This window comes from Mytilus edulis, chromosome 1 (assembly GCF_963676685.1).
Source record: "Mytilus edulis chromosome 1, xbMytEdul2.2, whole genome shotgun sequence".
Lineage (NCBI taxonomy): Eukaryota > Metazoa > Mollusca > Bivalvia > Mytilida > Mytilidae > Mytilus > Mytilus edulis.
The window spans coordinates 29,605,242-29,749,420 of NC_092344.1; the positions used below are offsets into that span (position 1 = coordinate 29,605,242).

Here is a 144,179-nt window from a genome sequence, read left to right on the forward strand (position 1 = left end):
TCATTGGGGTATCTAGTTTAAAAAATGTGTGGGGTGACCCGGTCAACCAACCAAGATGGCCGCCACGGCTAAAAATAGAACATAGGGGTAAAATGCAGTTTTTGGCTTATAACTCAAAAACCAAAGCATTTAGAGCAAATCTGACATGGGGTAAAAATGTTTATCAGGTCAAGATCTATCTGCCCTGAAATTTTCAGATGAATCGGTCAATCGGTTGTTGGGTTGCTGCCCCTGAATTGGTAATTTTGAGGAAATTTTGCTGTTTTTGGTTATTATCTTGAATATTATTATAGATAGAGATAACTGTAAACAGCAATAATGTTCAGCAAAGTAAGATCTACAAATAAGTCAACATGACCAAAATGGTCAGTTGACCCGTTTAGGAGTTATTGCCCTTTATAGTCAATTTTTAACCATTTTTCGTTAATTAAAGTAATCTTTTACAAAAATCTTCTCCTCTGAAACTACTGGGCCAAATTAATCCAAACTTGGCCACAATCATCTTTGGGGTATCTAGTTTAAAAAATGTGTGGCGTGACCTGGTCAACCAACCAAGATGGCCACCACGGCTAAAAATAGAACAAAGGGGTAAAATGCAGTTTTTGGCTTATAACTCAAAAACCAAAGCATTTTGAGGAAATCTGACGGGATAAAAATGTTTATCAGGTCAAGATCTATCTGCCCTGAAATTTTCAAATGAATCAGTCAATCGGTTGTTGGGTTGCTGCCCCTGAATTGGTAATTTTGAGGAAATTTTGCTGTTTTTGGTTATTATCTTGAATATTATTATAGATAGAGATAAACTGTAAACAGCAATAATGTTCAGCAAAGTAAGATCTACAAATAAGTCAACATGACCAAAATGGTCAGTTGACCCGTTTAGGAGTTATTGCCCTTTATAGTCAATTTTAACCATTTTTCATAAATTAAAGTAATCTTTTACAAAAATCTTCTCCTCTGAAACTATTGGGCCAAATTAATCCAAACTTGGCCACAATCATCTTTGGGGTATCTAGTTTAAAAAATGTGTGGCGTGACCTGGTCAACCAACCAAGATGGCTGCCACCGCTAAAAATAGAACATAGGGGTAAAATGCAGTTTTTGGCTTATAACTCAAAAACCAAAGCATTTTGAGGAAATCTGACATGGGATAAAAATGTTTATCAGGTCAAGATCTATCTGCCCTGAAATTTTCAGATGAATCGGTCAATCGGTTGTTGGGTTGCTGCCCCTGAATTGGTAATTTTGAGGAAATTTTGCTGTTTTTGGTTATTATCTTGAATATTATTATAGATAGAGATAAATTGTAAACAGCAATAATGTTCAGCAAAGTAAGATCTACAAATAAGTCAACATGACCAAAATGGTCAGTTGACCCCTTTAGGAGTTATTGCCCTTTATAGTCAATCTTTAACCATTTTTCATAAATCTACGTAATCTTTTACAAAATCTCCACTGAAACTACTAGGCCACAATCATCTTTGGGGTATCTAGTTTGAAAAATGTGTCCGATGACCTGGCCATTCAACCAAGATGGCCGCCACGGCTAAAAATAGAACATAGGGGTAAAATGCAGTTTTTGGCTTATAACTATGAATTCAAAGCATCTAGAGCAAATCTGACAAGAAGTTAAATTGTTAATCAAGTCAATATCTATCTGCCCTGAATTTTTCAGATGAATTGGACAACTGGTTGTTGGGTTGCTGCCCTCCAATTGGTAATTTTTAAAGAAATTTTGCCGTTTTTGGTTATCTTGAATACTATTATAGATAGCGATAAACTGTAAACAGCAATAATGTTCAGCAAAGTAAGATCTACAAATAAGTCAACATGACCTAAATGGTCAATTGACCCCTTCAGGAGTTATTGCCCTTTATAGTCAATTTTTAACAATTTTCATTAATTTGGTAAATATATGTAAATTTTTACCAAATATAGTTCTCTGTTACTAATGGGCAAAGTTCATTATAGATATAATTGTAAGAAGCAAAATCGTTCAGTAAAGTAAGAACTTCAAACACATCACCATCACCAAAATACAATTTTGTCATGAATCCATTTGTGTCCTTTGTTTAATATGCACATAGACCAAGGTGAGCGACACAGGCTCTTTAGAGCCTCTAGTTATGTGTACTCAAGAATTGTGCAAAATACCATTGAGTCGAATATAACAATATCTTCAAAACCATAATTTTTTCAAAAATTTTGCCACAATATAACATATAGGTTGGTAGTTTTGTTAATGATACACAGCTTATTTTCCTGCTATTATGGTTGTATTGAAATGTGAGGCAATATTCTTATATATATGAGAAGTAGTTTATGTATTATCATTTTAAGTTAAGTCATTATACATGCTATATATTGGTTAAGGAAGAGAAAGACAGCTGTGAAAATATAAGTACGAAATCAAAAAGAAGGAGAACTGATGACGACAAAACTTCAACCACCATTGGTCATATTGGTTCAAATATACAGGGACAACATACAGGTGAAATGATAGCTGCCTTGTCATCATCAGTGTTTGGTTTCAATGGTATATTTGGGTTCATTGTACAAGGAACAAAGGTTGGTATTATCTTAGACACCGATTTAAGCCAAGGAGTGGCTCAAAACATTTAGGGGAGATTTTTTTCCAATTTTTTGTCTCGCTTGAAAGAGTCAAAAAGCGAAACATACATTGTAGGTATGCTGTTTTCAGCATCAACGACGGTGACATGGAGGCGTCAACAATGTATTAGTTTGTGATTAGGTCTAGTTTATGGTGAACCACAAGTGGTAGGTCAATCATATTTGGTATGCAGTTGTATTAACATTGGCACATCTCATTGCCATGGAGATTATTTGGCCATGCCCCCTCAATCATGGTCTATTGACTATGAAACTTTTGCTTCTTATACATGTATTAGTTTGTGATTAGGTCAGTATATGGGGAACCGAACCACTAGTGGTAGATCAATGATATTTAATATGCAGTTGTATAAGCATTGGCATATCTCATTTCCGTGGAGATTATTTGGCTCCGCCCCCTAAGTCATGGTCTATTGACTTTGAAAATTTTGCTTAGATACATTGTAACATATATTAGTTTGTGATTAGGTCTGTTCAGGAGGAACCATTAGTGGTAGGCCATGTATTGCCAATGTTAATTGGTATTCAGTTGTATCAGCATTAGAACATCTCATTTCCATGGAGAACATTTGGCCCCATTCTTTCAGTCATGGTCGATTGACATGATTGACTTTATAACTTTTGCTTAGTTTATATGTATTATTTTTTTGTGATTAGACCAGTTTAAGATGAAATGTTAATGTTAAGTCAATGGTATTTGGTATTCAAATTTATTGGCATTTGTAAGTATTGTTTCCATGGAGATCCTATATTTCCACCCCCTCTTCATTGTTCATTGACTTTGAAACTTTAACATAGTTTACAAGTTAATGTTTTTCTTTAGGTTTGTTTAAAGGGAATGACTTATAAGAAGTCAATGATATTTGGTATGCAGTTGTAATAGCATTGGCACTTCTCATTCAAATTAAGATTGATTAGCCAAGTACCTCAGTCATGATTCAATATTTACCCAACTTATGTAACATGTTAAGTAATTTCTGTTTTAATGTCCACATTTGCAGTATCAAAATTACCAAAGAGCGAGACATATCTCTGTGATAACAGTTTATCTTAATTTTTTTTGAAATTTCAATTTTTTTTAAAAGTACCAAGAAGAAATCTTCAATAACACTGTGAGTATTGGGTAATAGCAAGAAATCTTCAATTGCACAGTATTATGCATCAGCAATATGAGTTAATTATATTTGCTGAATCTAATCATATATGAAATACACATCCATTCATATAGTACTTAAGTCTATAAAAGGCCTTGTATGACCAAATGTGAATCAATTCTAAAGAAAAAAACATTGACTTTATTTATGCTACACAGAATGAAAAAAATATATTGGTAAAACATGGTAAAGAAAACATATAATAAAAAAAACCTGTACAGTGCAGCTACTAACTGGATGACCACTAACTTTGACGCAAAAATTATAAATAGCAAATGATTGAAATGGACCAAACTATAAAAGGCTAACTTAGTTAGCCACAGCTATTGGTTTTATACTATTGCCCAAGAAAACAAATCAATCAGAAACTGCACTCTTAGAGGGTTTTTAAAATAATTTGACCTCAAGCATCATAGAAGAGACAGTGATTGTTGAAATGCTCATCTGGTGCAGTAAAATTGGTACCTATAAATAAATGTTTTTACCTCTAGCATAACTTGGTAAACATTAACATACCTCTCATACTCAAGCTTTGATTTCTAGTCATGATATTGCTATACTGGAAGTCCTTTTTGGTTTGATCAGGTCTTCATTGATTGTAAGAGGTTTTGAATTTTCAAACTTAAAATAAAATTGAGAATGGAAATGGGGAATGTGTTAAAGAGACAACAACCGACCATAGAGCAGACAACTGTGGAAATACACCAATGGGTCTTAGTTTTAATTGAGCATCAATTATTGAAAAGACATTTTTTGTGGACATTGACATCTGGTGCAGTAAAATTGGTATCCTTAATGTTATTTCATACAGTCTAATTATAAAATTTAATTGAAGTCAGCAGTGTTTATGAGAAATTAGTAATCACTTAATGTCTTCAGGAGAATGGATGAAAGAATCATATTAATTGATTGAGTATGTCTCGTCTGAGGCCCTTGCTGTTGAAGTATTCTTGCATGAGAAATTAAAAGTATTATTTAAATAACATACTATTTCAATGGATGATGCATGATTCTTGAGTAATCTTACGGAACACTCAAAGGTCTTGGTTTAAAACAGATTATCATGGATGTGGAAAAAACCAAGATTAGTAGATGGATTCAGAGTAAGTGTGTGACAGGGTTAGCATCTATTTATCAGCATAATCTGTCACATGACAAAGTTTACTTTACAATACTAATACTCAGATAATGTGATAATTGTAGAGATTCAATGTAGGGACATTCCAAAACAAAATATTAACTTTTGACCTTGCTTGTTATTAGTATTGTCAAAGATTTAAGAAGATGCTGTTATGATGTGTTACTATTTTTCAGGTTACTGTTACATCTTTACGTACCAGTGGACAATTCTCGGAGCAGCTTAAAAATGGAAATATCAAAAATGCACATGCAACTGTTCGCTATAGCCCACAGTGTAATATCTTAACTAAAGAAGGAAGAAGTCAACTTATTGATATATTTTTAGGAATGAAAGTATTACTGCAATGTCTTGAATTGTAAACACAGAAACTGTTTATTTAAAAACTATTGATATTGGTTGAATTTAAAAGTGAATAAATCTGCAAAGGAATCCATCCAGTAAACAATGAATTTGTTCAAAGTACCTATGGTACTTTTACATTAGGATCTATCATATGTATAATAATTCATATAATTTTTATACGACCGCAAAAATTTTAATTTTTTCGTCGTATATTGCTATCACGTTGGTGTCGTCGTCATCTTGCGTCGTCGTCTGAATACTTTTAGTTTTCGCACTCTAACTTTAGTAAAAGTGAATAGAAATCTATGAAATTTTAACACAAGGTTTATAACCACAAAAGGAAGGTTGGGATTGATTTTGGGAGTTTTGGTCCCAAAATTATAGGAATTAGGGACCAAAAAGGGCCCAAATAAGCATTTTCTTGGTTTTCGCACTATAACTTTAGAAATTTTGAAAACTGTGTATGTAGATTCTTAATTTTTAGTCCCGTTTTCAAATTGGTCTTCATTAAATACCAAAGGGTCCAAAATTAAACTAAGTTTGATTTTAATAAAAATTTAAAAGAAATTTTCAATTGCACAGTATTCAGGAATAGCAAGAAATCTTCAATTGCACAGTATTGTGCAATAGCAAGAAATTTTCAATTGCACAGTATTGCGCAATAGCAAGAAATATCTAATTGCACAATATTGTGCAATAGCAAGAAATTTTCAATTGATTGGAGTTATCTTTCTTTGTCCAGAATAGTAGTTGAATCAACTTAAATCATTGTTTTATATAATACACAATGTATATTCACTTTTACTACCAACTGATAAATTAAAACAATCTTTACCATTCAGTGATAACAAGCACTTTTTGTTACATTTTAATATTTTATGATGTATTTAAATGAGTAGTTATTCTCAAACTCCATTAGAAATTTGAATTGAGATCAGTTTTGAAAAAAGGGAAAGGGGGATGTGAAAAAAAAATGGGGGGGGGGGGGTGTTAAATTTTTCTCATTTCAGATTTCATAAATAAAAAGAAAATTTCTTCGAACATTTTTTTGAGAGGATAAATATTCAACAGCATAGTGATTGCTCACAGACAAAAAAATTATTTTAAGTTCATTAGACCACATTCATTCTGTGTCCAAAACCTATGCTGTGTCAACTATTTAATCACAATCCAAATTTAGAGCTGAATCCAGCTTGAATGTTGTGTCCATACTTGCCCCAACCGTTCAGGGTTCAACCTCTGCGGTCGTATAAAGCTGCGCCCTGCGGAGCATCTGGTTATCTCTTGCTATGTATGCCTTACACTTGCCATGTATAAAATTAAGACTCAATCAAACTTATTGTGCTGCTCATGTTATTACAAACCAGTAATAAGTCTAATTTGGTAGGTCACATTCTGCAAAAGGGGAGGTGGATTTTTATACGACCCCAAAAAATTTTGCAGTCGTATATTGGTATTACGTCGTCGTCAGCGTCGTCCGAAGATGGATGGTTTCCAGATAATAACTTTAGTATAAGTAAATAGAAATCAATAAAATTTTAACACAATGTTTATAACCACAAAAAAAAGCTTTGGATTGGTTTTTTGGGTTATGGTTCCTATGGTTTAGGAATTAGGGGCCCAAAGGGGCCCAAAACAAGCATTTATCTAGTGTCAGTACAAAAAGTTGGGTATAAGTATTTCAATTGTTTTGAAATTGTACCACAATGTTAAATTCCATTAGAAGAAGGTTTGGATATATTTTGTGGTTTATGGGGCAAACAGTCTTGGATCAAAGGGCCAAAAAGGGGCCAAAAACAAGCATTTTTGTAGTTTCAAGACAATAAATTGGAGTTATCTTTCTTTGTCCAGAATGGTTGTTGAATCACCTAAAACCAATGCTTTATGAAATCTTCTTTGAAAATTGGAGTTATCTTTCTTTGTCCAGAATAGTAGTTGAATCAACTTAAATTAATGCTATATGCAATATACAATGCAATATTCACTTTACTACCAACTGATAAATTAAAGCAGTCTTTACCATTCAGTGATTACAATCACTTTGATTACCATTCTAGGGTTATGCCCCTTTACAAATGAAAAAAAATGAAGAATTTTTTAGTTTCTGATCTCTTAACTTAAGTTTGTCTCAACTGAATTTAATGACATTTGTATATAATGCTTATTACCTCTAAACTCAGTTTAAGTTCAATTTTTGGCAGCTTCACTTTTACAGTTCTTGAGTTATGTCCCTTTATAACGTTATATGCTAGCGGGGGCATCATCTGTGTCCCTATGGACACATTCCCCATATTTTTTTTTAGAAGTTACTATTAATTAATATTAATTTTAACCATGACTGTATGACATTTTATATTTTAATTTTTATGATGTATTTAAATGAGTAGTTATTGTTGCAAACTCCATTAGAAATTTGAATTGAGATAATTTTTGGAATAAGGGAAAGGGGGAGGTGAAAAAATAATTGGGGGAGGGGGGGGTAAATTTTTCTCATTTCAGATTTCAGAAATTAAAAAGAAAATTTCTTCAAATATTTTTTTTTTTTTGAAAGGATTAATATTCAACAGCATAGTGAATTGCTCAAAAGCAAAAACAAATTTTTAAGTTCATTAGACCACATTCATTCTGTGTCAGAAACCTATGCTGTGTCAACTATTTAATCACAATCCAAATTCAGAGCTGTATCCAGCTTGAATGTTGTGTCTATACTAGCCCCAACCAATCAGGGTTTGACCTCTGCGGCCTTATAAAGCTGTGCCCTGTGGAGCTTCTGGTTTGTTACAGCATTGGGAACATATAAGCTATCATCTGTGAAATTGATATTCCATAACAGTTGACCAGCTCCTGATTGTGTCTGTAAAATTTACCAATGGTTGATTTCATTTTGGCCATGTGAGCTTATGTCATCACTTGGCATGTCATCCGTCTTCGTAATTGTAAACTATGTCACAATATTGGTCCAAATACCTGCAAACTTTAACTGAATGTTCCTTAGGGTATCTTGTTAATAAATTGTATCCAAAGTTTCGATTTGTCAATGATCATGGTCGCCATTGCTAAAAAAGAACATAAGGGTAAGATACAGTTTTTGGCTTTTATCTAAGAGAACATTGGCAGTTAGAGAAAAAGTGACAGGAGTTTAGGTGATGTATAAGTCAAAATCAATGTGCTATGAAATCAGGGTTACTGTCCGAAATAGTTTTATCTTTATGAAATTTTACTGTTTTTGGTTAATTTCTTAAATACTATAACAGATAGAGAAAGTTTTAATGGGAACACATATTCAGCTAAGTAAGATAATTCAACATGATCACACAATAGTCAATTGACCCCTTAAGGATACTGCCTTTTGTTTAGCATTGACAGAGTCAAAAAGTGAGACATGTGTATGATGTTTCCAGTGTCAGCGGAAAGTGGTGGTGGCATCAACAATATATTTTTTTGTGATTTGGTCTAGTTTATGGTGAACCATTAATGGTAGGCTAATGTTAAAAGGTATGCAGAATTTCAGATGTATAAGTATAAGCACATCTCATTTCTATGGAGAAAAATAGGCCCAGCCCCTGTCATGGTCTATTGACTTTGAAACTTTTGCTTAATTTACATGTATTAGTTTGTGATTTGATTAGTTTAACATGAATAGTCAACGATATTTGGTATACAAATTTATTGGTATATGCATTTGTAGTTAGCATGAAGATTCTAAAGCCCCACCCCTTCATCATGGTTCATTTGTAAGCGTAATTTCATTCCACCAGGTTTTTTTATTCCAGGTAACTGTTTTTCACTAGAGAATATTGGATGGAAATAGTGTGAAAGCTTTGATCTTGTTGTCATTGTTTTGTTTATATTAAACCAGTTTATTGTTTTCGTAAAATAATAGGTAAAATTAGAATAATTTTCAAGGAACCAGTTTGATTAATAAATATTGACATAGAAGATATGATTTTATATCAAAGTCTACGAGAAAAGAAATGCACAGAAAAATTTCGGCAATCAAGTATTAATATATGAATATTACAAGTAGTGACAATTTAAGAGACATTCTCTGTAAGCATCGAAGGATAAGGATTATTGATGGCCACTCACATTTTCAGATTTAAGTAATTTATGTATTATATGTTGGACTTAACCTAAATATATAAAAAAATAACTTAAAGGAATAGGTCCAGTAAGAACCCTTTTTGCCCCAAAATATAGCAGTTTCACAAAATTGTTAAAATGTAAACTTTTAGCTTTTTATTGAAAAGTTGAATACTTCTGCTACATAAGTATGTGCTGATTTTGAAAATACATTGCATATTTATCGGGAACTATCATCACTAAGTTATGCTTAAGTACTAAATTCTTCACAATTTTAGCTTTTGTTTAAAATTTAGACGGTTTCCGTCTTAAATGGAAGTGGCCGCATTTGTGTTCATTCTTAATATTTAAATGTAAGTTGTATTTGATGATAATACATAACATATTTAAAGGTTGAGAGTGAACACAGATGCGGCCACTTTCATTTTTGACAAAAACCATTTGAAAAGTGACATATTATGGCATATTTGATAGATTTTCATTTTTAAGCTTAAATTTGAGCGTCTTTAATGACTAAATCAGGTCAAATCTTTCACATAAACTATTGGAATCGACTGAAGTAGACACTTTATTGTTGAAAAATTGTCCAAAATCTTCCATCAGATGAACCTGAAATTTGAGGCCCAAATCGGCCCTTACCAGACCTTCTCCTTTGAACAAGAAATTATATGTCGTTGACATGGTTACGCACGGTCACAAATTTTGCCATTTGAACTTGCTTGGAAATGGACAAAAAAGCAAAAAAACTGGTATTTTTGTGATAAAATTATCATATTTTATTGATCTGAAATATAAATATACTGTTTGCACATGAAACGAATAAGATAAGGCCTTGCCGCCATAAAACTTTCGAGTCAGTTTTTTGTACTCTTACTCGAAAATCAACCAATCAAAATGTTCGATTTCATGTTTTGAGCATGATTTTTGTGCTCCAAGCACTGAGCAAAGTTTTATGACTTCAACCCAAGGTCTACTGAAACATGCAAAGTGAATTTTGCAGATTTTCGTAGTGTTTCTATTCAGACGGGGTCTAAAAGTACGCGAAATTGCAATTTTGTTTAAAACACTTACCCAGTTGAATGATAACAAATTTTGATATGGTTGCTATGATAACCAAGGAGACATTTATACAAAACTAGACTTATTTTTCAAAGTTTCATACAACAGTCAACTTATTTACATAAATGAATAAAATCTGCAGATAGCCGTGGCCAACACACTTTGATGCTTACAGAGAATGTCTTAAAAGTATATGATTAGATGATTTGATTAGAAAAATTATCAAAATTTAATTAATGTGAATAAAGCATTATAATGTTCAAATTGAGATCTGAAACAATTCATCAATGTATGAATTTTGAATCATATTGTACTAATAAATCCCGGTTCAAAGTAACTAGTGCAATCATTCCATGTACAAAATCACTAGTGTAATAATTCCTGATTCAAAATCACTAGTGTAAACATTCCTGGTTCAAAACATTTGTGTGAACATTCCTTGGATGAAAAGCACTAGTTTATATTGTCAATTTTTTACATTAATCAGCTTTGCAAGTTTAGTTATTCAAATACCGCAAAAAATTACCAAGCCCCATTTTTTCCCCCTTCAAAAAAACTCTCTTTAGAATCTTATCAAGAGTGGTAGATAATTTATACTGGACCCAGATTAAAAACCCTAGTGAATTTTTCTTGATGGATAAAACACGCTAGGGATTTTCACCTGTAATTTCAGTTTCAGGCATTAGTCTTATTTGTAGATCTCACTTTACAATTCTCTCTTTTTATAATAATATCAAAGATAAAACATTGTTAATTATGTAAAAGTTTCAAAGTCAATGTGTAACAGTGGTATGATTCGGCCGGTGTACTTTATCCGGATGAAACTAAACATGTCATACATGTTCCTTATGAGATAGCTGATGAAGTGTTGCTACTTTGTTGCTGATTTACTGTTCAAGATGGCCACCAGGATTTATTATTAAATTACGGGATCAATACTAAACCAAATTTGGCCTCAATCATTATTTAAGTATCTAGCTGTTATGGTTTTTATCTTTTTATATCTGATTTCAAAAACCCAAGTAGAGTGAGGTGAGCGACGCAGGTTTTGAGAGCCTCTAGTTGATAGACCTGATTGTGTAGATTTCAAAAGCACAAAGCAACCTTAAAATTTAACGCAGCAAATTCATTGCATAACAGTGTAGAGAAAAGAAATTTCAAGACATTAAGAAAAACAATTAGAGAGTACCCTTTTGTCATTTCTATTCTGTTACCGACATATTTATTATTACATCAATATCATACTTGTAAAAAGTTTAATAACCTGTTGGAAACAAAAATAATAAAAGAAAAACATTATCACTTCATTAAAGGGAGTAGTTATTTAAGAACAGCATTCATAAATGAAGATATTTGTCTATCCTGTTAATATGGTTAAAGCTACATGATAGACAATATTTGACAGAAACGTCTTTGAAGAGTTTCAAATTACTTTATATAAGGAAATGTTTCGTTGTTTGAACTCATTTAAAGGTTATAACGTCTCAGTCTTCGCAATTTAGCATTTACCGACGCAATACAGCTATCGGTAACAAAATAAGCAAAACGGGTAACATGATAGAACTTGATATGGTGATATATCACTGACGTACGTTCGTGTTACATATAAAATAAAATCAGAAGTATGGCAGTTGTAATCAAATAGTTTTGTTGCACTTTGGTGTACCTGTTGTTCCTTTGTTTTCCTCTTATAGTTTTATGTTTTCCTTGGTTTTTGTTTGTAACCCGGATTTGTTTTCTCTCAATCGATTAACGACTTTTGAACACCGGTATACTAGTGTTGTTTTTATTTACACCTTAATCTTAGCACTTTTATTATTCAGTATCTTCGTAAAATAAATAAAACTATCCAAACTGATTTTTTTTTATATCGAACAAAGGTAAAAATACTGTGAACCCTCCTTTCCAACAACCTTATTTGTCTTGATTCGAGATGACTTTTCTGTATCAAAGTTGACTTCAACAGCAATGCATTGAGCATAATAAAATTCCTACCTAAAGCAAGAAAATTGTAATTTTGTTATTTAGATTATATTGCACTCAAAATTTATCCGGTTCCGTCTTGTTAAAACAAATACAATAAAAACTGGGTTGAAATCTTCATGGCCCTGCCACCGATTATATACTAAATAATGGCAACAGTAGTATACCGCTGTTCAAACTCATAAATCCATGGACAAAAAACAAAATCGGGGTAACAAACTAAAACCGAGGGAAACGCATTAAATATTAGAGGAGAACAACGACATAACACTAAAATGTAACACACATAGACAAAATCCCACGAGAATAACAAATATAACATATATATATAACATCAAAACCAAAATTTTATGAAGAATATGAAAATTACCGTTTATAACAGTAAGTGGTGCATCCGACATGATTTTTTTTTTGGATGAGTCTTTATCCGGAACGCTCAAATCAATTTTGAGTCGAAGATAAATTAAAAATTGGATACATTAGTACTAAAATGGTCATGAAAGAAAGCGAATACCCTCCTGGTCAACTTTGCGTAAATGAGTTGACATATATTTTATGATTTGAGAAAAAAATCTATTATGACTGTAAAAAGGCTAAGATAGCAATTTCCAAAAAGTTGTAGATTTTGTTCTCTTTTTTTAGGTAACTTTCAGTTTGGGGCTCTTACATTTTTAATGTATTCGAATAGCCAATGTTTTTTAAGTCGGTATTAATAGTTGTTTTCACTGTAAGAATATGTGCGATTTTGAGTTTTTCGTCCTTATAAAACACCTCTCTATTGTTGTGAGCGTCCGTACAACTTAAGATGTCTTTTGTTCCGATATTTTAGGGTCGTTTGATTACTGTCTCTTGTTTCCTAATGCAAAAGGGGACTTTTCAGAAACACATGTCGTTATATAAAAATAAGAACCAAATGCCTATATCGGACAGATAGGTTTATTTAATGTTCAATGGGATTTTTTTTAAATAACGATTTTCGTTTGTGACAGAATAATATTCAAACAAAATTTATTATAAATGCACATTTTTGCTTTTTGTGGTTATGTTTTTTCTTTATTTAACATATATCGCCATTATCATACATTATAATCGATATCCTATAGTTACTTTACCTACCATACAGCGTACAGCGGTCATACTTTTCTTTTCCTAACCGTACACCTATCATCGGGAACATGGTTGCTATGGTTGATGGCTACCGCTTTCTCAATTGTGTGATGTCTCTGAGCACGGTTCGGATGGTTTCACTTTATATAATGATGAATAATACATTCATTAAGTCGGATTGTAATACTTTTATTACAAATTGACATTGTTTGACGAGTCATGAGTGCGACGATATTATTCTCCAAATTTCAAACTCAGACTTTCATAGTCGAATATTTAAACATATTGATTTAAATGTCTGTACATATTAGATGAAAAAAAAACAACCATTTAATAGATCATTGAACACAGTAATATGCATATTATTTGCGCCTGTCCCAAGTCAGGTGTTAGTCTTGTATAATTTTCAATTTTAGTTTCTTGTGTATAATTCAATACAATTCTTTATTGCTTTAAGCACATTATGCTTATCAGTGCAATAAATACAAATACATTTTTATAACACAATATGACATCATACATAAAAGAAGCAAATGAATATCAAGTATTGACCAATAACAGTTCGGTCCTATGATTAAGTGCATTAAACAAGAATTTACACAAATTACGCAAATCTTTTATATTTTCAGTGCACTAATTTTAACAACGATGGACGTCTATAATAATAAGGTTTAATAAACTATCTCCTTAAGTCTCTATAGCATTCACATTGTAAAACAAAATGGAATTCATATTCAGTGATATTCAAAGTACAAAGAGTACACTTTCTATCTAACCTATATACTCCATGATGACGGCCTACTTCAACAAACAAATTATGAGAAGACAATCTAAGGCAAGTTAAATACACTCTAAAATTCATATGTTTAGTTAGATACTTCTGTAAACATACATTATTGACAATATATTTATATAAATAAAGATGAAACAGTTACGTTCAGTTGATCATTCAAAGTATGTTTTGCTTGATCATATATCCTTGTTTTTACAAATAATAATAAATAATGTCTACCTCAGGAATAGATTACCTTGGCTGTATTTGGCAAAACTTTAAGGAATTTTTGGTCCTCAATGCTCTTCAACTTCGTACGTTATTTGGCCTTTTCAAAAAAAAAATTATTCGAGCGTCACTGATGAGTCTTTTGTAGACGAAACGCGCGTCTGGCGTAAATATAAAATTTTAATCCTGGTATCTATGATGAGTTTATTTGGTGTTTAGTATGGCGTTTATTATCACTGAACTAGTATATATATTTGTTTAGGGGCCAACTGAAGGACGCCTCCGGGTGCGGGAATTTCTCGCTGCATTGAAGACCTGTTGGTGACCTTCTGCTGTTGTCTGTTCTATGGTCGGGTTGTTTTCTCTTTGACACATTCTCCGTTTCCATTCTCAATTTTATATAAAAATATCAGAATGAAGAATTTTGTGTTGGCTAGTTTCTATGCGATTGTTGTTATCCTCGATGTACGTGTAGTTGCTGATTGCATCGTTAATGTTAAAGGTGTCGTTCTGTTTGATCGACCTCTGCATGTCAACTGGCAGCGTACTTCTTCGATTCTGAAAATGTAGATGAAGGGATCTACCAAAGTATTGAGCAGAAGAAAGTTGTTATTTGCTCTGACGACGTCGTCATTGATAGTACAAGTAACGTTAGCGTGCAGACCGTAGAGGGTTCTGGGTAAAATCGAACAAGCTGTTACGATAATGATACAAGTAAGGGTAATCATATTACAGCGCATTCGCAAAGCCGCTTTCCTTTCCTGTTGAATTTGTGATTCACTCAAGCCCTGTTCTCCATTTACCCGCTGACGAGTCCGAACTATTCTAAAAATAACAATGCTATAACAACATGCTATCAATGTAACGGATAAGGCATTCATAACATCTACAAAAAGGAGATAGCTTTTCTCTGTATTATAATTGGGCGCACATGGAAATTGTACACCTTTCACTTTGTTGTTAAATTCGAATGTACAGCGACATAAAAAATAAACATGTGAAAACAGAAATCCGAGTCCTATAGCAATATTACTCGTTAAAATTGTCAATATTCGTTTTGGTGATCTGAATGTCGCATTTAACCTTTGAAGGCACATTAAAAAGGTCATCAAGAGAGACGATAAGATTGATGCAGGAATAAGATGCACGAGCACTAGACACTGGTCTTGGTGTGGACCCTCAGTATAAAAGTCGTTCGTGTTCATTATAATTGTTTGCCACGCATACTCAATCATCATACACGCGTCACTAGTGATAAGAAAAAAAGCTAGCCTAAAAAATCTGTTTTTAGCTAATAGTCCAGTCTTAGCTAACGCTACTGCTGCAAAAATATGAACTCCAAATAATGTTATGCATAATCCCAGAATAAAACACCACTTCATTTTAGAAAGTTACGGTTTTCCTGTTTTCTTTTATTGTGCTTAGCTGAAGCATCTGCTACACACACGACGTAAACTCCAAATAATAATGGTATGCATAATCTACTTCATTTTAAATTGTCTGATTGTTATGACAGTTTATACTCGGTTGGTCTCTCTTATACAGCATCCCTTTATTGTCAAATGGAAGTTTTTAACGACCGTGACTGGCTATACAGCCCTTGCACGACCCTTTATTGTGATGTTTGTAGACTAATATATACGTCATATGGGAGGGACACATTGAACATATTTTAACATGATTTGTTTTTTGTGTTCTTTTTATCTATGCAGATTTTATTCTTTTATATAGAACCGTACTAACGATTATGGATCACTATTATTATTATTAAAGCTGATTATGCTGATTTCAATCGGAATAATTATATAAGTATGCGATTACAAACTATGATTTTGATTAGCACCTGTTTGATGACGTTATCATTAAACATGCGACGATTCAAAAGATACAATTAAAGATCATTTAATTTAGTCTTATACATACATAAACCCAAAAGATGAAAAATTAACTATGGACGTTGGTCTTTCAATGCAATTACAATCAACAATAAAAGCTATGCACTTTAGATGAAGGATTCAATATTGTCCGCTATAAAATTATATCTGCAAGAACTTTCTAACAGTAAATTGTGTCCACGGACTTAATGTTATTAAGACATATTGTCCGGACAATATTTAGCAAAAATTATGCAGACTGTTGAAGCCCAAACTTTCTAAAGCTTTTAATACGCAAATGAAAGATTCAAAAACTATACCAATACAGAATGACATGTTTATGAAATTATAGCAAATCTTTTGGTTAACAAATTTTTATTCGTTATTGCAAAATAATAACTATGAAATATTTGACATGTTCTCCCTACCCAGTGTATCTTTTTTATTTTTTAAGAAGGGCTGGTCATTTTTATTGAATCTGATGCAGTTTGATTGGATTAAATTAAAAACTGTTTATGCTTTTCAAACATGACTATTGATTTATCAGATAGTGCATGAATGTGTACGGTAATTAAATGGACCTTCAAACTGGACACTGGACGAGTCAATATTATGTTTTATCAATAAAAGTTAAGGTATGAAAGGTGAGAATTGCCACTTATTCTATTTTCACAAAATTTTCCGAAAATACAAGTAGATATATTATATTTTAAATGAGCGTCACTGATGAGTCTTATGTAGACGAAACGCGCGTCTGGCGTACTAAATTATAATCCTGTTACCTTTGATAACTTTCAAAAAGCCTATTGTGGAGAAAAAAGATAAGGTTTACATATAACGCGTTTTATTCCATTAATCAAGTCATTTTTCGAACAGAAATTGTAAAAAAAAACATTTTACGCACGGCTAAGGCAGGTAAAATTCTTATAAATCATAACAAAAATAAAGCATTTTTTCACTGTCATTGGACTATATAAATCACAGTTAATCCCAAACTTATGTTGTCTGTAAATAAAGTGAAAATATGTCCGATCTGCCTATTTTTGTACATCATAAGTCAATACGATCGTTTTAAGGTCAATTTCGACTACTCACAAAATCTTGTTAGGCACTATAGTATGCAATTTTTTATGTGTAAAATGCATCCTGTAAAAATATTTATTTAAAGACATGTGAAACGAGTGACTTGTGAAAAATAAAGTTTATTCAATTCTTGAACCAAGGCATGTATATATCATACACTTAATTTAGTCTTCTGTGCACAATTTATCATATTTTTACGCATCCATATCATAATAACCGTCAATTTTTTTCTCAGTCTGTTATGATGTGAAAATATGGCAGCTATTTATATTGAAGCCATAGTTTACCGATTGTCACAATAGTTATCAATTAACAAAATAACATGGATATTTAGCACGTGCTTAAGATGTACAATGAGATCATAACAGCTTATTTCAAAGGCAGATCCATCCGTATTACCATTACAGGATTTTTACGTAAACGGTCACTCTAGTTCACTGCATACGGAAAAAAAATCGTCGAATTGTTTAATTGGAAGAAAGCAATTACAAAAAGGTAAACTTCTTCTTAATTTGGACTTTTCTTGAGAAAAAGTATATGTACATAAGTTTTATAATAAAAACTAACCATTTAGTTATAAAAAACATATGCATCATTTTTTTTATTTGAAATTTCATATGACGTTAACCGAAAATTTAATTTATTACACGATAATTGTCTGATACGACAATAACTCACTTGCTTTGATCATCTTGTTTTCGATTTTATACTTTTATAATGTCCTCTTTATATAACCGGCACAGCATTTGAAATGGATGTGGCTTCCTCAATTTGCTTTATCGTAGCTATGTCGTATGTATCCGAAATTCTTCTCATGTCTAGTAGTAATGGCCCCCTCGTGTCCGGAACGAATGTCCTTCAACTCGAAAATATCCGACGCAATAGTAATTGGAATGTTGTTACCTATGCGTAAACAATTGTAAGCATTCTTTTCATCCGCCCCTCACTTTCAATTTATCAGTAGATATATGAAGCAATTTTAATGTTATCTGTGAAATCATAACAAATGCCATCATATGATTCTATGGCGGAACCATATATATTGATATACATGTACTTCTACATTAAAATATTCCAGTGACCAGAGTTACATTAGTATCATTAATTAAATCTTAGTTGACTTATTATAAAAGAATCAAAACTTGAATATGAGAGGTGCATTGAACGTTTTTGAATAAGAGATGAGAGCGTTCACCAATACATAAAAGTATACAAGACTGTTAATATTAAGATAATGATATTAAAAAAAATGTTCGATTATGAAGTGGGAAATTACCCATTCTAACTGTACGGTATATCTCAAACGCATTGATTTCAGTTTTTTGCTACTATCAATTTAATTTGATTGTTCTAGTTTTTATTTTGTAAATAGAGACGAGGTGGAAGACTCCAAAGCGACAAGAAATTGATGAGTCGAAGACAAACTGACAAAGTAAATAAGGCCGTAAGTTTTCTTGTTTGAATTGTTTTACATTTTCATTTCGGGGTCTTGTATAGCTGACTATGCGAGTAGGGCTTTGCTCATTGTCGGAGGTTGTATGGTTACCTAAAATTGTGAATTTCTGTGTCATTTTGGTCTCTTGCGGAGAGTTGTCTCATTGGCAGTCATTCCACATCTTCGTTTTTATAAAGCCATGGCGAAACAAAATAGAAAAACATAAGTAAAACCACATTTCACAATACACCGTACATAATACAAAAAAAAATAATGAGTAATCGTACCCTAAAATAATCAGGGATGATCGCAAATGTAGCTCCACATGCGGGAACCGTCGAATCGATCATTTAATAGTCCATTTTCATATTACCGACTTTTGACTAGGTAATTAATATTTTTGACACATTACCTGCTCTGTGGTAGTACATCCTGGTACTCGTTCAAGCAAGTGCAACGTAAATAAGTTACTTTAAGATTTCAATCGGTATAATTCGGAGGGAAAGTTAACTGTTTAAATGCTTTCTATAAATGACTAAATCATCGGAAAATAGTAAATTTTCCCCAAAATTGCACCGATCAAATGTTTGATTTTTGGTTTCTCGTAATTGACCGAGTATCAGGGTGCCCTACCACAGAATAGGAAACCTGAGGAAAATTTGTAGAAACCGGAGCCTAAAGTTGGGAATACGAAAATGATCTATTACAAATTCGGTGATCAGTATCATGAAGCACTTCACAGTTAAAAAAATGAATTAAAATCAAACCAAACAATTCTTATTCGTCTTCTATCCCTTGCTTTATGTTCTGTTATTCATTCGATTGATGTGTTTGAGCTACGGATTTTTCAATTTGATTAGGGACTATCCTTTTTTTAATTTTCCTTTGAGTTCAGTATATTTGTGATTTAATTGTTTTGTAATACATTAAGCCAACTGCTTGAATAGTGATGTATATGTAAACACTATCTGTCATAGATTTGATTTTTCAGAAGTTAAAATCGTTTCTTTTTTTGTTTCCATTTAGCTCTTGCCATTTAATTACAGATTATGTTTTTAATTCTTTTTTGTGTTCGGTATTTTTGTTATTTTACTTTGTATTTATCTACAATAAGATATTGAAAAAAAGATGAAATATTTTCTACAAGATTTGGTTTTGATACTTTTGAGTGATTTTCTGAAACTAATGACATTGTTCTACCAAATGAGGAAATAAGAAATGCCTGTCTTTCGCCTTTTTATATATTTGGTAAACTTTAATCACAGATTTCGTTGAACAAAAAGTTTGAGAAACATATTTTAATAATTTCCGGACTGATGCCTGATATGAATATAAAAATACTGCCTTTTAGAGAAATTTGTTGTTTATCTCATTTTGATTGTCTCAGTAAAATTTATTGCCAATAACATATCATAAAACATCCTTAGTGTCATTCATAGTGAATGTTCAACTTCATACGTCTGTTGATTATTTGTTGTGCCTTTGGCTTACTGCTTTTCGTCTCATTGTGAATAAAGAGGCTATTCAAAAACATGTGTCAATACGCTGAAATTTAATCAACTTCTTATACATTTTGGTAAACACGTTTCTTATGGAGCTTTTTCAATAATTACAATGTCGGTCTTCGTAATATCTAGTCATGGAACGAATCAATGTATGTGTATCTCTTGTTGTTGAAGACCTAATGTTGATCCAACGATCACTTGTATTGTATTTGGTGGTGACAGTTGATGTTTCTTTGAAATATATCACCAGTTTCATTATCATTATGCATGTCAAATACTACCTTACATATCATACCGTACCTTACCGTACCGTACCGAGAATGTTGGTGAAAGTCGTGTAACCTGAGCTTGTACCAATTTGTAAAATGTCGTTGATCACGTGACAGACGAATACACTGATGATAAATTGTTTACTGTTTCGACGTGGAATACTTTCCTAACAGATCAACAGCACTTTATGTTATGTGTCCAAATATATTTTCCAAAATTACAAGCAAGTATGTTGTACAAAATGAAAAACAATAAGACTAAACATAAAAAACTAAAAATCTGAGGGTCATTTTTCACTATCAATAAATATTAATATGTTTAGCACTTGATAAAAGATACATTAATTGATTATGCTGCTGTGATTTTTGTAAACATTGCGGGGTGTTGAATGTAATTTCTAAGTATTTTTCATGCCAAAACTAGGAAGTCACAGTAACACAGCATAACAGGTTTATATTTTAACGCAAAGATACAATACAAAATAATAAAACAACCTTTAGATAAAAGTTAAAGTGTCCATGTGGTTGTTCTTTATTTAGTTATAGATGCCAAGCCACTAACTATAGTCCTCGATGTAGATGTAGTTGCATTTGCTGACTGCATCGGTAATCCCAAAGGTGTCGTTTTGTTTGATCGACATCTGCAAATCAATCAGCGTACTTCTTTGATTCTGCAATTATAGATGATAGGATCCACCAAAGGATTGAGCAAAAGTAAATTGTTAAGGGCTCTGACGATGTCATCATCGATAGTACCAGTAAAGTTAATATAAAGACCGTAGCATGTTTGAGGTAAAATTTAAACTGCTGTTACGATAATTATACAACTAAGAGTAATCATGTTATGGCGCGTTCGTAATGCTGCCTTCCTTTCCTGTTGAATCTGTAGTTCACTTAACCTCTTGGTTCCATTCATATGTTTTCGTTTGCGAAATATTCTGACAAATTAATACTAGATAACTGCATGCTATAAATGTCACAAATAAGGCATTCTGAGTATCTACAAACATGAGAAACCATTTTTGTGTATTATAGTGCACATGGAAATTGAACACGTTGAACTTTATGGATAAATTCCAAAACACAGCGACTTAAGAAGCATGTATAGCAATAGTACTCGTCAAAATATTCAAAACTCGTTTTGATACTACCACAGTCGCATTTATCCTTTGGAGGCACATAGAAAATATCATCCAGAGAGACGATAAGAGTGATGCAGAAAGGAGATTTACGAGTAGTAGACACTGGTCTTGGTGGGGACCATCAGTATAAAAATCGTTCTTGTTCATTAAAATTGCATGCCACGCATTCTCAATCATCATAAAAGCATCATTCAGGATAAGAAAAAAATGCTTACCTAAAAAATTTGTTTTTGGCTAATTGCCTAGTTTTAGCTAAAGCTACTGCTGCAAAAACGTGAGCTCCAAATAATGTAATACATAATCCTAAAATAAAACCCAACTTCATTTAAATAGTAAGGCTATTTTTTTCTATTTTAGCTTACGAAACATCTACTTAAACATGAATTTCGAATAACGTTAAGAATAAGCTCACATGAGAAACCATTTTTGTGTATTATAGTGCACATGGAAATTGAACACGTTGAACTTTATGGATAAATTCCAAAACACAGCGACTTAAGAAGCATGTATAGCAATAGTACTCGTCAAAATATTAAAAACTCGTTTTCTCTGTTCAATTTATGTTTGGAATCCCCTGTTACAAACCCTCATTCAAACCAATACAAACTTGAAGCTATAATTTCGGATATTGCAAGTCACAGACTTTTCAAGCCAGTTCGCATTGGAAAAGATGAAAAAGAGAAAAGATCTTTTCTTAATCTTTCCTTTGCCAACAAAGGTCTCGATGGCGTCAACCTAGGCAATATCCTTCATCATAAATTAGTGCAATCGAAAATACCTCCTTATTTCAAAGACCAGTCTGTACCAATAATTTCTTATACCTATACCAAACCTATTGCAACTAAAATTTTCAAATTACAAACGCGTTTTGCAGGATCTCGATATTGACGACTTCAAGTCTAAACCTCCTGATTGCACTTGTGCTAGTTCCAAATTCACATATAATCCTGCTGGCCACGTTATTACCGGTGACCTTAACATTGTTAATAACACTTCTCTACGAAATGTGTTATCGAAAGGTCCCAAATATCGTGAGCCTAAATCCATCAATTGGAAATACAACTTTAAAATTTTGATGGATTCAGTCGAGGATTATGCCAGGCAATGGGCTAAGCGCGAGAAGGAAGACGTAGACACTCTTTCCGAATGGATTAAGGCAGTGAGGTCGTTGATACAAATCAGAATTAAGAAACTGAATGGGTCCATCAATGCCCATGCTACGTCAATCTTTAAAGACCCAAATGTTGCAAAACACCTATCCGACCTCCATGACAAATATGTTGTTGTCCCTGCAGATAAAGCCCCAAATAACATCGTTTTTGTGTGTAAAAGTCACTACATCAACTGCTTGATAAACGAATTAGGTATTGACAATTCACTTGGTAACTCAACATATACCCTCACGACACTTACCAAAGAGGAAATCCTGGATAATCATAGGTCTGTTCTATGTTCCTTTGGAATTTCAACCAAAGATGAAGAACTGGATCTTCCATCACTGTATTGGATACCTAAACTACATAAGTGTCCTTACAAACAACGGTATATTGCTGGGTCTTCCAAGTGCTCCACGAAACCTCTTTCTAAATTATTAACATCTATTTTATCAGCAATCAAAGACGGGCTTCAAAGTTATTGTGAAACTGCCTATTCTAGAGGTGGCGTGAATCAGATGTGGATACTTAAAAATTCAAAAGATCTTTTAGAGTACATACAATCTAACTCTCTTTCATCTTGTAACAGTATTAAAACATTTGACTTTTCTACCCTGTACACAAGTATTCCACATTCCAAACTAAAAGACAAATTGAAAGAGTTGATATTACTTTGCTTCAAAAAAAAGAATGGCCAACGTAGATACAAGTATCTTGTCTTAGGGAGGGATAAATCCTACTTTGTAAAGAATCACTCTGATTCAAACAAAAAATTCTCTGAAACTGATATTATCAAGATGCTTGATTTTTTGATTGACAACATATTTGTTACGTTCGGAGGACGTGTTTTTCAACAGACTGTCGGCATTCCAATGGGAACAAACTGTGCCCCTCTACTCGCCGACTTGTTTCTTTATTATTATGAGGCTGACTTCATGCAGGAACTTCTTAGGAAGAAAGATAAAAAGTTAGCAATATTCTTTAACTCTACTTTCCGCTATATAGATGATGTTCTTTCACTAAACAATTCAAAATTTGGTGACTATGTGGAACGCATCTATCCAATCGAACTAGAGATAAAGGATACTACAGATACAGTTAAGTCGGCTTCATATCTTGACTTACATCTAGAAATTGACAATGAGGGTCGGTTGAAAACAAAACTTTACGACAAAAGAGATGATTTCAGCTTTCCAATTGTGAACTTTCCATTTCTAAGTAGCAACATTCCAGCAGCACCTGCATACGGGGTATATATATCCCAATTGATACGATATTCCCGTGCTTGCATTTCCTTTCATGATTTTCTTGATAGAGGTTTGCTGCTCACAAGGAAGCTATTAAACCAAGAGTTCCAAATGGTGAAGTTGAAATCATCCCTTCGTAAATTTTACGGACGCCATCACGAGTTGGTTGACCGTTATGGAATAACCGTTTCACAAATGATATCGGATATGTTCCTTACGTCGTAACTACAATCCCCTTCCCTTTCATGAATATGACCTACCGAATTAGACTATTTACCGGATTTGTAATCACTTAAGCAACACGACGGGTGCCACATGTGGAGCAGGATCTGCTTACCCTTCCGGAGCACCTGAGATCACCCCTAGTTTTTGGTGGAGTTCGTGTTGTTTATTCTTTAGTTTTCTATGTTGTGTGGTGTGTACTATTGTTTTTCTGTTTGTCTTTTTTATTTTTAGCCATGGCGTTGTCAGTTTGTTTTAGATTTATGAGTTTGACTGTCCCTTTGGTATCTTTCGTCCCTCTTTTATTTCAAATTGTATATATACAAGCAAATAATTTCAGTGGTTTGCATAACGTGACGTAACTAGCTAGTCCTATGTCACATTGGAGGAACTCAATGAACATCAAATCTATATATCTTCGGTGTTGTTTTCATTTATGCAGACATAATTTCTTTTAAGATGACCCTATAGTCCATTATGATACATTAAGCTGATGATGCTAAATTGAAACATTAATTGTTAATTAGATCAGTATACCATTGCAAACTTTCATCTTGCTAAGAAATGGGTAGAAGAGACAAAAGATAAAATAAAATATCATCAGTCTTATTTGTAATTTAATTTTAAACTGTACCTCGATACGATTTTTTTTCAAGTTCATATAACTATGCAAATATGCTAGAACTAACGTCTCAACTTCCCCAGTCAAAGCTGGTTTTTTCTTTTCTCTAAATGTTCTTTTGAATTATTATCAAACTGTTCACCCTTTAGGTTTCCTAACATTTGGTATAAAGTGTACCTCGATTCGATTTTCAAGCTCATATTTCTCAGATTAAAGAGAACAGGTAATCGAATACTCGTTTGCGTATTTGTTTAATTTAGAGAGCAAACTTACCCGGCCACCTCTACTTGTATTTTTGTCCATCTGATGAGTTAAGCCTTTTTCAACTGATTTTTTATAGTTCATTCTTATGTTGTACTGTTATACCACTGTCCCAGGTTAGGGGGATGGTTGGGATCCCGCTTACATGTTTAACCCCGCCACATTATTTATGTATGTGCCTGTCCCAAGTCAGGAGCCTGGTTGTCGTTTGTTAATGTGTTACATATTTGTTTTTCGTTCATAAATAAGGCCGTTAGTTTTCTCGTTTGAATTGTTTTACATTGTCTTATCGGGGCCTATTATAGCTGACTATGCGGTATGGGCTTTGCTCATTGTTGAAGGCCGTACGGTGACCTATAGTTGTTAATGTCTGTGTCATTTTGGTCTATTGTGGATAGTTGTCTCATTGGCAATCATACCACATCTTCTTTTTTTTTTTATATTAGACAAATAGAAAAACATATGCAAACACAGTTGCAATAAAATTAAAGAAAATACCACGCATTTCGTACTCAAAATTTCGGCTTTACGTTAAGACTAGACATGAATTGTAACACAAACACATTAGCTGTAAACTCACTTGACAGACACAAAAGGAGGGAATCTTGCTACACATAGTAGTCAACATACAACCTCCGAATATTCATAGAAAATACTCATAGATTACCTTAATTATATTTGTCACATTTTGACGGGGGCATTTTAAATTAGACTTCATTTTGGGACTCAAACCTTTTTATCATATTGTGCAACAGTAACCGAACGCTAGTTTATTGTCGAAATCCGGATCTGGTGTACAAAAAAATATTAACACCTTATGTTTGTGGCATAACATCGTGGCCACAAGTTAATTGTTTTCTGTTTAGTATTAAATTTATATTAAGATCCATTTTGATACATCTTGTGATCAATTGTATTTGTCAATCGCCAATGGCAGTCAGCAGGGTTAAAGAACATCAGGTGTTCGACCTGTTAGTCAAATGCGTTTTGTTAAAATATACTTCTATACTTTTTTTGTCTTTTTGAAAATATTGTTTTTGCTGTATTTAGACCCTTTTACAACGAAATTTGTTTAACATGCACACGTATAAAAATTGCGGTTTTTATCCAACGCAATCATAGGTTTGAACGTAGTTTTCAATTTAAACTCGTTTATATATGGGTTCGAATCCCGGCGAGGGAAGAACACAAAATTTGCGAAAGCAAATTTACAGATCTAACATTGTTGGGTTGATGTTTAAACGAGTTGTATATACATAATGTACACAGCCATAAATCACCATCATTGATGGCGATCCGATGAATAAATCTTTTGTAGAGTTGTCACTGACTCAGACGTACTTATATATATATATATATATGCAACTCGTCTAAACATCAACCCAACAATGTTAGATCTGTAAATTTGCTTTCGAAAATTTTTTGTTCTTCCCTCGCCGGGATTCGAACCCATGCCACTGAAATATCGTGACACCTAATCGCCTGCACTGCTAGACCACACGACCACCTGGGCTTCACAAAAATAAAGCTTTCGGTGGCCGTGTGTTACCTTTCCTCGTCATTTTTAATCTAGCGTCGTACTACAGTACATGATATACAAGGCATGGAGATGTTATTGTTACAGATGAGCTCAATTATCTATAATAAAGATTCCTACAAATTAATGCAAGATACAGTCACAGAAAATAATTATATTTATAAGTACGTCTGAGTCAGTGACAACTCGACAACAGATTTATCCATCGGATCACCAGCAATGATTTGCTTTCTTGTGCAACGAATACGATGAAGCATAATAATGTGCAGAAATATGAAAATAAGTGCTTTTTCAATTTGACACTATATTGAAGGCATATTTTATTTAAATTAAACAACTATCAAACAGATAAATATCAATCGACACTACCAGGATTATCGAAATAAAAATTATCAAAGAATGTAATCTTTGAAACAAATCGACAACTACTACAGATGAAGCAAAACATTACTGATATTCATTGTCGCAATTGTCATTTTGCGTTCCTGATTCGCAGGTCAAGAGAAATTAAAAAAATGACACGTCATCAAGGAATTAAAATCGAACTTATCTATATCAAAACCATGCAGTTATCGTTTCCACTTATACATCGAGGGTTATTTTCACTGGATTATAATTGTGAAGAACAACTCTGAATATACCGAAATTATACTGAACATGATATTATCAAAATGCTGGACTTTTTTATCGATAATATTTTTGTTGAGTTTGGAGGATTAATATTTCGTCAGACAGTCGGTATTCCAATGGGTAGTTATTGTGCATCCTTCTTGTCAGATTTTATTTTGTACCTGTTTGAATCAGAATTTATTCTGAACATTTTAAAAGACAAAAAGAAAAAGCACCTTGCAACATTCTTTAATTTTACCCTCAGATATATTGATGATGTCATATCACTGAAGAAAACCATTTTTCAGTCAATACTTACTTTTCATATATCCCAGTGAACTTGAAATTAAGGATAATGCTGATACTACAAGGACTGCTTCATAACTTGACCTTTCCCTCAAAATTGACACAGATTGACGACTTCACACTAAAATCTATGACAAATGGGACGGTTTCAACTTCCCAATAATCAATTTCCCATTTCTTAGCAGTAACATACCCTCTATCCCTTTGAACGGTGTATACATATCTCAGTTGATACATTATGCTCGTGCATGTTCACATTATATTGACTTTATATATATGCAGGAGTGTGCTCCTTACGTTTAAACTGCTTCAACAAAGTTATGAGGAGAAAAGATTAAAAATGACACTCCGTTAATTTAATGGATACCATCACGAATTGGTTGATTCATATGATGTGTCTGTGTATTATCTAATTAAAGACATTTTTACCACGTCTTAGATTGTTTTTTACCATTTACGTCATCTAGTTTTTAGGTGCGGAGCGTGACCTGTTCTTGAGTATGTCTGTTTTGCTGGGTGTGAATTCGCATTGATTTTGGACGAGTCACGGTATTTGTTTGTCCAACATAAATGTAGTTAGTTATGAATTTTTGTTTGTAATTCTGATAGGATGTTGTTGGATGTTTGAGGTTGTAGTTCTGTTTTTTCTGTTTTCTATTCGTATATAAAGGAAGACATATTTGATTACCTAGTGTATTTCTATAATTTTGGTTTAAAGCAACTGTATGTACACGATTTGTTTATTTTGCAGTTTGATTTGGAGGAAATGACATCGCTGGATGATACAATTGGTTATCTGTCTTTTAGCACAGTTCTACATTTGTGTTTTTGTAGATGATATGGTGTACATCATATAATTACAAATCAAATAATGAAATATATCCAATTTTTTAAAAATTTACCTCTGACGTCATTTTTGAGGCGATGATACATTCGTGTGACGGACAGTACGTAATTCTTTTATGCTGCTTTTGGTACTGTCCTAAATTATTTTACGTGTTCGTTGTTATTCTGTGGTCATGTCGAATATATATCAACTCATCATAGACACCCGGATTAAATTTTGTATTTACGCCAGACGCGCGTTTCGTCTACATAAGACTCATCAGTAACACTCGAATCCAAAAAAGTTATAAAGGCCAAATAAATTACGAAGTCGGAGAGATGTACTATTTAATTAGTTATTTATGTATTTCTCTGCATTAATTTGTACTGTATTCCTGTCATGTAATGTTGTCATTTTAGTAGTATATTTAGCACGATGTTTGGTTAGCCGCAAAACCAGGTTCAACCTATCATTTTTTTCTGTTGTTTCGTTGTTTTCCTCTTTAGTTGATGTGTTTCGCTCGGTTTTAGTTTGTTTTCTTTCAATCGATTTATGACTTTTGAACAGCGGGATACTATTGTTGCCTTTATCAATTGAGAGAGATCAAAACCATTACTTTTTTATCGCAATCTTTAGAAAAATTCTGATTCAACTCAATCACACTTCTTGTATATAGCGCGATCTTTTATCTTGGGATAATAGTTTAATTTTTCATTAATTCCGTTAAGATCTACGGAGAAATTTATCCCAAGAAGTGTAAACCTGCCGGAACCCCACTCCAATCCTCAAAGTATTTCTTCTTGGCTAAAAGTTTTCTTTCAAATCCAAACAACTATTGTCTTTATAATTTTAAATTTATGTCAAGGCCTGATAAATCTGCATATTTGTTCAAATTACGGAGAAATGCATCCGAAGATTCTGTTGATCCATCAAGTATAAGAGAAGTATCATCTGCATATTGTGAAATGAGATACTTTAAGTCATCTATTGCGCATACGCACGACCCTAATCGTCATGAATAACGAGATTTACATTCTCTCACATATAAGAACTACTTTTCATTATAATTATATCGACCGGATAAACGGATTATGACACCTGGTGATTTTTTTATATGCAAAACTTGTGTTTTTATACAACCAGTCAAGGTCCCTGGAAAATTCACTTTATCTCGATTGATAATGAAACAGCTCACAAAAAAAATAAATAATTTGCAGTCTTTTAATATGAAAGGAGGAAATATGGTATGGTTACCAATAAAGGAGACTACTTTTCACCAAGGTTTAAACGAAGTGATAGCTATCAATTATTGGTAACAATACACATTTAACAATGAGAAAAGTCGATACCGTAAAATCGGCTATAAAGGCATGTTGCAATTGAATAAACTCTAAAGTCTAAAAAAAAAAAAAACGTTGGTATAATGTCAAATGTAAAATGAAATAATCAACGTGAAAATAAAGAAATATAAACATTCTCAGAAGAGAATTGATGAAAGTGTGTCCAACAGGATCCCTATAGAATTTAAGAATCAAAATAAGGTAAAACTAATATAATTCTAAAACAAGTTAGGCCACACCAATTTAATTTCTTGTTCTACGGATTTTTGGACTCCAAAATTTGGGGCGAGCGAGGGATTTGAAAATTTTAATAAAACAATATTTAATTTGGTAATTTTTGAGGCGAAGCTTGAAAAGTAAAGGCGAGCGATTATAATTTTTTTTTTGTAAACATAAAATAATAGGTTTTGACAATATTAAAACTTGATTTATCACTTGTACTTTGACATTTCTTTAACTTCTGAAGTATTTTTTCCCTGTTCACCAAGAAATAATTAATGTCTAATTAATTTTTGAGTACATGTATGTGTGACTGACAATGAAACAATTCTCCATCCAAATCATAATCAGTTTGGGGGCAACCCCTTAATGTTATAAATATCCCTTTCACATGTTTTATGAGGGATCAATATACATGATAGAAGTTATAATATATTTGTTTGTACAAAAGGGCTCATATTTTCTCATAGAACTATATATCTGTCTGGCATTAAATGGTCAAAACATGTCCAAGAATTTAGTAATATTCCTGGACTTTAACCATGTTAACACATTTACTTTAACAGTTTAATATTATTCAAAATAGGTGGACCCCTCTTTTAGAATTTTTTTTTTAAAAATATGATGTAGCTCTCCTCTTTTTGAGTACAAAATTCTAAGCGTTCAAAGGTTTTGTATAGAAGAACTATACAAATCCTTGGTATTTCTATTTTCTTTTCTACATCAGTAAAATGACCCCTTGTCTGAGGGAGGGTTGTTCTCAACCTGATAATAACAAACACAGGTCAAAGTACGGTCTCTTACACAGGGCTTTGATTCAGACCAAACAGCAAGCTATAAAGGACCCCAAAATTATTAGCGTTCACAATTCGAACAGGAAAACCAACGATCTAATTTATATATTAATTTCTTCAATCTTCAATCTTTGTCGTGATGACAGAGTAATCTCTCTTGTAAATTATCCTCTCTTGTAAAATAATTATCACAAATGTAGTTTCTCCTTTGTACTTATATATTGTAGGTGGCGCTTTAAAAAATATTATAGAATTATTGTATGAAGTGAAATAAATTTAAAAAATGGTTTATTAGGTTATTGAAATGGCATGAAAAATTAAAAATATAAAAAATTTAAAGAAATTTGTATCAAATTATCCACTAAAACGGTTTGTTTCCTCTATGTACTCCGCTAATAGTTGATTGATATTTTCTGCATTTGGCAAATTGATTGTTAATAAATTGTCTAGATCTGTTGGAATTTGTCCTGTTATGAAGTATATTTGATGAAATAATTTGTCTCTGGCATCTGAATACAGGTCACACTCAAAAAGGTAGTGTTGTACATTTTCTTTTTGTTTGCAGTGATGACAGGTTTCCGAGTTGATGTGCTGGTTTATTATAAATTGGTATGCATTTAATTTAGAATAACCTGTTCGTAAACTGTTGATTATGTTGTACATTTTTTTTGACGGGAAGTCTTTTTTAACTTTATCTTTAACTTCAGGATGAAATCTGAAATAGTGACGTCCAGTATCACTATTTTCCCATCTGCGTTGCCATTTTTTTGTAACAGAATTTCTAGCTGCTTTTTTTACATCTTGTTTTGTAAACACTATGTCATCAACGGCTAGTGTTTCTGCTTCTTTAGCAGCTTCTTTTGCCAAGGAGTCTGCCTCGTCATTTCCTTTTATGTTGGCATGTCCTGGTGTCCAGTTTAAGTTTATTAAAAATCCATGTTCGTTTAAATTTTTTATTTTCCCTTTGATTTCGTTAATGGTTTGATGATAGCTGTCACTTTTCCAATTGAGAGTTAAGATACCTAATGCTGTCTGACTGTCCGAAAATAAAGTTAAAGTATTAATTTGCTCTTTTGAAAAGGATTCTATGTAATCCAGAACCATTTATATTGCTATAAGTTCAGCTAGCAAGATTGATCCTTTGTTAGAGACAGGTCTTTTTAATTTTTCTTCTTTATCATTAATGTAAATTATAGCTCCTGCACCGCAGGGGCCTGGATTTCCTAAACATGACCCATCTGTAAAAGCAACTGCTGTGTTTGGTGTTTGAGATTGGAGTTGTTCCGAGATGATTTGTTTTCCTTCCTCTATTTGGGCTGTTGTTCTGGATTTTGAGCTGCCTATGTTACGCCAGTAGTCAGGGGCTCTAATGACTGATACTAGACCTTGGTATTCATACTGCGGTTCTATCTTGTCTATATCAACCAATTCTGTATCTTTCATATCTTCAGTTTGTTGGTACATTTTTCCTAGTGGTGATATAAATTTTTCTGGATTTTTCTCCTCTTTCCAAATTTCAAATTTTCTTTTAATTGGGACATTATTACTATAAGAATTAATTTTTCCTAACTCTCTGATGGCCATTTCCTCTCTTCTTAAATCTATTGGTAATGTTCCACTAAGTACTTCTAATGCTTCAAGGGATGATTGAGATGGTAGATCTAAACACAATGCTAACCCTTTTCTTTGTATTTCATTTAATTTGTCCAGATGACTTGAAGTGCTGGATTGCCAAATACTACTAGCATAATTAAAAATTGAACATACTAAGCTGTCATATATTTGAATGAGTGTCTTTGTTGGTATTAATGCTATTCCCTTGATTTCTCTTATAATTCCTAAAGATCTTTTGGCTTTCTTTACTGTAGATTCTATGTGACTATTGAAATTTAGTTGTTCATCTTATTTTAATCCAAGTATAACTGGATTAGGGTTGTATTTTAGAATTGTGTTTCCAAGCTTTAGTTTGATATTTTGGACTTTATTTTTTTCTTTACTGAAAATACTGTACTCTGTTTTTTGAATGCTAAGTTTCATTCTCCAATCATTGCTCCATTTTTGTACTTGATTGAGATCTTTTTGCAATTTTTCTTGTATAACTTTTGGATCTGAATGTGAGTGCCAAATAGTTGCATCATCTGCAAACTTACAGCAGTCTGCAGACACGGATTTAAAAATATCTTTTATAAAAATATTAAACAGGATTGGGGAGATAACAGATACTTGTGGCAGACCAATACTGGTTTGAAACCAAGGACTTTTGTAATTGTTCACCATGCATCTAGCTTCTCGGTGACTGAGGAAGGCATTAATCCACATCCACATTTTCCCTTTGATGCCGTCATTGTACAACTTTACCATTAAACCCTCTCTCCAAACGCTATCATAAGCTTTTTCAAAATCGATAAAAATGACAATAGTGGTTTTGTCTTTGTTAAATCCATTAAAAATAGCTTGTGTTAAAGATAATAAGGCATTTGTTGTACCTCTAAAATGTCGAAAACCTTCTTGTTCTTGGTCCATGATGTTGTTCATTTCTACAAATCCTTCTAACCTGTATGTTATAATTCTTTCCATTAATTTTGCCACTACACTAGTTAAGCTGATAGGTCTGTAAGATGATGGTAAATTGTAATTTGGTTTATATAATTTTTTTATAAATTTGACATTTGCTCTCCTCCAATTTAATGGTATAATTTCTTCTTCCCATGACTGGTTAATGATGTCCAAAAGTTTGGACTTTAATTCGCTTCCACCATTGATGAAAAGTTCAGTAAAAAAGAAGTCTGGACCTGGTGCTGATTCTTTTTTTAATTTAAAAATGGATCCTTCTAACTCTTCCATTGTAATATAATCATTGTACTTGATGTTATCTGTATTTTCTTCTTGATTAGAAGTACTAATTCTGATGTATTGCTGTGTGATGTCATCATAGAATTGTTGATTAAAATTATTTGCTTTTAAATGGTAACCTTCAAAGAAGGTATTTTTCAGGATGTTACATTTTTCTGATTCAGTGAAAAGAATATTTCCATTATTTCCTTGCAATGGATGTACTAAATTTTCAGATTTCTTTTTAGTTAATTTTTTGAAATTTTACCATTTTTCCCTTAAAGATTTTGCTTCTCCAATTTTTTCACACAAGTCTTCAGACCATTTATTTTGGGCATCTTTTTTTGTCATTTCAAAATCATTTTCTGCTTTTGCAACATTTTCAAAATTTTCTGGTGTACTTCTTAATTTAAATTTCTTTTGAGCTTTGTTTAGTTTTCCTTTCATTTCTCTGATATCATCATTCCACCATGGGGGGTGTTGTATTATCGTCTTTTTCTTTGGTTTGACTAAGGGAATGCATTTTGTCATACAGTTTGTTAAAGTTTCTTCAAATCGGTTGTAGTTATTTTCTATATTTTCATTTTCTGGAAAGGATAATTTTGAAAATGAGTCTTTTGCTGTTTCTTTCCATGCATTCCAATCACATTTTTTGATATTCCAATATTCCTCTTCTGATGTATTTTCTTCGTGAGGATTACCTGCATTAAAATCTAACAATACTGCAATATGGTCTGATTGTACCTTTTCATGAGTTAGGGTTACACAATTTTTAACATCATTAAATAGTTGCCTTGAAATTAGAAATAAGTCTATTACAGAACTACTTGCTCTTCTTGTAGCCTGATCATCATTAACACAAATCAGCTTAGATGTCGTCATACATTGTTCTAGTAATTCTCCATGTTTATTTTCAACTGCATTGTTCCATTCGAAGGATTTAGCATTTAGATCACCTACCAATATTAAATTGTTTAAATTTTGTTGTTCAATATGTGTACAAAGCTTTTTCATTAACTCTGGTTTTTCTGGTGGGATGTACGGAACCCAAAGATGAAATGTTTTGTTTTTGCTGTCTTTTACCTCGATACTGACCATTTCAATGTCTTTTAGTTCCAAATGTTCCTGTCTTTGTCCTATGAAATGATTGCTTGGCTTTAAAAATATTGCAGATCCTCCCCTTGCTTTATTTGGTCTAGGTGATGTTATTGGTTTCCAATCACCAAATGAGAGTGGATTTTTTTCAGATTCAAAGGATTCATTAATACATAAGATGTCAACATTATATTTTTCACAAATTTCTTTGAGTCCAGTTGCTGTTTTAAAAGATTGAGTATTAAGGAAAAGGATTTTCATGTTGAATATATATATATGGTTAGATACAGTTTTTAAAATTATGTTGGTTGATAAAGCGAATGAAGGCTGGACAGTGAGACGATGACGATTTATGATTTTGTTGACAGTTTCTACAGGTAGCTGGCTTTGTACAGAAAGTTTCTGAGCAGGAATTTGATCCACAGTTGTGACAATGTTTTTTGTCCTGGCACTGGTTAGCAGGATGGCCAAGACACTGACAATTATAGCATCTAATAAACTTGATGTTTCTTTTCTTTTCAACTTTGATTTTCTGAGTGATGTTATTAGAAACATTGGCAATTTCTATGTCTAGGGATTTATCAAAGTCTGATGGGCTGTCAAAGAAGATTTTAACTACCTTCATGGGACGTTTTGTATCCCAAAAATGGAGTCTACAAATTTCAGAGATATTTCCTCCTGTTTGATACTCAATTTCAGATTTGAGTTTATCCAAGTTTAAATTCAAAGGTATGTTTTTAGCAAAACCTATTATATTTTGTTTATGATAATGACTTGCAGGATTATGTGCCACACTATCTTCTCCAAAAACTTCCTTAGCGTCTCTTTCTTTGAACTTTTTCTTTTCTTCTGATGACGGGAAATGGAGGGCAATTCCTCCTTAGGGAAGTTTATATGAAAATTGAATTATATTGGAACCTTTTTCTTTTTTGCTTATTTCTTTTCTAATATCTGTACTGGTTTTAGTTTCTTAGGTTCCTTGATGTTGTCAACAATTAGAATATCACCTGTTACTTCCTTGAAAGGTCTTTGTTTAGGTTTACATGTAATATCTATTGACTGCTGTGATGATTGATTGGTATCATTTACTGTGGTTTGTGGTGTTGGATATACTTTGTTTGTATTATTCAGTTGATGATCAACTGTTTTAGTGATGTTTGTTGCTCTTTCAAATATATTTTCTTTTCTTATTATGCAAAATGCACAGGAATACTTTATGTGGTATGTAGTATATTTAATAGAGTCTTTGTTGTTGATACCTGCACAGGAACAGTGCCACCAGCATCTACAAGTATTGCATTCAATCCAATCAGTCTTAGAGTGTGTTTTGTCTTTTCCACATCCAATGCATATTTCGTAGTCTTTTAGTATAGTTGGTTTGTTATTTTCACAGACATTAACGTTTAAATTGACTGTTGTGTCACTATTAGTGTCACTTTCTGGACAAATCTGAGTTATATGTCGTTGTTGATGATTTGTTTTTGAAGGGGTGAAGTGGTTTTTTTCCTTTTTCGTTCTTTGACTTCTTCTTAACATGACCAGGTATGTTATGAGTACATTGTTGTTTACAAATATTTTGTTTTCAGACAGCGCCTTGACGATTTCAAATTAATTTTATCCAAACGGGAAAATACCAATTAACAACATCAACAAACGACATGCTCCTGAATCAATCAGGACCGGTGCATAAACATGCAGCGGCTATGGATAGTTTTGTTTCGCCAGCATACAATATAATTGCAGTTGAAGGCAAATCCTTTAGAAGTTCTTTGTACTTTATTCTAACAACGAACATGTTTTGATAGGGAATATAAGTAAGGGGGAAAGAAACCAATTTTTTGTTCTTCACGGAAATACCCGCTGTTATAACTTTTTATCGGAGCACTCCAGGTTTCATGCTGAAACAAATATTCTCACAGATATTTACACAGTGTGGTGGGGTGCTTTTATGTTTAAAATCGTTAAATATACAGGTTAGACTGTGATTTAACAAATGTTGATATCTTTTTATAATATTTACAAAAAAAAAACGGTGCGGGAAATGGACATGATTACAATTCCGGATGCGGGAAGCGGGAATATAAAAAAAATTAAAAAAATTCTGTTTTGAAAAAAATAGGTGCGGGCGGGTCCGTCGAACAAGGGATCAAATTGGTGTGGCCTTAGTAATGCAGTGAAAGAACACACTTGAAAATTGTTGCCAAACAGTTAGTGGTATAAACCTGGTTTCCAGTTTATTAATCGAAGCAAACACTATATCAAACACAACCAAGTTCATCTTGTGTAAATTTGCTATTTCAACTGTTGAGTGCTGTTAGTTAGCACTGTAGGTTTTTGTGCAATATTTCGGGCTTTGAAGAGATTCTTTTCGTTGAGGAATGGAGTAAATCCTAACGGTGTCATTTTGAACTGTTTTTAATTCAATTAATCATAGTTTGTTTATTTAAATTGGGAATATTGATACCCATGATGATGTATTTTTTGTACTATATAAGAGCCGATTATAGACGGGTTGTATTGTCTTGAAAGGTGTCTATTGGTTCACATTGTGATAAAAAGCTAAAAAAAAAAATGGATACAATTGATCGTTAGAAAGCAATTCATATTATGTGGTCAAAAATAACTGTGATAAAAATGTATATCATAAACACATAATTATTGTTATTCAATTTGAATAAACAAACGTGTGGTCTCTGTTAATCCTTTTTCTGTCAACTAATAACCAAACAACAAGAACAGTTCACTTCTGTGTAATAATTCCTATATAATTCATTGTATATATACATGTACAGTTAAAGGTTTTAAAGGAAAATTTTATTAAAAGGCTTATCCTGTCAACGTATAAAAAATCGTAGTCGCTTTACTCTTTTGTCATCCATTAATCGCACGAATGATTTCCTTTATAGGTGTAACTAATGAATAACCTGACCCTGAACAGAAAGCAATTGCCATACCCACACAACCAGTATTTAGTGGGGTGTTTCCAGTGATGTATATACATGTCCCGGAATCTCCTTCCTGTAGGGGAATATTCATAACCATTTGATTGTACATAGTGAAAATCCGCTTCTCATTCAGTGATCCGACGGGAAGCTGCATATGAGCAGGTTGAGCAATTAAAAGTGGCTGAAAGGTTGACCCGTTGGCATGAACGTTGATCTGGCCAATATTCTGAAAATTCACGTCCTTATCTGTTTGAAGGTCGAATGTTACATTTTGTTTTATTCCTGTAACCGCACCTGGAGCCATAACTGACACCGTTTCCCTGGTACAACATAGCATCGTATGATCGCAGAAATTTTGATTCACGAATGGTAAAGTTGAAGATATGCCTAAAATGTAAAAGTTACACAAGTACAATTTTTATTTTACTTTTTTACTTATTTTTGCTAATTGTAAATGACCGCACGGGGACCTTCAGTTTCATTTATTTACATTGGACTAAAATGGTTCATCGCCAGAATGACAACCATACTAGATCTCCTTTTAGAAAAAAAATACAGTAACTCAGTCTATATATGAGTGAAAAACAAATGCATTTAAACGGGTAATTGAGGTATACGTGAAAGTATCTAAAGTGATAGAACCACACACTTGTTTGCCATTGTTTTCACAAATTAGTGTACAAAAGTACCAATGACACACAAAATTATAACTTTTCTGAGATTAATATATTTATTTCTGCATAAATATATTTTGAAAAAAGTATGACGCAGCTTCCACATTAAAAAAGTGTTTCTTTGTGGTCAGTGTTATTGCGTGTGCTTGTACAGTGTTCCTGTCACGGGGTGTTGTCATTTTTGATATATTTATTAACATTGCCATATAAACGAGAGCTTGGATAGCAATATAATCAGGTTGAACCCATCATTTCTTAAAATGTCATGTTCCAAGTTTGTTATATGGCTGTTGTTATCAAAAAGTCTGTTTCTATGTATGTTGGAGTTTAGTTTAGTTGTCTCTGTTGTTCCGTTGATTTGTTGCATTTCAGTGTTTCTGTTGTTTCGTTGTTTTCCTCTTATAGTTGATGTGTTTCCCTCGGTTTTAATTTTGACCCGGATTTGTTTTCTCTCTATCAATTTATGACTTTTGAACAGCGGTATACTACTGTTGCCTCTGTTCGGTTAACTAATCACTTGACGCATATTATATGATTTCTTACTATCAATTAGCTGGATGTTTTTAAGTTTTTAAATAAAAAAAAAAATTGAAATGATAATTACTGATGTTTTTCGTGTTTTTTATACACATATTTCGTTTTTTCAACACTTTGGAAAAATTGTACAAATTAAGACAGAGAACAATTCAAACAAAAATATAATGAGTAGGATCTTCAAATTTGGTCGCTCGGAATGAAAAAGTTTTTATTGGACCTTTTGTAGGAAAATAGTCGTTTAAGGTTTTCATATTGCTGGTCTCTATATCTGACAAACCCCCTATAATGCATAGTGGACCTGATTGCATATGTATGCGTTCTATGCTAAGAAAAAAAACTCTTCCAGTATTTGTCTAATTGTAAGATGGGTGATGACCAACTTACTGAATATGCATTAACATGTCTAACTTGCGGACGTTTTATTTAAAAACTATTCTATAATATGGTTCATGAACATTTTGTAGGGCATCAAATTATACACAACATTAGTTTTTCAAAGTAGTTTTTTGTGATGCTAAGCTATGTCTGTAAAATTATAACGCAAAAACGTTAGTCCCGATACAATGAACTATTAATTTACACTATAAAATTAAATTAAAAAATGAATTCGATAATTCAGTATGAATTTTTAAATGTCATTCATTAAAAAGTGTTCTGAAACTATGTAAATGAAACAGTAAAAATGTGGATTGGGAATCAAAACACATACGTGTATTAGTGGACAAACAGATTAATGTTTGTATGTTCGAAATACTAAACACAGAAACTAAACGTTGAGTAAAACGACCCCTATAAACTGTTTCTATCAATGGCGAAGACGTGCATGATATTTTTGCAATTTTTGTAACTGTACATATTTTAAATTGACGGAAGGTGTAAAAATAATATCAAGATAACAAGTCTTGTTATAATAATGAAACAATGCACTATACTACAATGTACTACAAATCATGAGTAAAACTTGTTAAACAGATTAGAACACCTAAACTCATCCTTCAAATTTTTATTCGTATCAACCATTGTTCTACAGAGAAAAGGTAAACGTTTCAATTACTAAATTAAAACAGAGGCTATTGTAAACGAAGTTTTATAATAAGTTTTGACTAAATAACGAAATTGATAACCAACACCCTACTCGTTAAAATATCTTTTCTTTAAATAAACAAATTTGTTCATTGAAAAAGGTACATTTGTGCTGTGGCTTTATCTTAATTAGTTGTATACCAATTGTCATTGATTTTGAGAAACGAAACACCAAATTGAGTGTTCAACGAAGTACACATTTTCTATAAGCTTGTAAAAATACCAAAATCTCAGGTACACAAGAAAGTTCAATCTTGCCTCAGTGAAAAAAAATTGGTACCCACTTTAAGTTAATGAATCCACATTAATATAATAAATAAAATAAATAGGAGGCACTAAAACATTAGAAATGCAATGTTCTTGCAGATGGTTAAAATAAAAAGTCTTGTTAGATATTTACTACAAAGATTGTCGAACCTGAATGTTTTTCATAATGGTAAATTATATTATAATATAAAAAATATGTTATATACCTAATACGCTTGGTGACTGAGGAGGGCCATTGATGACACGTAATATATCACTAGGATCGATGATAAAGTCAGGCGATTCTATCATGACTATACCTGCATCTACACTGGTCCTGCTAGAGTCATCATGTTTGAAAACTCCACGAATAGCGCTACCACATACACGTGGACTGGACTGGACAGGATCTAAAAAGACATCAACTTCCTCGTTCTGACACATATCATCTTTAGGAGCTAGCAAAGTTGAAAGACTGTAGAGAACATGTGCGCATGTCAAAAAACATTTCAATTTTCCACCAAATCGGTAAAATCCTCCCAGAGTTCCACATGTAGTTTTATTGCCTATCTTATCGCCTATTCTTAAAGTTGTGGAGGCGAAGAAGCCGTAACCTTGTAAAATATCTGTTGGTAAGCCATTGATGGTGGATGGAAAATGGTTTTCACCGAGAGGGATGTACCCTTTTCTGTGACAAAAGAGTTGAATACAATGCATTTGTAAAAGGTTATGATCAGAGCCATAATTTTTAGATTTAATGATCGTTGGACAAATTAAAGAAAGATTTCTGTGTTGCTTGAACACTATTGATGCCTCTTCACCATTGATTTTTTTTTGCATTGAGAGATTGTATGAAGACAGTCCTATCGTTTTCCTTATTGCCGCCATGATATCTTTCATTTCATCTTCTTCATTGTGGGAACTAAATTCATCGAAGCTGAAAAATTTTACCTCGAAATTCAAAAACGTACTTGGTATTTTGGGAAGGTTATTTCCGTTCCATTCTATAGCTATTAACTTATTGCTTGCACGCAAGCATTTTTCCTCGGAACGTGTCAGAATATTGTGACATTCACATTTAAATGCTGGGTATATGTCGATAGCTTTTTTATCCAAGATAACTTTAAATTTCTTGTAGAATTGTCTTGTGATTTTCCAGGCCAAGGCTTTGATTATATCATTATTTCCTATCTCAAAAGATTTTGACAATACTTGAAAGATACATTCATCTTCATAATGAAAGTGAGATAATAACCAACGGCAAACGCATGCTAATTTATTCTCAACTGCAAGAAGTAGTATGTCCTGGTCTAAGTGTTGGTCGTACTGATGTTTCATTAATGAGCTGATTATTAGATACTCCGATTGGATGTTATATGTATTCGAACATTCATCAAATGAGAAAAATATTTCTAAAAAAAATAATTGGAATTTGTTAAACACCAGATGATGAATTTGTGTATCTTATAATCTCTTTCTTAAATGATGTTTTGTAGTTTGATAATAGAGTGTCGACGTACAACCTAACTTTGATGCAAAAGAACAGAAAATCAAATTCAGTAATGTTATGAGGTTGCATATGATATATGTTTACATAGGTGGATTTTGACAAGTTTATATTTGTTTATAAAATAATGTTGGTGTGTAGTTAAGAAATCATTGGAACAATAGCAGTTATTGATGGTGTGATTGAACTTTTTATTTGACTTTAATAATAATTCATGAATTATAGTAAACTCCGATACGTAAAGTCTTCTAAACGTTTTCCTTCTACAGTTGTCCGTTATGGAATATTTGTTTCACAGCTGATAAAGAATATGTTACTTATGTCGTAACTACAATCCCATCCTCTTTTCATGAATGTCATCTACCGAATTAAACATGTTACCGGGATTGTACGCATATGAGCAACACGACGGGTGTCATATATTGAACAGGATCTCTTTCCCTGTCGGATCAAATGAGATCACACCTAGGTTTTTTTTGTATTGTTCGTGTAGCTTATTCACTATTTTCTATGTTGTGTTGTGTGTACTTTTGTTTGTCTTTTTCCCTTTTAGCCATGGCGTTGTACGTTTCTTTTCGATTTATGAGTTTGAATGTCCCTCTGGTATCTTTAGCCCCTCTTTTGCAGATAATAACGAATTTATATTTAGCATTCGATTATTAAACTTTTTCAAACAACCTTATAAATCTATATATGTATATTGAATTGCACAATTTGTTCATAATGCAATATGAGGCGAAATCGTAACGAAAGAATGCTTTATGATTAGTCCTACATGACACTTGCTCAGCGGAGAACCAACATATAACAGTTTTCCAGTCTGTTTGCATACCTTTACGGAAATCAAACCAGCATTCTTCTGCACAGCCACTAGCTATTGACCACCAAGGCAAGTGTGTATAACTCAATATTTGAGTTTGATAATAACATATAATAAGATTTCGCAAATACCATTTTCATTCGTTTAATAAACTTTATCATTGAGCTTATTTAAGTAATTCCACAGTAGTTCTCTATAGCAGCTATAGATGAAATTGGTGATTTCGTCACGTATCCTATTTTAATTTTGTCTAAATCATTATTGTTATAAGTATGACATGGTCATCATATGTGATGCCAAAATAAATAGAATACTAGGATCGAAAACAATAAACAAATGAAAATTGATGAATATTAATTATTTGATCATTACACTGTAAAATAAGATAAAATAAATGATTTTTGTCCAAAAGAATAATTGCAAGAAGTGGAAATTTTTATACTTGCCATTGACAGTTTCATTTGAACTGGATGTTGGAATTTGCAATCGTTGATGATATTTCATTTGAAGTCGTCTGTCAACGAAGCAAAGAAGATTCATTCCATCACAAATTACATCCAGAGTAGCGAATGTCTCTACAATGATAAAAGGATCATTTAACTAAACATAAAAATATTTTTTTTCCCTATTAAACATTTATCGAAACACAATTTAGAAACACTTTTTAATTGTTACATTTATATAGGTTCCAATTCTGTAAATATAGACAATGCAATTTTCCAAAGGAACTCCCTTTGCGGGTAAAACTGTGACGCTTTTACTACGAAGTTTCGTGAAAAATAATATCCAAGAAATGAAAGTTTATATGCACTACTATTTTATTTAAAGGTCAAAATATAGGGATGTGCGGCATATTTTTTAACATTTATACGCCCTGAACTCTTAAGAGTTAAACTTATACTAAAATTATATAATACCCTTACCTCCATTTTTGGACTTCCTAAAAATTAAAATCTAAGCGCTACCATGTTTTTATTTACTGGCTACATTCCCAAGTGATGTCTCTATGAGATTAAACACAGAGATGATATATAGGAACCAGTTATTTAACAAATTTAACAAATTTAAACAGTTTAATGTTGATATATAAGTTTGACTGTCCCTATGGTATCTTTCGCCCCTCTTTAACAGTTAAAGTGAAAATTAAAATTTTTTAAAAAGTTGAACATGCTTGAAATACTTGAATGGCTAAGTTTTACTTTACATGAAATGAACTTGGAACTTTTTTTTTCAAAGAAAATCCTATTTACCACTAGTACCGATATTGAATTTTTGATTTCTAAGACTCTTATTCTCCGAAATGTTCCTGCATGCAGTAACCTGAACCACGAGTCCTCTCGTTATAACTTCGGTCACGACACAGCGCAAATGCGAGGGGGGGGGGAGTGATGAAAAAAATATAAACACACGTTAGCATGGTTAGCTTGCGGTCAACAACCTCTTAATGAAATATCAGTTGTCGATAATATATTATAGATGAGTAATGCATATAAAAAAAAAGCCCAAACAAGACTTAGTTTAATATATCATGGAAGTATTATATTGACATAATACTTCCATGAATATATATAGATATAAGAAGATGTGGTGTGAGTGCCAATGAGACAACTCTCCATCCAAATAACAATTTATAAAAGTAAACCATTATTGGTCAATGTACGACCTTTAACACGGAGCCTTGGCTCACACCCAACAAAAAGATATAAAGGGCCCCAAAATAACGAGTGAATAACCATTCAAACGGGAAAACCAACGGTCTAATCTGTATAAAAAACGAGAAACGAGAAACACGTATAAATTACATAAACAAACGACAACTATTGTACATCAGATTCCGGACTTAGGATAGGTGCAAACATTTGCAGCGGGATAACACGTTTTTTCGATAACTTCGATAACATTAAAATTTCAATAAACTCAATTCATTTAACCCTAATTGGTATTTTTTTGTAAGTCGACGCATAACATTATCAGATTGATATAATATTAATGTTTAAAAAAAATTGGTTCATAGATATTGTTGCCAAATGTGGTAATATATTACAGGGTTTCGTTCGACGCCTCGTTATAATAAAACTATCAAGAACCTTACATAGTGAACTATTCATGTATGCCCCTGATAGTGCAACTATACTTGTTTTAGTTAGTATGTCTCTTTGATCGTGTTAAGCCATTTCAATTGACATTTTAGAGTGTGTCATTCTATGTTGGTTATTTTACACTTCTGTTTCACGTAAGAGTGAAGTTTGGCGTCTGTTAAACTTTAGTTTTACTCTGGTCATTTGGGGAACTTTTCCTTCGCTGTTCGTTATGAGCCAACGCTTCGTGTTGAAGGCCATACGTTTAGCAATTTATGTACAGCATTTTCAAACTAACGAAGAACGAGTTTTTTCTTATACGCGTTGTTTTTCTAATACCGGAAGTCAGGTTAATAAATTGGGATGGCAAAAATGTCGTCTTCCATCTTAAACAGATTGTAAAAGCTGATGTAAATGGGGGAAATCTTTCAGTTCTTTGAACTATTCCTTCACTAATATCAAAGAATTCATCATACACATTTGTAATAAAATATATAAAAATAGTCGAATTAACTATTTGTGGAGTGTACACAGTTCTTTGGATGATTTAGATAACATACGTGCTTTTGATTGCTTTTGGTTCAGTTGACAGTTATGGATTTTCAATTCTGTATACTACACTTCCACATAATCTTATCAAACAAAAGTTTTCATATTTATTTAAAAGTTAGTTTGGAGAATCTGAATGCAAATGTATTTTTTGTAACCCATTTAAAGCCTTCTTCTCTAATGAGAAAGGTAAATATGCAAGATATACTTACTAGAGGTTTGATGAGATGATTGAACCTTTCAATTTTCTCTTTGGTCATATTCATCTACATTTTGGCAACAAAAATTTTCGAAATGTTGCAGGTATTTCTATGTACACTAATTGCGGCCCTTTAATAGTAAGATTTTTGTATTGTTATGAATAACAGTGTAAGAGTGTATAATCAAACCCAGTAAATACACGTCTTAATTGCATTTAAGTGATAAATTCAACAACACTTATCGCTATGTTGATGGTATTTTTTTGTTAAATAATCAAGAATTTTCTAAAACATACTGCCGAAATTTAGCCAAAGGAACTTATTTTCAAAAAATCAAATATAAACGTTAAATTATGTGTTCTTCTGACGTTTCAGTCTCGTTGAAATCTCGTTCTGAAATTATTTCCAAAACATGTGATACAATTGGAAAATATCAATGAATTTTAAAAGTGAAATAATCAACATAACTCTATGAAAAAAATGTGTATTTACAATTATTAGTTTTTGAGTAATTATTTTTTCAAAATTTATTACCAATCATGGCAGTATTTTTAGCCAAATATAGGGAAAAATGGGTGAGGGGTACAAGATATGATTTTACCAGAAACATGTACATCCCATATCAATTTTTTCTTTTTCTAATTTCTAAGATATGTATGTTTCCAATCGTTTATATCAAAGAAGTTCATAAAACAGAGAGAAATTAGCAAAATTGACAGCATGGTAAATTTGACACGAAAAAACATCAAAATATGATAAATTTTACTTATATCAACACCTACCTATAGTTTTTTTAGTTAAATGTATTCAGATTGGTTCACTTCATCGTTTTTTTAAAGTATGAACAAAGTTTAATTGTTGAACTGTGATTTTTTTCATGATAATAGCTCAAAAATGAGTAACAATTGATGAAAAATGGAAAAATCATCATAATTGTGTATTTTCAAAGGGCTGTAGCAAAAAAAGAAATGCACCACCATATGATGTTTTCTTTACCAGTCATATATATTCCCAAAAATCAGGTTAAGAAAAATTAAATTCTAAAAATATTTTGCTCCTCAGAGGCGAACATCCTTAATAACGGCCCTTTTCTAGATTAAGATATTTCAGTTTTACACGGGAATCCCCACACTTGACTTTACGACAAAAGAGACGATAGCTTGTCCTTTTTTATGGTGATGTCCCTTTGGAACCATCTTGCGGTGTTTAGGTTTAACAAATCGTCAGTTTTGCCCGCTTATCTCTATTTTACGACATTTTTCTTTGATCTTACTGACTGATAATTTCCTTTCTCAGCACAGTAGAGGGATTTGAAAAACGATCGCTAGAAACTTAGGGTGGACGCGTCGTTGTCAATGAAATTAACAACGTCGTCATAGGTAAACAAGCGATAAACAGATCATCATTGGTCATATCAACTCAGTTTGGAAGATTCTATAGAAAAATTTATTTTAGACGGGATAGCACATCCTCATTTTTAGGAAGATGATTTTACCGTGCCCTGAAATTATAAAAACGATCCTTTTAAACTTATGGATTCTTTTAAACAACTAATTATAAAAGGTTACCAGTTCAACACTGTAATTAGTTCTTTGAATATTGTTTCATAGTTATTAAAATTGATTTTGTATCAGTAAATAGAAAGAAAAAAAATAGCATTCATATACATATGCACTTCCATGGATCCACACAATCTGTCGAAACCTGCATGGCACAATGTCAATTTTCTCCGACTGTTTATGACGTCTTTTCACTAAATTCATTGGACATTTGATTGGACGTGTCCTGATTGATAATTTAGGCTTAGATACATGACTTTTTTTTATTAGTTTGTATTGACTTTAAACTAGCTGCTACTCAGAGTTGTATCAAGTGTTTTTGGTTGTTGAGATGTACAAGTACCTGGCCATGTTCAGTCTGTTTTTGTTAGATGTATATCTATTTGTATCCATTTGATTAGTTAAGCCTGTTTCTACTGATTTTTATAATTCGTTCTTATGTTGTACTTTAACACCACTGTCCTATGTTTGGGGAGGTTTGGGATCACGCTAACATGTTTAACCCCGCTGAATTCTGTATGTTTGTACCTGTGCAAAGTCAAGAGCTTGTAATTCAGTATGTCATCTTTTGATGTACGTGTAACATATTTGTTTTTGTTCCCTTTTTTTGTACAATAATTAGGCCGTTAGTTTTAAAGTTTGAATTGTTGTACATTGTCATTTCGGGGCCTTTGATAGCTGAACATTCTGTATGGGCTCATTGTTGAAGGCAGTACAGTGAACTATATGAATGGTTAAATTCTGTAATTTTTTCAATCTCCAGACTTTTTCAACAAATTGTCGGCATTCCTATGAGAACGAACTGTTCGCATTTCCTTGTCAACCTCTTCTTATTTTCATATGAATCGGAGTTCCTTCAGACACTTGTCAAAAAGAAGCCAGATTATTTAATTTCACTTTCAGAAATATTGATATGTTCTTTCCATTAACAATCCGAACTTTTCTGATTGGGTTCCATAAATATATACACCAGAACTAGAAATTAAACAAACAAAAGACACGGCTTCCCCCGCCTAATTTTTAGACTTATATCCCGAATTTGAGATACACAGTCATCTCTGTAACAGAATCTACGACAAACGAGACGATTTTAATTTTAAAATTATAAATGTACCCCACCTTAGTAGCAATATACCAACTTCATCTGCATATGGAATGTACATTTCCCAACTATTCGACATTCAAGAGCTTGTAGCTCCTACTCAGATTTGTAAAACGTCACCAGTGTCTGAGCAGAAAGTTGATTAACCAGTGGTATGTCAAAGAACATCTTGTCCTTTTTCTAAAAGAAAAGTTCATCGGAAGGTACCAAGACCTTGTTCATAAATATTCCGTTCCAACTTCACAAATAATACATGATCTTCTTGATGTATAGATTCTGCGTACTGACGTTGTTTATCATTTTAACAACGTGTTATATCGTTCTTTCATTTGTCTTTTTCTATTATCATATAACTTTTACTGTTTGGTTTGTTTTCTATGGCTCTGTACTTATACATCCCGTCAATGTGTTTGTATTATCTTTCATTTTTGCTGGTGTGTTTTGTATATGCGACTTTGCGTGTTTCTTTGGTTCTTACACCGTGACTCTGTACTTTAAAAGATCCCGTCATTATGTTATTGTTCAATTATATGTCATTATGTTTTTGTTCTATTATATGTCATTATGTTATATTATTGTATATTATAAATTTGAAAATACATTGAACGACAGTCGACAAAATTGTTTTACTCGCGTAATGGTATTAATCATACTTGGATTCTGAAAAATTATAAAGAACTTTAAATCTCGATCTAATTCTGAAATTAATTCTAACAGAACTTTTGATTTTTTAACCCTGTATACAACCTTTCCCAATGTGAAATTATATTTTTTTGGAATAAATATTGAATGAAAAAAATTCTGTCTTTGTGACTTTTACATTTTCTGACATCAGACACTCGAATCAATGAATGCGAATTTCATTTGATAGATGCTTTTGTGCTTTTTTGTATATAATTCTTTGTTTTGAAATTGAAACACAGTGATGACTGCTGTACCCATATTTTGACTTTTATCTATTATGTCTGTTTTGTTCACGCATCGTTGTAATTATAACGGAATTTGATGGGACTGTCATAGAAGTGAGAGTTTAAGCGCTATAAAACCAGGTTCAATCCACCATTTTCTACATTTGAAAAATGCCTGTACCAAGTCAGGAATATGACAGAGGTGTCCATTCGTTTGATGTGTTTTGTCATTTGACTTTGCCATTGATTAGGGACTTTACTATTGAAATTTCCTCGGAGTTCATTTTTTTTTTGTGATTTTACTTTTTATATTCATTGTAAAACATTATAATAAAAAAAAACAAGTCTTTAAAACAAAAATTATTTTAATGTCTGATCTTTAACTTCCTATGTTTAGCCTACCGTTCTTTGTACATATATAATAACACACAGAAGTTCATTAAACTGTGTAAGGTATATATATGTTTTACGATTTAGATAATCGTAGCACCCTTAAGAATTCAGATATTAAAGTTATTTAATCTGTGAAAGAGAGACAAAGGAAACAAAAGGGGAATGGGTAAAAAACGACAACAACTAAAAAATCAAAAAACAGCCAAAGGCCCCCATTAATGGAGAAAATCGCACACCAGGAAATAGGCTTTAGCTGAGACCAAAACAAAATGTGTACTAGTTCAATGAAAAACACTTAACCAAAAAAGAACATAGAAAAATAAAGATTAAGCTACAAGAGCCTCATGAAAAGCCGAGGATAAGCTCGGGTGCTCCAGAGTGGTAGGCAGATCCAGGTTCACGTTTAGCATCCGTCATGTAGATAGAAAATCAAACATTGTAAAAAATATTATCATCTATTAAGCTGAATATACGAAAGAATACATATGGTTCAGAACACATCGTTTAGATAAGAAAAGACCCGGCAATAACATAGATCCACTGGGAGTTACACAGTAAAAAGGGTACCAATTGTGTAAGGTTTAACAATAAATTTGTCAATTTGTTAAATGAGTTTTGTAGCACATTAAATGTCTCATTTGCTTTTATGAATGTTGAATGAATTACCTTTAAGTTATGTAAAGGGGCACTAGCTACAAAATAATTAAAACATCTAAAATATAATTTGTTTTGTTTAATCATTAATGTAAGCGAGATAGTGAAATAATATTTCGCTTTTAACCGCAAGCTTTCTGCTTCAATTTTGTCAAAATAAAGTGAGAAACATTGATGATGAATTATTCACTTGCATGTAAATGTCATTGCAAACAGGAAAAGGTGACGGCAAATTATAGCACGAGAAACAATTCAATAGCAACCATAAAATAAAGGATTTTCATGTAGTAAAAGTTAGACATTCAACTATACAAACATATTCATTGTTTTATAACTTACCATAGTTATCAACTTTTTCATAGTCTTTTGAAGATTTCGAAGATCGAACTTTATCGGCAGTTTGTCCAAGTTGGTCATTCCCGAGACTGTTGCTACTACCGCTATCTGGAGTGAAAATATAGTGGAGAATATGATATCTCTTTGCAAATATTTATCTTGGATGCGTAAAGAAAAGGTATAAATGATTAAATAGAAATTATTATACATTTCATTCATAAACAAAAAAATGTTCAATATAAATAAGTGCATCTGTCAACGTCATGTGCACATATGATTATTTTGATCAGTCATGTTTGTATTTCATGGCAAATATGCTTCATATATGACAACATTTACTTTTTTTCAAAATACCAGTATATCAGGAGCACTTTTCTGGATTTTATTCCTCAAGGAAGTTTAAACCATGGCTAATTTGACTTAAGAAATTGAAACCTTAGTTTCTTAAATGTTTCTGATTCTATCTACTGAGAATGTAGGAAGAGTCTGTATTAACCGGATCAGTTCGGAAGCACTGAATAAAGGCAACAGTAGTATACCGCTGTTCAAAATTCATAAATCAATAGAGAAAAACAAATTCGGGTTACAAACTAAAACTGAGGGAAACGTATCAAAGATAAGAGAATAACGACACAACAGAGACACAACCCCGAAATGTAACACACACAGAAACGAACTATGATGAAACAATGGCCCTTTTCCTGACTTGGTACAGGGCATTTTATGAAAAAAATGGTGGGTTGAACCTGGTTTTGTGGCATGCCAAACCTCCCGCTTTAATAGCAGTGTTAATTATAACATTAATATGACAACATTACACAACAGGGCTACAATAAATAAAAAGATAAATGAGAGAAAATATAGGACAGAGAAACAAACGAATAATAGCCATCAAAAGGTAACAGGTTAAAAAATATTGTTATACGCCAGACGCGCGCTACGACCACACAATGCTTAGATGTTAAAGGTTTGAAAGCCATAACACCTACAAAGTTGAAGATCGCCGGACTTCTACCGGACGTATAACGGATAAAACGGATGATGAACGGATCAGAAACGGATAAATGCCAATTGAAAATTTCGCGTCCGAAAAGCCATTTATTGGTATGTCAGATTTCTTAGGGTTCATGAATTCTTATTTTTAATAATCGATCTTAGAGTAAGGCAACGTCTTCGCAGTCAAGCAGCTCTTATTCACGCCAGACACGGCCCTTTAGCGGTATTTTGTAGAACAAACCAAAACCAGTTACACAGAAACATTTTGAATATTTATGCGATTTACATGTATTATTATTGTCGCCTTTAATTTTTCCGTATATTTTGTTCATTCGTTTTATCCGGTACGCTTCCGTTATGTGTCCGTTTTATGCGGTACTCGTCCGTTGGATGTACGTTCGACATCCGTTCTGTCCGGTACGTTTTTTGCCAACGGACAACTTTTATTTTCATCCGTTAGGCGTCCGTTCGTGCTATCCGGTAAGGTGTGACCGAGGCTTTAGAAGCACACTCCTGTATATGAAGTCCGTATAGTGTGAACATGCACGAGAATAACGTATTAATTGAGATATGTTAACACCATACGAAGAGGCAGAGGGTATATTACTGCTGAGAAATGGGAAATGGATTATTGGGAAGTTGAAATCGTCCCGTTTATCATAGATTTTCGTGTGAAGTCGTCCATCTGTGTCAATATTGAGGAAAAGATCAAGGTATGAAGCAGTCCTTCTAGTATCAGTAGTATCCTTAAAGTTCAGCGACGTCGGTCGTTTCGTGTTAGTATGATCGCCGCTACTGTGGTTCCATCTAGGCCAAGTCAAAACAAATATATGAAATTCGGTATTTGCTACTTCACTTTTACGCTCGAAGCATTTGAGAGTTAAATGAAAATGATATTTTATGTGGAATGATACCATGCGATCTCAAACGTTAAAATTCACGCCCAGTGATTCTGTCTAGTACAAATTATGGTTTAAATTGATACCGTAATATATAAAAGTTCTCTGAAAAATGAATTTAATTTGCCATCAGTTTTGATACAGCCATCTATCTCTCAACCAGAAGCGGTGACTACTGAACCTTACTACACTAACAGTGACCCAATAGCAGGATTGGCCATGAAAATCAAAAAAGAATATTTTTAAAGGAGTAGATCCAGTAAGACCCCTTTTTTGGCCCCAAAATATGTCAGTTTCACACAATTGTTAAAATGTAAAGTTTTAGTTGTTTATTAGAAAGTAGAATGTTTCTTCTACATAAATATGGGCTGGGTTTTTTTTAAGAATTTCGGTCCTCAATGCTCTTCAACGTCGTACTTTATTTGGCCTTTTTAACTTTTTTGAATCCGAGCGTCACTTATGAGTCTTTTGTAGACGAAACGCGCGTCTGGCGTATATACAAAATTTAGTCCTGGTATCTATGATGAGTTTATTTGACAATACAGTGTGGCTAGTTTCATTTTTGACAACAACCATCTGAAAAGTGACAAATAAAGTCACTTTTAAGATGGTTTTTTCTAAAATAAAAGTAGCCGCATCCGTGTTCATCCTCAACCTTTATATATGGTATATTTTATCATCAAATACAACTTACATTTCAATATTAAGACAAATGCGTCCACTTTCAAAAATTTTTCATTTGAGACGGAAACCGTTTAAAATTTAACTAAAATGCTAAAATGTGAAGACTTCAGTAATTTAGCATGACTAAATGATACTAGTACCCGATATATGAGCATTATATTGTCAAAAACAGCCCATATTCATGTAGAAGAAGCATTCTTTCCAATAAATAACTAAAAGTATACATTTTACCAATTTTGTAAAACTGCTATACTTCGGGGCCAAAAAGGGGTCTTACTGGACCTACTCTTTTCACCTGATGTTCTACTATTTCCTTGACATATCTTAAAGTCTTAACTACACAATAATTTTGGCCAGCTAAATTAGACTCAACTAAAATATGCATTTTGCTGTGCAGACAGACGAGAAAAACAAAGAACGGGCGTGAGAAATGCAATATGAATACAATGCAAGATACTAATCAAATCATAAATCATAATAAAAAATAAAATTCAAACCCTAAACATTCACAAGCCAAGTTTTTTCGTAACCTGAAGCCGATGATCAAGTGAGTCAGCCACGTAACCATCTTTAGCAGTGTCGTTTTTCTACCGACCGTGTCGTTCCAACAACGTTCGTGTACATCTGAATTGGCGGCTGCTGTAACCCCACCTGCTCTCAAAGAATGCAAACCAATGTTTAAATCAGGACAAATTCTTTTTAACCTAGAAACTATCCATTCTCTAGCTCTGGTATAGCTTAACCGTTTATTTTTAAATATTAATGAACAAACTTGTTTTGATCTGAAAATTGGTCTAAATAAAAAATTATCTGATTTAGAATTAATCATAGCTAATTAAAAATACTTTTTCACTATAAATATGGATAGGCAATTGACTCTCCTTTACAAATGACAATTTCGTCACCTAATCTATATTGATCAGTTTTACTCTTAAATATCTTGATTGAAAAATCATCATCTTTGAAAACTATATCCTTACAACGAATAGCGCTTACTTCATCATAACGTCTTACCGTCACATGTATACGCTCTTAGTTCGGATAATATCACATTAAAGTGGAGTTAGAGGCGGCTCACTCCTAAGTTACGACATGTCAACTGAGGATTTGAAGTAAATGATATCCAACGAAAAAAAATTTCTCATGGTTATTAAAGAAAATCATGCAAGATTAAGATTTATTCAAAATTCGTAGCATTTATCTTACAGAGGGTAAAGAAGAACAGCTATATCTATTGCAATCTTACCTTCGCCTCAGTTTATTAAATTACCAAATTTCTCCTATTAGAATCAAAATAATTCATAAAAGTAATAGATTTGTTTAACATTCACACATGACCTGGGCCATGACTTTGTTGAATTTTTACCCTGCGCTCACGCTCAGGATAAACTTCTTTTCTCTAATTCTTCGTCAATGTATCCCTTTCTGCACCCATTGTATAAAACAATTCAATCAACGTGTAGTTCGTTTGATCTCAGTTCTTCATTGGTTAAAATCCGATTATGACGTCGAAGTTTCTTGCTTTTCTCTGAATTTCCTATTGTGGCGGCATGAAAAAAGGCGACCATGCCTGATGACGTCACATAGAAAGAACACATCTTTTTTGCAATTCATTCGAAAAAAAGGAATACGTTTGTCTGCATTTTGTTTGAAAATCATTAGAGAAACTGATGCTACCACCAAATCTCGTGTAATACGATATTTATCCACTCTCGACAGTTAAATTTTAAATATTTAAAACGCTCGGCAAGCCTCGCGTTTTAAGATTGAAAATTTAACTGTCTCGAGTGGATAAATATCGTATCACATTCGATGCAGTGGTAGAATCTATATATATCATGGTCCATGCCATGTGTAAATGTCCAACACATATATGGCTTTCATTAACTATTTCTTAATCAATCAAGGAGAAAATCATCATGTAGGTATTTCTTAGAATTCTGCTAAATAATACACTTTTTTTCTTTTTAAGTAATATTTTACAACTTACCGTTGTTTTTGACTTTTTCATAGTCTTCTGAAGATTCCGAAGATCGATCTTGATCGGAATTTTGTTCAAGCTGGTCATCAACGAGACTGTTGCAACTAACGGTATCTGTAGTAACAAAATATCATAAAGAGGAGAATATGACCTCATGGGAAACACGAATGATGATTTTGTTTCTCGAGTTTTTGTTTATGGTAAATATGCGTAATGTTTTATTACATTTAAATGCTGAAACTGTAATAAATACTGTATTTATACAATCATACTTTCTAGTATAAGTGACTTGAAAAACGACTTACGAAAGACAAATTACGACAACCCAAATGTTAAATCTATATGACTGTATAAGCACACATGTTCTCTAAATGACAATCAGTAAAAGCTATTGTCTATAGTAATTCCAATCACTTCTAAACCTCGCATTATATCTAAGACGACAAAACAACAAACATCATAATATATCATAGTGGTATATATATTTATTATCTAGACTAATAAAAAATAAGCTATAATACTTCCATTATATAATTGCTAAAACTACATGACAACATATAAAAAATGTAACAATACAATCAATAAATGTATCTATGTTTTGTCTTTCTCGGGGGCTACTCACTTTATAAAAATCTACTTAATCTAACCAATAATTTGAAACATTATTCTAAAAATAAACTATTAACTATAGGATGCGGTGGATACCTGCAACATTGTTTCGGCTGCGGTGGATAACAGCAACGGGTTTTTCGGCTGCGGTGGATACCAGCAGCGGGGTTTCGGCTGCGGTAGATACCAGCAGCGGGGTATCGGCTACGGTGGATTCCAGCAGCACGATATGCAAAATAATCCCATGCTTACTTATACAATAATAATGGGAACTGATAATTAGGAATATTTACTATACTGATGTATGATTGACTTGGGGGTAGAAAATAATTTCCCCGAAATTAACATGAGCAATAGTAAGTAGCCCCAATATTTAATTCATATATATGTAAATACATTTTTAAAGAGGTAAATGTGAGGGCGGGTGGGAAACAAAATTAAAATTTGCTACGATGAAATGGTAGCTTAAAACGACCTTATTAATACTTTACTTATATCTCCTGTCTGATTGGCTAACCCATCTTCTAAAAGTTCTCTCAGTAATTTCTAAAAATATATCTCTCTCTTATCTCAATTTGTATTCTATAAATATCCCACCTGACGTAGGCAGGAATTATTTATCGTATAAACTATAATTTAAATCTTTAAATTACCATAAAATCCCAGCGTCTGGAACATTTGTATCGATTAACTTTCAACTATAACGTTAGAACCGAGGTAAACTTAGGTTGAAAAACTTGATACCTTAGTTTCTCAACAGTTTCCGATTTTATCAACAGAGATTTTTAGGAAATCTCTGTAAACAATAGGTCAGTATCGAAGCACTTACAGCCACCTCTGTCATTTCATGGAAGCGTGCTTACCTCGAGTGCGGTAGATCTTTAGATCAACCTAAATATTTGGAAATCGGTATTTGCTGCTTCACTGTAACGCACGAAGCACTTAGGAGTAAATGCAAATTATGTTCTGATCGGAGTGAGAATTATGTTTCCCGCGCACTGATACCGTTTGAACTAAACGCTTAGGTTGTTTTTATATTACATTATAAAGTTCTCATTGCACAAACGTTCTTAATTTGACACTGGACTTACAACAAATGGAAGTTTTTAACGACATTGACTGGCTATACATCCCTTGCACGGTCGGTACTGGATATACACAGTTTTTATCTATCATAAACAGTACAACTCTAAGCCATGTTGGACTACCAGTGAGCCAAAGTAGTATTGATAACGAAAATCAAAGTAGCATTATCTATTTTAAAAAGTGTTCGTAATTCAAGTTCACATTTGGAAAAACAAAGTTTACTGATATGGAAATCATATTTCCACAGATCAGGAGGAAAAATCAATTAAAAACAACTCCAAAAGGAGCGAGATTTGACAGATTAATGGTATGGGTCTCTTGCTATACACTATTTTCTCCCAGAGAGAATCTACACCATGTTAAATTATTATAAATGGGATTTTGTATTAAAAAAAATGTATGTATTATCCGGCAATCCACTGAAGGTAAACTAGAGGCACTTAAGAGCCTATGTCGCTCACCTTGGTCTATGTGCATATTACAAATATGGTAAAAAAATACTATAAAGAGGAATAACTCCTTAAGGGGTCAACTGACCATTTTGATCTTGCTGACTTATTTGTAGATCTTACTTTGATGAACATTATTGCTGTTTACAGTTTATCTCTATCTATAATACTATTCAAGATTATAACCAAAAACGTCAAAATTTCCTTATAACTGCCAATTTAGGGGCAGAATCCCAACAACCGGTTGTCCGATTCGTCTGAAAATTTAAGGGTAGATAGATCTCGACTTGATTAACAATTAAAACCATGTCAGATTTGCTCTAAATGCTTTTGTTTCAGAGTTATAAGCCAATATCTGCATTATACCCCTATGTTCTATTTCTAGCAATGGCGGCCATCTTTGTTGGTTGGCCGGGTCATCGGACAAATTTTCAAACTAAATACCCAAATGATGATTGTGGACAAGTTTGGTTAAATTTGGCAAAGTGGTTTCAGAGGAGAAGATTTTTGTAAAAGTTAACGACGGACGACGAACGCCAAGTGATGAGAAAAGCTCACTTGGCCTTTTAGGCCAGGTGAGCTAAAAAGTAAAAGGATACCAATTGTTAAAGATTTAACAACAAATTTGTAAATTTGTTTCATGTTTTGCAACATGTTTAATGTTTCAATTGCTAATATAAAACTTGAATGGTTTATCTTTAATTTATCAGATTGGATAAAAATTGATTTTATATATCATTTTTTATTTTATTTTATTGGAAATGATGGGGCGATGTCGATTCAAGTATGAAAAATGTCGACAAGTTAGAGTACGGGATGACAATAATTCAATAGCATAAATAAAATTGAGAATGGAAATGGGGAATGTGTCAAAGAGACAACAACCCGACCATAGAAAAGACAACAGCAGAAGGTCACCAACAGGTCTTCAATGTAGCGAGAAATTCCCGCACCCGGAGGCGTCCTTCAGCTGTACATTTTTGAAAAATGTTGATCATGAAACAGATTTTCTTTTAAAATTTGACAACCAATTATACAAACATAAACGTTTTGGATTAAATTTGAATCCTTTGACTTTAAGATCTACATTATTAAAGGCAACATCAGTTGACGTAGATTATATGCGTATAAGAAAATGTATTATAAAAATATTATTACCACTTTTGTAAAAAAAAATATAAAAAAAGGTTACTAGTAAGTGCCGGAATTTTACGATTACAATGGAGCAAATCAGCATAAAGACATATCTTATAACTCTGATGTATTCACTATTGGTCCTTAATTTTTGCAGTTAAATAATATTTCACAACATACCGTAGTTTTCAACTTTTTCATAGTCTTCTAAAGATCGATCTTTTTTGGAATTTTGTTCAAATTGGTCATCAATTAGAACTTTGCAACTATTGGTATCTGGAATAACAATATATAATAAAAAGAGGAGAACATGAGATCTCATTAAAACACAAATGATTATTTTGATTCTCGAGGTTGTGTTTATTGTAATTATGCATAACTTCATTAACATGCTGGAATTGTAATTAATATTGTATCAATTTAGTGCCTTTTTGTGCCTTTTTGTTACATATAAGTTTGTTTTTATAGTGATTAAGATTATAACACAATGTTGACTGCTGTACCCCTATTTTGTCATTTTAACCTATTATATCCGTTTGTTTTGTTCACACTTAGTTGTCAATATGATGGAACTTGATGCCAGGTTTAATCCTCAATTTTCTACAAAAGAAAATGCCTGTACCACATCTGGAATATGACAGTTGTTATCAATTGGTTTGATGTGTTTGAGACTTTGATGTTGCCATTTGATTAGGGAATTTCCTTGGAGTTCAGTATTTTTTGTGGTTTTACTTTTTATGTACGCTTCAGAATGTTATGAATTTTGACAAAAGGAAGATTGTCGGGTGTAAAGTATGAGTGTTTTGTGTATTATTAATGAAATCACATCTGCATGTCGCCATGGACGAAATTTACATCATCGTAACCCTTGAAAGTCATCAATTACCTAACGTATAGCAAATCGAATTGCTGTTATATCTTCTAACAATGCTGGAAACGCCAATCAGATAAATGCATATTTTCGAATCAGTTTTTCGTATCACACAAGAACTAGATAATTAGCCACAACCATAAGATAATGTTATTTAGATATTAAAATTGTAATCAGTCAGGGAACAACTTATCTTCAAGATATTTCTTAGAATATGCACTATTGTCTTTTTATTTTTCTCGTTAAGTAATATTTTACAACTTACCGTTGCTTTCAACAATTTCATAGTCCTCTGACGAATTCGAAGATCGATCTTGATCAGAAGTGTGTTCAACAGTCTCCAATCTATCCATCCGAGTCCTTACAATTGAGGACTTGAAGACTTTCTGTGAGCCTATAGCAGTATTGATCACGAAAATTATAAGTTTTGACCGCCTCAAAACGCATTATGAACAAAAAGACAAAGGAAACAATGTGCAAGAAAATTGTTCACATTAATTTTTGCTGATAATACTTCTGTTATAAAATATGCATATTGCGTTACATGTATCGCTTTTAATCTTACAATGACTTCTAAAGTTAGAATTTGGATTGATAAGTTATTTATAAACGCCCATTTCTCCGTTCTCTGCCAATACAAACATCAATTTTTATCAAACATACTTTTCTATTCATAACATTTCACATGATATTCGACTTTTATTTCTTTAATATTTTAAAAATGATGTTACATATTCATGTTTACACTTAAAGAAAAGAAGTGTACCTATATTGACTTCGTATATCATAACAACAGGATATAAATCAATTTAAAAAAGCAAATCTCAATAATGAGCAAGATTAGGTTATTCTACAAGGTAAGAATGTATAAAATTGTGGAGAATTTACACCAGATGAATCTTTTTTGCAAATCTGTTCATTCTCATGGGTTTCCTTCCGAAGATGGCTGCGTGTTTGTCGATTGTCAAACGAGAAATGGCATGTTAAGATCGATTAAAACGAGAAGAGCTTTGGGCTAATTAAAGTACGGGAAGACAGCAATTCAATAGCAGTATATTTGTAAAAATAATTTGCGAATTAAAGGATTTTCTTGAAAAATTAGACACCCATTTCCATAAAAATATTCATTTTTTTAATTCAGTAAATTTAACTTTATGGATATAGGAAGATGTGGTGTGAGTGCCAATGAGACAACTCTCCATCCAAATAACAATGTATGATCTACATTAACTTCAATTTAAATAGAGAATATGCGTGTAAAAAAATAAATTATAAAATATTACCATTTTACTGTAAAAAAAAAAAAGTCCCATAGATACTTTACAATTGTAATCAGTCAAGAAAATGACGGCGCAAATCATCATTTAGGTACATAATTTCTTAGAATTCTGCTTATTACGTCACAATTGGCTTTTTACTTGTTTCATATTTTTTTACAACTTACCATAGCAAGTTACATTCTCGTAGTCTTTAACAGATTTCGAAGATCCATCATTATAGGACGTTTGTTCACTTTGGTTATCAACATGACTATTTAAACTATCGGTATCTGGAGTAAAAATATATCACAAATAGGAGAATATCAGATCTCATTAAAAGCACATTTGATTATTTTCATACTTACTGAATTTGTGGTTATGGTAAATATGCATAATTTGTTACTACATTTACCTAATGAAGCCGTTAACAATAGTATAAATTCAGTGCGTTTGGAATGTTTATATCGATATATTTCATCTTGAACGATACAACAATGGTTAAAACATGGCTGAAGAAATTTAAAACCTAATTTAAAAAAAAAGATTTAATCAACAGAGAATTAATTTAAAGTTTATAAACACCAGGTCGGTACCGAGGCACTGACAGCCGCCTTTGTGTTTAACGGTACCATGCTCACCTCGAGTGTAAGATATCATCGATTCCAACCTCGACCGAATATTTGGAAATCGGTAGTTGCTGCTTCACTGTTAAGATCAAAAGTAAAAGCAAATTCTGGTCTGATCGGAGTAAGAAATATTTTTTGTGCACCCTGATACCTGAGGACGCTTTGGTTAATTTTCATGTTACATGTACCTTATGAAGTGGTCGATGTGTAAATGTATTTAACTTGACTCTGTACGTTAAACAGCCTTCGATCAATCCATTAGAAAGACTATAATTTAGCCCTTGTTGACTACCAGTGAGTCAAAGTCCTTAATTAAATAGCAAAATCAAAAGTTTAAACACGGTAAAACAAATAGATCCGTCATATTCCTGACTTGGTACAGGCATTTTTTTCAAAGTTATGTAAACAGGAAATTTATAAAAATGACCACATTATTGATATTCATGTCAACACCGAAGTGTTGACTACTGGGCTGGTGATACCCTCGGGGACGAAACGTCCACCAGCAGTGGTATCGACCCATTGGTGTAAATATTTATCAAAAGTACCAGGATTATAATTTAGTACGCCAGACGCGCGTTTCGTCTACATAAAACTCATCAGTGACGCTCATATCAAAATATCTATAAAGCCAAATAAGTAAAAAGTTGAAGAGCATTGAGGATCCAAAATTTCAAAAAGTTGTGCCAAATACGGCTAAGGTAATCTATGCCTGGGATAAGAAAATCCTTAGTTTTTTGAAAAATTCAAAGTCTTGTAAACAGGAAATTTGTAAAATGACCACATTATTGATATTCATGTCAACACCGAAGTGTTGACTACTGGGCTGGTGATACCCTCGGGGACGAAACGTCCACCAGCAGTGGCATCGACCCAGTTGTGTAAAAATTTATCAAAGGTACCAGGATTATAATTTAGTACGCCAGACGCGCGTTTCGTCTACATAAAACTCATCAGTGACGCTCATATCAAAATATCTATAAAGCCAAATAAGTAAAAAGTTGAAGAGCATTGAGGATCCAAAATTTCAAAAAGTTGTGCCAAATACGGCTAAGGTAATCTATGCCTGGGATAAGAAAATCCTTAGTTTTTTGAAAAATTCAAAGTCTTGTAAACAGGAAATTTGTAAAATGACCACATTATTGATATTCATGTCAACACCGAAGTGTTGACTACTGGGCTGGTGATACCCTCGGGGACGAAACGTCCACCAGCAATGGCATCGACCCATTGGTGTAAAAATTTATCAAAGGTACCAGGATTATAATTTAGTACGCCAGACGCGCGTTTCGTCTACATAAAAATCATCAGTGACGCTCATATCAAAATATTTATAAAGCCAAACAAGTAAAAAGTTGATGAGCTTTGAGGATCCAAAATTTCAAAAAGTTGTGCCAAATACGGCTAAGGTAATCTATGCCTGGGATAAGAAAATCCTTAGTTTTTCGAAAAATTCAAAGTTTTGTAAACAGGAAATTTATAAAAATGACCCCATTATTGATATTCATGTCAACACCGAAGTGTTGACTACTGGGCTGGTGATACCCTCGGGGACGAAACGTTCACCAGCAGTGGCAAATAGGTGTACAGTAGTCAAGATTGTGATGTTATCTCAATTACTATAAAAACAAACAAATATGTAACAAAAAAACACAAAGAGGCAAACAGACAAGCACATTTAAAAAATTGAAAAACAAGAATACAAACATTTACAATAGCACAATAACACAATAACGGAATTTACAGAGTCACGTGAATGGATACAAAAAAAACTAGACTAAAATTATTATTCATAAAGACAAATAACAGAATGCTTTAACACGTAATTAAGATGATAAACAACGGCAATATACAGGTTCTATTTATCAAGATCATCGTGTAATATTTGTGAGTACAAAGCCACACCATATGTATCAAAGAAACACAAAAAGACATATAGACAAAGCAAAAAGCACAACGACAAATTGATACTTGCATAGTTTTAATTTGATGGAATAATTTAGTTGAATGCACCCGTCTTTACTTTACAAACATTATTTTTTATCAAGTATACTAATTATATGTTTATTTCCTTGATATATTGTAAGTGATGTTCGCAATTCAAGCCTACCTTTGAACAAAAGAAATTGCTTGATATAGGAATATTATATCCACCGAAAAGGAAGAAAAGTCATTTGAAAAAGAATCGCGTGTTGGTTTGTAATCAAGGTAAGCGTCTATGGCTAATATTTACGTTCTCATAAGGAGAATCTACACCAAGTTAAAATACACTAAACATGAAATTGAACACGATCGATTTTTCTGATAGATAAAGATCACTGTTTTTGATGCCATGTCGCCAATAAGTTAATTACAAACACATCTTATTGAACAACTAAATGGAGCTGGCGAGTGTAAAAGCTGTGTAGTGTCATTTTAGACGTATTTACTCTGAAATTGTTTAGGACATGACGTAACAATTGAGACGTTGTTAACACCAAATGGTGGTTCACATAACATCCTACTGCATATATATACAGGAATCAAACATTCAAAAAGTTGAAATCATGAACGTTTGAAGGTTTGAGATTAAAGTCCTCTATCTGTGATTATATCGAGAAAAACATCAAGATATTTTAAGAATGACCCTCAAGCTAAAGTGTAATGTGATATATAAGAAGCAGGCACTCAATAACATGTCGGTTATTGAAAGACAGGACATCGTCAATATTTCTGAAAGTAAATTGAAGATCTTTACAAGACTTTTTCTCTCTTTTTTATATTTTGAGCAATGTTTCAATAGAGCAAAAAGTCGGGGGTACAATGAGCGTCCATTAGAAAACTGATTATCCGTGAAAAAAAATAAATCTATATAATTCGACAATATGTAAATGATCTAAATTTCCAGCATTTCGAGGATATCAGTTTTGTGGTTTTTTTTATTTGTTTTGAGAATACCGTGTATGAATTCTTCGTAATAGTAACAACGAGACAAATCAACAAATGCTGATTTACGATATTCATTAGTATTAATTTTAATTTCTGATCTACAACCTCGTGTGTTCAGCATACCTTTCTTTGGATCAATATAATAAATTACATAGTCTACTGTGGAAACAATATTTTTGACTTTAAGATTAAGATTATTGTAAGTTTAGCTTGCCAGAAAACAAGGTTCAATCCACCATTTTCTGCATTAGAAAAATGCCTGTACCAAGTCAGGAACATGACAGGTTTTATCCATTCGCTGATGTGTTTGAGCCTTTGAATTAGCTATTTGATTAGGGATTTCCCTTTATGAATTTCTCGAAGTTCAGTATTTTGTGCTTTAACTTTTGTTTTGAATCGAATCTTACGGACAGATCAAGGTCAAGGACACTATTGTTTAATTAGGTAAAAGAGATGCCGGTTTTTATATGACACTTGGATTTTGTTGCCCTTTGCATCTTTTCACTCTTTTTACATTTGATTCTCTTCTCAAGAGTACATGTCTATTAAAAGGAAATGATGATGTAGTTAAACGTACATTCTTAATTTCACGTAAATTAACGCAAAGTTAGCGCAATTTTATACTTTATATAAGGGGCATTAGCTGTGAAATGCTTCTTTAACTTCTTGCTCATTTAATTCATGACATGCTAAAACGAATTTACAAATTATAAAAAAGTATTAAATAAACAATAACGGTTGATAGGGTCGATAATATGTATCAGAATTTTGTAAGTATTTAAGTAAAAACGCCATCTAATTTACTATGGCGGTAACCTTCAAAGATTTCCGACGGTCATATAACCCAAAATAAACTTAAATATATATGAATCGATAGTGAACTCGTGCATTTGTATTTTTCTAGATCATTTGATTTCATAGTATAGGTTAAAAATATATGTAATTGTCATGTTTACCTGAGTGTATAAGAATGCGTTTTGGGGAATTCACTGAGGTTAAGTTACTTGTAAGTGAATAATATTTATCAGCGATGTTTCTTTGCTTATTTCGACAAATTTGAAACTTACTGACTGTTGAAAGCGAATTGTATTTTCAATATTTCACAAAATCATGTTGTAAATTTGTTCATATCTCGGAGAGTATGCTTCTATAAAGTCAGTGTCGTATTTTGGCAATTCTTAAAAAATTTCGACATTAATCAAAGGTTTCCAAAATGTACAGACGAGACGATCGACGTTTCGATATAACTTCATAAAAAGATTAAAATTCTAAAACCAGTTACCATTTAAAAACTACAAAGCCCATTTAAATTCAAAAAGAACAATCTATATCATATGATTTTAATCCTCCCCCCCAAAAAAGTAAACTGTGAGTCATAACTACCATGGATAATTTTAAGCTATAGTTTTTCCTTAATATTGAGTTTTGCTTTTGTTGTTTACATATTAATTTTTATGACAATTAATAAATTTAGCATTACTGCATATCTTTAGTAAATAACAGGCAACGGTAGCTCACCCATGTTAAAAACTCAAACATATATTTTATTAAGCTACACAAAATTAACAAATAAGAAACCAATGACTCAAAATGGAGCGATATCGGGAATTTCTCTGTTACTACGTATGTATCACCTGCATCATTTATGTTTTGATTTAACGTTAGACTATTGTTTATTTTGTTTACCGTATTTTTACATGTAGTTTTCTTTATTTTCTGTGTTTGTTAATATGAAAGACTAGATATGCATTGTACAATTTCTTAACAACTCTAAAGTACAACATCATGTATAAAGTTATAAATTTTTTTTTGCCTGACGTATGCGGTAGATGTAGAATTATTTCCCTATATAGCATAAAAAAAAAGAAACAATAGTCTTGAACATTGTATTAAAGTGCTTTTTTTTTGTTTAAAAAAAAAATGGTTTATTTATACGTTTAATCGATAGCTAATGTATCTATATGTCTACTTTTTATAACATTTTACCTGTGTAATCACAGTTGTCATAAATCGAGTCAAGTTCCTCTTTTGAATTGGAACATTTAGAGTGCTCTGATTCCGAAGTACTGCACTTTAGATCACAAGTTGTAGTCATTTGGCTCGAAACAAGGTCAACTTCATTTTTTTCATAACTGTTGTTTAATCTTTTCTGGTTCAACTAAGAAAAATAAAGTTATTTTTTTCTATTTTTTATCGTATCAGTAATTTCTTCTTTGACAAGATTGATTGATTGATTGTTGGTTGCTTTACGCCGTATTAGCATAATAAGGTTTTATCGCGGCGATCTTTGACAAAAAGAATTAGATTAAAACCTTTCATATACATTATGATGAAATAATTATCCTTACAAGCACCAATTCAAAGATAACTGTTTATACTAATATCTTACCTCCTTTGCATGGAACAGTGTTAATTTTGTGTAATACTTGTATAATATCAAAATAAGGATATATAGAGTTAAGCAGTTGTGGCAACCATACGGTCTTATTTAATGGTCGGCTATAAAAGGCTCGAATATTAAAAAAAAGAAACATAATAATTGAGAATGGAAATGTGAAATATGTCAAAGAGACAATAACTAGAATTTTCAAGAATTTGACCTACCAAATTAGACTAATAACCGGGTTTGTAATAACACGAGCAACACGACGGATGCCACATATGGAGCAGGATCTGCTTGCCCTTCTGGTGTACTTGAGAATACCCCCAGTTTTTGTTGGGGTTCGTGTTTCTTAGTCTTCAGTTTTCAATGTTGTTTCTTGTGAACTATTGTTTGTCTATTCTTTTTTTAGTCATGGCGGTGTCAGTTTATTTTCGATCTGTCCCTCTGAGATCTTTCGTCCCTTTTCTTGAAATTCATTGCAAACAACTAACGTCTTAATAAATGATAAAACAATTTGACAAAAAATTTAACAAACTTGACACAATGACGACCTCTCATATACCGGCTCAATCCTGAATTGAAACAGGCATATAAAAAATGTAATGATTGATTTATTGGTTGTTGGTAGTTTTGAGCCACATCAGCACAAAAAGACTATATCGAGCCGATAATGTATATAATTCTTTTCTCTAAGAATTTTGAAATAGCTTAGTCATTTAGAAAAACAAACTGACAATAATTTGTATAATCCTATTTTTTACGGTAATGATGTTTATTATCATACTTTTCTCAGAGTCTGACTCTTAATTGATTACTTCCTTGCATTAGCTTTCAGAACGGGAACGAACAATTGATTTCAAAAGAAGAGAGGAGAGGAGGGTTTTAAAAATCGAAAACTAGTCTGTAGAAACCTGGATTTTTTTTTGCTGCTGCCTGCTTGGCACATATAGGTCATTGGCTTCAGTGGTTTGCTTGAGAGAAAAAAAATTATTGTCAATTAAGCTTTGAAATTAATGTAGTTGTTTCTGCTGTTGTCTTATTTATACAGGAATGGTGACATATTTTTGTTGTCTTTCCCACAGAGATTGATTTAGGACAAAAACATCATGTAGACTTAATGTGCCATATTCCGGGTGTGACACAAAACCAACCGATTTTATTCTTATGCTACAATGAAAACAAAAATATCTTTTCAATTAAAAGTTTTAAGTATTGAAATATAGACACAAAAATATTCTCCTGAAGAAAATAATACTTTACAAAATTAGCTGGCTATTCGAAACAAATGAATTAACCACACAAAAAGCAAAAATGAGAAATACAATGAGTGAACACTGTCTTTGTTAATGACCTAATAGTGTAAGCAACAAAATGATGTTCTTTAAAACTACTTTCATTTCACACATAAAGTTCGACAAACACATGTACAGTGTCTTGTTTTTAACCAGAGAAGAAAATATCCCGATGATACACGAAATAAAGTTGTTTCGATGAAAATGTGGTAAACTTAAGGTAAAAATTAATGTTACTAAAATGCTGAAATAATTACAGCAAACTCGCTTAATACTTTCCGTTTTAGTTTACGATATATTCAATGTATAAACTCTATTATAAGAACTATTATAACCACCATCAAAGAGCTTAAAAATTTCATTTTCCATGTTAAAGAAATCCCGTATAATACGGTTTCTTGGGGTGCTTTGTAAAAAATTAGAAAATCGTGACCATGGGAACTTACGTCGACAATCATTATTTTAAAATGTGTTTTTCCTTTAATTTACAGTGGCCGCGGTGGCCAAGTGGGCTTAGTAGTTCTACTGTAATTACTAGCCAGTCAATACTGAGGTAGTGAGTTCAAACCCCGCTCGTGCGGATGCACTCGACTCCAATCTTAATTGACTAGGATAGTCAGTTATTTTTTCGAAGGTCGGTGTTTTTTCCTGGCACTTCAGCTTCCTCAACCAATAAAAAATGGCCACCATGCAAAAAAGGGGCGTTAACACACCAAAAATCAATGAATCAATCTTTAATTTTCAAAACAAATTAGCCGAGTGTGATTCGTTAACTTAAACTCGATAACCAGAAGTCTTTTTCAATGGAAAGAATGACATATCAGGTGTAGACCAGTTTTCGCTTCACGACTGCGATTGAATGGTGCATACTTTTGCTTTGGTCGATATTTATACATACTGTCATTGTGTTATGGTGCTATGTTTTTTTTTTATTCTTCTTTCTTTGTCTATATGCCCTTTGTTTATTGCTTTTTCTTTGTTGACATATTTGTTTGCTTTCATAGTGATTATAATTATTTATAATTACATAAGGTTGATTTTGATACATGGAGTAATAACGTAAAATTGCTTATGAAGGATTGTGGACTTTCAAACTTAGTTCACGCATCATTGTAAATATAACGGAATTTGATGAAACTGGTATCACTGTGAGAGGTTTAGCGCTTTAAAACCAGGTTTAACCCACCATTTTCTACATTTAAAAATGCCTGTACCAAGTCAGGAATAAGACAGTTCTTGTCCATTCGTTTTTTATGTGTTTTGTCATTTGATTTTGCCATGTTGCTCCGAGTTCAGAATTTTTGTGATATTATTTATTTACCTCCAATAGAACATCGGGAATATGACAGTTGTCTTCCATTCGTTTTTCTGCTTTTGATCTTCTATTTGTTTGTGGACTTTTCGTTTTGGATATTTCTTAAAATTCGTAACTATTGTTATTTTACTTTTAAAAACGTGGGGATTTTACCTTTACAATTGTCAACTTCTCATATGGCAACCTTCATGCTTATTTAGTATCGATTTCAGTCGTTCTACCTCATAAATTTGTTCGGTATAATCAACACAACTCTATTTATAAAGACTGTTAAATGGTTTACATGGTATACGAAGGGGGCAGACGGTATGGTACATTGTTATGTACGTCTTAGAAGTTTGAAATTAACAATTCTGAATGTGATATTTTATTCTGGATTTTCTTTATCTATATCTTCTCTGATGTTTTGATAATGATTCTTGTCAAACGAAATGCACGTACTGCATGCCGATTTATCCTCATCAGGAACGATCAAAATAAAACAATATACGTACCAAGAATTAGAAAAGAGCTTGAGAAGATGTATGAATTCAATGTTGATAGAAAAACAACCAAAACCACTATGATACCCGTGCTGCTTAGAAGTTACCGTTAAACCACGGAAGTTTCTAAAGGTTATTCATGGGACAATGTATGCAAAATATGAAAATTAACAGCCTGATTTACATTATTTCAATGTACCAATAAGCATTTGTAAGGCGTCTGACAACAAAACAAAAACCAATAACGTACAGGATGTGGAACTAGGACAACCGAAATATCGTTCTAACCTAAGACAGACCTGCAACAGCACCACTTCTGAAATATCTATAAAAGATGTATAAGAAGACTCTTTTTTATTGCAAAATAAAGTTGGATTTCGTTTTATAAATATCGGTCTGATATAACAACTAAGGCAGCGAAAACGTATAACTATATGAGTATCAATATTATGAAGGGAAATAATATTCGAAATGGATAAATTTTATGCGTATTCAAAATATTTGTTCTTGTTATACGCATAGCATACTTAAAATGACGGTGCTTATAGGGTAAACGATGTGTTTGTCTCTTTTGTTCATCTTATTTGCTGACATCGCTTAATTTGTAATTCTAGAGCATGTGATACTTTTTATGGTAATAGTTAAACGAATCTAGTCTTTTAGACAAGATATGATCCAAATTTTTAGCAACCATTATTATACGATTTTTACTTAAGAGAAAAAGACATTTGTGTTTATTAAAAACTTACCTCTGCCAATTTGGTGTTTTGTTGGGTTGAATCAACATGGGATATACACTTATACTTTGTTTCAAAATCAAATGCCGATGAAATGCTAGTTAACTTAGTTTCATTGCCTTTTGGATGCTGTATGTTAATATAGAATGACTTTTCAGATATTGTACATAGTCTAATAGCAGTGCTGTTAATGTAACTAGTCTGAAAAAAAAAGTTTCGTTTGTTATTCAAAATATCAATAATACATATCATGAAAAGTGATTTAAATTTCAATTTGTTTGCTAAGTATTATGCCTATCTATCAATTGAAATCTGGTGTTTACGACTTCAATGTGTTTCTTGTTGCTGTTTCATGGATTGTTTCCGTCGCGTCTTATAACTATTGTTTTTTCTTTGGAACAATGAGAAGTGAGTAAGCTAAACTAAAGGGAAGTTTATTATAAGTTGCCATGTTTATAAAACATTTAAACATTTAAAATAATGTTGTGTTATGTAAAGTGGGATTTTTTGCAAAGGGCTTATGTGGTTTTAATCCTGATGTTGATAAGATAAATTGCCAAGTTGCACATTTTAAATAAGATTTTGTTTTCAATTCAGATTAAAGACTGGTTTTCCTTTGAGACAGTATTTGATCAGCATTAAGATCATTATGAAAATTCTAAGAGAATGTTTTGGTTTTGTTTTGATTTTTGATTTTTTAACGCCTTAGATTGTGAACAAGTAATTGTTTTTTTTTTTCAATTTTTTTAAATAATATCAACAAAAACTAAAACGACTGAATCAATCTACTGTACCCAATACATTTTTTATTACACAAATTAATATTTTTAACCAAAACTATTTTGACCTCATATAACCTGAAAGAAGCCGTTATATGTTTAATTTAAAACTAGAATCTATGTTAGTACAGATGTCCATCTTTATAGATTTTACTACGATGTTAAATTGATATCCTGTATCAATGTAGGGGCCTAGATGGTCGCGTGTCAGTCAACACTGAGGTTGTGAGTTCGAATCCCGCATGTGCTTGTGCACTCGACTCCAATCTTAATTGACTAGGTTTTCCTATCGAAGGTTGGTGGTTTCCTCGGACACTCCAGCTTCCTCCACCAATAAAAACTGGTAACCACGAAGTAGCACGAAATGTGATATTCTTATGAATATATTTCCTATGAATTCGGGTTATAAGCATTTTATCGGTTAAAAGTACCCACAGTTTAGATAGGTTGTCTTTAGAATATGTATGCAATTTAAACATTTTTAAAAAGCTAAGGTTCTCAAGATTTTAAATGTGCCACTCTCATCGGAAGATATTTGCTTGAATTTATACTAAAATTATTTATTTAAGAAACACAATCCGAGATCTTTTCATAGCTTGGTTTAGTTGGACAAGATTGTGGTAAGAGTTTTTATGACAAACGATGGGAAAAGGTAAACATTCTGATTTTTTTGTTTAAGGAACGTCTGAACATGAATTCAAGCTGGTAAATTAAGGTGTAATACCACAATTGATTTTCCACTATTAATCTTTGTTAAATTTATACTTTTAAAAAAATTGGGCATAATATTCATTGCAAATAAGAAAATTACAATCACTGGAAGTTTACCAATCACAATTTCATCTCTTTTTACTACTTCTGTTCAAGCTTTAGTAACCATGTAACCAATTTTTCAATATAAATCTATAGAAACACCAAATAAAAAAAAATGGTGCATTTAAAAACCCAAGAAATATTTTTATTACCCAAATTTTTTTGGTGCAATTAAATGTAGGATTCATTTCTTTCAACTGTCAAATCCAGGGGATTATAAGTCTTTTTCGACACTTTTTCGTATGCAACCGGATGTGACGTACTTTTATTAAGGGGTGTTACATCGAAGACTTCTTGTTGAATAAACTCAATGACACTTGTTTCTTTTGTAATACTGGTAAGTTCGAGCATTACTGTCAAGTTTTGTCATAATCAGTTCAATATTTTCAGAAAAATCTAGTATAATGTAAAACAATATTCACAGCTATTCGAGAAAAAATTCTTTCTCAGCGTTGAAAGAATATAGTGTGGACAAATAAATGAACTAATATTAATCTTATCTGGTTACAAACAGTTGAATATGATACACAAGATGACTTTAGGTTGATAAATACCACTATTGGACCTCTTTGTCTTAATTATATTGTCACTTTTTGTCCATTTATACCTCTCATTTCCTCAAAATTTTTAGACCAATTAATAAAGCTATATGGGTAACTTTTACTTATTCCTGATAGAATTGTTGAAACTAAGAGAGTAAATGATGTATTCAAGCTGAATGAACTATCCATATAAAGGTTAACTGACTCCAAGAAGGTTTCAATAAGTCCTTACATTAAGCTTAAATTTTCGCTGCTTTTTAGAGAGTGACGATAAAAAAGCTTCTCCTGTAGTGAAAATTTGTTGTTACTGCTGTAAAAATATTTCATTTGCTTATATCTATATATTTATTCAAGTTTTTATTGAGGATTTTTTTCTATTAAAGCAGAATATAAGAAATGCGGAAAAAGTCAGTTTTAGAGACTCAATCCACTCAGAATATCATGAATATTTAATTTTTGTAATATTTCACTAAAGTAGCATGAAATTTTAACAGATGAGAGTACTCACAAAGTCAAAGGTGCATGTGCAGATTCCATATTAAGTGTAATTAAGTGTAATACCACCATTCATGTTTCCCTAATTGTTTTTAATAAATAGCTCTTTGCACTTTTCAAAAAATTGAGCAGCATTTATCTATGTTTTAAATAAAGAAATACTTGCATGAGTAAAGTTTTATCCTGTCCAGTACTAAAGACAAAATGTCAACTACAATGTCATTGCTTGTAACTGAAGAACCAACACTGGAAGTTAACCAATCAAATGTTCACCCCATTTTTTACTTATGTACAAGCTTTAGTAACCATGTAACCTCAATTTCCAATATATTCTATATACACACCAAAGCAAAATAATTGTGCTTTGAAACACCCAAGATACATGATAGATCATGATAAGTGAATGATTTTTATGTCACCCTCTTTAATTAAAGTCATTATTATTATTATTATTATTATTATAACCCGACCAAAGAGCAGAAAAATCCCCACGGACACCAATCGGTCTTCAACACAGCAAGAAAATGTTGCACACGGAGTCGTGCTTCAGCTAGCCACTTAACAAAAATGTCAACTCAGTCACAATGGACGTCATACTGAACTGTAAAACATCTAAAGGAACTAAATTTAAAAATTACACAAGACTAACAAAGGCCAGAGGCTCCTGACTTGGGACAGGTGCAAAATTTTGGCAGGGTTAAACATGTTTTGTGAGATCTCAACCCTCCCTATACCTTTATCCAATATAGAAAAACAAATACACAGCAATACGCACAGTAAAACTCAGTTTAATAGGAGTCGAAGTCCAATGTCAGAATAGGCAACATAAGAAACGAATCAAAATGGCAATGAAACATAAGTTAACAAAGGACTACTAGCAGTTACTGACTCCAGACCTAAATTAAACTGATTGACAGATTATTTCTTCATCACATTTAGAATATCCAGAACAATCTATCCAGTTAGGTTTTTAGTATCATACCATCATTAAAAATATGAAAGAACCAAATGTGTATCATGCCAACAACTGGTTTTAGAATAAATGTGTTTATTTTCGATTCAAAGACCCTATAAGTAAATTAATATCATACCCAAAATATGCAACTTTTAATGAGATGACATCAGTATCGTTAGTCTGTAAGGTTTGTTCAGCTTTTCTGGTGTATGCCGACAGTTGAATCGTATTTACGAATGATGTCCTAGTACCGATGATAAATTTAGTAAATAGTTTGCCTAGTTTGGGATATCGAAAACTCTGGTGTAAAAGAGAGGCGAAAAATATCATTGGGACAGTTAAACTCATAGATTGAAAATAAACTGACAACGCCATGTCTAAAAAATAAAAAGACAAACAGACAAATTCAACAACTGATGTATGATTTCAATAGAATTAAAACGTTGAAAGCATTTTTCAGCTGCTACGTTTTAGCAGGTTGAAATAGAAGGGTCTTTTATCCGAGCTTCACTGGTTAATTTTGTGTAGATGATACGAGCGTCTGGCGTTTTAAATTGCTCCACCGGTTTTTTTTTTCTTAAAATGTCCTGTACCAAGTCAGGAAAATGGCTATTGTTATATTATAGTTCGTTTGTGAGTGTTCTTTTTAGTGTTGTTTTTCTGTTTTGTCGTAGTTCTTCTCTTACATCTGACATGTTTCCGTCAGTTTGAGTGTGCAACCCAAATTTGTCAATCGATTTATGAATTTTAAACAGCGGTATACTACTGTTGCCTTTAATAAACCTTTGCGTAATGATGCCGCTAATGATATATAGAGTCTATCATTTGGTTACCCTATTAATTTAAAAAAAAAAATAACAAGGCATACGTAGATCGCATGACTGACAATAAAGAATCAAACATCGTATTATTTTTTTATTTCCTTATTGAAAAGATTTAAGGCAATCGTTCTTGGAAGTAACAGAACCGAATGACAAAATCGCTTAAATAAACACTCATCGATATGAACGTCGATTCTACCATTGAACCACCGTTAAAACAAAAGAACGAGATATAATGTTTTGAATTAGAATTATTAAGAGGCCGTGCCAATAAGCATTGAGCTTCGCCCTGTATAAACATGGAATGTGCAAAAATTTCGATTCAGTTTAAAATGCTCTTAATTATTTTTTATATCATAAAAAAAAATGTTTTAGACAAAAAAAAATTTCGATCTTGTATCGAAGGAAAATGTTTTTTTAGTTCCGAGTTCAAAGAGCGTATCAAATTCAGACAAAGACTCAACACATTTGCATCCTACCCCAGAGTAAAAGTGTGACTAGAAATGTGTTAGTTGTTACAAGTACAAAGTAAGGTAACCATTGCCAATCATTAAAATCATTTTTACTAGTTATGATGTTTTTGCAATATGTTGCTATGGTAAAGACTATTTTTTAGAAAGGGTGATTGAAATGTGTTTTAACGTATTGCTGCTATCATTATATTGTGCAGGAATCTTTCTGTGATGCTTTTCACGGATACAATTTATAGGACAAAGTCTTTAAAAACACCTACTACCGTCATGTCCATTTTGCCGAACATGGAAATATCATTTTTTTTATTTCAATGGGTAAGTTTTTTCAAAATGTAAAATTTATTTTTTGTGCAGATCATTAATCTTTTGGCATCAAAATCAATAATTCTTTATTATAATTTAAATATTTTGATACAAAGTTAACACTTCCGGTAAAAAACAGTATGGTTCTAAATCCATCTCAATCCTTCTCTATATCCTTGATGTACAGATTTGGATAGATTTATGAAAACAAAATAATGCAATAAAGTACTAAAACATTTCTTAAATTACAACTATTTGAGCACAAATACTTGTTGACTCACAATCACCACCGCAAGCCACAGGCACTTGTTTCTACTCATTGCAATACCCACTATCAACGTATAATGTATTGGGTCTTTCCATTGATAGAAATAAAGGCAACAGTAGTATACCGCTGTTCAAACTCATAAATCCATGGACAAAAAATAGAAACTAGTGCCTGTGCGAAAAGCACAGAAAGCAGTGCATGGGAGACCCGATTGTCCTCATTTACAACGACCGCTGCATCCTTTCTTACATCCATAATGTACAAGCTCCTCAGCAGATGATGAGGCATCAGAAAAAGTTTTTTAAACAGGTTTTCCATGGATCCACTTTGTCCCCTCGCCATCCGTTTGCACCTGGACTGGGTAGCATAAGTGCTAATGCCAATCTCGTCCCCTTAACACCCGACTTAGTATATTGCACTTTGCATCACAGACGAACTTTCCATTTCTATGTAGCAACAGTCCAGCAGCGCCTGCATACAGAGTATTATTTCCCAATTGAGACAATATTCCAGCGCTTGTTTTCCCTATCATAATTTCTTAAGTCTTAACTACAATCCTCTCCCCTTTTTATGAATGTGACCTACCGAATGAGACTATTTACCGGGTTTGTAATAACATGAGCAACATGACGGGTGCCATATGTGGACAGGATCTGCTTACCCTTCAGGAGCACCTGAGATCATCCAAAGTTTTTGGTGGGATTCGTGTTGCCAAGTCTTTAGTTTTCTATGATGTTTCTTGTGTACTTATATTTGTCTGTTTGTCCTTCTCATTTTAAGCCATGACCATGCAGACTAGACCCAGTTGAGGAAATAGCCTCAATAAGCCTTCCTTTTTTGCACAAATAGATATGTTCATGCTTCATTTACCCCATCTGAAAGTTTGTGCGATTGTACAGTGAAACCACAGTGATTAAGGCTTATCAATCATCATTCTTAATGCTAAATTAAAGTCACATCTTCAAATGCCATCAATGTCTCCAACGAAGTCTCTTTTCCTTTTCAAGCAAACAGAGAACCGTATTAAAACTGGTAAATGCATGGATTACAGGTAGTGAGTGTGATCACTTATTGCCTAGTGCATTTGAAAGGTCATGTATATATATTTATCTAAAGCTTTTTGCCCTCCATAACACAAGCCATAGTTCGTCTACCCCTATGTCACGGAATAGCGAAACAGTAATGACAGCATCATCGTTTAAGTCCGTGTTTCACTGCGTCAGACACATGTACCATGATTCTAGTGTTAGTCTCTTAATGTAAACATGGTGCTTAACTTGAAACATCATCATGTTGTGGATAATATAGATCATCCTATTTGTTGCTACAAGTATCATATACATCCAAGACCTCACCATTTTGTTACAGTTTCAAGCGGTTTCTTATAGTAAGGACAAATACCAAATTTAGTGTACTCGGAAACACATTGAAACTAGAACAGTGGATATAGTCTCTTCCACAGACAATAGTTTGAAGGCTGCTACAAGAAGCAAGAGCTATTGGAAAGGGAATGCACAGACGAGTCCAGGTTCAAAACAAATTCCTCAAAATTGGCAAAGTTTTCTGAAAAATGACGACAATAAGAAAAAACTTGATGGTTTTCATTCACAGCAGCTTGCTCAATCAAATTTTGAGGAAAGGGTAGTTGTAGCAACAAATGCTCAGAATGTTCTGTGTTATCCACCACATGATGATGATGTTTCAAGTTTAGCACAATGTTCACATGAAGAGGCAGACACTAGAATCATGATTCATGTGTCTAATGCAAATGAGTCAAGATTCGAACAGTCGATACTGATGTTGTTGTCATTGCTGTTTTGTTATTCCGTGATATGGGAGGAGACGAACTTTGTCTTGCGTTTTGGAGTGAGAAAAGCTTTAGATATAAATATGTATCCATAACCTTTCAAATGCACCACGCATTGAGCGATTACACGCTGCAAAAGCAAAAAAAAAAGACTGCGTTGGTGACATGGATGGTGTTTGAAGAGGTGACTTTCGAATTTATAAAGATGATTGATCAGGCAACATCACCAGATATGTATAATGTCGTTGATAGAACGATAAATGGTTCTACTGTAAGATCAAACAAACTTACCAGATGAATAAACGAAGCAAGAAAACATCTGTTGAGGAAGAGGAAAGACTAATCCCGGTCCAAGACTCGGTCTAGTCTTTGTCAGCATATAAAATGTGCAATATACCATGGCGGGTGTAAATGAGTAAGAAGAGGCCTTACAAAGAGTTGTCCAAAAGGGCTCCTATGGATCATATGTGTCTCTTCGACATTCATTAGAATCTTGAATAGTTATTCATCTTGTCAGGAGCTTGTACATTATGAATGTTAGAAAGAATGCCACGGTCTCTGTAAGTGTGGAAAATCAGGTCTCCAGTGCACTTCTTTATGTACTTGTGGAGGTGATTGTGAAGAAACATGTATTTGCGGCCATTAATTAGTAATTCTAAAGACGTTTGAGTACTTAAGTGACCTTATTTTGTTTAATCAATCTTTCTAAAACTCTACATCGAGGATACAGATTAAGGACTGAATTTTACGCCATATCGTTTTTTTACCGGAAGTGTTAGCTTTCTATTAAAACATTATAAAAATTGTAGTAAATAAGTAGTTTGAAGATAACTTCAAACCAAAAGTGTAGTTACTGGCACATTTTGAAAATAAATTGAATATCAAAATTCAAAGTTGATATTTCTATGACAACCAGAAGAAGGAGGTTTAAAGAGATATGACCTATATAATGTATCCATGAGGAAATCCAAATCCAAAGAAAAATTCCTGCAAAATATACTGATAGTAGCAATACGTTAAACACATTTCAATTACCCTCCCAAAAAAATACGCGATTAAACCGAAAGGAGGGTTTTTAAAGTCATATAATCTATAAAATATATCCAAAAGTAGCACATTACAAAGGTTTGTGCCGAATATAACGGTAGTAGCATGATTATATTTTCAAATATTAGCCTTCGATATTGGACTGATTTAAGTAAAATATACGCCATATTGAATTTTACCGGAAGTGGTGCATTTTTTTAAATGCCTCCCTCTCTCAAATCAAAGAGTAATACTAGATGAAGCTTTGTGCTAAATTTCATGCTTGTAGCAGGATGTGTACAATTTTTTTATGAAGCCGTCGTACTAATAAGCCCAATTTGCATCATATGTATACAAAAGTCTGGACTAACAGTGATATGGTGTATTATGTAATCCTAATATCAAATATTTATACTGTTAATAAAAAAAATTAAAAAATAGACTTTTAAGAGAACTTTTTGGTTGACGGTTTTAAAAATGCCTTTTTCCCTTTTTCTATGTTTTTCTGAAGTCTGCCAAAAATGGTGCGTTGACTGAGATGACCTGGTGTCATCCCACTGTTAATTTGCTAACACTATTATACTGTTTTGCTTCATAATATAATTGTTTATAGATGGAAAATGCCAATTATTAAGTATTTTGGACAAAAAAGGCTGGTTCAGAGTGTGAAAAAAAGAGGGGGCATAATTTATTTTTCTAAATTGGTTAAAAATGTATAAATTTTTACCATTATGGGCATTTAAAATTCACAATTTTTAACCCTCTTTTATTTCACCAACCCTGGTTATGCCCCTTTTATGTGATATTAAGTCTTGAATTTTATAAATGATTTAAATTGATTTTTTTAAATATTAAACCTTTCCACAAACATAAATGAGATGTTCAACAGTTGATAACTTTACAGAGTTGATCTGATTAGAATATACTCTAATTATTGATCAAACCTCCTTTTCTAAGCAAAGCACTCAAAACATCCTATTAAAATAACCAAAGTGTTAATTATTTGCTTTATTTCAACTATTGTCAAGCTTCTTTAATTCAAAATATATTGACTTAATCAGTCAATTTACATGGTATTTGCTGGAAGTTTCTGAACCAGTTTTTTTGCAAAATTATACACTATTGTTCAAGACGAGTAGGGTTAAGCACCTGTAAACAAATTAACCCCTCGCCTCACACATTTGTTAAGTGCCTGTCCCAAGTTTGGAGCCTTTGATTTAGTTGTAGTCATTTGGTTTGGTTGTTGTCTCTTTGACATATACCCCTCATTTTTTTGAATGGTTGCTGTCTGCAATACTGAAAACAGGGAGAGAACAGTATGATATAATACTACTGCATTTTGCCAAGGCTTTCGACAAAGTGCCACACCAACGCCTTTTGTACAAGCTAGGATTTTATGGGATTAGGGAAAACACCCAAAAATGAATTTCATCATTTTTGACATCTCGAACACAAAGAGTGATGGTAGAAGGCTCATCCTCAGAGAAGCTAGATGTTCTTTCTGGAGTTCCTCAAGGCACTGTCCTTTAACGACCTGCCTGATACAGTTTCATCTTCTGCAGTTCGCCTTTTTGCCGACGACAGCTTGTTATATCAGCACATCAGGAATCAAGCAGATGCAAATAACCTTCAACAAGACCTGGCTGTCCCAGAGCAATGGGAACATGTATGTTAGATGAACTTTCACCCTTCTAAATGCACAGTCATCAGAATAGGTACCAGCCGAAAAAAACATCTTGGAGACACAGTACCACCTACATAGACACCAATTCTAAGTTGTTGACATCAGCAAATATCTTTGTGTTACTCTTAGCGAAGATCTTACTTGTAAAAAGCACGCAGAGATAACAGCAGCCAAATCATCAAGAATTCTAGAATTCTTGAGCCGCAACTTCAGAAACTGTACAAAACAGTCCGAGATACAACCTATAGCTATAGTTCCATGGTCAGACAATCATTGAAGTATGCGTCCTCTATATGGGACCCATACAAATTTAAAGTGAAAGACATAAAACGACTCGATAAAGAAGGGGAGCCCGTTATGTCTGTAATAACTAGAGATAAAACCTCTGGATGTGTCACCAACATGATTCAGCTTCTTAAATGGGAATCATTACAAAATCGACGTAAGATCCGGACCATCGCCTTTTGATCATGTACAAGGCCATCAATGGCATGATTTCCAGTATCATCAACAAAAGTGACAAAGAACCAGAGGGGCAAACAGATGGAGGCAGATCTACACCAAAACAGAAATGTACAGAAAATCATTCTTTCCTCGCACTATCCAGAATTGTAACCAGCTGCCAACAACGGTGACCAACTCAACCACTCTGGACGACTTCAAGGCCAGCCGCCATGCAGCGGCGGCACTGAGGACAACAACATTAACCACTATTTGATGTAGATAGTTTTAACTACAAATACCAGCTTTTTATGTGTACATATTAAACCTGTGTGGAGAGTGGTTCCCTCAGACCTACGCCAGGTCAGTCTTTACAGTCGTCGACGACTTTTCACCATTGTTGGAAGATGAGATGAATAATCATTTCTTTGTGTATAGTTTAAGCCTAAAGCAATGCATGGGTTTTCTAATTTATTTATTTTAAACATTTGTTCATGCTGTTGGCTTTTATCATTGTTTATAGCTTAGCTTAGCTTGATATATAGTCTGGGGTTTTCTCAATGGTGAAGGTTGTAAGAAGACCAATAGTAGATACATCATTTTGGTATTTTGTGTATATTTCTCTTATTGGCAATTATACCACAACTCCTCATGTGAGTTCATCTGACACAAAAAAAAAAAAGATCTGTAATTTTACTGACTCTTCTCTCAGTTTATAACTGATATATATCCATGAAAGGATTATACCTTAAACTTAAACTGCATCAATGTTTTATCTATTGTATTAGGATTATAGAATCGGGGTTTTCCCAATCAGGGACGGTTTTTAAATACAGATATTGTTAGGTCCAATTTGTTCCATTATCATACATTCTTTTCTATACATGTGAAGTCCCTAATATCTGACAAATTAGGTTTTAAAAAAAACTCTGATTAAAATATGTATGTAAAAAATAACCAAAATTTACGAAAAATTGTGTAAAATTTACTTTGAACGGCCATAAATCCTAATGGGGTCAATTTTGGTCATGTTGACTTATTTTCAGATCTTACTTTTATCATAACTTTTAATTTTCGAATGCAGAGGGCCGAAAATATTTATGGTCACCCTCTCCTTTAGTATTGAAAAATCAAATAGTAGTGTTTTAAACTTGGGACTTAGGTCCAGTCACAACTTCCCCATAGAGTCTATGCAATGATTTGCTCATTGCTGTTTCAAAGAAAGATTAAATGAATAAATTTTTGCCTTTTTTCTTTTTTATCTATGGCATCGTCAGTTTATTTTTTATTACGACTTTGGATGTCCCTCTGGTATCTTTCATCTCTCATTTACGCCACGTATGTTGGTTGCTGATGCAATAAGTAGTGTTATCGTGGGTTTTATTTTTTTATCCCCAGCAGGCTTCAAGTGACTAATTTTGTGTATTTTGTATATTTTCAGCTATGCAAAACAGATGGTTGCCATGGAAATTTTATGCATATTTTCCTACTTAATCAAATATACTTTTTTGTGACATTTATTTTGTGAGTACAATATAAATCATATGTGTATATTTTGTTTTGATAATATTGACCCCTTAAAGGTGACAATATGTGTAGTTTTTGTACAAAATTGCTTCCGAAACAGCACTATGTTTGGAAGCTGCCACCAATGTAATTACAAAAGTCTACCCCATCTTATTTTTTTCTTTGAATTATATGATAGTAACTCATTTTTGTCAGTACCATATTTCATATTATATACATCTGGATTTTTACAATTTTGTGTAAAATGTAAAATCTTAAACCGTTTGATTTTCCTATTAATTTCAGTGGGCGAACTGGTGACAAAATATTACCTCCCCTGTAAACAGTGCGCTCTTCTGACTAGAGGTAATCGGTAAAGAAAAACGGATGATGCTGTAATTGTTTAGCTTGTTTAAAATGAGCTAGCACAAACGAACTATGGAGAGTTGTCTCATTGGCACTCACACCACATCTTCCTATATCTATTTTAAGACGTGTCAACATAATGTGAATATGATAATAAATCAGGTAAATTATTGATTGTTTAGCTATCACATCATCGTATCTTCATATGATAGGTAAATGCGTGAATTGTCGATTTTCAGTGTCGTCAGGGTTCAAAATTGTAATCATGCCATCCTTTCATTATTTTTTTTAAATACTATCCAATGGTCGGAATAACTTGATTTTCTCCCAATTTGTAAAGTTGATTATCTTGCATGACATATATTTTTATCGGGGAAAAAAATGATATGCAGCAAAGATTGGCAGTTTTTAATTTGTGTTGCTATGTGAAATAAAGGGAGGTACATTAAAGTAAAAGAAGGCGCGCTTTTTCAAATAGTAAACAGTTTAAAACAGATGCAAAGCATTTTGTCAAATGATAAAGAATATCGTAGAAACTTAATATAAATTCATCTAATTTATAAAAGATACACAACATGACATACTGAAATCTGGAAAGGGGTAAAACCACCATACCTTGAACAAATTCAGTTAAGAAAAGGGGGGGGTGAAAATGCTACGAAATTTAGATTATATTTATCTGGGGTCGGCAACCAAAAGATGATGGGACATGCAACTAACTACTTTATCAATTTCATTGTAAAGTAAAATGGCTGGTTTTTGTGGTTGTTTTTTATTTTGCATCTCTGTTCAAACGTTGGTATAATATTTTCAGGTTCTCTTTGGATTGAATAATATTATAATCACCTAATTGAATGTTCAAACTATTTTGCAGCGATTTTCTGTATGAAAGAAGACTGTTATCAAAATCCAATATTTCCGGATGGCCCTTTAAACTAATTGCTTAACATCAATAACGATGTTAGATTCAAGTTACTGATCCAGCACAAGTTTAGCCAGGTTTTGCTTGTAACTGTGGCCGAAAAAAACACTAGACAGTGTCTGGCATTGAAAGGATATCAAACGGATTTTTATGGAATGATTCTCACGTAAATATGACAATCATATGCATAGGAATGTTGAGCTAGTCTCTTTCATGCAGCAATTTTTAATTTCAAATATAAACTCCGAAAAGACAAGAGCATAGAAATGTACATTAATGAGAAACATTCTTTGTGAATAAAATAATTCCAAAACTTAAATGTGTCTTTAGTGTTGCATTATTTATCAGTAGAGATAATTAGATTCCAGTAAGATTGTCCAACTGAAGGTTTTTGTTGGTAATGTTTTGTAACGCTGGGCCGTGCAGGTTGCCCGGTCGCCCATTTCAGTGTGAGACAATATTTTGTTTATTATATACGAAATTACTGACGCAAACTGGAGTGGGCCCTCTTTTAGGCAGTTAGTGCGAATCCCCTTAGGTTTCAACCATTACATGCAAGGAGGGGGAGGAGGAGGGGTTGTTTTTTTGACCGAGTCAAACATTTTTCATAATAATAATACATTGAGATTTAACATATACTTTCCTATATCCTATATTTAGTGTTTGTATTAAAGTATTGCCAACAAAATTCATCAAATTTGAGATCACAATATTGTTTAAGAAAAAGCCTTAACCCCTGTACAGCATAAAAGTGCAAAGTCTTCTTTAACACACGTGCATGGTTAATTAGGATCACTTATTTTCTATTCCGGTATTATAAGAATTGGAAGGTATATATCATTTACAATATTCAACATTTTTCTGGGATTGTTTTTACTATCAACGTTGAACCTCGAGGTTACATTGTAGTAAACAAAAATCCAATAAAAACGTTGAATGTAAATGATATGAACCTTTAAAGTCTTATATTATAGGACTCATGTTTTTCAAACATAATGTGTTGATCAATTATGTTATGATGATTTTAATGAACTTCACATTAGGCAATTTGTCACGTATATTGATTACATTATATCGAGTTGTCCAAACGATACACTTGTCGGTGTGCTCGATCATACGAATTTACCGACATTCATTTAAACAAAATGAACCAATTTTGAAAAATTCTTGTGACGAAACTACATTTCGGAACACGTTAAGAATTGGATTCTCAGACAGCTACATTATTCAGGTTTGACATATATTTTTTTCAAAAAAAAAAGAAAAATATGCAGTCAAATCCGGCAGTTTTTTACACACCCCTATGTTGAACAATAGATTGTTCAATTAACAGCAAGTTTGGCACTTAAAAATCATATATTAACAAATTTAGCTTGAACATATACTTTACTTATAGTGGTTGTATAAAAGTTATATAATCGTTTTGTGTTTTAAGACATATTCATCCCTATGCATATCGGTTTTTATGCATAAATGGTCTCTCCTTTTTTTACCTTTTCTATCTCTTTCATAAGAAGAGTGACTTTTCTATTGTTCTAGTGTAACTGGAAATCCCAGATCACATGCATGTTAAAATAAAAGTCCATTGAAAAACATGAACGATCATAACGTATCAAATGAGAAAGAGAATAATATTGAAAATAGCATATCCTAGCTTCATAGGTTTTCCAACAGTCTTTACAATAATATTGAATAGTTCATATTAAACAACAGCATGCTAGCTTAAATAAGTTAGCTTCCAACTACTTTTGTTTGGTATGGTCAACGATTTTGACTGGCTTGAACCTTATCAAAGTTTCTTCAAATAATTTTATTCGGATAAATATCACTGTAAGAAACAAATATAAATATGAATATATGAAAATCTATATATGCAAATCTATATTTAGTAACAAACAATTACTGCTCACTTATAAGTATATATCTTTAAGATAGACTTTTTGGACACTTTTTTTAATAATAAACAGACTGAATAAATATTTGGTTTTAAGAAGTAAACCCTACCAAAAACATGAAATAACTAATACATAACACGCGTAACTATATTTAATAAGCAGAGTTGATTATCAGATGACAAATTCAAAACTCATGCACATCAAACTAATGAAAAACAACTGTCATATTCCTTACTTGGTACAGGCATTATCTTATATAGAAAATGGTGGATTAAACCTGGTGTTGTAGTCAGCTAACAAAAATGAGAATGGAAATGAGGAATGTTGCAAAAAGACAACAACACGACCAAAGATCTGAAAACCTCTAACTTGTTTGACAATCGCTTGAAATTCCATTATATTGACAACAATGTGTGAACAAAACAGACATAATAGGTAAATATGTCGAAAATAGGGATACAGCAGTCAAATTGTATTATAATCTTCATCACTATAAAACAAACACAAATGTATACAAAGCAAAAATGAAAGACAAGAATACAACAAGAATGAGCACATTCATGGGATACATAAGTACTTCATTAATTAGATCAACTAAATCAGTATTATGTATAAATAAAATCAATCAATTAAAAAAGCATTATGTAAGACTTACATCTTCAATCCTGGCAGGTGTATCCAAACTTCTAGCTGTGGCATATAGGTTTCCTTGTTCACCCTAAATATTTTAACAATTTGTAACACATTTGAAAAACAACTGTTATAGAGACTCACTTGACATTGTGAAGTATGAACTGCTTTATCATAATTTTAATATTGCTGAATGACAAAGAGTTTATATATCATATTCTAATATGGTTGTGGCATGTGATATATTTCTCGTATGAATAGATATTTCTTTTTGTCAATTTGTATATGTGAGCCAAGTTATGGGACAGACTTAGCTGTATGTATTGTATCCTTATCTCAAGTTCGATGATATAGACACGTTAAACATATTCGTCAAATATGTGGATCGTTTATAAAGAGAACATTATCTATTTAGCGGAAAGTGATGTTAAGGTGGCAAAACCAGGAGCATAGTTGGTTTCCCTGTGAATGCCGATTGTTCGTTTAAAGACAAATACCCAAACGTTACAAATCTATATGTTGTCAATAAAAAATCAATCATCATGATAATGCCAGTTTCAGAAAAAAAAAGATTTTTCTATTAAGTACGATTCCTTCCCTTGGACAAGAAACTTGTACCCATGTGAGTCATTCTATTTATGAAACAAATCATGACAAACTCGATGGATTTCAATTTGTATTTTAGTTTGGAATGGATTTTCTTATCCCTGGCATAGATTACCTTATTCGTATTTGGCACAACTTTTTGGAATTTTGGATCCTCATTGCTCTTTAACTTTGTACTTGTTTGGCTTTATAAATATTTTGATATGAGCGTCGCTGATGAGTCTTATGTAGACAAAACGCGCGTCTGGCGTATTTAACCATATTCCTGGTTAATTTTGATAACTTATACTTGTATACAGTGAAGAATAGTCAGATGTTTTAATATTATTGCAAGATGAAGAATTCTTAGATTGTGTGTACCCTTAATTATTTTTGGCATTTTAAGTATCCACATCTGATTCACGCAACCTCTAGAATATGTAGTTCGAAAAAGAAAGGGGTAAGTTTTCTCATATAACTTTAAACAAGCGCATTATTCTTTTTAAATTACAACGATTTGATTCCGGTTTAAAGGATTAGCTGTATCTTTAAAAATCATATTACACACGAGATGTCGAAACATTATATTTGATAGTTGCTGTGACGTTACTTATGAAGTTTGCAAATTCAAATACAAATTTGCTAAGTAAATAAATATTAAAGATAAGACGATGTGATATGATTACTTTTCCGACAACTGATAAAGAAGTTAAAATTAATAGATCACCATATGGCCTTCAATAATAAGCAAACCCCTTACCACATGAAGGCACCGAAATTACCAACGTAAAACAATTCAAATGAGAAACCTTACTGCTTTATCTATGAACAAACTAATTTCTGAAAAACCGCAGCAAACGACAACAACTGAATAACATGCTTCTGACTTTGGACATAAACCTTCAGGATTTGACGAGGTTAAACATGATTTTTGGCGCTAACCATTCCATAAGCTAATTCCCCTTAAGTTTAAGGAAATCGCTAACAGTCAGAGAAAAATGACTTTTTTCAATGCAAAAAAAAAGTTATCGACAGATTGTAGAACCATTATGTTTATATATTCAGCATTCGCCATATGTGTATACCAAATGCGCATTTGGTGTGCAAGAGACTCATGAGTGATGGTAGAGTATAAAAGGTTCGAAAAGGATGAATAAAGGCAAAAGTTGTATACTACAGGTTTAAAGTCATTAATTGATTGAGAGAAAACTAATCCGGGTTAAAAACTAAAACCGAGGGAAACACAACACATATAAGAGAAAAGCAACGAAACAACAGAAACACTAAATTGCAACAAAAAACAAAACGACGATGTTGATGATCATTGCAGACCAAAAATACCAAATGATTAAGCTAAATACAGCTACGGTTATTTACTAGGATTCCTGGGATATGAAATCCTTAGTATTTTGAAAATTCAAAGTTCTGTAAACAGTTATTTTTGATATATTGACAATATAAATGATAATTCATGCCAACACAGTAATGCGACTGTCGTACAAGTGAGGGGTTTTTCGCTATAAAACCAGGTTCTATCCATCATTTTCTACATTTGAAAATTCCTGTACCAAGTCAGGAATATGACCTTTGTTGTCCATTCGTTTGATATGTTTTGTCATTTGATTTTGCCATGTGATTAGTGACTTTCCGATTGAATTTTCCTCGGAGTTCAGTATTTTTGTGATTTTACTTTTTATCACTGGGCTTGGAATTATATCAGAAGAGTAAACCTCTAACAGCAGTGTTATCAACTCAGTGTATGTAAATAAACCCATCTTAGATGCCAGTTTTTTTTTGTTTAAATATCCAGACGTGAGTTACGTCTACAAAAGACTCATCAGTGACGCTCGACAAAAATAATTTAGAAAGAAAAAATAAGTACTATGTTAAAATGTATTAAAGCAAAAAATCAGAAAGGTTTCTCCAAATTCATTTAAGTTTATCTATTTTCAGGATATGAACTCTTTAATAGTTCGCAAAATTGAAAGTTTCGTAAAGAGTTAATTTATAATTATGACCAATAATTTACTGATAACATATTAGTATAATATCACTTGCTTGGAATAAAAATGTAAACATCGCAACAATTTGGAGAGGAGTGAGACTGAATAAGTCTTATACATGCTTTGCTTTGTTGTCTAATTATTAAAGAAGTTCGACAAATGTCATATGATCTCGAGAAGGCATAAGTTATAGGTAATAATTAATAGATTATCGTTGTTCATCTCAACGAGATTGATTTTCTCGCTTGAGCCTGGAAGGCTCAAGCGAGAAAAGCAATCGAGTTGAGATGACCAATGATAATCTGTTTATCGCTATTTTACCTATGACGACGTTGTCCATTTAATGCAATTTTCCATCTAAAGCTAGTACCATGATATGAAAAATTATCACAAAAAAAGATCATAAGAAAATTGCACAAAATAGCGATAATTTACGAAATACCATTCTAATTTCTTCAGTAAAAACAAGTAGAATAATGATTCGGTTGATTATCATATAATAAAATAGGGATACAGCAGTCAAATCGTATTATTATCTTCATCACTATAAAACAAACACAAATGTTTACAAAGCAAAAATGAAAGACAAGAATACAAAAAGAATGAGCGCATTCACGGGATACATAAGTACTTCATTAATAGATCAATTAAACTAGTATTATGTATAAAACAAATCTATTAATTAATAAAGTATTATGTAAGACTTACATTTTCAATTCTGGCAGGTGTACCCAAACTTCTAGCTGTGGCATATAGGTTTCCATGTTCACCCTAAATATTTTAACAATTTGTAACACATTTGAAAAAAAAACGGTTATAGACTCACTTGACATTGTGAAGTATGAACTGCTTTATGATAATTTTAATATTGCTGATTGACAAAGAGTTTATATATCATATTCTAATATGGTTGTGGCATGTGATTTATTTCTTGCATGAATAGATATTTCTCGTAGCACGCTGTATTGAGTGCGATACAAGAAATTGATACAAAAGTCTGCGTTAATCTAATTGGCTTATATTGCATCATTAGACAGTATTACAGCATTTCCATTGGTTCTTCCTTATTTCGTGGTATTTCAAACGTTACGACGATGTACATTTGGTCCATGACAACGGAAAGTTGTGATTTCTTCAACAGTATACACAACAATCACACTTTTTACCTAACAATCTTGGCCCTCTTTGTCAATTTGTATATGTGAGCCAAGTTATGGGACAGACTTAGCTGTATTTATTGTATCCTTATCTCAAGTTCGATGATATGGACACGTTAAACATATTCATCAAATATGTGGATCGTTTATAAAGAGAACATTATCTATTTAGCGGAAAGTGATGTTAAGGTGGCAAAACCAGGAGCATAGTTGGTTTCCCTGTGAATGCCGATTGTTCGTTTAAAGACAACTACCCAAACGTTACAAATATATATGTTGTCAATAAAAAATCAATCATCTTGATAATGCCAGTTTCAGAAAAAAAACGATTTTTCTATTAAGTACGATTCCTTCCCTTGGACAAGAAACTTGTACCCATTTGAGTCATTCTATTTATGAAACAAATCATGACAAACTCGATGGATTTCAATTTGTATTTTAGTTTGGAATGGATTTTCTTATCCCTGGCATAGATTACCTTATTCGTATTTGGCACAACTTTTTGGAATTTTGGATCCTCATTGCTCTTTAACTTTGTACTTGTTTGGCTTTATAAATATTTTGATATGAGCGTCGCTGATGAGTCTTATGTAGACAAAACGCGCGTCTGGCGTATTTAACCATATTCCTGGTTAATTTTGATAACTTATACTTGTATACAGTGAAGAATAGTCAGATGTTTTAATATTATTGCAAGATGAAGAATTCTTAGATTGTGTGTACCCTTAATTATTTTTGGCATTTTAAGTATCCACATCTGATTCACGCAACCTCTAGAATATGTAGTTCGAAAAAGAAAGGGGTAAGTTTTCTCATATAACTTTAAACAAGCGCTTTATTCTTTTTAAATTACAACGATTTGATTCCGGTTTAAAGGATTAGCTGTATCTTTATAAATCATATTACACACGACATGTCGAAACATTATATTCGATAGTTGCTGTGACGTTACTTATGAAGTTTGCAAATTCAAATACAAATTTGCTAAGTAAATAAATATAAAAGATAAGACGATGTGATATGATTACTTTTCCGACAACTGATAAAGAAGTTAAAATTAATAGATCACCATATGGCCTTCAATAATAAGCAAACCCCTTACCACATGAAGGCACCGAAATTACCAACGTAAAACAATTCAAATGAGAAACCTTACTGCTTTATCTATGAACAAACTAATTTCTGAAAAACCGCAGCAAACGACAACAACTGAATAACATGCTTCTGACTTTGGACATAAACCTTCAGGATTTGACGAGGTTAAACATGATTTTTGGCGCTAACCATTCCATAAGCTAATTCCCCTTAAGTTTAAGGAAATCGCTAACAGTCAGAGAAAAATGACTTTTTTCAATGCAAAAAAAAAGTTATCGACAGATTGTAGAACCATTATGTTCATATATTCAGCATTCGCCATATGTGTATACCAAATGCGCATTTGGTGTGCAAGAGACTCATGAGTGATGGTAGAGTATAAAAGGTTCGAAAAGGATGAATAAAGGCAAAAGTTGTATACTACAGGTTTAAAGTCATTAATTGATTGAGAGAAAACTAATCCGGGTTAAAAACTAAAACCGAGGGAAACACAACACATATAAGAGAAAAGCAACGAAACAACAGAAACACTAAATTGCAACAAAAAACAAAACGACGATGTTGATGATCATTGCAGACCAAAAATACCAAATGATTAAGCTAAATACAGCTACGGTTATTTACTAGGATTCCTGGGATATGAAATCCTTAGTATTTTGAAAATTCAAAGTTCTGTAAACAGTTATTTTTGATATATTGACAATATAAATGATAATTCATGCCAACACAGTAATGCGACTGTCGTACAAGTGAGGGGTTTTTTGCTATAAAACCAGGTTCTATCCATCATTTTCTACATTTGAAAATTCCTGTACCAAGTCAGGAATATGACCATTGTTGTCCATTCGTTTGATATGTTTTGTCATTTGATTTTGCCATGTGATTAGTGACTTTCCGATTGAATTTTCCTCGGAGTTCAGTATTTTTGTGATTTTACTTTTTATCACTGGGCTTGGAATTACATCAGAAGAGTAAACCTCTAACAGCAGTGTTATCAACTCAGTGTATGTAAATAAACCCATCTTAGATGCCAGGTTTTTTTTTTAAATATCCAGACGTGAGTTACGTCTACAAAAGACTCATCAGTGACGCTCGACAAAAATAATTTAGAAAGAAAAAATAAGTACTATGTTAAAATGTACTAAAGCAAAAAATCAGAAAGGTTTCTCCAAATTCATTTAAGTTTATCTATTTTCAGGATATAAACTCTTTAATAGTTCGCAAAATTGAAAGTTTCGTAAAGAGTTAATTTATAATTATGACCAATAATTTACTGATAACATATTAGTATAATATCACTTGCTTGGAATAAAAATGTAAACATCGCAACAATTTGGAGAGGAGTGAGACTGAATAAGTCTTATACATGCTTTGCTTTGTTGTCTAATTATTAAAGAAGTTCGACAAATGTCATATGATCTCGAGAAGGCATAAGTTATAGGTAATAATTAATAGATTATCGTTGTTCATCTCGACGAGATTGATTTTCTCGCTTGAGCCTGGAAGGCTCAAGCGAGAAAAGCAATCGAGTTGAGATGACCAATGATAATCTATTAATTATCTGTTTATCGCTATTTTACCTATGACGACGTTGTCCATTTAATGTAATTTTCCATCTAAAGCTAGTACCATGATATGAAAAATTATCACAAAAAAAGATCATAAGAAAATTGCACAAAAGAGCGATAATTTACGAAATACCATTCTAATTTCTTCAGTAAAAACAAGTAGAATAATGATTCGGTTGATTATCATATAATAAAATAGGGATACAGCAGTCAAATCGTATTATAATCTTCATCACTATAAAACAAACACAAATGTTTACAAAGCAAAAATGAAAGACAAGAATACAAAAAGAATTAAAAACCAATTGTTCAAAGAACAATTGAAAGTCTTTCCATATCAAAGAAATTTTGATAAGAAGAGTTTCTTCATACTGATGCGATAAATAATGGTTTAACTATATTTTTGAGTGATATAAGGGAGATAATATGCTACTTCCGGGAAAAATGAATGTCACTTCCGGTGTAATATGATAGCTTCTTTTACAATGATTCCAAAAATATATAGTTTCTATATACTTTTGTATGTAAAAGGGAAGATAATTGGCCACTTCCGGTTTGTTGGAAGTCATTTTTAGTCTTCATTAATCAGTTAATGTATCTACATGACAAACTATATGGATTCTTTGTACTTTTTATATGAAAAAATTGCAAAAAAAGCTACTTCCGGTTTACTCAAGGTCACTTCCGGTAGTCATTTTTCAAGGTCATTTGTCACCGAACCTTTTGTACAAGGTCAAATGTCTTTATAATGTACTTAGTTGAAGTTAAATTCAAATAATGTCATATTAAGACATTTCAGGGGCACTAACTCCTATAAAATACCATTAAATTGTATAAGACTGAATGTAGCATATCTTTATTACAATAAAGCAAACATTTTGCACTTGTTCTTCAAAGTATATCTTTGAAAGTATTGGAGAAAATCTCAAAACAAGGCAAATTAAAAATTTAGAACTTGACCTTGACCTTTGACCTTGACCTCATTTTCTAAGATTAGGACCTAGGGGACTCAAATTAAAACATTCCAGGGTTATACGGTTAATTGTTTATGAGTTAAAAAAACATACCGACAAATTTATTTTGTAAAGGTAGATAACTCCTATAAAATTTCATCGAATCGCTTCGATCCAAATTAGCCAAATATTCCTGAGGATGTAACGAACAAGTTAGAAAAAGAAATTTGTCGATATCTTTTTTTGTTACGGAGGAGATGCACACAGATGATAAACAGTGAATAGGGAGATAACTCTTACAAAGATAAAGGTTCGGCTTAGCAGGGTGAAATTTAAAAGCGCATAAACTATACAATACAATATGAAAAATATCTAAGCGACATATTGTGAAACAAACATTTATCGCAAGAACAAAATTTGGCGGAAAAAAAAAATAATAATCAGAAGAAAAACAATAAGTCTTTCCACAGAAAAGTGGAAAGACTTAATGAGCGCATTCACGGGATACATAAGTACTTCATTAATAGATCAATTAAACCAGTATTATGTATAAAAAAATCTATTAATTAATAAAGTATAATGTAAGACTTACATTTTCAATTCTGGCAGGTGTACCCAAACTTCTAGCTGTGGCATATAGGTTTCCATGTTCACCCTAAATATTTTAACAATTTGTAACACATTTGAAAAAAAAAACGGTTATAGACTCACTTGACATTGTGAAGTATGAACTGCTTTATGATAATTTTAATATTGCTGATTGACAAAGAGTTTAGATATCATATTCTAATATGGTTGTGGCATGTGATTTATTTCTGGCATGAATAGATATTTCTCGTAGCACGCTGTATTGAGTGCGATACAAGAAATTGATACAAAAGTCTGCGTTAATCTAATTGGCTTATATTGCATCATTAGACAGTATTACAGCATTTCCATTGGTTCTTCCTTATTTCGTGGTATTTCAAACGTTACGACGATGTACATTTGGTCCATGACAACGGAAAGTTGTGATTTCTTCAACAGTATACACAACAATCACACTTTTTACCTAACAATCTTGGCCCTCTTTGTCAATTTGTATATGAGAGCCAAGTTATGGGACAGACTTAGCTGTATTTATTGTATCCTTATCTCAAGTTCGATGATATGGACACGTTAAACATATTCGCCAAATATGTGGATCGTTTATAAAGAGAACATTATCTATTTAGCGGAAATTGAAGTTAAGGTGGCAAAACCAGGAGCTTTGTTGGTTCCCATGTGAATGCCGATTGTTCGTTTAAAGATAACTACCCAAACGTTACAAGTATACATGTTGTAAATCAAGAAATCAAGCATCTTGATAATGGCAGTTTCAGAAAAGAATGATTTTTTTACTTAGTACGATTTATCCCTACCTTGGACAAGAAACTTGTACCTATGTGAGTCATTCTATTTATGAAACAAATCATGCCAAACTCGATCGATCTTTCAATTTGTATTTTAGATTTTCTTATCCCAGGCATAGATTACCTTATTCGTATTTGGCCTTCAATAATAAGCAAAACCCTTACCACATAAAGGTGACTCACTCGACAAAATGTACACGTGAAATGCTGAAACACATTAACGAGTCATGCATTGTTACTTGTTTATTTCAAACTTTTTTGTAATTTGGATGTTATATCAGTTTAAATACATTTGTCAGCTAATTCCCTTTATGTTTAAGGAAATCGCAAACAGTCAAAGAAAAATGACTTCAATTTTCAATGCAAAAAATAAAGTGATCGACAGATTGTAGAACCATTATGGTCATATATTCATCATTCGCCATATGTGTACACCAAATGCGCGTTTGGTGTGCAGGAGACTAATGGGTGATGGTATTTGGCCTTCAATAATAAGCAAAACCCTTACTACATAAAGGTGACTCACTCGACAAAATATCATTCATCATAAAAGCCATTTGTTTAAAAGTATGAATGACAGTTCAGATGTAATACACAATGTTAAAATAATTATTATCATAAACATATGTTTTCTAGATATACAAGGCTTACATGGGCGTCATCATAAGGTGGATTCAAACTTCTTTTTTGAGCATAATCGTAGGAGCCTTCTTTTCTGGAATGGGTGTTAGTCTGAAAAATGTGTAAATCGATTATTTGATTCAAAACAGAATTTCCTAACTAGCATAACAGGCTTGAATGTTTAAAAGAACAAGAATACAAATATTCATGTTATTAATTGTTTGTATGTTGTCTGAAAAAAATCATATCTTACAGTATTGGTGTAGTTCTTAATCAAATAATAAAAATGGCTTGAACAAGGTTTAAATAAGGTAGTAGGTATTTTCAGTTAGGAAAATTCAGATGTATGTCCAAAATGAAATTTACAACATTAAACCATACATCTACTGCTTTTATTAAATGCTATCCTCTTTATCACATTTTATGTTTTCTTATATTATTATAAGATGGTAATATACGAAGAAGATGTTATGACATTGTGTTGACAAATAGTTCGTCTGAACAAATAGACTTCAATAATGTCAATAGTTTTCACAATATATGTAATGAAAATTTCATATATATAGTTTCATTACATATATAACATATATACAAGTCTGAATAGTCCATTTGCCAATTACCGATTTGATTCTATTATTACACACTTTTTAAACAAATTACTCCCCTTTGTCAATCGTCGACTGGTTCCATACCGGACAAAATGCGTTTTTGCCAATGCAAAGCATGATGAATTGAAAGTGATTGTCATCGGTTTAACTAAATTTTCTTTAAATAATTTCTGATATCAAACGCTTTTAGTTTGTTACCCTGATTTTTTTTGTCCATGGATTTATGAGTTTTGAACAGCGGTATACTACTGTTGCCTTTATTAAACTGTACAACAAATTAATGTAGTTACAAGATTTAAAATCCTTAAAGATTACTCACATTACCCACAGGTAAATTTGCTCTTTCTGCTAGCTCTCCATTGTAAATAAAAATTAATATTCCGCATAAGGGAGACAACTAAAAAAGGGATCTCTAATAACAGGGTCAATTACGGGTATTGGCAAATAGCCTATTGAAAACAACGTTCAAATGATTGCTTGGATGAAAACCGCAATTTTTATACGTGTGCATGTAAAACAAATTTCGTTGTAGAAGGGTTTAAATACAGCACAAACAACATTTTCGAAAAAAAGACCAAAAGATTGAAAACGTATATTTTAACGAAACGCATTTGCCACACTTTTTTTGGAATTTTGGGTCCTCAATGCTCTTCAACTTTGTACTTGTTTGGCTTTATAACTATTTTGATCTGAGCGTCACTGATGGTCTTATGTAGACGACACGCGCGTCTGGCGTATTAAATTATAATCCTGGTACCTTTGTTTATTATTACTCCACTTGGTCGTTGCCACTGCTGGTTTCGTCCCCGAGGGTACCACAAGCCCAGTAGTCAACACTTCGGTTTTGACATGAATATCAATTACATGGTAAATTTCAGCCCAATAATATATATATATAATATATATATGTGTGTGTGTGCGTAATAACATTATGATTTGATGTGACGGCCTGGTAATTACATTATCTTTCTTTACCAAGGACAAAATAAATATGCGCTTAATTAGAGACAAATTATATATATAAACAACAAGGAATGATATCACGATTGTAATCGTAATAGTCAAACCATCCATCAAATGCATATATAGATATATAAATTTCTTTTATGGAATTCTCGTCTCTGAACAAATGATACCTGCTTATTGGAAGTTGGATCAGGGATGTATCTGGATCTGCTTTTCAAATCTGATTGTTCCTGTTAGATATAAATTATTATGATTGTTTATGCATTCCTTTTAATATGTTATCTCATTATAGTGAAATCTTTTGATCTTAGAAAAAAGTGAAATCACAAAAATACTGAACTTAGAGGAAAATCAATTCGGAAAGTCCACAATCACATGGCAAAATCAAATAACAAAACGCATCTAAAACGAATGGACAAGAACTGTCATATTCCTGACGTGGTACAGGCATTTTCAAATGTAGAAAATGGTGGGTTAAACCTGGTTTTATAGCGCTAACCCTTTCACTTTGATGGAAGTCTCATCAATTCCCGTTATATTTACATTGATGCATTAACTAAACAGACACATTAAATAAAATAGTCAGAATATGGGTACATCAGTCATCATCGTATAACAATTTTAAAAGGAACAATTTAACAGAACACAAAAACATCTATCTACAATTTAGGGGTCATCCATAATTGTCAACCATTTTCCAAAGTGTACAAAATATACGCTTTTTCAGACCCCCTACCCTCCCTCAAATAGTGTACATCAACCATTTTCAGATTTCAAGAGAAGAATCGATCATTCTTAATAAAAAGAAGATCCTGTCTATTATATTTTAGTTTAATATAGGAATTTGCATTGAAAATAAACTAAAACATATCTGACTGTTTTATTTGATGACATCTATCTGTGATGCTTATGTTTTGTCAAAATAAAGAGTACAAAGATTAGTGTTTCCCCTATCACACAGTGGGAATGGTAACTGCAATGAAAAAGGGCACCTAGAGCATGCAAAAGATTAACAAAAGGGTACATAAATTAAACTAAGAATCAAAGAAAAGGAAATGCATGGTTATATTGCATTGGTAAAGTATGGACTAACAGTTGTTGATGGAATCAGAGCTCAAGACAACAATCAATAAAAGTGTAATGTTTTAAAACATTTGAAGTTTTTAAATTTCCCGCCTGTATTTCTATTTAAAAGGTCCCTGTAGATATGCCATTCATCATTCATGACTCTATTATAGTTTATGTATATATACTGTAATATGTATATATATTGGATATTTTTAAGTTAAGGTTAAACTTCATATGGGGGTGCTTCTAATTAAATGAGGCTTATACTAAGAAAAATAAGTTTACTTCCGGTTTACCGGTTTAGGTGTAACACCACTAATTCGGGCCCGGCCAGAAAGCACATACAAGAAAGTAGTACATATTTAACACAAAATAGTTCCTACGCATGGACATAACTTTCAAAATATTTAGAGTATTTTATTAATTTTTGTATCAAATGAAAGCTGCATGACTGGTAATCATTGTAGAACAATTTTTGACTGATAAATTTGAATAATAAAAAAATGGCATGAAATTTAAAAAGGAGGGTACATTTTGCCTTTTTGTCAGATCGGAAGTACCTGTTTTGGTACATCCGAAGTTCCGGGAACCAGTTCTTTCTTATATGCAATGTAAGGTATGTTGATTTTTTTCAGTACAGGACACCAGAAGGTGTTGCTTTGACTTGCAATGATTGTCACTTTATTTGAACTTAAGATAATTTTAAGAGTTGTGACCACTCGAAATTGAGGAATTTAACATAGAAAGCAATGGGGCCATTAATTAGTGGTGTACTTCCTTTACTATTTTGGAATTACAAGGAAAGTAATCGAAGGACCAGTTTAAAATCTTTCACAAAATGGTGTCTTGTCAAAATCAAAACATTCAAAGAATTTAGTGTTTCCATCGATTTCGTTTATTAAACAGAGTAAAACGATAACGATCTATAATAAAGCAGATGAAATGGACAATCGGGGGTACTGAGAAATGCTTGCAAACTTTTTGTTTAAAAAATTTTACTAGTTCACATGTTTGAAAGATTTAGTTGTTTTCATATGATTTGATCTTTTTATCGTTCCATCCGGGTTGAGGAGAATAATGATATCGAAATAAATATCATCAAGTGAAAATAATAAAGAAGAAATAAAAAAAAAGAAACACACCCAAGCCAATTCTCAATTTTATACATCGACTTTCCCTACGGAAACGAAATAAATTCCGGAAATAAAAAAAAAACGTACGGTAAAAATGTAGATTTTTTAACCCCCTCCCCCCAAGTGTACGTTTTGTATACTTTGGAAAATGGTTGATAATTATGAATGACCCCTAACACATTCATTGCTTTGTGTGTCTGACGTCAGAAAATTTTATACGTCACATAGATTTGTCGTTCAATGTGCATACAAACAATTTTAAAATTTACTTAGGCGATGTTAGCATACAGGGTTAAAAAATCAAAAGTATGTAAGAATAAATTTCAGAAATAGAATGAGATTTAAACTAGTCCAAAAGTTATATATAGAATTTATAAGAATCCACAAATAGTTAATTCAACTACGCGATTTTGATTTCATAGATCTAATAAAAGGTAAAATTATATGCATTATATGTTTACAACATCGCCCTCGCTCTAATTTCAAATGTTTACAGTATGTTCATTATATGAATATTGTTTTTAATTCTAAAAATACCACTAATAAAATTGAGAATGGAAATGGGGAATGTGCCAAAGAGACAACAACCCGACCATAGAAAAAAACAACAGCAGAAGGTCACCAACAGGTCTTCAATGTAGCGAGAAATTCCCGCACCCGGAGGCGTCCTTCAACTGGCCCCTAAACAAATATATACTAGTTCGGTGATAATGAACGCCATACTAATTTCCAAATTGTACACAAGAAACTAAAATTAAAATGATACAAGACTAACAAAGGCCAGAGGCTCCTGACTTGGGACAGGCGCAAAAATGCGGCGGGGTTAAAAATATTTGTGAGATCTCAACCCTCCCCCTTTACCTCTAGCCAATGTAGAAAAGTAAACGCATAACAATACGCACATTAAAATTCAGTTCAAGAGAAGTCTGAGTCTGATGTCAGAAGATGTAACCAAAGAAAATAAACAAAAGACTAGTTTCACAACATATGTCAAAATAGAAAAAAGAAAAATACAATTCCAATGAAAAGTAGACTCATGCAACATTCTACGAGGCTTTGTTTTATTATGTCATTGATTGTGTGGAGTTTAATATTTTTTGTGCGATCATCTTACACTAAAGATGTACGCTGTGATCAAACTTTGCTGCGTAAAATAGAATATTTTTCAAGATGGTTTTCCTGGCTATCTGTCTATTCAATTGAATCTATCTTGTTTCAGAGTACGTAACTGGTGCATCCAAAATATTTTGTTATAACTGGTTATATGGAAGGTTATGCGTCTGCATACATGTTTTTAGGTATCAAACCTCACCCTTAACCTCTAATCAATATAGAAAAACAAACTCATAGCAATACGCACAGTGCAAAATCAGCTTAAATGAAATCTGATTCCTGTTTCATGTTTTGGACAATCTTCATGAAAACCCATCAGAAAATTGTTTTACGTTCGCAAAATGTTTATGATTCCTATATTCCATGTAGAATATGTAACAGAAGAAACTAAGCAAATTTACAATAATCAACAGATTAATAGCATCTACTGACATTCTAGATCAATCAATATAAATTCCAAAATATGTCATTTTTAATGACCTGAAAACAGTTTCATAACTATAAATCGTAAAAAAAAATTGTACAATGAATACGAATATTTATTTTCGATTCATATAACATATCGTCGAATTGAAACAGATTTTCTCCATCTTTACCTAAGTTACATTTTAGGCATGTCTTTATTAAATTTTGAAATTACTATATATTCATTTGCACGATTTTTAAATACACTTTAATATATACTAAAACTTTATCTTTTGATCGACTGATTGATGGTTTGATTGTTTCTTGCATTACTTTATTATCAGTTAATCATTAATTTGTGTTTAATTCGGTAGATTTGAAGTTCCCGTTTTTGATACAAGTATATGTTATATATATCGCGTCAAGTCCGTTTTCAGCACAATCCTATTACATGTATTAATGCAGTTAAACTCAAACAAAATAAATGGAACCCTTTATTAATAAGGACAAGTTAGCATATATGAGTTGTTTACATCTGTTTCTGTGGGCTTTTAAGGTTTAATGAAGGTGCACAATTAATTTGCACTATATAAACGTGTTCTTTTTTAAATTATAGTAGAGTACTTCGAGATATATGTAAAATGTTCACAAAGCAGACGAATGTAGTTACAAATACATGTGATTCTTTGTTGTGCTTAAGCATAAATTCCAATAAAAAAAATCTACAGAATCATGAATCATAATAAAAGAGTATGACTGGTGCGTTTAAATAACAAATTTTTTTGACGACAGACTTTACAAGTGGATATAAAAAGTTCTTAACTTCTTTTTTAGAAATTTATTTGTATTTGGTATCTACGGTAATAAGTCTTCAACCTTTAGACATATTTAGTCTGCCTTCCTTGAACAATTTAAGATATTTTCGTGATTTTTTTTAAAGTATTGAACAACCGATCAGAAAATTGTTTTACATTCACATAATATAGATGATTTTTATAAGCCAGTAGATACATTTCTTTTTTATTATATAAATTCAACTGGCATGCTTGAATCTTTATGAAGTGATTTGGAAAACTGTTTTCAAGAGCTAGCTTGACAGCGCTTTATCCCTACAATTTTTACAATTAAAACGAATAAGTTACATAATGGGGAAATAATTTTGACGTAGGAAAATCCAGACTATATAAGCATATTATTGTTTATGATAGAAAGACTGTTCACAAAATTGATTAATGAAGCAAACTGGTGATATCTGAGTAAACAATAATTTGTGATTTAGATTCGGATTCGGATCCATTGTTTTATGGAACAGGTCAGAGGTGATCTTTTAACCCTAATTTTGTCGTTCTTGTTTTTATTTCGTCTGCTTTAGACAGGTTCACATGTTTTTTTATGAGCGAAATAAAAATAGTATCGGCAAATATCATAAGATACACTTGTTGTACGATACATCATTGCATAACTTCTTTTACACATTCAGTATACCTGAAGGTTGTTTCTGAAAAAATCTATATGATAAAGTGTGGTTTTGTATGGTTTCCACCTTAAATGTGTATACTTCAAATTAAGACCAGAACGACTTTTGATAATAAAATGTTTATGTAAAAAAACATTCTTTACAAATAATACCTGTTCAGTTAATGTCAAACCAGACTCAGAAGTATCTTTATCAAGTTGGCTGTGTTCCTGTATAAAAATAAATACATTGTAGATTAATTCTAACATCATGGTAAATGTTCCTATTGCATTATGTACTACTAAAAGACAAGACTTTTTACTCTTTAATTTGGCAAATCGAAATGACTTGTATAGAATCAAAATCAAGATATATATGCAAATCCTACTTTCCCAGTGAATAAACTTGAAAGAGAGCAAAATAAAACAACGTCACGGAAAAACAGTTTTAAGACAGAAACTGAGGGAAATTAGCTAAATCCGTTTTGAGAAACAACATTTTGGTTGACAGTTTACGTTTTTAAGCATTTCTTATGGGTATATAATTAGTGGAAAAACCAAGGATATTGGTTTCAATCCATGACTCAAAATCAGTACATGAACAGTTACAAAAAAACACAAAATGAAAAGGAACAGTATTGTAATTGCTGTTTTTCAACGTCAGTTGAAAACGAGTTTCATATTTGCTTGTGTAATAGGTTTGAATACTTAATTCCATTTGTTAAACTATTTAAGGTCGTTAAACCTTCACAAGGACGGGATATATGAAGGGATACAAATATGTATAAAGAGTGTACTGAAATATTGCTATAAATACAGATCTCAAATACCTTTTTCCTTATGCAAAGAATAAAAAATGAAATATAGTCATCTAAATGTCAAATGTCAGTTATAGAGAGACGAAAGATACTAAAGAGACAGTCAAACTCGCATCTCTACAGTTAACACTCAACGCCATGGCAAAAAAAAAAAAAAAAGGAGACCAAAAAAACAGGCAACAAAAAAGTTTTTGCTTAAGTTCTTGTCGCTCATCTTTTTTTTTCAGTTTTCTTTAAAGGGTAATATGGACTATTTTATAAAACTTTCTTTTATCATGGTATATTTAATAAATGTTTTGTTATTTATAAGGCTGTTAGTTTTCTCAAGTGAATTGATTCATATTTTCATGGGGCCGTATACAGCCGACTATTCAGGGTCGGGTTTTCTCATTTTTTAAGGAAGTACGGTTGCTATCATTGCTAACACCCACTTTATTTGAACTTAGGTGGATAGTTGTTTCTTTGTAAACATATCACATTTCTTTTTTTGTATTGGTATACACATTCCAACAGAGTTTAACTGATGGTAAAATTTTGTCGGGTTTGTCAGCATGTATTTATACTTAAAGTGGGTTTACAAATTAGAGCAACTGTCTACTCATGTTGCCTCTTATTTGTATATGGTCTTGGCACTTAAAAATGTTTAAAAGATCTTACGATTATAGAACTTAATTCTATACTTGGGTCAGACATATTGCTGTTTGTCCTCTTCAATCGACGTCTTTTACGTAAAACATATTTTACAACTATTGCAATAACTCCGAAGAAAACTAAAACCGACACAATAACCACTAATAGTATTGTCACTGATGTGGTGCTACTTTTTATATTTACATCCGAACATATTTCTGTAAGATTATGTGTTATATTGCAAGCACAATTTATGTGAAGACTTTCGCTAACTCTACAGTTTTTACAAACATCTCTGCAAGAAATACACCTTTCGTTGGTTTCATTCGAATAGTAACCATCCGGACATTTCTCAACACACAGATGGTAAGTAATTGTATGAAATGGTTCCAAAATTTTAGTTGACGAATCGCTGAATACTATATCCGAGCTGAATGTTATATCAGTTTCTGAAAAGTTGAATATCGAAGAAATATATCCAGTGATTCTGGATCCCTCTAGATTTTGTGAATTTGATGAAATATTTTCAAAAAGTGACAAAGAATATGTTTCTAGGGTTTTTGAAAATAGGGTTGTGTCTACTTTACTTTCAAAGTTTAAAGTTATTATACTTTCTGTCATATTTTCAATTTCAAAAAGCGTCAAAGATGGCGTTTCTAAAGTATTGGAAAATATGGTTGTTTCTACAATGTTTCCAAAACTTGAGGTTAAAATATTTTTTGTCGTATCATCATCAATGGTTGAGTAATCCATTGTTGTTGGTTTCTCCTGGTGTTTCATGGTTGATTTGTCAGTTTCAAAAGTATTTGTTACAAATCTATCTGTTGTAATCATTTGGGAATTTAAAAAAGTTGGTGAAATTAAAATACTTGTCCTGTTTGTATTTCCTATTTGACAAGAAGTGACGTTAATAGTCATGGTGTTTGATGAAATGTGATAAAATAACCCATCAGGACATGACTGTTCACATAAAGTTGAATTTTTACAGTCGAGAAAACATTCATTGCTGCTAAAACTTTCCTGAAACGAAAAAACATTGAAAATGTTAATTCAAATAATTTTATGAAAAAATACATAAGCTAAATGTAAGATACTTTATACAACACTTATCAAATCACAAGCATATGCAAAACCACGAAAGGTTGTGTACAAGAACATCAATCACTTCGAAAGTACTATGAAAATTTAAGATTGATTTCAGGTCATCAAAGCCTACTAATTAAACCCTACGTTAACTGTAATATGTTCAAGAGACAAATCGGTTGATTTATCTTTATAAATAATTAAACAATAAGAAAATATGAAGAGAGAGAACATGACGTAGAATGTTAGCAACGTATTTGTCACAGTATGGTCTTCAACGATGAGCAAAACCCGAACCGCATAGCATGCTACAAATGGACCCTTAAATGTCTGATGAAAAACAATTCAAACGAGAAAACTAAAGTTTGATTTATGTAAAAGAACATAACAAAAATGAAAAGTATGATGAACAGTTTCAATTAAATGACAACCAATTAATTACAGGCTCCTTACTTTAGACATGTACATACATGATTGCGGTTGCAGCAATCATCTTTCTAATCTGGGATCATGGTGTGACAACACACCATTAGGACAAGCTATAAATATCAGTTGAATCTAGCCAACCTAATAAGATCGATACAAAGCACAGACATATCCTTTTCAAATTATTTCAATAGTATCTTACTGACATAAAAACAAATATAGTCGTAAGAATTATTTTTTTTACAAGTTTGCATACATATTCTTTGCACTAACTTCTATCAAAAAATGTAATTCTTAAATATCCTGTCACCATGACTTGTGTCTATAGTATTGGTAACCAAGGTTTGTATTTCACACAATACAGTATTTACGGGATGTAAACCTTCGTTGTTTTTTGAAGCATTTGAAGGTACTATGAATTTTTTTCACCTCGGAGAATTTACATTGTACCTGTCAGTTCTTATTACCGAAACATATTTATTACCTACCGAATCAGGAATAAATAGCAATCCTTTGTAATTATGAAACATTTATGTGCAGAGAGTTGACTTAATACTTTCACGTGTCGAAAACAGAATTTAACTGCGTAGGAGAATAAGCATTTGTCGTATTGTTCATGTAAAACATATACTATAGTCTTACATTAGTGCTGACGTAGGTAAGTGTCATTTCTTTTAGTTTTTGTGTAACGTTAACTACTGTATAGAGTACATATCCTGATATCACTGGAAAAAAACAGTAACCACGTGGAAACAGGACTATAACCATAATTATTGTTACCATTGCATACACAATTTATTGAGATTTTTTTTTATATTTAATAGTACAGGGTTGATCGACTGTTGGTGGGTTGTAAGTCCCCGTGTGTACTATGAACTCAGTGCTTCAGTACTGACCAAATGTGGTATGTTTAGGACTTAACAATATTTGACCTAAAAATATTTGGAATTGGGAAAGAATAAGTCAGACAAGCGATATGGACACACACAATGAATAAAGTGTAACATTCATTAACAATCTGGGGCCAATTTAGGGGCCAGCTGAAGGACACCTACGGGTGCGGGAATTCTCGCTACATTGAAGACCCATTGGTTGCCTTCGGCTGTTGTTTGCTCTATGGTCGGGTGGTTGTCGCTTTGACATATTCACCATTTCCTTTCTCAATTTTATTGTCAGTGAAAGGAAAGAGAAAGATACCAAACGGGGCATTCAAATTCATAACTCGAAAACGTACTAAAAATAAGATAGATGACAAAAAAACAAAACCACGATGAAAAGACAAACAAAAGTACACAAAACACAACAAAGAAAACAAAAGACTGCGCAACACCAACCACACCAGTGACTTGGGGTAATATCAGGTGATTCGTGAAGGGTAAACAGATCCTGTTCTATATATGTGTCACCCATCGTGTAACTTCTATAAAATATGTCTATAAGTTGTATCAAGTTATATGGCAATAGTTATCAAAGGTACCAGGATAACAATTTAGAACGTCAGACGCCTGTTTCGTCTACATATGACTCATCAGTGAAGCTCAGATCCAAATAGTTATAAACATTGATAAAGCCAAACAAGTACAAAGTTGAAGAGCATTGAGGACCCAAAATTCCAAAAAGTTGTGCCAAATACGGCTAAGGTAATCTATTCCTGGCAAGAATGTAAAAAGGTAACAAGCCAGTTTCCGTGTTTAGTATAAGAAAATCCAAAATGCTCAACAAATTAAAAAAAAATGAAATACTGGTGAATATTAAAGGGGCACAAGCTGTTAAATTCAGGTTCACCGATTTGACTAAAATTTTCTCTTTTGATTTATAACATACTAAACCGTATATCTAAATTACAATAAGTCTGAAATAAACAGTTAATAAAGCGTGTACCCCATTTTTATAGGTTTTTTTTATTTCATGCTATAGGCTAATAAATAGCTAGTTAACGTGTTTTTATCTGAATAAGGATGATTTTTTGTGTATATGTTCAATTTCAATGTTAACATTGAGTTCCTATTCAAGGCTTAACACGAATTATGCATACGTAATTTCTAACTAATAGTTTAAATTGAAGTTCACATACATACGGATTTAATGAATTAAAAATATTCACTTACAAGTGAATAGTTTATCAGCGATATTTTTTTGCTTATTTTGACAAAATTTTGCCACATTGGCTCACAGATATGAACTATAATTTCATTATTTCATATTCATCAATGATTGAACCAAACGAAATCATTTTCTGGTTTGTTTCATATGTCCTATGCCCCTTCAAAGAAGTCAAATTATGTGAACATTATTGACCGTTATGTGATATATGTGGTTTAGATGACCACGGATGTGTTACAAGTGTGGTAACCATAATAGTCTCTTGACATCAAATAACTAACAATTAGTATCACAAATGCTGTGCTTGGAGAGCAGTTTTTACATTTCCTTTACCACAAAACGTTTTAAAGGGGTTCATGTTAAACAGTCTTTATTTTTCTTAGAAGTGTTCTGTTAATTCATCTATCTATTTGCCAGCTTTTGTTTTTTGACATAGCACTGTCAGATTATTAAAATGTATGAGTGTTTAATGTCCCGTGATAACTTCCGTCTCCTTAATTATGGTCGCTCGAGTGTCTTACTCTATCTTGGATTTTGAAAAAGCAGATAACAATCGGTCTAGATCTTAAATGAAATGTGCACATTTTGGGAGTAGTATGAAAATTATGTCTAATGTCTTATATCATCTTTACGGCTGTATTTTCCGAGAAAAAACCCCCAGTATCATCTTTGTCACATAAGGGGAGGTAACTCATATATACGGAGAGATAACTGAAATAAAGTATATTTTTTTTATAATAGAATGTGTTATGAATTTACGTATTTAATTTTGTAGCATGAAAACGAGTTCAGTGACTCCATTTTTTTTTGTTCTCATGTGAAAGAATATTATAACAGCTATCTTCTCAGGCATATTTTATCTTTAAATTACGTTATTAAGTTTTCTTTTTATCACACAATTAGGTTTCCATGCATAATCTATACAAAAACTGACAATTTCGCACAACATGTAGCATGACAAAAAGCCCATTGACCCATACTTTTTTTCATATTTTGAAAAAGGCGTGATGTAAACTATGTTTTGATAAATATTTAGGAATTCTATGTATTTTATTTTAGATCCCGCATCTACCTTTAACTCGTTGATAACCTACGTGTGCATACTTTCATTCAAAGTCTGATAACATTTCTACCCCAAATAATGGTAATAAATTTGGGGAGAAGATTAAGAAAATAACGAATTTTACACTCAGACAGTCGATTGTAGAAAGTATTTAAAGAACCTTTATGTTGATCATCTTGAGTTGTCGTTTTTACTATTTAACAATGTTTATTTTTCTTGTTAAAGAAACAGATAATTAAAAACTTGAATAACAATTGAATACCACACATTCAAAAGAAGTTGTCTGAAATTTGGCTTATGACATCTATGCCAAGTAAGTTGGACATATAACGGTTTATTATGTTGTTGTTTGAATCAATCTGTAATTTAGGAATAGTCAAAATTATAGCAAATAAGCTCATACAAAAAGGTATTGGTTTTCAAAAACCATATTACATAAAAAGAAATCAAATATCTGTAAATACCTTGTTCAAAAATATGATTCATTACGACAAGAGATTTTTCATTTTCATGTCCTTCCATTAGCTCAAATACAAAAATACCTACATCTGTTAACTCTTATGCATGTGTACACATTTATAAAGTAAGAATATTGGAATTGGGAAAGAAACCAATTAAATGTAACCTCAAATTATCTAATAGTTTAGTAGTTAGTACTTCGGTACTGGCAGGTTTTTTTAACAATATTTTCTAAAATTGTCCACATATAAATTTTAAATTCTAAAGAAACTGAGGTTTCAACTCCATCAAGCAAAGTTAGCCTTAAATGGATTTTGCTTACAAAAATATGTCCTTGTGAGTTATAAAGCTCTTTAAATGTTTCGTTTCTTATGCATTCTTGGCTTTCAAATATTCGTCTATGAGACTAATAAAAAAGTTGATAGCTGTTTTCGTTCGCTTGACGTGTTTGAGCTTTTGATTAAGTCTTTATTCTTGATAATTGTGCAATTCAGTCAATCGGTTGATTGAGAAAATTAAGAAAAATAGACATTTATTGATTTAATTTTGTACAAATTAAAATCAATATTTTTTTTATTTTTTTTATTTCTGAACTTAATAAATATCACCTGAATAATCAATATTGGAATATAATCCTAATATTTGAATTAGCTTATATATTTATTCAGAATGATTTATATTTTTTTTGTTTTTTGTATATTCTGGACAGTTTCTACAAAGTAAAATATGCTTTTTCCTAGTAGTTCAAATCGTGCCAGCATTTTGCATATGCTATCGGTACTTCTTCAATGTGCTAGGGTTATTTGTAGAATTATTATAACCCAACCATAATATGGAATATGACAGATGAATATCATTCTAGTAATTGAGCTTCTTAGCCTCAACAAAATGTAAAGAAGTCCAATCTAGTTTGTTTATTTGCCTATCTCATTGTTGTTTTGTACATACGACATTTGCATTATGATTGACACATGTATCCGCCTCAGTATTTATAGCAAGGTACAGCGACAGCAATATTTCAAATTTTGACATATTTCTATAGAGATGCCTCGCTGCACCCCGGGAATAAATTCCTTGTCACATCTTGTTGAGCCTCATGTCATTTTAGTTTTTAACGTTATATTTCCTTGTTTTTTTTTCTATGGTTAATTTTCATTGTCATATTTTACTTTATGTAACTGACAAATTGTTCTAAATAGAATTTCCTTTGAATAAAGTTAAAACACATTTTTATCATAAATCCATCAAGTATAACTAATATTTCAACGTAAAAACAAAATTCCCCATACTTTTCAGGTACATTTAGTTTTTGTAAAAGTAGAGCATATCATGTAAATATTTGGTATAACATGTATTACAGATTGTAACGCTCGTCTTAATATTATTTTATATGGATAAAATAAAATCCACAACAGAGATAACTACTAAAATACAGAAAATAATGATAAAGGTAGTATGGCAGTATTTGCATTCCAGAATTTAGGTTGCTCTTTTGTGTACCCTACCTAAGTCAATGTATCTGAACAGTGTGATTTGACAAACAAATCAAATTAAAAAAATGTGTATTCACTGCACAATAAAAAACCTAAAAGCACTAGTGGCTTTAGGTTTTTAAAAATTGAAAAAAAAAGTAAACGGTCATGATACACATTCAATTCTGAATAGTAAAATAAAAGTACTTCAGTTAACTGTGAATGTAGAATTTTTGGCACTTTCTAAAAGTGGTGAAAATTCTAAAAAGACTATCATCATTATCCCTTATGGGCCAGGAAATACTACCGACCGTGCCATTTTAAACCACTGTACACCAAAATGAATTCAAGTGACGAAAACAAGTGGGTGTAGAAAACCTGAGTGCTAAAAATAATCCATATTACATTAATACTTGGTTTACGAAGTCTTGAAACGGATCCTGATATTGAATGCTTTAACTAAAAGTAAACTACAAAAGTCGTGATGAAATATTTAAAATCAAAACAACTTCTTATTGGAGTATTAAATTCTGAAACACGAAGCAATGATCTCTTAAATTAATCATTTATGTCTGTAATTGAAACACTTTGGATCTTAAATTGCGGTCCATATTTTTTTTTTAGCATGCAAGTCCAAACAATACCCCCAAAATCATCATGGTATGACAATAAATCTCGCTGACACTGGAGCCTACGTGAAGAATGTGATCTCATGAATAAACTCTGCATTTATCCGATCGACGGACACTTAAACATCAATTTTGTTTGTGTTATCCGATTTGTTTTGTCTTTAACAATATTATACTACTTTCTCATATGGCGATATTATCATCTATTGAAAAGAAGAAACTAAAGTACGGCTACATTGTTTGATGACTTTCTTTTTTAAAGAAGCTGATTGTAAAAATGAAAAAAACTTACTGTTGATGTGATAAGAAAAAATAAGATTAACAGATGGTACACGTCAGACATCTTTATTTTTTCTTCCTTGTGTGTAAATATAGTGCACTGTCAAGTTTAAAAGGCGTTGTAAATGTCTTACAAAATACAAATATAAAGCAACGTAAAATCCAATCTATAAATGGACTTAGTAAAAACCCGTCTAAATTTCATTTAATTTATTAGATTAATAGTACAGCTCTGTTATGATCGGTTTTCGTTAAATTATTAAAAATTGTCTTAATATACTGCCGAAATTTACCGAGAGGAATTTACTTTGAATAAATGAGTTATGAATATGTACATCAATAACTGTTCATACCTAGATTTAGATATTTCAGTTAAAATGATAAATCTCTAAACAATAATTTTATTACAAAAGAGATGATCCCTTAATGTGTAAGTTTTGGACGGTAATATTCCTTTGACATAATCTTCCGGTATTTAGATAGCTTAATTTAACATCTGTGCACATGTCTGTACTTACGTTTTGATTTAAATGAACGCAATCCTGGTCAATACTACTTAAATAACGACCTCCAAATTGTTAGTAGACATAACGTAAACACAACAAATAAAACAAAATCAACTTTTTGTATGATTAATATAGGAAAATGGTATTATTTAAAAATTACACCATTCCAGACCCTTTTATTTTGATACATAATTATTATTATCAATAATTAACAAGTTCCGGTCGCGTCCGATACCGAAACCAATAGTATATGCCACATTTAGTTTGCAGTTGTAGTTTCCTGATTGGAAAACGGTACTATTTATTCTGCAATAGGCGACAATACTAACATTTTCTAAATTTACCTTTTATCACTAGAAAATCCTGGATAGAACAATGATGTGTGGTGTTTGTACTTTATCATTCTGTTTTAAAAATTTAAGCCAAATAGTATCATGCCTAATTTCCAACAGAGCTTGTTTATGTTATCAATGCCCATCGTCATTTTACACCAAATTTATGCAATTTTGGAAGTCTTTTCAAAGAATTCTCTAGAAAATATTTCAATAGGTTTTAAAATTTATTTTGTAAATATACACACATGTTTGTATGTACATGTAGAAAACTTATTCTTAAATGTTACTAATTTAACACTGTAATTACTCATATCTGATTTTTTTTTATATAGTGTTCTTAGCGATCTTTGATTCGATCTAATCAGTAAATATACATAAGAAAAAGTGGTATGAGTGCCAAAAAGACAGCTATCCATTAAAGTCACAATGTATAAAAAGTACACAATTATAGGTCAAAGTACGGCCTTCAACACGGAGCCTTGTTTCACACCGAACAGCTCCAAGATGACTAGTGTAAAACAATTCAAACGCTCGACAAAAAAAACAATAACGGAACGAATGGAACATAACTGATTAGGTACTGAAATTGTCCGAAGAATCTAGTTAAATAAAACTGGCAAAAGTGACAAAAATTGGGATACGGCAGGTGTGAATATACATAATAGACAAACATTACAACTGACTTAAAATTCAAAACAAAGCTACCAATAAATATCACAGAGACGCCAACAAAAAACTTTCTTGTTCTCGCATTGATATTACATGATGTCGACCCAGACACTTTCCAGATACATCACATATCAAGGAAAATATAAACGCATGAGTACAAAATGAAATACCATTACAAAAAATTCATGCGCTCAAATTGTTTCTCTGGACTGTTTGGAAAATAATCTAATATTTAAAAAAGCAAGTAAAAAAATATTGCTTATATTAGTTACCGAGTTTAATGCAATATGTATCAAAACATATCAAACAGTTGTAACATGTTCGTGCGTATTGTACAAGTAGTTTAAAAATGGTTTAGTTTTTCAGACAGACATATTTTTCTCCAGAATACTGAGGAGCGCCATGAAATAGCTCGCACGAAGAACTTGTTCTACACTGGTCAATAGATCCGGAACTGTCCAGGTACCTCAAATATTCGCACTCCTCGCATCGATCTGAGTTGTTCTGGATACATCTCTTGCAGTCCTGAACATGGCATGCTTCGACAAAAACAAATAACTCAACATTAATACTTACTTAAGGTATAACCATCTTAAAACTGGCAACAAAATTTAATCAAAATTTAATTTTCAAGTTTTAGTTGAAGAAAAACATGACTGCATATCTTACATTGTTAATGTGTTTTGATGATTATTAGTGTTGTAAACATATTCATGCGTCTGACTGATATGCGATAAAAAAAAAAACATGGGGCAGTGCTTTGTGGTTAATCAATAGAATTGTATATAGCTTTAATACCACTGACCAGCTACAAAACAGTAGTTTTGGAAAAAGGGATGGATTAAGAGTAAAAGAAACAATTGTTTCCCTCTTAATGTTGACGTGTTTCCCTCGATTTTAGTTTTTTTGCTAACGTGTTTATTATTGTTATAATATTTTATTTTCTCAAGGGAGTATTTAAATTGCGAATGTTGCTTACGTGTTCATCATGGTTAGTTTAAACATATTTTATTGTCCAACACAAATGGATTAGACACAAGTTTTTCAGCTTATTTCCGTCTTCTCCATTCATATTAAATTGGAATTTTTTCAGCAACTGGCTTAGATCCATCTCCCACCAGGACTGATTTTTTATGCACATGTTGATTTTTTTTCTTAAATAATTAAAATCGCTTTGGAATGGTTTCGAACTGGCCGTCTTGAGTATCCCTTGGCGTTAAATGATCTTTTAGGACTTTTTGATTTATTTTGAGAAAAGCACATTGATAAAAATAAAGAATACAAATGTATCCAAGAATCGTGCTTGCATAAAACACTTTCAATAATGTGTTTGACTGTTGATTACAATAGGGTATCAAAATAATCAACATTTGCACTGCATAGTTAAAAACTCACGCACGTGCACATATGGTTTACGAAAAAGTATTTAATATGAATGTTCAGAAATATTTGAGAGCATACCTCCTTCAATAAAAGTTCATTTTAGGAAATTGTAATTTGGTTAATAAGCTGAAAAGGATCCAAACCAGTTGTGTGATATATTGTGTATTATTAAGAGTTGTTTATCTTTGTTTCTAAATTAAAACTAAATGATATAAATGTTTTACTTTCGCAGATTCCATTTCGGGTTGTGGCAATTGCTGCACCCCTTTCACAGTCAAAGTACGTTACACATTTGTTGTTGTCCCTGAGAGATGATAATACGAATCACACTGTTTACATGTGCGAGAATCTGTACATACCACATTGATCCACATGACAATCTGTAAATATATTGAACTATAACTATATACTGTTTATGCATAATACAAATAAGAAGATGTGGAACGGGAGCCCTTGAGTCACCTCTCCATCCAAATCACAATGTATAAAAGGTTAACAGTTATAGGTCTAAAGACGGCTTTCAACACGGAGTTTTGTCTAACACCGAACAAGAAGCTATAAAGGCCCCAAAATGACTAGTTTAAAACAATTCAAGCAGAAAAACCAACGATCTTATCTATATAAAAATGAAATATAAGAAACACTTATGAACCACACTACCATAAGTGAGTCACTGAAAAACAGGTACCTGACATTTACATGTTTTATTTTTGTCGTTTCAAACACACCACACTTCATGATGAATGGAAAAATGTCAATAAGCGAAAATTTATCAACATCAAAATGAACATACTTTAATATAGTACCTATATCAGGGATGATCGCAAATCTGGTTCCACATGCGGGAACCGTCAAATCGATCGTTTAACTAGTCCATTTTCATATTACCGACTTTTGAATACGTAATTAATATTTTTCTACAGGTTACCTTCTCTGTGGTAGGACATCCTGGTACTCGGCCAAGGAAGTGCAACGTAAATAAGTGAATTCAAGATTTCAATCGGTACAATTTGGAGGGAAAGTGAACTGTTTAAATGCTTTCTATACATGACTACATCATCGGAAAATAGTAAATTTTTACCAAAATTGCACCGATCATATCTTTGATTTTACATTTTTGGTTGCTCGTAATTGACCGAGTACCAGGGTGCCCTACCACAGAGTAGGAAACCTGAGGAAATTTGTAGAAATCGGAGCCAAAAGTCGGTAATACGAAAATGGTCTATTACAAATTCGATGATTAGTCTCATGAGGCACTTCCCAGTTAAAAAATTGAATTAAAATCAAACCAAAAAATTCTTATTTATCTTCTATGTCTTGCTTTATGTTCTGTTATCCATTCGATTGAAATGTTTGAGCTGCTGATTTTTCGATTTGATTAGGGACTATCCGTTTGATTTTTTCTTTGATTTTCCTCGGAGTTCAGTATATTTGTGATTTAATTGTTTTGTAATATATTAAGCCAACTGCTTGAATTGTGATATATATGTAAACACTATCTGTCATAGATTTGATTTTTCAGAAGTTAAAATCGTTTCTTTTAGTGTTTCCATGGCAATGTTTTTAGCTCTTGGTTTTGCCATTTAATTACAGATTATGTTTTTAATTCTTCTAAGTGTTCGGTATTTTTGTTATTTTACTTTGTATTTATCTACAATAAGATATTGAAAAAAAGATGAAATATTTTCTATAAGATTTGGTTCGAACTATAATTTCGATCCTTTTGATTGATACATTTTCTGAAACTATTGACATTGTTCTATCAAATGAGGAAATAAAAAATGCCTGTCTTTCGCCTTTTTCTTTATTTGGTAAACTTAAATCACAGAGTCCGGTCGACAAAACAGATTTCAAGAATTTCCGGACAGATGCCTGATGTGAATATGAAAATACTGCCGTTTTGAGAAATTTGTTGTTTGTCTCATTGTGATTGTTTCAGTAAAATTCATTCCCAATTACATATCATAAAACATCCTTAGTGTCATTCATAGTGAGTTGATTATTTTTTGTGCCTTTGGCTTACTACTTTTTGTCTCATTGTGAATGAAGAGGCTATTCAAAAACATGTGTCAATACGCTGAAATTTTATCAACTTCTTATACATTTTGGTAAACACGTTTCTTATGAAGCTTTTTCAATAGTTACAATGTCGGTCGTCGTGATATCTAGGCATGGAACGATTTAATGTATTTGTATCTCTTGTTGAAGACCTAATGTTGATCCAAATAAAATTGAGAATGGAAATGGGGAATGTGCCAAAGAGACAACAACCCGACCATAGAAAAAAACAACAGCAGAAGGTTACCAACTGGTCTTCAATGTACCGAGAAATTCCCGCACCCGGAGTCGTCCTTCAACTGGCCCCTAAACAAATATATACTAGTTCAGTGATAATGAACGCCATACTAATTTCCAAATTGTACACAAGAAACTAAAATTAAAATAATACAAGACTAACAAAGGCCAGAGGCTCCTGACTTGGGACAGGCGCAAAAATGCGGCGGGGTTAAACATGTTTGTGAGATCTCAACCCTCCCCCTATACCTCTAGCCAATGTAGAAAAGTAAACGCATAACAATACGCACATTAAAATTCAGTTCAAGAGAAGTCCGAGTCTGATGTCAGAAGATGTAACCAAAGAAAATAAACAAAATGACAATAATACATAAATAACAATAATACATAAATAACAACAGACTACTAGCAGTTAACTGAAATGCCAGCTCCAGACTTCAATTAAACTGACTGAAAGATTATGATTTTATCATATGAACATAAGGCACAATCCTTCCCGTTAGGGGTTTAGTATCATACCATCATAACATATATGAGAAGAACATAACCCGTGTCATGCCAACAACTGGTTTTTGAATAAATGTGTTTAGTTCCGATGCAAAGACCTTATAAGTGAATCAATATTAACGCCAAAATATGCACTTTTATTGCTTTTGGTGGTGTAAGTTGGGGTTTCTTTGAAATATGTCAGCAATTTCATTATCATTGTACATGTGTAACGGAGGGGGTCGATGACGACACCTCCCGGGACGTGTAGTGGCCAGTACTTCGCCCCTATTCGACCATCGGGATACCTGATATCAAATTATGGCTGAATAACAGACAATAAATCAAATGAAAACTATATTTTATTCACAAATGTACAATAATTGCATGAATTTAAACAAAGTCGGAAATAAACAGGAGTCAGAAAACTTTCTAAACTGAAGTTCAAAAATAAAGTAATTTCAAATGAAAAATGAAAAATAGAGTGTTCCCAGAGTTAGTCTTTTAAGTAAAATAAAGTAAATTTGCTTCGCGTTGTGTTTTAAAGTAGTAAAATTGCACCAAAAAGGGGTGACTAATTGTGGCGAACTGCACCGAAGTGGTGGCTAACTCTAGACTCGAGTGGTACTAATTTTAGTTCCGGCGAGTATTTGGAGGCCTGTGCAAGGCCGACTCCGACTGAATATCAAATATATATGTGGTGGTGTTTAACGACCTTGACTGGCCTTTCAGCCCTCGCACGGTCGGCTCGGTGCCCGAAGGCGTTTGGTGAGCTTTAAATATTCTGGTGCCATGGGTCAGGAACAAGTAGTGGAGGTCGCAATATGGAGGCCGCCATCTTGGTTTTGGTGAGTTGTTTTTGGTTTTGGTGAGTTGTTTTTGGTTTTTGACTATTTTGTTGATATCCTAAACGTGTCATTAATCAGGAGAACTTTAACATAAAAGGTACTGAAGAAAAGTTGAATAAATGATAATTCTTAAAACATTACAGAAACATCAAAAGTTATATATATACTAAAACAGTTAAATAAATAATCCTTACTTTTATCTTACTATGTTTAAACCAAATCAAACCTAAAATAAACATTTAAATACTAAATAATTAATCTGTCCAAATTAAGGGGAATTAATCAGGCTTATCAAAGCACATCTGTTACACATGTAACTGTGGGCGTCGCAAAGAAAATACACTGAAAGTTCTGATACTTTATTCATGTAGCAATTGTCAAATAAACATACAGTGCTCGCATACATTCACCCAGTTGTCTAACATTATACAAAGTTCATGGCCTAGTATACGTTGTTACGCAGGTTTACGTAAGAACTGAAAGTAGACAAAAAAGAACCATATTGTACAAGACGTTTAATTGGGAATTATTAATCTAAAACAATCTAGCGGTCGAAACATTTTTCTAATATTGTCACTAAGTTCCAAAAATCTTCTCGATGCCGTTTGAGATTTGCAGTTTTCTTTTATTGTTATGTACACTAAAGTCGAAGTACAACTACTAGTTAACAAAATGATTTAAATTATCGCAAGAATTTTTTCTTTATATTGCTACAATAAATAAGCAAATAACAGTAGTAATAAAGAAGATCCCCATACTAATAAAGAACAAACACGTGTCTAATGCAGTTATGGCTTCTTTCCACTTGACTTCCGGTATTTCCGAATCTATTTTCGTCTCTGTATATTCCGACGATTTTACAATGTTTCGACGCAATCGCAATGCAAGAACTCTCAATATTTGATATACTGGTTCACTGTCCGGATTTGTGATAAGGCCAGCTTCTACTGTCGATATCAAAACAACCAATGTTCCCATTACCAGTTGTATAATGATATAAACTGATACAATTGGAACTGATTCAGAGGTTTGAGGGAGAGAATCGGAGACGATGGTGAGAAATACAGCAAATGACAACCAGACAGTTATTGTGTATCCTAAACGTTCACCAGTATCTGCTGGTATCTTAAATGTAAATATGTCTAACAACGCCAACAAAATAATTGGTAGAATTATATTCATAATCATATACGAAGGTTTTCGTTTAATTACGATTGTGAACTTTATACTGGATACTAAGGACTCGGACTCACTTGTGGCAGAAGAGGAGGTGATTTCCCACTCACCATGACTCTCCAATCCGTCAGAAAGTTCTATACCGTTACTGGTCTGTGTCAAAACAATGTCCTCAGATGAATGACTCCATGACACAAAAATTATGTGACACTTATGTTCATCGAAAGGGAAGTATTTTGAATCCAAATCACATTTAGTCTCAAATACCTGAAAAGGTCTCCACAATATGTAGCCTGAACTATCGACATACACTTGAATAAACTTTGACCCTAGCTCTTCCAACTCGCTAAATCCATTTTGCAATGACACGTCAGGTTTCCAAACATTATCCTGCGGTAAATACAGTTTATCCAACCCATTATAAGAAGCTGGTGTCCATGTCAACAGATCGTCTTGCCATGTTATATCCAACCATCCTGTAGTTGTTAGTTTTTGTTCAATTTCATTTATATCAGTTATTCCATATAGGTTAAAGCTAATATCAATCTCCTTTGGTACTGATTGGTTGGTACTTGACCGTATCAACGTGTTATAACTATTTGTTGTAAAGAGCTGTGTGAGGAGGTTCTGAACGTCTGTATTACTCTGCAATATAGCTATCCCAAACAGAGAGAAAAATATCCACAATTGTGTCGACTTCATATTTCTTAGAGCTGACTGTAAAGGCTTCAAAAAATAAATAAATAAATAAAATAAATAAATAAATAAAAATCATTCCTTATAATTCAATTCTTAATTCTATTTTTAAGGAGTAAATCAATAAAAAAAAAACGTTGGTGACGTCACGGTCACATGACATAATTATGTCTTTGAGCTGATAGACAAAAACTTTCAGCCAAAAAGAAGACGTGTTCTTTTAAAATTAAATTATTAAGCTATGATAGAACGTTTTCAAAAAGTTCGACGGAAAGTTGCAAGACCTAAAAGATAAATATTCAGTGTCTACTGCACAATAATACAGATGGTCTTTAGTTTTTGATTCTAAGTGCTTAAGTTGTGTATCTCAAGTTTATTTACTGTACAGTTTTCCCTTTGTTCGTATTCGTGCTATTATGTTTCTCTTGGTCGTATGAATTTTGACGTGACTCGGTGTTTGTGCATCCCGCTATCGGGTTTTTAATTTTTTACATTCCTGGTGCGGATGGGTCCTGAGGTGCCATTCGTTGTCAAGGGTTTTTTATAGTGTTGTTTCAATTTGGTTTATTTTGTATTTACATTTTACTTAATTTGTATTTGATCGAGAAAGTGTGTACTATATACGGTATACACTATGAATTACAAAACCTTTTATATTCGGCAACTTTGTCAAATTTAGAACCAACTACAACTTCTTTGTTGGTGTTGCTGTTAGATTTACTTGTATGTTTGTTTGAATCATTTGATCATTTGTTGTGGATCCCAATTATTGTCAAATTAATTTATTATAGATATAAGATGTGGTATGAGTGCCAATGAGACAACTCTCCATCTAATCACAATTTGTAAAAGTAAACCATTATAGGTCAAAGTACGGCCTTCAACACGGAGTCATGGCTCACATCGAACAACAAGCTATAAAGGGCCCTCAAAATGACTAGTGTAAAACCATTCAAACAGGAAAACCAACGGTCTAATCTATATAAAATAAACAGCTGCGCCATGAGCGCATGATACGCCCGACGTCTTGTGTGGAAGTTTAATGCAATAATCATAAATAGTTTCTGAGAAAGTTTTAAGCAATAACCATATATTGTTTTTGAGACACGGCGGGACATGTGAAACCCCCAACCCTGTTTTTTTTTTACAAAAAACTAAATATCACAAAAATAAAATTTTGAATCAAAACCAAAAAGTATACAGATCTTTAGATTAATATAACAAAGAAGTGTGTAAAGTTTTAAGCAATAATCATAAATTATTTTTGAGATACGGCGCGACATGTTAAAAAACCCTCCCCTGTTTAACAAAATACTCAATAACTCCAAAATAAAGTTTTGAATCATCACCAAAAAGTATACAGATCTTTAGATTAATATAATAAAGAAGCGTGTAAAGTTTTAAGCAATAATCATAAATTGATTTGAGATACGGCACAATATGTAAAAAAAAAAACCTCCCCCTTTTTCACAAAATACTCAATAACTCAAAAATGAAATTTTGAATCATCACCAACAAGTATACAGATCTTTAGATTAGTATAACAAAGACATGTGTAAAGTTTTAAGCAATAATCAATAATCGTTTTTGAGATATGGTGCGACATGTAAAAAAAACCTCCCCCTTTTTTACAAAATACTCAATAACTCAAAAATTAAATTTTGAATCACCACCAAAAAGTATACAGATATTAAAATTAATATAAGTAAGAAGTGTTTAAGTTTTAAGCCATAATCAAGAATCGTTTTTGAGATACGGTGCGACATGTGAAAAAACACACCCCTGTTTTAGTTACAAAGTGCCGTAACTCAAAAAGTTTAAATCTTATTTTCACCAAAAATTATACAGATCATTTGACTATCATAAGAAACAACTATGTTAAGTTTAATGAAATTTGGATAAGTCGTTCTCAAGTTACGGCGCGACATGTTTACGCCGGACAGACGGACAGACGGATGGACAGACAGACGGACGGACGGACAGACAGACAGACGGACGGACGGACGGACAGACAGACGGACGGACAGACAGACGGACGGACAGACAGACGGACGGACGGACACCGGACATTTGTATACCATAATACGTCCCGTCAAAATTTTGACGGGCGTATAAAAACGAGAAACGAGAAACACTTATGAACCACATCAACAAACGACAACCATTGAAGAGGGGCATAAGAGGGGGGGGGGGTATCTGCACGGAGGAACGCGAAATAAAATTGCCATTTTACGTAAACGAACAATCAAAAATTTCTTGCACTTTGATCTTTTTATCGATTTCACGAAACACGGTGATAACGAACCGTTTCCAGGACTGCACGTGAAATAAAAATAGCAAAACACGTTGCACGAAAATCACCCTTTACCACCCCCATTGAACATCTGGTTCCTAGGTTATTATGTATGTTTGGGTTGCTCTGATACCCAGTGTTGTCAATGTAATGAAACTATAAAAAACTGTCATGATACAAGTCGGAGGTTAAGCTAGACATAAATAAATATAGGAAGATGTGGTATTAGTGCCAATTAGACAACTCTCCATCCAAGTCACAATTTATACAAGTAAACCATTATAGGTCAGGGTACAGTCTTCAACACGGAGCCTTGGCTCACACCGAACAACAAGCTATAAAGGACCCCAAAAAAATACTAGTGTAAAACCATTCAAACGGAAAAAACAACGGTCTAATCTATATAAAAAAACGAGAAACGAGAAACACTTATGAACCACATCAACAAACGGCAACTACTGAACATCAGATTCCTGACTTGGGACAGAACCAGGTTTAATCCATCATTTTCGTCGGACAATACCTGTACCAGGTCAAAAATATGACAGTTGTTGTCCACTCGTTCCGTTGGTTGATGACGTTTGATTTCGTCAGTTTTTATTGAATTTCCCTTTTTGCATTTACCTTAACCCGAATAATGTCGGTCGTTATATTCCGCCGATCTCCGTCTAATCTCCGATTGCTACACTAAACTCGATAGGCTATAGGCCGCTAGAGGGCGCATAATTATTCGAGTTACATTTACCTTGGAATTTGGTATTTTTGTTGGGTGTAAAAGCGTTGACCAAAGTACATTGTGTATGAAGCGCGGAAGTATTAAAATGTGCGTACGGGAAACGCTTTTAACAACGCTATTAAATTATAATAACAAGTATTCAATCCTTATAACTACATGTTTATGCTACAACCATGAAATTAAGAGTTATATCAAGCTTTTCATTTATTTTTCTATGCATTGTTACGGATAGCACGTGAAGTCACAATCTAATTAAAAACCGATCTCTCATCGCTTCTGTGTCTGATATGTCGCGTGGGAGATCTAACGAAACCCGCTTCGAGGTCACATGTGAGTGACCTCGTAGGTGTGTCTTTTTCGACCAATGAAATTGAGTCTTCCACGATCTTGGAAGTTTAACGTAAGGCAAAGGGATGTAACTCATTTTATTTACGACGAAATCGTCAGTCATAATAATTCATAAACTTTTTTGATTGGCTTATTAATAGGTCGTCAACTCATTTGCATATCTTTATAAATTCATGACTTTTAGTTCACTCACATGTGACCTCAAAGCCGGTTTCGTTAGATCTCCCACGCGACATATCAGAAACAGGAGCGATGAGAGATCGGTTTTTAATTAGATTGGTGAAGTCATAGCTGTTGTATTTTATACGGAAATACATTTTGACATAGGAGTGAGTGCCTGGTGATTGTTGTTAGCCAATCAAAACTATGGATTCTAATGAAACATACATGTAACATAATCATCAGGAATTACAATGTGCTTTGAGATTCAAATATCTTTAAAAAAAAATTGCATCTTTTTAATCAATCTAATTGAAATTAAATCACTCACTCGCTATTTTTTTTATTCTTGGTCGCTGCGTGGGAGATCTAACAACATCCCATTTGACAGGGCGTCAGAGCTCAAAATTTGAATAAATTTGCCACGCAGCGACCAAGAATAAAAAAAATAGCGAGTGAGAGATTTAATTTCAATTAGATTGCTTTTTAATCTTTTATATTCTAAATAAAAATACTAAATTAAAAATATTGACAAAAAAATGCTAATTTCAGATTAGCCCGTATTTGTGACATTTGATAAATATAAGCCGTTTAAAATTCGCAAACCGAAATGTGCCTAAAGTAATAAAGAATTGAATTATCGGCACACGTGTTTGTTTGAGGCATAGTTTTATGTCTCAACTTTAAGTTTTAACGATTGTCCGTCAAAGAAAACAATTGTTTTGAAGAAAAACGTTTAACAGATAGAAAAATCTCGGACTAGTATAGTCCGTGTCCTTCAACTAGCCAGGAAGTATCCGATAACTTATTGAAGATGAATCCCGTGTTCCCAGAAGTCAAAAATGATGATTTCATGATTTATATTGCAATTTTACAGTACATTCAAAAGATGCTCAAAATCAGAAATGTTCGTTATTACTAAATTTTTTATAAAATATAAATATGTAAAACTTATGTAGATACAATGTATGTAGAGCTATATTAAATTAGACAACAATTCTGCAAACTGATTTTTTTTTTGTTAGCGAGAAGACAAATTAAAAAAAAAAATGTGCCAAGTTATGTTAGTTGGCGAAAAAAGATTGAGAGTGGTAAAAAAAATATTCAATTTGCTTTGGCGAAAGAGGTGGCGAAAAAGAAAATTAACCAAGGGGAAACCCTGCTTGCAAGTTTAGGTGACTTAGTGTATGCTAGAATATGAACTGGGTTATGAGCTGTATACTGTCTGACTGACAGTTTTTTTTTTCGAGTGTGCATACAACTAAATTGAATTAAACTCGTTGCGAAGGCATCAATATTTTTAAAAACATATGTAATTTATGGACTCAAAAGGGTATTGGGTTTGTTCGCCCTAATTACATGTTCGCCCTGGATTAGTTCGCCCTATTTAAAACAAATGTATATATATCAATGATTAACGGTATTGTATGTTTAATGAATATCTATGTCGTTATTTATTTGATAAATATTAAAAACAAATATGTACATCTTTTAGAATAAATGTTATGACTGTTGATTGTAATGCATATGTTTTTTTTTAATAAACTAGTTAGCTTGGATTGAACGATAACAAAGCATGTATACATGAATTGTCAGACATGTATGGGAGTCTCTTTTCGCAGCTTGGCTCCTTTGATCTCAAGTATATTTTCAGTGACAAATATCGAGTGTTATATAGAAGTAGATTAGCATATCAATTTATTCTTTCACAGTATAAATATAACCGGAAGAAAAGTGACATTGGGGACTTTTACTGTCATTTGCAAAGTGCTATTAGGAACTCTCGTTTTGAATTGAATATGTATATGAACTCTCGTTTTGAATAGTTATATGAACTTTCGTTTTGAATATTTATATGAACTTTCGTTTTGAATATTTATATGAACTTTCGTTTTAAATTGATTATTTCTCGTTTTAGTTTTAAATTGACATGGTTGAATATTTCTTGGTTTAAATGTTTCTTTATTCTTAAGGCAGCAACCATTTGATGTTCGGGGGGGGGGGGGGGTGCTAAGGTTTTTTTTGGAAAAAAAGTTTGTTTCCAGTTTTTAGAGAAAAAAATAATTTGTTTTTGATTCTGAAAAAAAAATAGTTTGTTTCACCCTCAGCTCCCACTATGTGTAATGCTAAAATTGAAAGAAAAAAATAGTTCTCGACTTGTCGCGAAAAAAATTTGTCCAGAAAAAAAAACCCATAGCCCCCTCCCCCCCAAAAAATCAAATGGTTGCTGCCTAAATATAATGTTTGTTATTTCAAATATCTAAAGAGATTATAGATTTACTATTTTACAACTTAATCCGATGGCTGTCAAAAGTGCTAAACTTACACTCAACTTCAAAAGAAGCAATTATCGCTATTTTGCTAAGTTAAGCCGGAGAACAATAATCCGTTATGATTACATAAGATTAGACAATGATAGATATATTTCATAAGAACCTTTTATAATGTTTTAATACCCTTATCTTGGACTTAATTTATATTTTTTGTAAACTGTTGCTGGGGCAGTCTTCCCCTAGCTTTCGAACTGTAAACTTGTGTTAATAAATTTGTATATATTTTTATACGGTCTTGCGTTTAAAGCAGCCATAGTGTCAATTAATTAATTATAGACCTACATACTTTAATGTAACCCGTGCCGAAGTTCACGGACTTATGCCGGGAATTCACGGGGTTATATATACATACAGATGACTTGGTCAAATCAGAGACATATAATATGTCTCTGGTAACCCGAATAATCCAGTCGTTATATTCCGATCACTACGATCACTCCATTAACCGGCTCGAGAAACGGTGGTGGACAGAGGGCACTGAATTATTCAAGTTAATGTCTCTGGTCAAATATGAAAAAAAAGAATCAAAGATAAAAAAAATAAAAATAAAAACCCAGATAACTTCGTCTTCAGATGTTTTACATAGAATATCTTGCATTCATGTGCACTTAAGTGTATATCAAAGGAGATCAACTATATATCTGGTAGCACCAATACATGTACAACATAGATATTCAAAGAAATTTCTAACACACACTTTAACATACTCTATTAAAACAATATTTTATACCATTATACAACAAGACAACAAAATAAAATAAGAATCAGGGCGAACGGACCGTGCTCGAACAGGTATCAGGGCGAACGATCCAAGCCCAAACGGGAATAAGGGCGAACGGAACCAGGGCGAACGTGAATTAGAACGGACGGGCCTGATTTCACGCGAAAATTACATACAAATGAACAGAAATACCACGTGACGAAGGGACTCACAGTCAGTCACCTCTCTAATCTTCTATACTATTAAACGAGAAGACCTCATTTTGTGTGTCGCTTCTCTTCTTTCCACAATAAATTAATCATCATGCCTCTGTGTCCTATAGATACAGTGCATAATCGCATTTGTCATCCATTCATATGATTATTCAGATTGAGTTATTTAGGGAGAAAAACGAGAAAAAAAGGCGTCCGGATATGTTTCCGTCATTGGACGAAATTTTTAATTTTAAATTTTAAATCAGATCAGACCTTCGGTTTGCGTTTTTCTGTATACTTTGAAACAAATATATATACTACGAATAAAGTGTATTTTCTTATCAAATTTTACTGTCCACGGCGGTCACAGAGTTTATGAAATAGAGAGGGTATGTATAATATCTCAATGACCGCCGTGAATCGATTATTAAACTGAGAATTGAATGTAAAAAGAAAATACACTTTATTTATAGTAATGAATGAAAGGGGGAGGGGCAGGACCTTTTCGGGACGTCGGTAATGGGTGTTTTTAAGATCGAAATTTCAGGATTGACCATTTCGGGATCCGGGATTTCTTTTTTCGAATTTTGGGATGTCGAAATATTTAATTTGTATTAAATTCGGAACCTCGGGATTTCATGTTTTTAAGCCCGGGATATCGGGTTCAGGACCACTCCGCAGTGGCGGATCCAGAAATTTTCCTAAGTGGGGGCCCGTTGACTGCCTCAGAGGGAGCCCGCTCCGGTCATGCTTCAGTGATTCCCTATATAAGCAACCATGTGTTTTCCAGAAAAGGTGCCCCCACCCCTAAATCCGCCTCTGGTCCGACCCCCCTTTATGAATGTTCATGCATTGTACATGTAATATACAGATAAGAGCTCAAATTAGTCATGTGTCATTGAAATTAATAGAGAACAAACAAAAAAAAATTTTTTTGTGGAATAAGGAGGAGCCGGGTTTGAAAAACAATCATCCTTTCCCAAATTACCTATATTTGTATGACTTTTGATACCTTTTCTGAAATTCTCCAGTCATTAAATTTTTTACAAAAAAAGAAGATGTGGTATGAATGCCAATGAGACAGCTCTCCGCAAGAGACCAAAATGACACCGAAAATAACATTTAAAGGTCACCTTACGGCCTTCAATAATGAACAAAGCCGATACTGCATAGTATGATATAAAAGGCCCCGAAATGACAATGTAAAACAATTCAAATGAGAAAACTAACAGCCTTATTTATGTACAAAAATGAACGAAAAACAAATATGAAACACATAAACAAACGACAACCACTGAATTACAGGCTCCTGACTTGAATGTTCATAAAATATTAAATGTATATTCATAATGAAATTGATAGAAAACAAAAAAAAATGGGAATTTTGGAAATAAAGGAAGAGGGTTTAATTAGAAAAAAAATTCCTGTCCCCAAGTACCTATGACTTTTGATACTTTTCCTGAAATTCTCAAGTCATTAAATCTTTTACAAAATTCTTCCTACAACACTTTACATACTTTTAACCACGCTCTGAATGTCCGCGATTTCGCGGGTGTGTTCTAGTATTATAATTAAAATTATGTATAAAAGAAATATGTATTTCATTCTTCGACTATTTTTTTTCTAAAACTGTCATAATTTATATAGGACACGATAAAATAAAATGGGTTTCATCTTCTGAAATTCTTTGTTGAAACTTTGCAATAAAATCTTGATATAAAAAAATACAGAATGTTAAAATAAATGATTTAACGAAAATTACCTTTAAGAAGAACACGCTTGACTGTATACAAATTGATGTTCACCACTGCAAGTGACCAGAAACGCCTGCTGTCCAGATTTCTAGCTTGGTTTCCAGGTGAGGTTTGATTGGGGGATTTGTTTTTGTCAACAAGGAAAAATCTGTAATTATCCTGTGGGGAATTATGACGTCAGTAAATCGTAATATTTGTCTAATATGACTCACTCTGGTTGATTACAAGCCGGCTTAATTAACTATTGAGAGGGAAATTGTACAAAATTATATAATCCATTATTTGCTATCTTTTGTGAAAATTAAGTTGCTAATTGAATTTTTAAATTCTTTATCTAATGGAATTGTATCACAATTCAATTTAATTCAATTTCTATTCAATATTTTTTTTTAATCTCATCTCTCAATGATATATATGAATGAATGAATGAATGAATGAATGAATGAATTCTTTATTTGCAAAGCTGTAGTTACATGCTATAGCAACACAAACATATTTACATTGTGACACACAATAAACAACAGAGAACAATATAATAAGATATTACAATAGGCAAATGATCAACTTATTAGATGTGATCTAATCTGCCAGGCAGATTTCAAATAATTACATAATTTTCAAACTAAAGGTCTAGATTTTGTTTGATACAAATACATATTTGTCACATTTGGCCACGAACAGCAATAATTTGGTAAAAACTGCAGCCGTACATGTCTATACACAGGACACACTAAAATAAAATGGTACTCATCTTCAACACTTTTCATATTACAGCAAGTACATAATCTGTTTTCTCTTAGTATATTTATATAACGCCCCACCTCAACATTTAACTTCATAGTACCACTACGTAGCTTTGTGAAAAAATGTGAATTATTATGATAGTTATAATCTACGTTATCTTCAAAACAAAAATCTAATTTTAAAATTCTGTACATAGTGAGTTTCTTACGATCCTGTATAGATGCGAACCAGCTTTATATATATTGATCTTTTAACCTAGTTTTTATTAGAGCCCCGCCTTTAGGCGGGTCGCCCTATAGTGATCAGTCTATCCGTCCGTCCGTCCGTCCGAATCTAGAGAACCATTATGATTTCATACTTTATACTTTACATGTTTATTAACCATCACCAGAGGGCGTGTCATGATGTATGTACAACTTCCTAGGTCAAAGGCAAGTCGCCCTATAGTGATCAGTCTGTCCTCCGTCCGTCCGTAACACTGTAACTTTGTGTCCGCTCCATATCTAGAGAACCATTATGATTTCATACTTTATACTTTAAATGTTTATTAACCATCACCAGAGGGCGTGTCATGATGTATGTACAACTTCGTAGGTCAAATGTCAAGGTAAAAAAACTTTGGTTTCAGTTGACAACCCTGTGTCCTGTGGTGAAGATCGTGTCCGCTCTATATCTTGAGAACCGTTATGATTTCAAAGTTTATACTTGACATGTATATGAACCAACACCAGAGGGCGTGTCATAATTTATGAACGACTGCCTAGGGCAAAGTTAAAGGTCAAAAACTTTGGTTTCAGTTGACAACCCCATGTCCTATGGTAAAGATCGTGTCCGCTCTATATCTTGAGAACCGTTATCATTTCAAAGTTTATACTTGACATGTATATAAACCAACACCAAAGGGTGTGTCATAATTTATATACAACTTCCTAGGTCAAAGGTCAAGGTCAAAAACTTTGATTTCAGTTGACAAACCCATGTCCTATGGTAAAGATACAATTTTTTAATGCACATTATTCACAGCGGGGCCCACAGAGATGACTCCCATCTCAAGATATCTAGTTACATTTAATAATATATTTATACCAGACTGCTGGTACCATACAAATTTTAAACAAATACTAAACAATTATAGGTCACGAACATTAGAAACCCCATTAGTTTTACCAGTATTTGCATCTCTGACTAACAATATATAGATATCATACACAATATGTGGTTTATGATTTACAATTTAACCAGTATTTTAAAACTTTTTGTTTTCTATTTACATTGATTGGCAAACGCCCTAGTTCGTCATATAAAAATACATTTGGCGTACCCAGTTTCAAAATCGATCGACAAAAACGGTTATGGATAATTTCAACGGGTGTTGCCAATCGGCGGAAACGGAAAACGGAACGGAATACGGAACGGAAACAGTAAACGGAAACAGAAAGAATTAACATCTTTTCTTTTTGTTAATTTTATCTACATAGGCATGTTTTATATAGTATTTCACATGTTCACAAGAAAAAAAACCCCAGAGGAACAAATTTAAAATAAAAGATTTCAAAGCATAAAGTATTGAAATAATTACCAGGAGATGATGAGACTATGTTTTTTGAAATATTTGATAAAGTCATGTGTACGTAGTTCATGCGATTCAGGATAGTCTGTTCGACCTTTTTTTTCTTTTTGATCAATGTCAATAAGATAGCAACCCAACAACACGAAACAAATCTCTATGGGCCTATAAAAGATTGACATCGGCCTTGATTCTATAAATCGAATGTGAAGTAATAAACTTTGGGGAGATCCTTTGCATCAGTTTTCTTCTTTGTTATTTTTTTAATTGCCTTGAAACAAAATAAGTGATTTGGTGTATCTTGTTGCGTTGTTCTGCATTGGTGATTTTCGTTGTATCTTTTCTTGTATAATGGAACGAAAACCTAAAAGAAACCTAATAGGACAATGGTGTATGGACAAAATCCGATATGGAAACTACAATAGAAACTTGTATATACTTTAGTTTTATGAAGAAAAAAATGACGAAATCTCTCACTATACAAAGCCTTTCTCAACATTTACAATACTTGAGGATTTGTATAGTAAATCCTTGCAATACTGATGTATGTTCAGTGTTTGGTATTTACATAGGAAAAGCATTATATCTCCTAGAATTTAAATCAAATAATACGAATTGATGTGCAAAAAGTGGCGAACAATTAGTAGCCTACATGGATATATACTATTTGCACCATGCCCTCACGAAGTTTTTTGTAGTCATGTCCCAAGTTTTTCAAAAACAAATTGTTCACGCTACTTTTTAAATATCATGCTTAATTCTTCTCTGAAAATTCAATATCTCTCAAGAAGCCGTGAATTTTGTTTCATAATATTATATAAAGTAAAAATTGTGTCACTAATTCAGTATTCTGTTTTACTATAGAAGAAAACATCTAGAAAGATAGGCGGAAAATACCAAAGGGTTATTCAAACTCAGAAGTCGAAAACAAACCGTCAACGCCATTAGCCAAAAAGACCAAAAGACAAACAGACAAACAATTGTACACAAAACACAACATATAAACTAAAAGCTGAGCAACACGAACCCTACCAAAAACTTGGGGTGATATCAGCTGCTCCGAAAGGGTAATTGATTCAGCTGCACATGTTACACCCGTTAGTTAACATAGACATATTCATTCACACAAGAGGAATATTGAAATTTGAAAGTTACTTTTAATTTTGGTAGTTTTTAATGATTTTGGTGATATGTCAAGACAACTGAAAACTCATTCTGCTCTGTTCTTTTTTATGACGGAAATGATACTTTATTCACACTACGCATCTGATCTTTTTGATGTTTCTATTGGCCATACACCCGATATTTTCAAGATGTCACTGATATCATTTACTTAATAACACCTGACCATGCAGAACAGTTCCTTGAGGTACCCCAGAATCAACGGTCTGTTGGACCTGTTTGATGTTGTTCAATTTACCACGACTCTTTGCTTCCGGGAGCATAGGAATGAGTAAATCCAACATTGCATGTGTTTCCTGTAGCTGTTTAATTTTGATTTAATAGTTTATATGGGGCGTTTTCAAAATTTGAAATAAATATATCTGTAAGGTGTTCTTAACGATTTTTTGGCGCAATACATGTAATTGCAACTGCGACATTAACGTAAATATATAAAAAGAAGATGTGGTATGATTGCCAATGAGACAACTCTCCACAAGAGACCAAAATGACACAGAAATTAACAAATTTAGGTCACCGTACGGCCTTCAACAATGAGCAAAGCCCATACCGCATAGTCAGCTATAAATGGCCTCGAAATGAAAATGTAAAACAATTCAAACGAGAAAACTAACGGCCTTATTTATGTACAAAAAATGAACGAAAAACAATTATGTACAGACCTTCTAAAATTCAAACTGACCACACGCACGATACACGCACGCACGATACACGCACGGTGAATGCACGATACACGCACGGTGAATGCACGATACACGATACACGCACGATGAGCGATGAGCGTTACACGGAGGATTAACGCAAAATGAATGATGAATGATGAACGCACGATACACGCACGATGCACGATGAATGATAAATACACGATACACGCACGATACACGCACGTTGAATGATTCATTGACGACTGAACAACGAACGCTTTTTACACGATTCTCAAAGCTATTTTATTTAGAATAGTATTTTAAATTGATATGAATTTTCATTAAAGGCAATACTTGTAGCTGTTTTGCCGATACCACCATAATAGATAATATACTATTTTGCCAGCTCAGATTCAAATAACTTAATTAAAGTCGGCTATTTTATAGGCACCGGAAATATTTTTGAACTTGGACAGAAGCTCATAACAATCAAAATATAGTGTCTTTATTTTGTTCAGCCTCACCCTGAGAGTTCAAGGTTACGGCAAACGAAGGCGAGACATTGTGTTCCGCGAAACTCTTACTAATTTTATTTCATACAGTTAAAAATCGAGATTTTATTTTTATGCATACAATGTCCGACGCATTATATCTACAGAAAGTGCATGACTGGTTCTAGAAATTATTTTAACTAACATGTTTGATATAATTGATTGCAATAAATGCAAAAAATATTGTAAGCTGTTTCCGTTTTCACTACAAGCTAAGCATAGCAGAAATTATTTGATTCTTTTATGTTAACATTCACTGCAAATTTTTGTAGTTCTGTACATATATACTTATCAACAGGACATATTAGGTTATAATTTCACCAATAAATGAGTAGTTGAACAATCTTTAGAACGTGTCGGTTTTTCCTTGATATTGCCGAAAATCAGTGATCCGACTGACACAAGCGAACTGACATAACACCTGATTAAACAATCATTATTTCTTTTTTTAAGTTACAAAGTTCCTTATATTATCCATTGTTATCAGAATCGTATGTGTTAATTGAGAGCAAAAGACATTATTTTGTCAGAAAAATTTGATTCGTACAAATTAATTAGAACTACCTAAGAAAATGACATTTACTAAATAATTAGAAAATTTAAACATTTGTAATACCAAATACTACATTATATACTTCTGAAACGACTTTTCGTCCTGAATATGCATGAAATGTTTGCCACTGGACGTTTAAACAACCACTGAATAATCAATTAATCAAATTTTGATCTCAGTAAAAATGACTTCAACAATATAAGACACAATTGGTGTCTGTTGTTTGGTTGTACAGTAAACATACTAAATGTGTTTATATTCCTTTCCAATTTCAAGTATGTAAGAAAATTCATACATATTTTCAAACATCTTAGCTGACACTTCAAATTTCTTGGAGGTGAGATTCATGGGGTTTTACCTAAATCACTTTGGGAAAATGCAATTTTTAATTCCAATTTGAAACCTAACGGTAATAGATATCCCAAGGTTTTTTTTAAATGCATGTCTAATTTGATAAGGAGATTTGAAAAATCTATCTCAATGGTAGTTGAAATTATTCAGTGCAATATTTTTGTGTCCGTCGTTGTCTTTAATACATATCAATGAATTGGTGTATCCACTGTTTGCTGTTCGTAATCTGTTGTTTATGGCAGTCAGGCCTCGCGATTGGTTCCAAAATTTAAGCTCCCACTTAGGTAAATTTATGATCATTTATAGGGGAGGGGCTATTTTTCTCGATGCAAACATTATTTTCCTTCCTGAAAAAAAAACAGCTTAACAATTTTCTATATGTTTTCATTAAATCATAAACCGATGCATATTAAATGATTTTTTTAAAATTTAAAAACATATTTTTATGGGAAATATATTTAAAGGTCTGGGTAATTTTCCTCTCTAAATAATTAATTTTTTTCATTTTTTAAGGTAATTGTGTTATCAGTTATGTAATATGACATGTGTCATATAGTTCAGTGATCTTTGGAAAAATTAACGAAAACCGGCACAGGCATTGTTCAATTATTATCAGTGATCTTTTATTGATTAAATTTGAATATATGCATTAAATATCAATCTCAATCTAGATAAGAAATTTGTTTACACTGCACATCACTCTTTTAGTCCTTAGTAGCATATTATAACATATTAGTGCACTTATGAGTCCTTAGCCGTGTTTAGACGCACCATTTTCTGCTCTTTGGTTGGATTGTTGTCTCTTTGACACATTCTCCATTTCAATCCTCCATTTTATTCAATTAGTTGTGATTCTCTTTATCTCTCTGTCTGTTTTATGTTTTTGCAGACAAAAACAATTCGCAGAATTAATCTAAAATAGCAGACATTAAACTCTTTCTTTTAAAAACTTTAGCATTTTAACATTTTTTCGAGATTTAACCATTAGCTTAAGAGCATATTTTCCTTCTTTTTAGAAATTTGGCTTGATACCGTATGGATATTTTTGTTCCAACTATTATGAAGAAACAGAGATGAAGAAATTAACGACTTTTTTTAACTAGATAAATATTCAACAAAAATACCGTTTTTTCTTAAATCAATTTCTTTTAACAAAAATCAATTATTAACAAAGAATTGTTACACAAATGTAGGAAGAACCCAATTTTGTAACGAAGATATTCCTTATCTCTTTACCGAAATCTGCATATCTTTATATTTTGAAACATAAAATGTTAAGGGTGTCTGCTCAAAGGACAGAAATGTCCAAGAAACCGAAATATTAAGTAAATGTCGAATAATTCAAACCCATTTGTCTTTTAAATTTAGCACACGAAGATATAATTTTTAGCACATTTACACATGTACTAATTGATTTTGTAAAAAAAATCACTGTCGGTCTAAAACTGTATCGCATGCCCATAAATGTCCTAAAGCTTTAAATGTCAGATCATGAGGGTCTGAATGGGGATTCAGTATTTCTGTATTCCATATTTTTAGGCAATTTGTTTTATAATTCGTTTTACCTTTTGCCGATCATTCTTTATTCCATATATTCTAGTACCTCATCATTTTCTTTTCTATTTGTCTGGTTATTTTTTGTATTCTTTATTTTTTTGTTTATAATTTCCTTCTATAAACCCCCATTCACACCCTCATGTATAATGGAAGACGATAAACATTTCAGTATACATACCACCCGTTGTCACTTTCACCTGACATACAAATCACATATTGTTATTACGGCCCGTTATTTCCACCTGGACACAGGACTTATATAATATATATATTACGTAATAATAACGGATATAGTAAATTCAGTAGAATATAACATGTATCAACGCACTGACTTCTTAAATGTATTTTGAACTGACAATTGTAAATAGTATTTTTAGTTATTTTAAAACTAAGAATGAAAATCGGGAATGTGTCAAAGAGACAACAACCCGAAAAGAACAATTGACAGCCGAAGGCCACCAGTTATATTTGCTAATGTTTTTGTTTCGAATAAGGCAAAAGCCATTGTATTTTCAGAAAATCTCTAAACGGGTAATGAGAGTTTAGCGACCTTGACTTGTTAACAGCCCTAGCACTGTCTCTAAACATTGTCGAATTTAAGAGCCTATATCAATTAAGGGATATGCTACCTAGCTTTTAGAGTTTACAAAAATATATATTTCAGAACCAAATTTTGGCTTCTTTATATTTATACCAAAATTGAGTTCAAGGCAGTATTTTGTCGAAGAGAACTATTACCCAAAGTGCAACATGCGAGAAGAAGTTTCATTTCCCTTATTGTTTTTAGTGATGTGACTAATCTTTCGAGGTTACGTCACGGAAATATATCTTAAATGAAAAGGTGCAATTGGGTGCATCCATAAAAAACAAATTAAAAAAAATGCTGTATATACTGACATTGAAACAAATATACTGCTCATAATAATTGCACATATGTAGACTTTAATTAAGATATCCCGCGTTTTATAAACCATCGCACTCCATTGCGCCAAAGTCGTCAGCTTGAGTTGTTCGTGGAGCGTTTTCACAAATTCTGATATTAATACTTTGTTGTTTCCAGTTAATCGCCATTTTGAATACGTGTTTTAAATATTTGCAAAATAATGATACTCGTCCACACATGAACATGTTGAAGCTGGTTACGAGGTTTCAATACATATTCGTACAATCGTTCTTAAAGTTTTTGAAAATACGTGTTGAAGTTTTGATAACAAGAAAAGATGTGGTATGATTGGGGATGAGACAACTCATCGCAATAAATAAAATGACACAGAAGTTTTCACCATAAGTCACCCCACGGCCTTCAACAGTGAGTAATGATTGAACACACCACAGTAATTATTTCATAAATTATCTCATACAATATGTTAAACAGACAATTTGTTAAAAGAAAATGAGGAAATAAATCAATAAAGTTTAATAGAAATCCAGGATAGTTTAAGAAACGGTCATTAAAATTTCAAAGACGCCGACGGAATGTAGAATCGCTTAGTCTCGCTTTTTCGACTAAAGTCGAAGACTCGACAAAAAACATACAAATCAGATTTCTTTCTGACATACGGGCGCACTACGCTTTTTAAAACGCCCGTCAACTTAGTGGCATTGTATAGTCAAAGCCTTAGTGCACTAAGGATTCCTTAGCAGTGTTAAGACGTACCGAAAAAAACCAACATCCGTCATTCTTTAATAATCATAGAAGGTTAACGACTAGTTTGTTTCCCGGCCGTTATTGAAATTTTTGACAATACCTTAATATTTGTATGTTCCGAAGGCATACTGAATGTTTTACGGAGGGGATCAACCTAGTCAGTAACAACGTACTTTTGTGAATTATTTTTCGGATAATAATCTTTTAGACATACAATAAAAACGGTGTCATTGATAGGCAACCATGAACACAATGAAAAATGAATCCGTGAAAGTGTTCCATGTTTATTCCATTCAAGTAAAGACTTGTTATGATAATACCATATATTTAACTAATTTATAAAAAAACCCAAAAAAAACCACAAAAAACAAGATTATATCTTAAACTTGTAAATCCAATTTCAAGTTTTAAAAGTTCCTCAATTTAAAATAATACATGATATATTTGCGTGATCTTATATTGTTTAATTAAAATAATGCCTTCAAATACATGTAATGTTTATTTTTATTCAATTTTCCACAAAACATTTTAGCTTATTTAAATGAAATTCAGAACAGAGAATTCAAACACTGTTGAAGAGAATATACATATTCGTGTTAATTCGCCTCAGTTTAATTTGTTAATTCATGTTTGACATTTAACATTTTAATCCGCAATCCACATTTACCCGACAATCTTGTATATTGTATTTTCTCAATGAAATAACATAACGTCGAGTGACCATCAGAAACTAAGACAAAAATGATATTTATAATGGTATTTATCAAAACTTAAATATTTCGAAATATCTTAGTAGCATAGGAATTTGCCAAATAAGCGAAGAATTATAATCTACCTAGGATTTACAACCAAGGATTTGTATAGTTTCTTTTCAATAAAATATTGTTGGTGTTTTTGGCGACTATAGCAACAACATTGCCGTTATTAAATAAAAATATTAAATTTTCGCTATCTGATAATTATAGCCGCGGGTTAAAATGTTCATTAAAATGTATAATATTATACTATAATGGGCATTTTAGAATGACATGAAGTTCATCTTCAATAGTAGAGCTACAACACATGTCATCTCGTGGACTTCTTTTCTTTCATACTTTCCAGTTTCTATTTTTTTTAGTGGAGCTACCCTACATTTAAATATTGCAAAAACACATTTGTTTTTAATTGACAGAATATTTTTAACAAATACCAGTTGGCCAACAGTATATTTTTAAGTCCATTTTCGCTCAGTTGAATAGAAATTCCAATTTTAACTCTTCTGTCGTAGAAATGTCAATATCATGTTATTGTTTGTACGTACAACATGTATCATTATATCAAAATGTGTCAGTCCCAGCCAAGATTCACCGAATAACCACAAAATCTTTACAGATGATAAAATATTTACACAAAAAGTCATGAATCTGTATGAACGTTATGTACGATGAAGTTAATTAAGAGTCTACAAGAAAGTAAGTATGACTGTAAATTTTATTTAAAGTCGGAACATACATATATATTATATATATATACATATACTTTAACCGCTCTATAACCGACTATCATATAAAAACCGCAATGTATGAACGTTACACAATTAGAGATGAACGTTTTACAAATGCACGTTATCTGATCTACACAATTATACGCGATTGACGAACGCACGGTTGAGAATGAATGATTGATGAACGCACGATACACGCACGATACACGGTTAAGAATGAATGTTTGATGAGCGCACGATACACGCACGATACACGATTAAGAATACACGATGCACGCACGTTACACGGAAAATACACGGAACGATGAATGATGAACGCACGATTGGTACACGCACGATACACGCACGATGCACGCACGCAACACGCACGATACACGATGAACGCACGGAATAATGGTCAGTTTGAATTTTAGAAGGTCTGTAACACATAAACAAACAACAACCACTGAATTACAGGCTCCTGACTTTGGACAGGCACATACATACAGAATGTGGTGGGGTTAAACATGTTAGTAGGATCCCAACCCTCCCCCTAATCTGGGACAGTGGTATAACATTACAACATAAGAACGAATTATAAAAATCAGTTGAAAAGGCTTAACTCACCAGATGGACACAAATACATGGCCGGGTACTTGTACATCCCAACAGCAAAAAGACACTAGGTAGTACTCGCAGTTAACTGACAGCTAGTTCAAAGCCACTAACAACCAACAAAATATCATGCATCTAAGACGTAATCATTGATGGTACTATAATAATCTATAGACGATAACGCATTATGTTCGAGCATACTATATGTTGCAGCATCCTGCAGTGAATGCATGTTTGAGATACTTGAATAGCGGAAATGCACAAATGTCTCCTGTTGTCCATTCATCACGTATCATGCTTGAATTAATGATTGTTGAAAAAATGGTGAATAATAATATGATGGCTGCTAATTCATTTTATATTTTTTTAACAGTCTATAACCTATTTCGTCTGGCCCTCATACTTTTTATGTATTGAATCAATATTCTAATTTTGTTTTCGTCCATACTTAAGTTATTATGTCTTTCCAATTTGGATGTAACGGTTTATTTAGTGGTCCATATTTAATTGATGTCTTCTTAGTTGATACAATTATAGGGATATATTCATTCGATGTTTTTGCTCTGTCATGGTCGTTTTCTGCTAGTCAGAATAATTAAGTGAATTAGATTCTTAAAATAATGAAAAACTATATTTACAACTAAAACTCCACATGCTTTTGCATTCCTTCTAAATATTTGACATTTTGTACGAAAATTTTTATAATCCTGACCTTTTCGGATCTAAAATTATTTTTTTTATTAAATGCTTTTGCACTCTATCCATTTTAGAACACACCAAATCACTCATCAGTTATCGTTTTTTCATTCAAGATCAAGACTTTATCTCAACATTTCTTAAAATCACAAATTTCTGTAATTTTATGATGTTGGGTAAAATCACTATAGTTTCCGGAATCCTTTATCTATTTCGTTATCGTTTTTTTACTGAATATATTAGTCGATTTCCGTGTACTTAATAGTGCTATTAGAGTACGATAAATCATATTTAAACGGTTCTATTTCTATCTTGAACTTCAGTGTAGCTTAAATAGATATAAAATCGTCCGAAATTAAGATCAAATCAAAGTAAAACATAGTTTTTGAGTTCTGTAGAATTCACCCATTTCTAAAAAAGGAATCGTATCGGAAAATTGTAGAAAATCTTCCGAGTCGTGTCAAATTTTTACAGTCCAGTTCACAATGAATCCCTTCCTATGCTAAAGAGCAAAAACTATCTATTGATTGACACAGATGCATAGTCTGTCATGTATTTACTACATAGAAACTATGTAGTTAAACACTTAAATGAAGATACAGTTGTATTGCCGCAGTGGGAAAACGAAAAGATGAAGTTTACAGAAGACTGGTCGATGAATATGAAAAAAATGTAAACATCCCATTTGAAAATACAAAATATCATAAAAGCTGCTATGAATATTTCGTAAGCACAACCTATCATCTTCTGTTTTGTCTGTACAAAGACTTTGTACTACATGTACCAATTCTACCGACCAGTCTCTTCTCATATATATCAATGAGGGCAATAGATCTACAACTCATTCTGATTTGTCTGTTTGTATATTTTGCAAATGTATAAAGCCTATAACCAAGTTACACAACTTCATAAGGTATCCTCTGAGTAGCAAACTCAAGTTGTATTGAGTGTTAAAATACATATATCTCCTACAATATATCGAAAAAAGAAGATGTGGCATGATTGCCAATGAGACAACTATCCACAAAAGACCAAAATGACACAAACATTAACAACTATAGGTCACCGTACGGCCTTCAACAATGAGCAAAGCCCATACCGCATAGTCAGCTATAAAAGGCCCCGATAAGGCAATGTAAAACAATTCAAACGAGAAAACTAACGGCCTTATTTATGTAAAAAAAAAAAAAAGAACGAAAAACAAATATGTAACACATAAATACGACAACCACTGAATTACAGGCTCCTGACATGGGACAGGCGCATACATAAATAATGTGGCGGGGTTAAACATGTTAGCGGGATCCCAACCCTCCCCCTAACCTGGGACAGTGGTATAACAGTACAACATAAGAACGAACTATAAAAATCAGTTGAAAAGGGCTTAACTCATCAGATGGACAAAAATACAAATGGACGTAATGATCTGATTTACGAAATAACTCATGATAATTTTACTATTAAATCTTTATACCATCGAGCTTGCATCGCTAAATATTTGCTACAAAATTTGAAGTCAGAAAGTAAAGAGCTATTTTATTCTGAACATAAAACAGCTTTTACTAACATTTCGACGATTAAAGATGACGTGCCTGTACACAAGGAAGTATTCTGGTTAACAACTTTAATTACTTGATCAGTTAACCGGGCTTAATTTATGCCCGAGGATCGCCGCCGAGAAAACTACATAACATATTATCAGCTTCAACAAATACTAAAAATACATGTATATGGTCAATTTATAGTTACAATGTACATGTATACAGCCTTAACAAGACCAAGGTACATCCAATATTGTATACAGCAGCTCTATAATTTTGTCTTATTCTTTTTAACTGATTTCCATTTAGATTTATCATTACAAATGCACCGTATTTATGGACACACCTTTGATAACTATTAACAAGTTTGACTGATCAACAGATTAGAAAAATTGAAAATGGGGCATACATTCTACATGGCATTATTTTTCTTCTGGGAGTCAAAATTTTATCCAAGACAATGTCGACCTAACTACAGAAACAATAAAAGTTCTCCATATGACTTTGGTTGGTTAAAAGGCAACATCGGTCCGGTATGGTGTTATCCAATTTTCTACAAGATTTGATCTGTTCACGCAGGAGGAGGGTTGAGATTGCAAAAACATGTTTAACCCCGCCGCAATTTTGCGCCTGTCCCAAGTCAGGAGCCTCTGGCCTTTCTTATTTTTGTATGATTTTTTGTTTTAATTTCTTGAGTATATTTCGAAGCTTAGTATGACGTCCACTATAATTTCAAACTAGTACATTTTTGTTTAGGGGCCAGCTGAACAACGCCTCCAGGTCAAGTGTTGTTTAATTAATAAGATATCTCAAGATACACGGCGGCCGACTAAAGTAAAATCATTTTTTCCTTGTGATGTTTTATATTAAAATTGTCAATTTGTTGATATAAATATACTAGTAGCACTTTACTCATTTTAGTAATGTTAGTTAGTACTCTTATCATATCTGATTTAGTGATGTAAATGAAATTGCGGTATGATCCAGACTCAACATATTGCACTACAATAATAACAAAAAATCCGCCCTATGGTTGTCTGATCTTGAAGCGGTTCGTAGGCTTTCAAACTAACAGGAGACCATACGCTTCCTCAATTTTAATGTACAGCTCATTATGGGACTTTCTAGACAATTAAAAATACGTCATATATTAAATTTCCCCTTGCTTCAAATATTTTGTTTCGGATTATTTATATCAAATTTGCAGATATATGTTTGTAAATACGTGCAATCAAATGATACGGAGGTATTATAAGATTTAGATAATACAAGAGCGACTACAGATACATTTGTGTGACTTAATGGTTGATTTTCAGACTCCGAGAGAAAACGTTACGTAACATGCGTTACCGTTAAAATCAACCAAAATTAATTAACACTAGGATAGAAATATATTTTCCCAACAGTTATACAGCATTCCTATAAAATTGTTTCATTTTTGCATTTGTTTTGATTCGATTTTTCTACTGGAAGTATCCGTGAATTGAAATTGCACCCATGACCTTTGACCACGAGTTAAAAAAAAAATGCACCATAATTTCTTTTGACGACCGGGATATTTAGAAAGTACACATTCCTAGCTTTCCAGTGAAATATAATTTAGCCGTGTGTTAGGTAGGTGCATTAAAAATGTAAATTTGGCTCTCATATCACTCGCCTATATCTAATGAATCGCAAAAACAGAGTAGGCGTGTTCGAATAGCTATTTTTTTTTTACTAAAAGTACTTGACAACAGTCTTTTAAGTTGGATAATGAAAATGCATATCTTTGAAGAAAAAAAATTGTGTGTGTTATAACTAGGGTTTACAATCTACAACCATTGAAATTTTTTAGTCTGCCCTTCCACGAAATATTTAATTAGAATTTTTTCAAATGTTTAAGAATTTTCGAAAATTCCACCTGACAACCGATCAGACAATAGTTTAAAGTTGAATCAATGCCGACAAGATCATTAACTTATGCTCATTAGCTAATAGATACATTTGTCTTTTAAAATACAACTGACATATAAGGATCATAATGGTGCTATGTGGATAAATTTATCGGTTTTCAAGAGCAAAATTGGCAGCGCGTCATCCCTACAATAGCTTCCTTTTCTACGATTGTGAAAATGAACTGGCGTAATGGGAAGATAATTTTAGTAGAATCCTGTTTGATACTAAAGACATAAGGACTATTATATAACGTTGCTAAGATTATCAGAACAAACACATGTGTTTAAAAGATGCATACCGGTCATGTCAGGTGAATAACCTTGTACTGAATCTGGGATAATGACATGAAAATCACTTGTTTAAGTATCATAATTCTATTTCATTGTAAAGAATCATTTCAGAGAAGCAAATTAAAGGTTTCTTTTTTCAATTTTACTCAAAACTAGGATTAAAAAAAACTATGTTTAAAAACTTAGTAAAACTACAAAATACAAATTTTATTAAGGCTCAAGACTGCAAATATGTTGTTATTTTGCTCTTTTCTCATTAAACTCATCAAATTGTGACTTTGATGGAGAGTTGTCTGATTGGCACTCATACCACATCATCTAACATCTTACTTACAAAACTACGTAGTGGAAGCTTAAAATTATATTTAGAAACAGGTCGCTATGACAATATTCCTAGAGACAATCGTATTTGTAAATGTTGTAAAATGAATAATATTGAAGATGAATATCATTTTGTGTTGATTTGTCCTGCATATAGAACACTAAGATGTAATTGTTTGCCAAAGTATTATTGTTCATGGCCAAATACACGAAAGCTAATTTTTCTGTTACAAGCTGGGTCAAAAAGCTTAACAAAAAATCTTTGTAATTATCTTAAAGCTGCATGGAAACTAAGATTGCAAATTATCAGTTAATATATAATTATTCATATTATTATAAGTTTTCTCTGCATTATTTAATTTATTTAATTGTTCTCTGTATTCTGTCATATTTGTCATATTTGTATATACCTTGTTTTATGCTAAAGCAATGTTGTTGCTAATGCAATAAAGATTCATTCAATATCTATGTCAGTAACTGCTAGTAGTCATTTTTAAATTGATGTATCATTGTCATTTTGTTTAGTTTCTTCTGTTACCTTTTCTAATATCAAACTTGGACTTTTTACCACTGATTTTTAAAATGCG

The 144,179-nt window shown here is 32.5% G+C and overlaps 4 protein-coding genes across 6 annotated transcripts in view; 1 reads left to right on the plus strand and 3 right to left on the minus strand.

Annotated features, from left to right (window-relative positions):
• The window catches only part of LOC139511426 (uncharacterized), a 19,653-nt gene extending 13,050 nt beyond the window's left edge, over positions 1 to 6,603 (plus strand). The window contains exons 4-5 of the mRNA XM_071298153.1: positions 2,374 to 2,568; positions 5,100 to 6,603. Of these exons, the coding sequence (XP_071154254.1) occupies positions 2,374 to 2,568; positions 5,100 to 5,285 (381 nt within the window). The 3' untranslated portion in view covers positions 5,286 to 6,603. The remainder of the gene's footprint in view (positions 1 to 2,373; positions 2,569 to 5,099) is intronic.
• Positions 6,604 to 31,299: 24,696 nt separating this feature from the next.
• Positions 31,300 to 32,049, minus strand: LOC139509643 (uncharacterized). Its single transcript, XM_071296260.1, has one exon. The coding sequence runs from the start codon at positions 32,047 to 32,049 to the stop codon at positions 31,300 to 31,302; it is 750 nt and encodes a 249-aa protein (XP_071152361.1).
• Positions 32,050 to 37,665: 5,616 nt separating this feature from the next.
• LOC139511383 (serine-rich adhesin for platelets-like) lies at positions 37,666 to 111,130 on the minus strand. 3 transcript variants are annotated; one of them, XM_071298066.1, is made up of 18 exons: positions 111,017 to 111,116; positions 103,517 to 104,509; positions 102,216 to 102,272; positions 97,038 to 97,097; positions 95,324 to 95,404; positions 93,874 to 93,936; positions 89,217 to 89,279; positions 85,946 to 86,008; positions 70,207 to 70,395; positions 65,972 to 66,143; positions 60,617 to 60,721; positions 59,438 to 59,566; positions 58,482 to 58,577; positions 55,033 to 55,137; positions 50,467 to 50,571; positions 43,131 to 43,259; positions 40,585 to 41,769; positions 37,666 to 38,204 (listed from the first exon to the last, which is right to left on the minus strand). In XM_071298066.1, the coding sequence occupies exons 1-18, from the start codon at positions 111,065 to 111,067 to the stop codon at positions 37,744 to 37,746; spliced, it is 4,107 nt and encodes a 1,368-aa protein (XP_071154167.1). In that variant the 5' UTR covers positions 111,068 to 111,116; the 3' UTR covers positions 37,666 to 37,743. The 3 variants fall into 3 exon arrangements, with proteins under 3 accessions (XP_071154167.1, XP_071154177.1, XP_071154186.1); XM_071298076.1 differs by lacking the exons at positions 58,482 to 58,577; positions 89,217 to 89,279 and having other exon boundaries at positions 111,017 to 111,130; XM_071298085.1 differs by lacking the exons at positions 58,482 to 58,577; positions 85,946 to 86,008; positions 89,217 to 89,279.
• A 7,097-nt stretch (positions 111,131 to 118,227) lies between these two features.
• Positions 118,228 to 119,403, minus strand: LOC139510099 (acetylcholine receptor subunit delta-like). The gene has a single exon (XM_071296401.1). The coding sequence runs from the start codon at positions 119,401 to 119,403 to the stop codon at positions 118,228 to 118,230; it is 1,176 nt and encodes a 391-aa protein (XP_071152502.1).
• Between the last annotated feature and the right edge of the window lie 24,776 nt (positions 119,404 to 144,179).

Bases quoted from the DNA above. Each gene is read 5' to 3' on its own strand.
- LOC139509643 (XM_071296260.1), bottom strand. From the start codon at position 32,049: ATGGTTCTGGATTACATAGAATCCTTTTCAAAAGAGCAAATTAATACT.
- LOC139511383 (XM_071298066.1), bottom strand. From the start codon at position 111,067: ATGTCTGACGTGTACCATCTGTTAATCTTATTTTTTCTTATCACATCA. The intron at 95,405-97,037 runs GTATCATTTGTT...CACATTTTTCAG, and splicing joins ATCCAACTTCCAATAAGCAG to ACTAACACCCATTCCAGAAA. The intron at 55,138-58,481 runs GTATGTTGTGAA...TTGTTACTACAG, and splicing joins TGAAAAAGTTGAAAACTACG to ATACCGTTAGTTGCAACAGT.
- LOC139510099 (XM_071296401.1), bottom strand. From the start codon at position 119,403: ATGAAGTCGACACAATTGTGGATATTTTTCTCTCTGTTTGGGATAGCT.